The following is a 135,851-nucleotide window of genomic DNA, read 5'->3' on the forward strand; positions in this document are numbered from 1 at the left end:
AACTTATCCAGCGCGTTTTATGCAGCGGATGCCCTTCCAGCTGCAACCCATCGCCTGTAAACATCCATACACTCCCATTCACACACATACACAAAGGCCAAATTAGCTTACCTAATTCACCTATACCACATGTCTTTAGACTGTGGGGGAAACCCACGCAAACAAAGGGAGAACATGCAAACTCTGCACAGAAACACCAGCTGACCCAGCGACCGTCTTGCTCTGAGGCTATCGTGCTATTCAGTGCACCACCAATTCAAAACCATAAATTAACTATGAGAAAAAATAACATGAATCGCAAAATACAGAAAGCTGCTAATTTACGAACATCCTTTACATTGTATATCGGCCTGCATTTAGCCAGGTGATTTCATGAGTCAAAAAATAACACAACGTACTAAAAAGATGCCATGACTTAATCAATAATGTATCAGCTGGAGAGCATGACAATGTCACTTTTAAATTCTGAGGTATTTTTAATCTCTTTTTTTTTTCATGGTGTTGATTGTGCCTTTATTAAGATTTTGGCTAGTGGTCATAAGAAAATACATGCAGACGTAATGAATAATGTGTAAAGTTTCCTTAACCAAACAGAAGAGCGTTTCCCTAAACCATCGTTAGCCAACTAAGGTGACAAGTTCCGTCGTTACAAGCATAGGTAGTTGATTTGCCATTTCCCAAATCCGTCGCTCCAACGAACATTCGCAAACTGTGTTGCAAACTTGAGCACTCGCAACTACAGCTCTGGAGCTGTCGTTAGAAACATAGTTCCTGGCTGTGTTCTATTCCCAGTTATCCCCCCTATTCATTTAGAACATTCTAACATTCAAAGTTGGAATTATTATAAATAAAAAAGCATTAAGGTCATCTCTCTTAGGTGTAATTTGCTTTCAAACTGTTTTTACAGTTCAGTTTTAGCAATCTTCATGTTTACAATTGTGCTCCCTTCACAGTGCACTTTGAAAACATTGATGTCATTTTGAACAGAGTCTCAAGCGAAAGCTATAGTTGAGCTATTATTTAAAAGCAGAATTTATGTTATGTCTCCAAAGCTTGTGCAAACAAAAAGCATACGTTAATTCTTTAAATTTATAGTGGGTTATTTATTAAATATCTGTACTGTGTATGACATGGGCCTGCCGGTGGAACATTTCTGCTGTGGTATTACAAGTGTCAAATTGTAAAAGTAGACTTTTCTAAAAAATAAATAAACAATATCCTACTTAATAATAATAATAATCATCATCATTATTATTATTAAATTATGATTTTTTTATTTCTAATACATAATAATAAATATAGTAATAATTATCATCATCATCATTATTATCCTCATGATCAACATTAGTATTATTATTATTATTATTAAATTAGGATTTTTTTCATTTCCTAATATATAGTAAATATTAAATTTCCTTTTATAATAAATAGCCTCATTATTTATTTATTCATATGATTTATATATGAAATTACGTGTTAGCTTTTGTAAGTGATTTGTTTTAGAATAGGATATGTCATATTCTCAATAATATTTGTAAAGGAAACATAGGCTCTATATGTGGCATTTACATATAATTCGGTTAATATGGAAAGTGAGTGCATGTTTTTACCAAAACTAATATTGGATTTTATTTTAAATGCGCGTTTGTGTAAAACAATATAATTTGCACAAAGAAATAATGGAGTTCTTCTGTAAAGAAGTAGTTCCTCTGCCCCGTTTAGAGCGTCATTATGGGCGTTTTACGTTCTAACTAACATGGTTCAAGCAATGGATCTGCGACAGAGAAACTATGGGTTTTGGGAAACACTCGTCACTACATCGTTTTTTTTCCCAAACTATGCATCGTACTATGATAGTTCAGCCGTGAGTTACGTCGTTGTTTGGGAAACACACCCCAGTCTAGTTGTAAAAGGTGGTGTTTATGCATGTTGAGTGTGTGCGTGTCTGTTTGCTTTAAAGCTAACCTATTATGCACTTTTTTTTTACAAGATGTAAAATAAGTCTGATGTTCCTAGTGTGTACGTGAAGTTTCAGCTCAAAATACCCCACTAATAATGTTTTTTAACACTGAATCTGCTGCTTTTAGGCATTGATTTAGATTGTGTCCTTTTGGTGACTGTCGCTTTAAATTCAAATGAGCGTGTGATCTTTGGGCAAAGCTAAAAGGCCTGTGTCAGCATGGCAGCATATTCAAAACAGCTGCTTCTCACTCAGTATTTTTTATGCTAATGAGATGGAGATCGCCACTAATGGGCGGGGCTTCCCCTCTTTGATAACATGTACAAAGGGAGAATGTTAATCAAAGTGTTTCTGCAGACTGCTTTTTATCAAATGTGATTCTAAAAAATAGAATTAGTTAATTTTTACCATTAGAGGCTGGATATATTCACACACTGTTACCACACAACTGTGTTTAAACCTCTTACAAATTAGATTTTTGCATAATAGGTCCCCTTTAATTAGTGTGAAAGCATATGTTTGTGTCCTGAATGTACATTTTTCAGTTTAATTAAAGGAGGGATTGTGTTATACTCAGAGTGCCTTGATATACTGTGGATTTAAGAATGTTATTCTGTTTTTAAGACTTGATGCTGTCAATTTCTGTAAATGAAGCAAGATGACTGTACTTAAAATTACATAAGCTGCCAGTTTCTCTGGTGCAAATATATGTTCTGAACTCTTTCACTTGAAAATTTCCGCCCCTCTCTCTTATTCGTTCTCTACCTTCTAGATTCAAGATCTATATAAGACTTGTTATTAGAGTGTTGGGACTCGTATCTCATGTTTTGAGTAATCTGGCCTCAGCAATGATTCCTAGGCTAGTTTTTTGTTGGTATATAATTCGTATTTGTTTGTGGAATGCACTTACCTGTATTATATGTTAATAAACTAACCTCCCTGTTTGCCTGTGTAATGAAATTCACCTGCCTTGTGCCAAAGAAGAAACCTACATTACTTTCCTGTTTCTATGTTTACCTTCTCTAAGGCTTTTATTTAGTTTGAACACATTATATTTGCCATGTATGTGCTCTTAAAAATAAAGCGGTATCACTTTACTTGAAGGGATGTTCATAAGACTGTCATGAACCCTTTATAATCTAGATATGACACAAGAATGAGTGAGATTTTATGTATGCTTATGACAACTGTTAAGTGTCATTTGATCAGTTATGACGTTTTATATGCAAAAATGGCATTGTTTGTTATGACAAATTGAATTAAACTTATCATATATCTGTCATTAACATGATTGTCATGAGGCTTTATAATTAATTTTCTTTCGGCTTTATCCCTTATTTATTAGGGATCGCCACAGCAGAATGAACTGCCAGCATTGTAATTGTGTCGTGAATGTTTTTCTGATTAAGATTTCAGTGGAACAAACTGTATTTGACATTAAAATATGTCATTAAAAGTGTTATTACTCTGTCAAAATTCAAACATTCAATATTCAAATGATTCAAAATTCAAGACATATTAATAATGACTTCATGAAAATCATGTTTATGACAGATTTATTACAGGTTTTGTTGTCTTGGTAATGTCAAGTTGTCATGACAAAGACAAAAACAGGTTGTGATGTATTTGTTTATATCAGGTTGTAACAAACAGTGTCATCTTTGCATTTAAAATGACTGAGCGAATGACACTTAATAGCAGTTGTTATAAGCATGTCATGATTATAAAGGTTTAATGACAGTCTTATGAACACCTGTTCAAGTAAAGTGTTACCAATAAGTCTTCTTTATTGGCATTAATGATTACACGAAGAGCCTTTATCTATTAAAACTTTTTTCCTCACAAAAGGTTCCCAACAAGAGAAAAGGGGTCTTTTTAGATTTTGAAATTGTTCTTCACTCTATGAAAACAATTGTTTTTGAGAACAATAAGGCAAATATATCAGTTTTGTTTGAAAAGACTTTACACTTATCACCTGTTATTTGCAACACACAGCTTACAGCAGTGAAACAGGGTATAGATGATGAAACATTTCCCATCTGCACCAATTTAAAAATGGTTTCTGTATTCTGCTAGTTTTTACCACAATAAAGAACTGCCCTAAACTGCTAAAATAACAGACTGGAGATTAAAATATGGACCGTCTTTTACTGTTAAAAAGATTTACTTCAGTAATAAATTTACCTTTGCTATATGGTTAAATGTAAACTACTCATTCATTCATTCATTTTCTTTTCGGCTAAGTCCCTTTATTATTCAGGAGTCGCCACTCAGAATGAACCGCCAACTTATCCAGCATGTGATTTACGCAGTGGGTGCTCTTCCAGCCGCAATCCATCACTGGGAAACACCCATACCCTCTTATTCACACACACATACACTATGAACAATTTTGCTTATACCAAATTCACCTGTACTGCATGTCTTTGGACTTTGGGGTAACCGGAGCACCTGGATGAAACCCTCGCCAACACGGGGAGAACATGCAAACTCCACACAGAAGTGCCAACTGACCCAGCCGGGGCTCGAACCAGCAACCTTCTTGCTGTGAGGCAACAGTGATACCCACTTCGCCACTGTAAACTACTGTATATCTTAATTTTTTGAGAACAATTGTTTCTTTATAATGTGTTGATTTGCTAACTATTGAATTGCTTAAAGTCAAGGGATTGCATATCTAAAATTTGGTTTGTGGTCAGAGCCAATTTACACATATGGTAAATAATAAAATATAATTTTACACGTTAATATATACATTAATATATTTTATTCGATAAAACAAATGTACTGCAAACTCATGAAAATAGAATAATACTTAATTCTATATGAGATTTTGCTTTACACTATGTTCAGGAATTCACAGCTTTTTTTCTTCAGAAAACCAAACAAAATCAGAGTCTGTTTATGTTGTATGAACTCTTTTTGGTTCATTGTGAAAGGTTGAAGGGACAGATTAGCATTGCCTATTGATTATTTCAATAACTTAAGCACTTTTGAAACACTTCTTCATAAACATGGCTATTTCCAAGGGTTGTACAACTCAAATTTAAAGTCCAGTTCTTTCAAGCACCTTAAAGGTGAAACTCATTTACCTAATTCAACCAATGTGAATTTCTTTACCAAGAAACAAAAAAGTGCTGAATGATATAAAAAGTAGATACAACATCAATATATTCAATATTACGACAATACCAAATCTGAACACCCAAACACAGAAGCAGCTCATAAACGCACAAACAACTTATTCAGTTTTCACTTTCGAAAATTATCCATATTCTTTTTGTATAAAAAGCATGGTTATTGTTGTCATGCATGGTAACAATTAATTCACTATAGTTTTTCAATACTAACCAGTTTGTGTATTATTTTAGCAAAACTATGTTTATGTAAATCAATGCTTAACGAATACATAACTACTATATTTTACTATAATAACACTCTTTTTTATTAGTCTCTGCTTTTTTGTAGTATTTTCACCCACCATAAAAAGACGATAAAGGGACCTGGTGGTGGGGGAAAAAATGGTGGAAGTTTTTTTGCGTTCCCTCCATAGACTGTAAAATATATGGACGTAGCATCCGTGACGTCACCCATAGGTTTCTGAAGAGCGCAAAAGAAGCCACAAGTAGGCGCGGCCAACCGTCGCCATTTTGTTCGCGCGTCATCGCACCCACGGCGGGATACCAAACAAGGGCAAAGAGGCGGAGAGTGGGCGGAGCTACAGACACCTGCTAGCACTTTGCTTAGACCTGGCAGACAGACTTTACTTTGGGAGAAATGCTTGATACTTTATTACCTGCGACTCGTTTGTGTTCTGACCACATGTGCTTGGCTGTACACTATATCAATAAAGTGATTAGACTTTCAAAAACACTGTTGTAATACATTGAGCCACTAAACATTGGTCTTATGACGTTTTTCTACAGGAGGTAAACGCGAATTACTTCCAAACACTTCAGATGTGTGTGTGTGTTAGTAAATGCAAGACTATTGATAAAATCCAGCACAACACTGTATGATAACGCTTCAGGTGACTGTTCTAGAGCCTACAGCTAATCAATCTGTCACATTCTGGAGTGCTTTACGGGTCTAAAGAAAAATATTAATGATAAATGATCTTAAATAAAACAAATACATTTATAGAGATGGTATATAAGTATATAACTTTACTCACATGGGAAAAGGAGGCCACGTGAACGGTTTGTAAGCACAATTAAATGCACACAGCATCCCATCATCTGATAATTGTAAGAAATAAGTCCAAAAGGCAGCTGACTGTGTAAAGCCACGTAAAACAAAACAAAAATACGATGAATATGCCGAGATCAGTGGCTAATCTGCCGGATTCAGCTGAGGTGAAGTGACGGCGACCAGCGAGACCTAGCTGTCACTCAAGTGGCCACGCCCTTAATTATGCAAACTTAAAATAACCTAATATAAAGGAAATGGATGAGTTATAAAAAAATTCACCCCCCTCACAGTTGTCATGGAGGGTAATATCAGCTATATGAACCAAAATCGTTCTTTGTACCAGGCTGTAAACACCTTTTTTTCTGCTGTAAAGTTGGCCATTCTAACAGAGGGCTCAATTGCACTTTGCTCTATTATGAGGCCAGGACTAGCGGAATTTTGATGAATTGCAGTTTCAGTTACTTCCGTATTGGCTTCCCGAGGGAGAGCGGGACGTTGCCGCTTGGTTCCCTCGCAAAACTGCTTCTCCACAAACACTTCCTGTTCACTTAATTCATGTAAACCCTCCCGTTTTTGCCGAAATTCTCCCGTATTTTACCATATCCCACTTTCTTTACATTAAAGCTGTGCGTCGATCGTTGCCTTTCATATGCAACCTCTGAACCAGTGAATGCATGTATAAGCGCTGACGGACGCGCTCCGTACAATAAACTGATCCCAGATCAGCTTCAGTACACGCCTTCTAAAGTGACACCTCTGTTATCAAACAAGTGAGCACCAAATGAATCTCTGGTTTTGTTTAGTTTGATAACAGAGCCCAGCAAACATTGGTCGGGCGACGGACGACGACGTGCTTTCCCCGGCCAAAAGATGTCGCTCCGCGACGGCATCAATTGTGTACTGATGGTCTGAAAGCGACGTGCTTTCCACAGCCAAAATTCGTCGCGACCGCACGGCACCAATGCACAACATGTCCTAAAATGCATTAATATATGCTTGTATACATTTAAACATGTCTATTTATATTGGGGTTGCGTGTATTTACGATTTTATGTACATGTAGTTTAATATATACCATGTCCCGAATAAGTCCACAAATGACGTCCTTTACACGTGCATTAATAGTCCATCATATACCCTTGCTGAAATTATGAAATATTAAAAAGTATTGCACTTACATCTGGGTATACACTTAATATATGTGTGTCCCAAGTGGGTACGTGGACAGATTTCAGGCATCTAAACTCATTAAAAACAGATTTATCTTTATGAAATACAGAAATCACTTTTATTTACATCTTGTCAACTGACCAATTACATTCATAAAGTGTCCTGTGCTGTGAAAGGATAGTAAAGTAACTATTTTTACTATATAACTTTTTTTGCACCTAACGCTAACAAATCTCGCGATATAACTAACATAATCCCGCGGGATTCTAGGGCGCTGTTTTCAAATTTCATTTTCTTCCGGTTTTGTCCAGCACCACGAGAACATGAGGACGCGGCGAAAAGTTGGACAATGATCACAAGACTCCTACCGTGTAAGTACAGTTTGTATTCGTTTAATAACATTATTGAGTTTTACACGAAGGAACTGAAATAAATGATGCACATTGCCAGCAGCGATGTGGAGTTGCTTTGATTAGGCTAAAATTAGCCGTTATGCTAAAAGTAAGTCGCGTTTGAGCAATATGTCATGTTATTACAGGAATCTTTATCAGTTTATCAGTTTATCAGGGGTTCCCTACACTGGTCCTCGAAGACAGCTGGTCAACATGTTTTCCAGCATCTCTGCCCATCATCCACCTGCTGTGTGTTCAGTCAGAGCTAAAAATGACCATTTCAGGTGAGTTTGGAGTGGAATGGTGTATAAATAAAACAATTTAATAATGATAATAATGCACGAATTTGTTAGAAAAGCTAACAAAAAGCTATATAGTATTATTCTATTGTAGATATGTCTCCAGCATTTATTACCATACCAGTATTAATGATTTAGTTAGGCTACATTAATAGGCTGTCATTAACAATAAGAGCAAAACTTATGAGCATGTATATAAAAAGTTATTTACTTAATATTTTACACTAACATAAAATGGTAAATATATGCATGTAGGTGTTATTAGCTCATGTGGAGATTTAACAGGTAAAGTCTAACCACTTTTCTTTTAACTGCTCCTGTAAAACAGTTTTTGTACTGTAATTAATTAAACTGCATTAAGGTTCAAATTTGTCTTGCAGGGTCAATAACAGTCAGTCATCTGTCAGACAGAATTCAATACTCTTTCTCCAGGCCAACTGTAAGAATCATATAAGGCTTTGCATTTATTTATTTGCTCTTCATTAAGTAATTTCATTATTACCTTTCTCACTGTTGTTTTGTTTGTCTGTAGAATTGTCTCCAGTGCAAATGATCCTTTGTCATCCCACTCCCTGAGGACACTCCAGAGTAGGTGAGAAACTTGTTGAATGCTTAAAAGTGTATTTAGGTGTATAATGTGTATGAGTTCACATTTGCAAACCTAGAGCTAGTTTTTATACCTGTGGTGAGTATTGTGATCTTATTACTGCGTATCCTGATAAACGCTTTAGTAAATAATTGCAACTAGAAACGTTAACGTCATCATAAGCGTGATGTTAGCTATTGCTCTGTTACAGTAATTGTCATTGTGGACTCCAGCAGGTCTACATGTTCTGTTAAGAGACTGGATTCTGAGAGCGAGATCCTGTGAAGTGTTCATCAAAGCTGAAGAGAAGAACTGCATCTGTGTAAGTTTGAAATGTGAAAGAATGTGCGTCTCTGTCTGTCTGGATCGCTCTGACTGTGATTTTGGTGTCACATTTAGGTTCAGCAACTGTCCGGAGTTGGTGGATGTTCTGTCCGAGCCTGATTAAAAGATTGATAAACAGGTACATATTTATCTTGCATTGTTTGTGTTTATTTCTGCACAATATTTCAGGAAAATATGTTTTACTACCCCAACAATTAACCCCGTATGTTATATTATTTAAACTATAGATTTCATCTGTTATTCATCATTGTACGTCTCCTTATAGACATGCCTAATGTTCAGATGTTTTAAAATGTTTGTACAGACTCAGGCTGTCAAGCAGACTAAAAATATTAAATTATAATTTTAGTGTAAGCCATGAATGACAGTCTTTGCTTGTCACAAAACTGTGGATATGGGCAGTTGTAAAATGATGAGTAGTAGGGAATGTGTATGTATTGACATTAGATACTGCTCGGCGCATTGCTGTTCATTCACAAAACATGACAGTAATTCTTGATATATTGTACGTTTTTAGTTGTAGGATAATACAAAATCATATTCTCCTCCCTCAGATGCTGTGAAGTGAGTCCAGATGCTACAGACACAGAAAAAGATGCCGCAATGGAGGAACACAGCAAGCACCTTCCAGGAAGAGCTGAAGAATATTAGAAATAAAGACTCTAAAATAACATTTCACTTGTGTTGTCCATATTTCTGTGTTGTTGCTTTGTTTATTCTTATTAGATGTGTCTGTTTAACAGTGATGTACATCTGTTACTATGTTACTATATGCACAATAAATAATTTGCTTAATCGTAACACTATTGCATCCTTACATAATGTATTAATTATGATTTACACGTGATTACAATGCTATAAAGACGTTCAGGTATAACTGGTCTGAAATTGGACCTGATTGCATTTCACAGCTTTAAATAATAAGTTAGATTGTTTTATATGTATAATTAGGCTATTAAAACACTTATTATAAAGAAATAACACGTTTTAAAAACAACCAGAAAACGTCCAGAACATGACATATTTCGACGTGCAGGGACCGTGTAGAAAAGACGTGCGATTCACGGCCAGAAGACGTAAAAGACGTCGGTTGGATTTTCATTTTGGCACTACTTTTCAACCAGGACGCAACGTGGCGGAGCGACGTCTTTTCAACGGTAATCGGACGTCCAATTGTTTGCTGGGAGGTGTCACTGTAAGAATGCACAGATCTATAATGAAAGCATTCCATTACTTTAGAAACTGTTTGTGCTCATTTAAGAGAAAATTAGCTGTTTAAAATAAAACATGCAGGACGGACATGTTTACATATCATTTAGTGTATTTGTCTGTTTAAACATACACCCGAATCCAAAAGAGTCCTGCACTTTTGCTCCATTGTAAATGGCGTGTACTGAAGCTGATCTGGGATCAGTTTATTGTACGGAGCGCGTCCGTCAGCGCTTATACATGCATTCACTGGATCAGTCTTTAACGTAAAGAAAGTGGGATATGGTAAAATACGGGAGAATTTCGGCAAAAACGGTAAGGTTTACATGAATTAAGTGAACAGGAAGTGTTTGTGGAGAAACATATTTGCGAGATAACGCAAAATCTTTGCGAGGGAACGCAAAAACCTTAAAAATGGGACAATAACAGTCAATAAATGAAGCAAGTATCATAGATATAAATAAAACAGATAGAAAGTCAGATAGACCAGTCAGTGGTAAGGAGTGACAACAATGCTTGTAATGTATGATAGTAATAATGACAGTAAAAAGAAAGAAAGGACAACAGCTTGTTTTTGACACCCATGTAATACCATCGTGTACAAGACACCCTACACAAAACAATCTTCACTCAGCTGCTTACTTTGTGAGCTTAGACTGCTCTCTAGTGGAAAAACAAGTGTATATGTTTAGGGTTAATGGAACATGTTCTGAATTATATATATATATATATATATATATATATATATATATATATATATATATATATATATATATATATATATATGTGTGTGTGTGTGTGTGTGTGTGTGTGTGTGTGTGTGTGTGTATGTATGTATCCAATAATGGGCAATTCTATGAGTAAACATCTTTTGCTGATGTTCATACTTGTTCATACATGTTCATACATATGAATTATGTTCATACTTTTTACATTTTAAAGTAGGCTAATGGGCTGGTGTGGAAAATAAACTGTCTATATTAGACAACAAATAGGCCAATAAAATAAAGGCTACATATTACAATTTTTTGTAAATGTTTGCAAGCTAGCTTAAGAGGATGCGGAAAGTACTCCAAAATCTCAGTGTTCACAGCCCTTTACTTTTCCCACATTTTGTTATGTTACAGCTCTATTCCAAAATAAATAAAATGTATAAAAAATTTTCTTTAGAATTCTGCAAACAATACCTTATAATGACAGTGTGAAAAGTTGTTTGAAATCTTTGCATATTTATATTTAAAAAGAGAAGCTAAGAAGCCATTAGCACCAATTACAGCCTAAAGTCTGAGTATGATAATACAAACTTGACAAACCTTCAGTATTTCTGGTGAGTTTCTCTCATTCTTCTTTGTAGAACCAGTCAAGCTCCATCAGACTGGAAAAAAAAGTGTTGTTGCACGGCTATTTTCAAATCTCTCTAGAGATGCTCAATCGGGTTCGGCCACTCAGAGAAATTCACAGTCGACCCATTGCCGCATGTTTGTTATCGTGTTGCTGTCTTGTTTAAATGTGAACTGTCACCCCAGTCTGAGGTCCAGAGTGCAATGGAGCAGGTTTTCATTATTGATCATTCATTGTTACATTCATCTTTCCCTTGATCCTGATGTTCAAACAGGCACTTTTAACTGTTGGATCTTATATTATATACATATAACTGAATTTACATGCATTAAACATCTCAAGAATGATAAGTAGAAACAAATGACCCTTTTTTTCTTGTTTAACAATTATGCAAGCTTTTTTCACATTGTTTGTAATATATTGTGGGGAAAAATTTTTTTCAAAAGATGTTCTTCCAAAACTATTGATTTTGTTATAGAAATAAAAAAATGAATACTTTCTTTCAAAAATATTTATTTTTGCTACAGAAATTAAAAGACATAATATGTTCTTACAGAAAATATTGATTTTGACACAGAAAAAAATATATAAATATGTTCATCTTTTGTGAATATTTTCTTCCAGAAATATTAATTTTGTTACAGAAATAAAAAATACTTCTGTACAGAGAAGCACAGAAAAGTATTTTGCTAAATTGTATTTATTTTTAGCACAAAATCTAAAATGGGCGATGTTTCTCTAAGGCAGGGGTAGGGAACCTATAGCTCGGGAGCCACATGTGGCTCTTTGACCAAAAATATGTGGCTCTCCAGCTGTTTTTCTAATAATAATATTTCTGATTTTTTAAAATAGAACTGTTACTAGAAAGTTTCCTATTGAAAATATATTTACAATTCCCTTTATATTGTATTTTCCACAGCAAAATGAATAAGAACTCTGTTTACAATAAAAGGGCGTTTCAACCATGCACATATGTGGTGCTGTGGTTTAACTTGAATCGTGACAACAATAAAGGGCAAGTTATATTTCTATGGTAATTTACATTTTTATTGTAACCTCACACACGTAAATTCAAACATTTCAAGCAATGGCAAAAAAAATGTAAATCGTCCTTTCTTTATACATTTTGATGCGTCATATTTGTTTATTTTTGAGTTGTGCATGGACATAAATAATGGTTTATAAATAAATAATAATACATAAATAATAATTTTGTTTATAAATAAATAAAGGTATTGTTATATACACACACCCCGTATGGCTCTTTAAAAAACGCATTTGATAAAAAAAAATAGGAAATGGCTCTTTGCTGAAAAAAGGTTCCTGACCCCTGTTCTAAGGACTGAGAGTCACTATAGTCAGGTAAAGATCATAGAGATTCAGAACAATTAAAATGTATAAAGCTCAAAGCAAACTATCACTGTAAACAACTGAATTTTAGCACAATTCTTCTTAGTTTGGTTCTTTTCATGTAGCAAACAAATCTCAGACAGTTTTGTCCTAAAAGTAAACAGTGGCAGTAGGGGTGTAGTATTTTTTAAATAACATGACTGTATGTTTAAAGATTTTTATTTTCAAATTCTGTACATCCAGCATCAAAATATGTCCATTTAAAACACTTGCAAACATTCAAAAAAAGAAAAGATTTTTGCTGCTTGTTCAAACTACTTATTTAAAATGAGCTGAAACAACACAACTCTTTATCTTTAATTCACTTAAATGTGTTAATGAATGCAATATGAATGACTGTGGAACCCTGCATTTTTACAGTAAAGAGTAATCACTGTGTAAACACAGATACAGTCTAAAACTCTTAAAGTCAAGCTGAAAGAATTATTTACAAACATGTTTACTGCACATTATTTAGCTTCAGAAGAATGAGTAAAAACAGCTTCACAATGAGACGAGATGCAAAACCCCAGATCCAGGATTATTTCTCTTTCTAGAGATCAGACAGAAACACACACAACTATCAGACAGACAGTTATAACTAAAATATTTATCAATGAAACAGACGGTGAAAGTGCCTTTTAGAGCTTACGAGAATAAATACTCACCTTATCATTTAATTCAGAGTCATCGACGTCTACATGAAACAGAAATGTATTAATAACTGCATTCATATTGATGTGTTTGTATGTGTAATAAAGTCAATTTTCAATCACACACAGTGACTAGTGTAAGTTTACTGTCATGCTTCAAACTCACCAGAAGAGCTGAATGTCCAGGAGAAAAACTTGATCATGCCATAAAGAAGAAGAGCAACAGCGACCATCGCCATCGAGTCCTCAATAGAAGGAGCTCCCACACCTGAAACCAACAACAAAATCATAATAAATAAAATACATACATAAATATAGTAGAATATATAGAATAAAAGCAAGTCAAATAATGTAAAAAATAATCTAAAATAAGTCCCTACACAAGCACATGAACATACATTATTATTAGTGCTGGCCAAAAATTTATCACGATTTATCCCATTCCCAAAAATTTATTGACTTTAGTTAATTAAAGCGTGTGTACTGTGTATATTTATTATGAAAAAAAATATGACAAAGGTCAAGACAACAAATATTTTTATGTTGCTTTTTAACTTATTTGTATAAGTTAATCAGGTTTCAAGTAAATGTTTTAAGTTATACAAAGGTTACCTTAATATTTTTAGTCAGTTTGGTGTAATTTGAGATGACTAAAAATATTCATTTGATTCAACTAAAAACTTTAAGGAAGCAAGAGCTTTTTTTTAGATTGAAATGCATGCACATGTTTGAGAAAAATTTATATTTAAACTATTTATATTTAGATGTGAAATATATATGTATACATACAAATTATATATTAATTAAAATAACTGTAATATCTTATTGAAATTAGAACTGAAATTTCACATGAGGGCTGATAATTTCAACTATATCTCACCGATGACAGTGAGCACAGCAGAGGCTCGTCGTGTTCCTCCGTCATGTTTGGCTACACAGCTGATCTCTCCGCCCGGAGCGAGTCTCAGTTTAGTGAAGTCCAGCTCCAGGCGGCTGCTCTGACTGAAGGTGCCATCAGACGCCCGTCTGTGACCGGTTACACTGCCCTGACCCAGAGAGCGAGACATCCCATCAGCCCTGATGAACTCCCAGTCCAGATCTAGAGTGTGAGGAACAAAACCAGATGCCTCACACTGAACCGACAGCACCTGTCCCGGGATCAGCAGAGGAAGAGGAGACGGGAGGATGGAGAGAGATGGAGGCTCTGGCGAGAAGAAAAGAGACAGCGGTTATTACTGTAGATATGACTGTAGATTAATATAATGAATACAGAAGAGAAGAGTAAACAGGGAAAGATGGGGGCTCTGGAGAGAGAAGACAGAGGTTATTATTGTAGATATGACTGTAGATTCATATACATAAATAAAGGCAGATGAGGGAGATGGAGAGAGAGGAAAGACAGAGGTCACTATCATAGATATGACTATAGATTAAAATAATAAATACAGTTGAAGCAAGTAGATAGAGAGGAGAATTAACTAAACAATTTTGTCTTTAAAATACTGTAGTCAACATTTGAGGTGAATCAAAAAAGTTGTTCAAAATGGTCCCAAGACAAGAACGAGTGTTGTTCAGTAGTTTTAGGTCAACTTTGATGAAAGGTGATGATCCACTTCAAATGTTGACTACTGTACAGATGTTTAAACAGACATACTGGCTAAAACATTGCTAAATTTGACTGAAAATATAATAGATGTTTAACAATAGTTCAAAACTAGACATTAAATCATCAAGTAGACAGATTAGATTGCTGTCTATTTGGTGACTAGCCTCATTTTTCACTGACAGTCTAAGCTTAGTCTTGTTTTAGCCAAGACATCTACGTTTGGATGTCTATTAGACATCTTTTAACCTATAATTACTTAGGGAGGGGTGGATGAAGATCGAAAAAGACTGGATGAGGCTGAAGTTACTATTCTATTTATCAGAATTATTCAGACACCTGATATATTTTTAAAACATTTTTACTAGTTTATTTTACTAGTTGGTGCAGAACACCTTAGTAAAATCAAGTAAATCAAAGTAAACATTGACACAATACATCTTCATACAGTAGACCAGTGGTAGGGAACCAATGGCTTATGAGCCACATGTGGCTCTTTGACCAAAAACACGTGGCTCTCCAGCTGTCTCCCTTTGATAATACTTTCACTAGAAATTTGTTTTCTATTGAAAATACAATTGCGATTCACTTTTTATTGTAATAACAGCAAAATTAATAAGAACTCAGTTAGCAATAAAAGGACATTTCAACCAAAGCACGTGTGCGGCGCTGTGGAAAAACTTGAAAAAAACTCTGAACCTAAAGAAACTCTCGTTTTTTGCCAATTACTATTGCTGTAAATGATCAATACTTGTCATGTTTAGAGCTGAGCTAATTGTTTGGACTGGAAAAAAACATTTAGTGTACTAAACACTGCAAAAGAAGAGAGAGAAAAACTCTGATGAATAAAAGATGTTTGTGGTTTGCCAATGTAAAGCAAGATTTCCAGAGCAAGAATCTTGATAATATTCATTTTTCTTCTTATCATTTCTAGTCAAGTTTAACATTTGCCTAACATCTCATTCAATACTACTCATATGTATGTTTTACCACCTATTGAATTCAGTTTATCAAAAAATTGCACCCTTACCTGCTTACTAAGTCCTTCTCTATATAATTTAGCAGCTTCAACATATTTTTTCAGTGGTTTAGACAGCATCAATGGGCAGAAAAACATTTTCAGTAGTAGATTAGTTGTCAAATCCATGCTGTTGTTCTAATTCAAGTATTGCCAGTATGGCTACACATACAAGTATTTGAAAAAACCATGATTTATGCGTAAACCTTGTGACACAGTTTCTTGTGATATTTTATTATTATTTTCTAAACTATAGGCAATAAACTGTGTTAATAATATGTCTGAATATTATTTGGCTTGACTATGTTTAGTGTAACATCCCAAACGCATTATGATAGCTAAACTATGTGATTCCGCCACCAAATGTATAATAACTGAAGCACTCGCTCCTCTCACCAACGATCTCCAGGTCTACAGCCACCTGTGCCAGCAGATGAGGAAGGTAACTTGTGCAGATGTAAGTTCCCGAGTGTCTGACTTGAGATTCCTCCAGGATCAGAGAAGCGTTGCCTGTTTGATAGAGGCCTGTGATGTCCATTTCAGCTCCGCTCTCTGACGTCTCTGCAAAGCGATCGTTCTTGCCGTCGTAAGCGAGCACCAGCCGTCCTTCACCCCTGAACTGATAAAGCCACTCGATGGAGAATCCAGAGCCGTGAAGAGGAGAAGACGGATCAATCCAAAAGCCACAGTCCAGCAGAACTGGCTCTCCCAGTCTACAGCGAACCACTGGAGTTTTGCTGGACACACTGAGAATCACTTTGAGGAAGAGAGAGAAAAAACAGTGAGCATGGTGTTACTATGTACTGCATTAGTAATATAGTATATTACTGTATTACCACTCACAACGATGGCAAATTATTCATATTGTCAGGGTTCTGCCACTCTGGTCTTGTTAATTCTTGTTTTGTGGCAGAATCCGGACCCTAGCTCTGTCTTGTCCTGTCCTGTTAGTGCTCGGCTCAAGTTTTCTTGGGTCGAGCACTTGTTTTGTCATTGTCTGAGTGCGCGTTGGCAAAGGTGTTGTTGTCCTTGGGGCGCACGCTCTTGTACTCGTGTTTGTGGTGTTTCATCAGCATCACGCTGTTTCATTCTCAGCGTCTCTGTCTAGTTGGTTTCAGTTTTGGTTGGCGCTGAGATGAAACATGCGCGTTGCATTTATGTGAGCGCACGGTAAGGTGTTTTCACCTATCGTGTGCTCGTGTCTTGCTTCTGTTGTCAAAGCACGTGGCTCTGTGTTTACATTGATCGCGTGCTTTTGTTGTGTGCTTCAGTGTCTTGTCATACGAACACGCGGTTAATGAGTTCTCTCATTGGCTGCGTGTTCTAGTCTTGTTTTATGTGAGCACCTGGTTTGTGTTGTCTCTTTGTGTCAGGTGCTCTCCCGTCTATCGTCTAGTCCCACCCTCCTTGTTAACTCATTATTAGTTAATTATGTTCATCTATTTGTGTGTTTTACTCCTGCTTATATTCTCCTCATGTCTGCTGTCCTGTGCCAGTTTGTAGTCGATATTTCCCTGTCCTGTTGTGTCCAGCCCTACCTTGTCCAGCCAACCCAGTCAAGTTTGTTTTTGCCTTATTATTCATGTTTTCCCCCTCGGGGTAGTTTGTTTTGCTGTTTTTGCCTTTTTTTATTTATGTATTATTATTATAAATATTACTATAACCTGCACTTGGGTCCTCGCCCCTTTTTCCACTCATCGGACCGTGACACATATTATTAAAAATGACTTAAAATTTTCAATGTTGATAACATTATTTCCTGCTTCATACATTAAAGAGCTCATATTATTGGTTTTTGAAAATGCTCTTCCATATAGTGTGTAACACAGCTCTAAGTGAAGTGAAATATCCAGCTAAGGCTTAAATCTGTAAGTGTACAGTGTTTAAAACTGTTGATTCATCTATAAAAGAGTCGACTTATAGTGCTTCAAACGCGTCGTCTTGATAACGAGTCATTAGGTGTTTCGTGATGATGCGGCTACGAAACACAAGTAGTTGCACGCGCAAACCCGGGAGATTTGAAACCTGCGGCCCCGCCCACTAACAGAAAAAGAGCCACACACACACAAACACACACAGAGAGACACACAGACACCGGTCGAATGAAGTCATGCTGTGCAGATGGATATTATTGACAGTTCACCCAAAGATGAGACCTCAACATTATAGCCCAGCTTTGAGCAGTTCGAGCGGTTCTGGAAACTACATGCTTACAAAGAAGACTTCATCGGTTTGTTAAAGGAAGGATCAGTAAAGACTGTCAGAACATGGATCAGTGCATCATGAATCAGTTTTTTCCTCCATTTCACCAGAGTAAGTACGTGCGATTAAAACTGTTGCCTCGTTTACTCTAGCTTGCAAATTATGCATTTAGTTGTGTTTTGTTACTTGTAACCGCATGTACTGTATCAGGTTACCTCTTTATTCTCATATCGCGTGTAAAGCCACGTGAAATCGCGACGCGTGGCACTTTGTTTACGGATGGTCAGCTTTTCCTACACATATGCAATCGTCAAATTTCTAAATAGTTCAGCTCAGGTTCGAGGTGAGGTGTCTAAATTGCACCCAGCAAGCTGAACTGGCACTCTAGGCGTGTGTGTCGTGTCCTCTGGGGAGGAGGGTAATGTGTGTGTGTGTGTGTAGCACTGGAGCAAGCTGAACTGCCGCTCTAGGCAAAGGATGATCATATTCGCGGATATAACTGAGGACGCGGGTGGTGAGGGAGGTGTCGCAGACGCCTCTATGGACGTGCCGGCCCTGTGTGTGTGTGTGAAAAGAGCAGGTAGACTGTGATGGGCTAGAAGATCTCCTCGCCAGTTCTTGGACTTTTTGCTTAATAAAATAGTTAGTCGTCTGTATTTTCTAGTCCATCATCTGTATTTACATTTACCCACTGGCAGCCAAAATGCACTATGAAGCGTGTATGCACTGTGACTACTTTTATATTGTTGATTAGCAGCTGGGCATTTCCATGGCCATTTTACTCTGTCTCGCGCTGAAGCCTGTCAGTGTCGTCGACCAATCGCAGCAGGCTGTCATCGGTCCAATCAGCGCAAATTAGCTTCGCGCTGAGGAGGGGTTTGGGAACAAATGAATCGCTGAACGATTCATATGGGAGTCGCGGGAATAATTAGGTAAAAATAAATGCAGATTATAAGACCATGAAAGTGTTTTTTGACCTTGCATGCATATTAGACTGTTGTTGGAGACCCTTACAACCAAAATATGACCCTATTTCATGTATAATATGGGCTCTTTACATTTTTTTTAGAATTTGTAGATGAAAAGAAAATTTGAATGAAAAGAATTTATAATACATTGATATGTTTACATTATAAATGGCTTAAAATTCTCTTTTGAAAGATTTACTGGGGTATTTTAAATGGTGTTGTTTAACACTCTTCAAAAAATAATAATATATATGTCTTGATCATCAAAGCTTTGATCCCACTTTTTGATCCAAAACTTTGATCATTGGTGTTCGTAATTTGTTTTATTTTTCCACAATATAAGAAATTGAACTGTTTACCTTTTGGGTCTTTAGAAGCTGAAGAGGCTCTCATAATATTGGACAGTGTCAGCTGCTCATCAATGCCTTGAGCCGCCACTGAGAACCAATCAGCTTGCAGGTAGACTGGACTCTGGGCAGAGTCAGTGAGAGCAGAAGCCCATCTGACCATGGAGGCGTGAGGCATGAAGGGGTTTATTTCACATTTGGGTTTATTTACTGAGCGTTTAGGAGGATTCAGAGCAGCACTGCGGAACGTACCTGCTGGATCTGGAGGAGGACAGAGCAGTAAAGTTCAGTTATTATCTAATATAGTATTTGTTGGTTTACATTTTAGTACATTGTCATTACACTGTCATTTGAGACTGTAGTTTTGGATCTGGTTGTTGCAGAAAATACATTTAAATACATTTTTAAAACTGCGATAGCACAAACTATGTAACACTAGCATCACAATCATTAGAGTAAAAATAAAAGGATTTTTTTTATTTAACACATTGCCCAAATCTTCTTTTACTTAAGGATTTACTTAAGAAATTGTGAAATAGTATTATTAAACACTGAACAAGTCATGTAATTAAACTGGCATGATCACTGACCAGTCACATAGTAAACTCTGGACGAGCTGATGTCTGCAGGAGGATGGAGTTCAGTCTTTATTTCTTCACTGTAGGCTTCAGTACTGATGAACATGAGGGATTTCTCTTGACTCATCGGTGTTGATAAACCTCCTCCATGACCAGGCTTCTCCTGTACAAACCAGCACTCCAGAACCAGACATGCAGAACCATAAACTGCAAGAGAAACAAATACGGTCCGGGATCATACCATAGGATTATACAAATGACTGAAGTTATTAAACATTATAATGACAAAGTGCAGCAAAACTTAGCACCAAAACACAATGTAAATGCGAAGACGGATATTTTGTATATGGTCGAAATTTCAGACATCGTTGCTCTGTAGGTTAAAATGAGACCCCTGTTTGGCGTGTAAAAGAACCATTCGGGGGGTTTCCACAACAGTGGCTTTTCACGAAAGTTTCACTTTCACAACAGTTGCTGTGCGTCTTGCGCATGAGCGTGAACTGCAGACACTAGAAGGGTTTAGTGTTAATATAGACCATTTTGATTGAAAAAGCTCTCCTGTGACTTCTTTCATATGTAGCATCATTTAAGAATCTAGCAACAACTAGAATATACAGCGACTAAATGTAATATCTCCAACACATGTACATACATGGGACCTACTTCATTCTATCAAGTGGTTGTTTCCACTGGGTGGCGCTCTGTACCAACAGTAGTCCAAATGTGACCATGAATATCAAGCAGGATAATTGCCAAAATATCACGTGAATTCGCGGAATAGAGTGCAGTTCAGGACACAGGGAAATACCATCTCTCTTATTGTTTCTCCTGTGGGTAACAGTACCCAGGCCTGTATAGTCAGTTATATTTTATTTAATTATTTGCACATCGTTATTTTTTTTAGGTGGTGTAAAAATAAAGATAGACAGGTTTGCTAAAAATAAATTCGTCCATATTGAACTATTTTACCAGATTCAAAATCTGCATCATTTGCAGATAAAATGTTTGTTTATTTGTCAGTGTTTTACCAACTTCAAACAAAGTAAAATAAAAACATTTTGTTTTTAGTTAAAGGGGTTGATTAGCCGAAAATAAAATGTACTCTATTTACTCATCCTCAAGTGTTTCCAATCCTTTATGAGTTTGTTTTTCTTTTGTTGAACACAAAAGAGATATTTTGAAGAAAGCTGGAAACCTGTAACCACTGACTTATGGAAAAAAAAAAAAAAAACAGATACTATCTAAGTGAATAGGCAATTACAGATTAATAAACATCAACTTAAATGAAATATTTTATTTCCCAGCATTTTTATGAAATGCAGTAGTACTGAAGTGTCTTTTACTGACATATTTTCTGTTTACATACATTCATTCATTTTTTAATTAGTTCATTTATTATTCTGGGGTCATCACAGTGGAATGAACCACCAACTTATCCAGCATATGTTTTACCCAGCAGATGCCCTTCCAGCTGCAACCCATCACTGGAAAACATCCAAACATACACACATACATTACAGACAATTTAGCTTACCCAATTCACTTGTGGGGGAAACCAGAGCACCAGGAGGAAACGAACACGGTGAGAACATGCAAACTCCACACAGAAATGCCAACTGACCCAGCCGGGGGTCAAACTAGCAACCTTCTTGTTGTGAGGCGATTGTGCTACCCACTGCGCCACCGTGCTGCCCCCTGACATATTTTGCACACGGGTAATGTTTTTTCCTGAGACATGTTCATAAAAGTTATCTTCTAATTGAATTAATCATACTTTAATAATCAAGCTCTGGACACTGCATCTCAAAAATATAATTTTATAAGACACTAAGACCTATAAGACCTTTTTAATAAATTTTTCCGACTATCTACAGAACAAAACATCATTATACAATAACTTGCCTAATTACCCTAACCTGCCAAGTTAACTTAAATAACCTAGTTAACCCTTTAAATGTCACTTTAAGCTGTATAGAAGTGTCTTGAAAAATATCTAGACAAATATTATTTACTGTCATCATGGCAAAGATAAAATAAATCAGTTATTAGAAATGAGTTATTAAACTATTATGTTTACAAATATAAATCTTCTCTCCGTTAAACAGAAATTGAGGAAAACAATAAACTGGGGCTCTAATAATTCAGGGGGGCTCATAATTCTGACTTCAACTGATTATATATAAACAAAACTAAATGTAAGGAACAGGGTAGGTGACTGAAGGGAATAATAAAGTTTGTGTTTGGGTATTAACATTAAGCCAGTATTTCATGTTTTTATATTAATATTGTTTTATATTAATATTTTTCATATTTACTTTGTATTATTTGCTTATTGACTTTATTCTTTATGGATCAATCTTTGCATTGTATAATGTTAATGGTTTTGTTGTGTCTTGGAATTTTAATGAGTTCAGAATGTAAATTGTATTAATTTAATTTAATTTGTTTAGTAATGCATTTTTACTTTTTGGATAATTATTGTTCGGTGTTGTTTTAATTGCAGGGGTTTTTACTTTTGGAATGTATAAAAAAACTCAACCTAGAATTATTTATAAAATCTTTAATCTGTTTGTTAAATAAATAGAATATGTTTTAAACACTCCAGAAGGATGCAAAGTAGAAATGACCCTGTTTTAAAGATTGTTTAATACTTCATTTTTGAAGCAGCTTGTTTATAAAACAATTCAATTCAATTCAATTCACCTTTATTTGTATAGCGCTTATACAATGTAGATTGTGTCAAAGCAGCTTCACATAAAAGGTCACAGTAAATAGGAACAATGTAGTTCAGTTTGTAGTGTTTAAGTTCAGTTCAGTTTAGCTCAGTTCAGTGTGGTTTAATAATCACTACTGAGAGTCCAAATATTGAAGAGCAAATCCAACGATGCGCAGCTCTACAGATCCTGAACCATGCAAGCCAGTGGCGACAGCGGAGAGGGAAAAAAAACTTCACTAAAGGCGGAAGTGAAGAAAAAAAACCTTGAGAGAAACCAGGCTCAGTTGGGCACGACCATTTTAATTTCTCCGCTGGCCAAACGTCTTGTGCAGAGCAGCAGTCTCAGTGGCGGAGGCTGGAAGCTGGCCTCAGCGAAGACTCGTCTGTCTCTGGAGCGTCATAGGAAACAGTCTCATGTTCTCCACTCTTCCATGACCATCGCAGTAGTTGTTCAGGATTCGGCCAGGTCCAGGATATGGAAACCTTGGGATCATCTCGTCGCTGGTCTTGGATCGAATCAGTGACTCTGCATAGTCTGAGGGCCTCGGGAAGAGTATCCCCAGGTGGAAATGGAGAATAAAGAAAATAATTAGCGTAGCTGATGTTCACAGTGTATATCAGCAAGATGCATAACCTGTGTGGAAGCCCCCTAAGTGGTGCACTAAGTGTATGCTTTACTGAACAGATAGGTCTTTAATCTAGTTTTGAATTGGGAGAGTGTGTCTGAGCCTCGGACGTTATCAGGAAGGCTATTCCAGAGTTTAGGAGCTATAAATGAGAAGGCTCGACCTCCTTTACTCGACTTTGCTATTCTAGGTACTACCAGAAGTCCTGAGTTTTGAGATCTTAAAGAGCGAGTTGGATTGTAGCGAGACAGAAGATTGGTTAGATAAACAGGAGCTAGATTATTTAGAGCTTTATATGTAAGAAGCAATATTTTAAATTCAATACGAAACTTAACAGGCAGCCAGTGTAAGGAGGATAAAATTGGGGTGATGTGATCAAATTTTCTAGACCTGGTTAGAACTCTGGCAGCTGCATTTTGTACTAATTGAAGTTTGTTAATAGAGGATGCTGGGCAGCCAGCAAACAGAGCATTACAGTAGTCCAGCCTAGAAGTCATAAAAGCATGGACTAGCTTTTCTGCATCTGAGATGGATAGCATACTTCGTAACTTAGCGATATTTCTCAGATGAAAGAAAGCAGTTTTTGTGACATGGGAAATATGATTTTTAAAAGTTAAATTACTGTCTAATATGACACCCAGATCTTTTATAGTAGAACTAACGCTAACTTTGTATCCCTCTAATTGTAGATCGAGTTGTGAGATCTGCTGTGTACAGGATTTAGGCCCAATAAGTAATAATTCTGTTTTGTCTGAGTTTAAGAGAAGATAATTGTTGGTCATCCAGTCTTTAACATCTTTAATACACTCAGTTAGCTTGGACAGATTAGACGTCTCGTCAGGTTTAGTTGAAATATATAATTGAGTATCATCTGCATAGCAGTGAAAGCTGATCCCATGTCTTCTAATAATGTCTCCCAGGGGTAGCATGTATATTGTAAACAGTAAAGGGCCTAAAACTGATCCTTGAGGCACCCCGTATTTTACTGGGCTGATTTGTGAAGGCTGTCCATTTATATTTACAAACTGGTAACGGTCAGATAAGTATGACTTAAACCATTGTAGGGCCTGTCCCTGGACACCTGTAGACTTTAAGCGATTAATAAGGATACCATGGTCAATGGTGTCAAATGCCGCACTAAGATCGAGTAGAACTAATAGCGAGATGCACCCTTGGTCAGCAGCTAAGAGTAAATCGTTGGTTATTTTCACTAATGCAGTTTCTGTACTGTGATGAGCTCTGAAACCTGACTGAAACACTTCAAAAACATTGTTGGTCTGCAGAAAGGAGCATAATTGAGCAGAAACAACTTTTTCCAGTATTTTAGATATAAATGGAAGGTTTGAAATAGGCCTATAATTAGCTAAGTTGCTGGGTTCCAGTTGTGGTTTCTTAATAATAGGTTTAATAACAGCTAACTTGTAAGGATTTGGAACATGGCCTAAAGATAATGAAGAGTTGATAATGTTAAGAAGAGGTTCTCCTATAACAGGTAGCAATTCTTTCAGTAACTTTGTTGGAATTGGGTCCAATATACACGTAGCTGATTTAGAGCTATTTATAATTTTGTCTAGCTCTTCCTGTTCTATGATTTTAAAGCACTGTAGGTTATTTAGATTCAGAGGCGTGTTTACTGGATCTGAAGTATAAGGCGGTGTAGAAAGTTTAATATCTCCTATTTTCTGTCTAAAGCCATCTATTTTATCACTGAAAAAATTCATGAAGTCATCACTACTAATTTGCGGTGGAACGTTTTGTTCCAAAGATGACCGATTATTTGTTAATTTAGCGATGGTGTTAAATAAGAATCTAGGATTGTTTTGATTATTTTCTATCAGTTTGCGCAGGTGCTCCGCCCTGGCAGATTTTAAAGCCCTCCTATAGCTGGACATACTGTCTTTGTATGCAATTCTAAAGACTTCTAAATTAGTTTTTTTCCATTTACGTTCCAGGGCACGGGTTGCTGTTTTGAGAGCGCGGGTATGACTATTATACCACAGTGTAGTTTTATTCTCTCTAGCCTTTTTTAGTTTGATGGGTGCCACAGTATTTAAAGTGCTAGTAAAGATGGCATCCATACTGCTGGTTACTACATCAAGGTCATTTGCGTTTGCGGGTGCATTTCGCAGTAGAGAAAGATCAGGTAAGTTGTTTATAAATTCATCTTTAGTGGATGGAACAATAGTTCTACTAGGACGATATATCGGAGCGGATCTGCTAATTTGAGGTAAACACAGCTTATATAGTAAGAGGTAGTGGTCTGTAATATCATCACTTTGTGGTATAATGTCTACATCAATGACCTCAATTCCATAAGACAGAATTAGATCTAGTGTATGCTTTAGGCGATGAGTTGGACCAATAACATTTTGCTTTATTCCTAGTGAGACCAGCAAGTCCGTAAACGCGAGCCCTAATGTGTCGTTAGCGTCATCTATGTGGATGTTAAAGTCTCCTACAATTAGTATTTTATCAGTTGCTGATAAAATCAGTTTATCAGTGCTGTTTTAAAATTTCCAAATCATTCAGACAGTTATCAAGTAGAATAAAGCAGGCTTTACTTTTCTGCTTCATTCATTGTATTTAATAGGAAATAAAATAATTGTGGGCTGGTTTGCCATGACTATACACTACTATTTAGAGCAAGGTAGGGCCCCTGCATGTACAGGGCCTACTATAAATTATTAATAAAATATATGCCTTCTGCCATTTTACTGTTGCTCTTGATTTTACTTTTTAGAGACTTTCAAACTTAGTAGTCAGCAAGTCTTTTTTTAAATTAATAATTTGAATCATGACATTTATTGTTTGTGTATTACAGACAATGCAGACAAATTTACATCCACAGCGGAATGAACCAACTTATCCAGCACATGTTTTACGCAGCGGATGCCCTTCCAGCTGCAACACATCACTGGGAAACACCCATACACTCTCATTCACACACATACACTATGGACAATTTAGCTTACCCAATTCACCTGTACCGCATGTCTTTGGACTGTGGGAGAAACCGGAGAACCCTGAAGAAAACCCACACATACGCAGGGAGAACATACAAACTCCACACAGAAATGCCAACTGACCCAGCCGAGGCTCGAGCCAGCAACCTTCTTGCTGTGAGGCGACAGCACTACCTACTGCGCCACCGCGTCGCCTATAACAAATTTAATAGTTTTTATTAAATTTTACAGTTGTCCATGTAGTGGTGAAAACCAACAAGCAATTGATACAGCGTAAATAATAGGCATAATAACAATAAACAGCAATGGTGATAGGCAAACTAATAATATGCATTAGAGGCTGATGATATACAGCATAGACCATGAAATACTGCTTTTTTGTCATTATAGTTGTCTACGGTGAGGTTTGGTTATAGGTGTTACTGGGCTGGTGGTGTAAATAAAACATGTAAAGTTTAAATATGAAAAAGCTGAGATTAATTAAAATGCACAGTGGTTTTAGAGTAAAGTAATAGCTGATTTGATGGTGATGTGCGTTATTGAATATTTAATCAACACTGTTAACCAATTGAAATTCACTCACATCCAATGAAATATGTTAAAATAAGTGAGCTAATAAAAAGACAAAATAAACAACGAAATCAGTTCTAAAACATACCGCGTATTTTGATTGTATTCTTTCACTTTCGAAGTCATCCTGGGTTTAGAATTTTACCTTGGTTATTTCTGACGTAGCGTCAGCTCTGAATTTCTAATGGCCAGTATTTACTTGTGCGTTGTATTGAAGGCGGGGTTGGAGGTTCATATTTCTCAGTCTGACCCAGAAAGAGGACAATCGCAATTGGGGATTTAAGAAGGAAAGAAGTTGGTATTCTGAATCTCTTAAAAACAGAAAAATGCAGTCGCTAACAGGTCTGCTTCTGGTCGTTTGTCTACAATATGCCAGTAGTGGTGAGTGAGTGTTTCTTTTAAATGTGGATGTTTGAAATTGAGCATTTATAATGTATGTAAGAAAATCGCAAATTTCAATAAATATTGGGAAAAATTAATAGATGCTAAATAATTAGGCTCACCAATTAATGTGTGAACTTAATTAGTAGGCTAACGTAAGTCGTTCTTCTGGTTACCTAAAAGCATTGACGGCATTTATATTTAAAAACAATGATGAGTAATTAACAACAAAAAGGTTAACAATTTAAAGTAGTCATTTTTTTTGTTTTTAAAATTTTGTATAAAATTTTTTTTTTTTGAAGAAGAAATGGTAGTTACATGTTCTCTATTGTACGATTACAGTTAGGTGCGTTCGGTTGCGTGTTTATCAGACATGATGCTGTGCACTTTCTGTAAAACCCACTAGATGGCAGTAAAACAAAAGCCAACCTAAATTTTTATTATTCGTTGACATTTCCTTTTTTCTCACTTCAAATAACTTTAGATTCTGGTCAGGAAAAAAGCAGGTATTCAACCTTCATAAATTTGTTTATATGTTATTATCAGACTAATGATTGAATTTTTATCTATAATAATTTGTAGATCTGCAGTGTAGCCTATTTATTAAAGGCACCTTTTCTAACTGTAGGCCTACATTATTTCACTAACCAGTATATGGATAAATACTAACAACTGTAGGCTATATAATACTTAACATTTAAAATTGTAATTTATTATAATAGAGGATGTAATTATTTTATATTTATAATTAGAATATACTTGGTGCACTAAAGTACTTGACTTTCTTTTAAAACTATGACATTGACAAAGTCTGTGGACTGCTGTGATACAATGTACGATGTATTCTGTAATATATTTAAATAAATGAATATTTGCTAAAAAATGTATTCTACATTTCATGTTTTTGAAATGTATTTTTTCATGTATTTTTTTATTTGTATGTGGTTTACCATGATAAGCTCAAAATTGACATTATTGTTTCAGCAACCCACAGTTGGAAAGCCTATTACACTGGAACATCTGGTTTGACTGAGTTTCCAGAGTTTGTGGCACTGAATCTCATTGATGATCAGTTGATGGGGTACTTTGACAGCAAGACCAACCACTTTAAGAGCCAATTCCAGTGGATGGAAGATAATCTTGGGAAAGAATATGAAGAGCGTCAGACTAACATTCTACTGGGCCATACTGAAACATTCAAGAACAACGTTAACATTTTAAGGGAGCGCTTCAACCAAACACAGGGTATAATTGTTTCATTCATATTATTTTGTGTCTTTTGGATTTTGACTTATTTGTTTCTACAGTTAAAACAGTACCAAAAAATGTTGTGTGCTATATATTAGGAAAACAGGTCAGATCAAGTTACTTCATTTTAAAAATAAATAAATAAATATATCTGCATTATTTATCAATTAAAATCTAACATTTAAAAATAAGATATTTTAAACAAATAAGTTAAATGTCATGTATTAAAGCTAGACAAAAGACATAAATAACCAAATGTCTAGCCAAGGAATAAAGACGGCATCTGATGATAGTCTATAGAGATATAGAGTCAGAGACAGAAGATTAAAACAATTAAACACTGAATACAACTATTGTACAGCAGATTTCAGTTCTCCATGCTTTTATTTAACAGTTTATCTATGATAATAAAATATAGATTAAAGGGCACCTATGGTAAAAAATCTACTTTTCAAGCTGTTTGGACAGAAATGTGTGTAAGTATAGTGTATAAACTGTCATATTGGGGTGAAATAAACACACCCAGTCCTTTTTTTTCAATTTAACAACATAAAAACGGTGGACCAATTGGAGCGGTTTTCAGATCGACCGCAACTTTACGTAGGAGTGCGGTCCCTCCGCCCACCAATATTGATTGACAGCTGCGCTTATTAACATGTCCGGTGGTCACGTGTATAATCATATCAACAAGACAGGACGAGCGCAAAGCGATTATAAAAGAAGACGCTTCAATCGCGGTTTGTGGACGTTAAATCAGGTTTATTTTGTACATTAACATAACAGATATCCATACAGCAGTGAGGATTAACCTGTATCCTGCCACATATGCGAGCAAAACGAGTGCAAAGCTTAACGCGCTGTGTCTCTCTCTCTCTCTGTGTGTGTGTGTGTGTCTGCACTATGTGTGTGTGTGTATGTGTCTGCGCTATGTGTGTGTGTGTATGTGTCTGCGCTATGTGTTTGTGTCCTTGCTGTGTGTGTGCGTGAACTTTGTAATGACATTGTTTGTGACTCATTGTTGCAACTCCACAAAAAAATGCATCAAATAGTGATTGTTAAAGTTCTTACTGTAGTATTTCTCACACCTGTTACGTGAGATCTGCTTCCTGAGGCAGCCGAGGGCGGCGATTGCTGACAGGCACGTGGGAACGGTGGGCGGGAAGGACTAGCCTTAAAGGCCTAGTACAAAAATACAGCAACAACTTTTTTCCCAGCTATAATATAGACACTTCAAACAGCTATAATAAATAATCTGAAGGGTGTTTTGAGCTGAAACTTTACAGACACATTCTGGGGACACAAAAGACTTGTATTAATTATGAAAAAAGGGGTAAACTATGTGCCTTTTAATATTCATTTTCTTTTCGGCTTAGTCCCTTTATTAATCTGGGGTCGCCACAGCGGAATAAACTGCCAACTTATCCAGCATATGTTTTATGCAACGGATGCCAAATACACACTCATTCACACACATACAGTACGGACAATTTAGCTTGCCCAATTCACCTATACCACATAATATTTCTTTGAACTGTGGGGGAAACTGAAGCACCCAGAGGAAACCCACGAGAACACAGGGAGAACCACACACAAAAAACGCCAACAGACCCAGCTGAGGCTCAAATTAGTGACCTTCTTGCTGTGAGGCAATTGTGCTACCCACTGTGACACTGTGCTGCCTAGATTACATTTTTTCTCAGTGGCTTTGGTGCATTTCACACTATTTACATTTGCACAACAGTTAATGCATTTCTCAAAACAATTAGTACAAGCTGCAAAACCTAGTTGATAACCTGCAAAAGCATGTCACTTGCTCAAAATGGATAGCTCATTCCTCAAAAGCAAGTATTCATGTCAATGAAAGTGTCAGTGTCGTCAAGATAAAAAGTCCTGACACCATTGTTAATGAACAAGATAGTCAAATGGCTTAGTCATGTTTTCATTATGACAGTTTACTCTGTAATTTCTGTATTCCACTGCATAAAAGTCAGATTTTGGTGACACTTCCAGAAAATGCTCAAGACAGCACTATATACTATTTTTACAGCCATTTGAAAACTACAGTTAAGTTAGACATCACTGCATTTAGTGAGATATCTGAGTACAAAACACTGAATGTGTATGTTTCACCTTTTTACTGCATTTGCTCTTTACAATTCAAATTTATTCACAGCATTGTGCAAAAGAAGAAATACACCCTTATTTACAACAAACATAAACTTCCTTTGGGTAGAGCTGTGCACAACTGGAAACAATATTGCAGTACACATTAGAACTGAACCTACAACATGCATAGGTCTGTAAATCATTCATGAAATTGTTCAATTTAGAAGACATTTTCAGGAAAAAAAAAAAGATTCAATTTTTTTTATTCAATTAGCTTGACAGATTTTGACAGCTTGTTCAACGTTTTTTGTATGTAATGACTCAAGTAATGAAATGAGGACTATTAGTTTTATATGGAATGACTATTCAGGATTCACAAGATTAGTTAATTTTGACTGACATAAGTAATTGATAATGTTATAAAACAGCAGGAAGTTGCATGAAAGCAATTGATGCATGTCCAAAAGCATTTGCAATTTGTTGGAAGGAATGAGAAACTGCTACTATGATGTGCACAAATGACTAATTGTTTTGAGAAATGCATTAACTGTTGTGCAAATAGTGTTGTGAGTGCACCAAAGCCACCAAGAAAAACTGTAACATATTTAACTAGTATATTTTTATGCTAAAAATAAATGAATAAAACACTGAAAATGTTCATCATTAATATTGATATTAACATAAAAATAGTAAAAAACACTGACCATGGTCATAGAAATAATAAAACACTGGATATGATCTTCAGAAATATTAATTTTAACACAGAAATAATACAAACAAAAAATATTAATCCAATATGAACTTGTATGTCAATTTGATATGGGGAACGTTAAAAGCAGTGTTTAGCATGAGCAGTAAATCCACAGATCTGCTGTAAATCCATCAGAGCAGATGAAGAGAACGAGAGAGAAAAACTCTTCAGTGTTTCACACTGTCAAAAATGTCAAGAAAAACTTTGATTTCTGCAGTAAACAGAGATCAGTTGATGAGGATTAATTTTCCACAGGCCACCATCATCTCTAAGTTTCATTATGATCAAATATCAGAGATGAAAACACTGAACTGAGAAAAAACAGAACACTACGATCATCAAAATATTGAAGTGACTGTCTGTGTGTGTGTGTGTGTGTGTGTGTGTGTGTGTGTGTGTGTGTGTGTGTGTGTGTGTGTGTGTGTATACAATACAACTGACAAATTTAAATGAATAAAATGTGATAAAAAATAATAAATGTAATCAAATATTTATGATTAAATAATTGTTATTGTATCATTGTAATATATGTAAATAAACCTCAAATGAACACACAGATTACTTATCATTTTATTCAAATTTAAATGTAACGTAAAAATATATAATAAATAAATAAATGACAATACAAGAACAGTTCCAGTGCAAATATGTACACAATCACACACGGTTCATTTACTTTACTGGCTTAAATATATTTTAAATATACATTTTATGTAACAGTGATGCTCAATTTAGTCTATTTTTGAGATCAATATTATATTTAGTTTCAGCCTTCTAGTAACAAATGATATTTCAAAATTTATGAGGGTTAAGATGTATTTGAGGGTTAAGGATCTAAAATATTTATTACATAAAGATGATTCAGAAGAAGTGCGCTCTAGAAAATAAATCCTATTGCAGAAATATATCTTATGAATAAATGTACAAATTATATATGGATATAACAAGTTATAGCTGTGATTTATTTCTCTGTAACAGTTGCAGTAAAGAAGAATTTATTAATTATATTATTGTTGTTGTTATTATTATTATTAGTGCTGCACAATATTGGAAAGGTCTAACTTTTTTTTGTTTAATTTGCGAAATGAATACAATTTCACCAAATGAGTTGAATAACTATTTGAACAGAAATTATAATATTAGTTTGATTGGGATGATTCTGTAGGGGAGTGTGTAACATAATAAACAATCTACGAGCACAGATAAATTCAATAAAGAAAAAGATGCAAATTAAATAAACAGTGTTTTAATGTTTTCCAAGGAGTCAAACTGTATTTAGGTATACAGTAACTGAATAATCAAATGTGAAATAATACTGCATAGTCTTCATTTATAAACAGTTCAATAAAATCTATCATTGTTAATTTGTCACAAAATCACCAACAAGTTCCAAAACCAGTCAAAAGATAATCAAAATAAAGTGAATCTGCCTGAACATATTTTAAAAATACTATATAAACAACATAAAATATGATATGGGAATTAGAGTTTACAGAGTGAATTTATTATAAGAGAGAAAAACACCAGTTGTTGAGAAATAACGTCTTCACTGGCACAAAAAAGAGCACAAGCAACCCTAAATTAATCCAGTGTGGAAATCCAGTCCTACAAGCTTCATAAGAAGGTGAAGATATAAAGGCAGTCTGAAGATTACAGCGCAAGCTTGTTATTCAAGCGCAGGGCAGAAAAATATGATATATGGCCATATATGAACATATTTATAAAACTGTGGCTAATATATTTAAACATATATACAGCTGAAGTCAGAATTATTAGCCTTACTGAATTATTAGCCCCTCTGTATGTTCTTTTTCCAATTTCTGTTTAACGGAAAGAAGAATTTTTCAACACATTTATAATCATAATGGTTTTAATAACTAATTCCTAATAACTGATTTCTTTTATTTTTGCCATATAATATAGATATATAGTATTCAGATACTAGTATTTAGTTAAAATTGCAATTTAAAGGCTTAACTAAGTTGTTCTGTAGACAATTGAAAAAATATTGCTTAAGGGGGTAGTAATATTGACCTTAAAATTGTTTAAAAAATAAATTTTAAACAGTTTTTATTCTAGCCCAAATAAAACAAATAAGACTTTCTCCAGAAGAAAAAATATTATAGGAAATACTGTGAAAAATTCCTTGCTCTGTTAAACATCATTTGGGAAATATTTGAAAAAGAAATTCACAGGAGGGCAAATCATTTAGACTTCAACTGTATGTGTAGCCTATTTTTAATTCCAATAGTTGAAAAAAGTACGTAAGCGGCCATTTTTTCACTATTTTGAAATATACGCTGCATATATGACTTACATTTTAAATATGTGAAATCTAAACATGAACTTGTGTGTCATTTCTGTCATTTGCGTTTATTGCCATATCTCATATTTCTATATGAGCTGTGATTATAATGAAAGCTTCTGTGCTTTATTGTACACTCTATTACTCATTTAATTTATGAATTTATAAATGAAATAATACAAAAGGGCAGAAAACAAAGGAACAGAAAAGTAGAAATACACATCTAAGTTAAACGACTGAACAAAGAAATGAATCAAAAATAATTTAAATTAAATGAAATATGCTTGAAAGGCTAGAAAAAAATAGAGGAAAACTCTACAAATGTATAAATAAATAAAACAATCTGTTAAAGACTTACACAGACGTGCAGGAAAACCATCCGTGCATTCAGCTTTTCTTATTTATAACCTGTCCTTGAATCTTAAGGGTTTTCCAGCTGTTTTGTGCCTCAGTCTGCAGATTGAGCTGCTTATATAAACCTGTCTTATTTTAAAGATTATTTTGGGCTCTTTTCATCTTTATTGACAGGACAGTAGCTAGACAGGAGGTGATGTTAGAGAAAGAGAGAGAGAGAGTGATATACAGGATCAGGAAAGCTCATAGATATATAGACCTTTTTCATAGAACGCAAAATTACCCATTATGCTTTGCGTGCATGCGTAAGGAGGATGCTTCGACCTTCCCGTCGGCAGCTCTATGCGTATAAATAGTCACGTTTGGACAGCTTTGAAATGATAGTTTAATCTATTTCACAAGCTTTTAACGTTTTGAACTAACACTGCTGTTGATCAGCGCCACCTCCTGGACTGATCATTTAAAAAATGCCATCTAATAGAAATGAAAAACAAACACTGCCAGTCATTTAGTCTTCTCGTCAGACGCCATCTTGAGCCGTTCAACTGGAGCATCGTCATCGTTAAAGTGATCATTCTTTTTTATATATATATATATATACCCAACGCAAACAAACGTTATTCAGCAAAACGTTTGACACACACACGTACGGTTCCACTAACACATTGATTGAAAGAGTGGCACAAAGTGAAAATTCATTCATTCATTTTATTTTCGGCTTAGTCCCTTTATTAATCTGTGGTCGCCACAGCGGAATGAACCACCAACTTATCCAGCATATGTTTTACACTGCTCTTCCAGCTGCAACCTATCACTAGGAAACACCCATAAACTCTCATTCACACACGTACACTTTAGCATACCCAATTCACCTTTATCACATGTCTTTGGACTGTGGGGGAAACCGGAGCGCCCAGAGGAAACCCACATGAACACGGAGAGAACATGCAAACTCCACATAGAAATGCCAACTGACCCAGCGACAGCGCTACGATTTCGAAATGACAGAAGAACACATGGTTAACACTGAACAATACAAACTAACTTAATGAAACATAAACGGCTCCCGATTAGCATCGACATGCAAATCAGCCCGGTGTAGTATCAGTAAAGTACTTTTATTGTTTGGAAATTGCATGGCTTACATACCTGTTAAGTTTCATGCCAGTAATATGGTTTGCTCTTTATAACACAGTGATGTGATGCGTGTGTTGTGTGTGCGCTCTGAGCACAGTATAACAGCTGACAGTTCGGGAACACTGACGCTGTATTTCAACATCTTATCCGACGACAGACACTGAATTAGGAGAACGTTTTTCTCTCACGCTTGATCCGCATCTGACAGACGTATAACAGTTTTAACACACATCTTTCAAAATCAAACTTGTGCGTCACAAAAACTCTCCATAAGCCACTCAAAACGCTACTGACACCCATATTCGGATCGAGATTTACCAGTTGTAAACGCTGTAAACGGAAGTTCAAAGCATCCTACCGGAAGATGCTGTTTGCTATGGCGCCCTCCATGCAGCAGCGAAGAAAAAGGTCTATACACTAGACGTCGCCTGGCCTATTGTTGTCTATTGGAAGGAATGCGCCAATAGAGCTGCCATCTTGGTACAGGCTAGCGCTCCTTTGAAATGAATGTTGGAGCAAGGTGCAGTGGCGGACATCTCCATCGGGAGCCACAGATATATACACATATATACATATATCTATGATCGGGAGTAAGGCTGCACGACATTGGAAGAAATGCGATGTTTTGTATTTCTGCGTTATATATTGAGACGTGGAGACCGCTTTATTCGGAAAGGCTTCTTCATTTTACATCGACTGGGGTGATTTTGTAGGGGAGCGAGTCTTGAATAATATATAACAAATAACTTACAAGCGTAGATGAATAAAATATAGCAAAGATAAAAGTGAATGATAGTTTCCTGGAGAGTCTAACAGTGTTCAGGTGCAGATAGGCCTGTCACAATAATCAATACATCGAGTTATCGTGCAATACTTAGAGATGACCTCAATGACTTTTGCTGTTGCAGTATTTATTTACAAGTTCACAAGTAATGTTAAAGCCATTTTACAATGACGTTTGTCTGTGTCAAAGTTTATAATTGAGGAATTACCTAATAGGACATTTAATAGTATATATAATAGGACATTTATCTTTTTAACATCAAATTATATAACATAAATAACCTTAAGAATGATGTGTGTTTTAAAGTGTTTATGGCTATTAGCATCATTATTCTGGTATATAATCTTTATATAATCAGTGGCATCAAATCATCTCAGATTGACAATGACAACAAAATATCGCTGATCACATCAATATCTGTGACAATATATCGCACAACAAAATTCCTTATCATGACTAGGCATGGGCCGATATAAGAGTCTGACGGTATGATAACCTTGGATAAAAATATCACAGTTTCACGGTATCATGGTATTGTGATTATCAGAGGTGGGAGTAAGTCACACATGTCTTACTCCCAAGTCACAAGCAAGTCTCGAGTCATAACGTTCAAGTCTCAAGCAAGTCAATTCAATTTCTGTCAGACTCAAGTCAAGTCGAGTCACTGCTTATCTCAAGTCAAGTCATACAGTAGCTTGGTCTCAGTGTTGCCAACTATTTCCAATGAAAAGTAGCTAAAGCCTGCCCGAAAAGTAGCTAAAAGTTCTCAGATGACGTCATGCACTGATTTGTAAATTAATGACGTCATCACGTTGTGTCTGACAAGCGTAAGTCCGTCATGTCTCTACTCTCTGAGGCACCGTGTATTATATTATATTAAAACATTACATCCAGATGCACAATAAATAGGTTCTTATTAACATATTGTTTTGCGTGATGACGTCATTGTGTAATCGCAACTCAAAACTACATCTTTATGTAGTATACAAAATAATTAATGTTTTCTCAAATTGACTGGACATCTCAGCTAAAACATTATTTGAAATATGTCCATTTAGATTTGTATGAAGAGTATAGTTGACTATTTGTAAAAGTAATACAAACGCTTTTTGAACACATTTGTGAAAGTGACAACAATTATAGCACTATTGGAATGTATTGATACCTAAATTACCAACAATTATACATGTTAACAAATGTCAGTAAATTAACAGTTATGAAAAATAATCTGAGCTAGCACTGTACTGGGTGAAGCCTGCAGCCTCTGCTCTTTTGAGTCACTTTTTAAAAATAGCTAAAAGCTGCCAAACGAATGTTAGAAATGGCTAAATTTGTTGATTGGTGCTTTTTGAAAAAAAAAGTTGCTAGGTTAGTATGAAAAGTTGCTAAATCTAGCTATAAAATTGCTAAGTTGGCAACACTGCTTGGTCTAGCAAGTCACTTTCAAGTCAATCAAATTTTTGTCGATTTTTGAACGTTTGCAATTTATATTTACATAAATAACTTTCGGTTTTGCATAATATATAACAAACAGTTATTTATTTAACAAAAACAAGTTACTTTGAGTCATTTAAATCAAGTCCAAGTCAAGTCTCAAGTCATGACAGTCAAGTCCAAGTCAAGTCGAGTCTTTTTTGGATATTTGTCAAGCAAGTCTCAAGTCCTAAATTTTGCGACTTAAGTCTGACTTGAGTCAAGTCATGTGACTCGAGTCACCTATCTCTTGTGATTACTGCTCTAAAATATACTCTTTTTAAATGTCTGCGTAATAAACAATTTTTTTTTTCCACCTTTGAACGCAATATATTTTATTTTTTGAAAGATTTAAAATATGATGGAGCAGTAAACATGTCAGGTTAAATAATGAATATGAATCATTAACTTCTGCTCTGTTCATTAGTTTAAAAAACAGATTCCTTTACAATTTAAAACGGCATCTTTGGAGATTTTTTTCTGCTGGAGATACTGTTGTCCTAAAAAACAAACAAAAAAGTAAATAAAAAATCTTATATACAGTTGAAGTCAGAATTATTAGCCCCCTTTGATTTTTTTTTTCTTTTTTAAATATTTCCCAAATTATGTTTAACAGAGTAAGGCAATTTTCACAGTATGTCTGATAATATTTTTTCTTTTATTAAATTATTAGCCCCTTTAAGCTATTTTTTTCCCCGATAGTCTACAGAACAAACCATCATTATACAATAACTTGCCTAATTACCCTAACCTGCCTAGTTAACCTAATTAATCTAGTTAAGCCTTTAAATGTCACTTTAAGCTGTATAGAAGTGTCTTGAAAAATATCTAGTCAAATAATATTTACTGTCATCATGACAAAGATAAAATAAATCAGTTATTAGAGATGAGTTATTAAAACTATTATGTGTAGAAATGTGTTGAAAATTCTTCTCTCCGTTAATAATTCAGGGGGGCTAATAATTCTAATATATACTTCAACTGTATACCTGAGGAACGGTATTACAGAAAATTTTGGCGGTCTTAAAACCTTGACTTTTCCAAACTGCGATATACCTTGAAAACGGTTATCGTCCCATGCCTAATCCTGACAGGCCGAGGTACAGATATTGAATAATCAACCCTGCATAGTCTTCGTTGTATTTAACACGATCTTTATTGAAGTTACAAACATTATCATTTCTTGTGGCTGGATGTTTTAAATGTTCACACAGTCACAGGCCTTAAAGGGATAGTTCACTTAAAAATTTAACTTTACCCCTGATTTACTCGTCCTTCATATGTTTGAAATGTTTATGAGTTATTAAAATATCGTCTTTTTGTGTTCAGCATTAAACAGAAACTCATAAATATTTGAAACAAGCAAAGGGTGAAATGAAAACAGCAAGTAGATTTCTGGGTGAACAATCTATTTAAAAACGCATGCAGATGATCAACTTTTACTCCGTTATGATTAAACTCTGCATTGATTATAACCCAACAGACACATCTATGTTGTAGCGATGTCTGTACAACGTTGCATTTTTTCAATGGCAACGTCAACACTTACGTGCTCGCTACATTGTTACAACGTAGAAATGTAAGACGTGAGAGGGCTGTAGCAACGTTGTCGTGTAACATTCAGCAACTGTGAGACAACGTTCTTACTACATGTATTAATGTTTCTGTTTTTATCAAAACTGCCTAGAATACAGAATCAGCAGTAATTAAACTTTTTCATTTAATAACTGCATATGTAAACTTTTAAGTGTAAAAATGCCACACAAATGTACATAATCAAACTTTTTTATTAAATATTTCACATTTTTAATACATACAGTACACATGTAATTATTAGCAAACAGTATAAACTAATGTTTAGATTATATTAAATAATTAACTATATATAATTAAACTGAAAGGGCAGGCTGAATTAAAATGTCAATTGAGAAGTAAACTAACAAGAAAAGTAAGCAAGAAAACAAATTAAAATGCAGACACTGGGCAATGAAGCTCTGGATTGGAGAATACAGCAAACTGGGAAGCGCAGCCGAAGACCAGGCGTAGTTGTTGGTACGTAGAAAGCAGTCAGAGAATAAACAAATCCAACAGAGAATCTAGTTCAGAGATGGATCCACAGCAGCCACAAGTGAAAATAGGCAGTGACGAAGAGAGGACAGATCAGAGCTTGGTACAACAGGACTACACAAATGACCACTGATGTCTTATTTAGCAAGAAGAAATAAAGCAATGCTCACGTCTCCTCGGTCGTTGTTGAATGAGATGCCGAGCGGTCTGTTGAAATTTAAACTGGTTCATTGATGACGAGTAAATGTTGTACAGTGGTCGTCCATGCAGCCTAAGCACAACCTAAAGCAACAGCCATTTAGATGGCAACATTAAGACACTGTTGTGACAACCTTCAGCAACAACGCAGATCCTCAACCTTTTTACAAGGTTGGTACAACATTATAGGAAGGTCGCTACATTGAGGCAATGTTGTGTGTTTGTTGGGAATCAGCTATAATCCCGACTCAACATTGCAGATCGTGTGATGTGACTATTGCGGATGCACACACTGCGATATCGATGCTCAAACTATTGTGCAGCCCTAATCGGGAGCTTCAGGAGTTTCCCCGGTGGTGCAGATATTCGTTTCAATTACAAATAACATAATTTTACATCTGTTTTCTGCATCGATGGATAAGTGAGTCGATTGCACGGGAATTGCCGACAATGTGTATTTGTGTGCAGGCGAATATATTATCCTTGAATATATTAGTCCTGAAACACCCCAACTTTCACTTCTAATTGACAGAGGGAGCGATTCGTTTGTGAATGAATCTCTGTTATGAATGATTCGTGTGACCCATCGATATCCCTGCATCTCGATGTACATACTATTCACCTTTCTGTTCTCAATAGTATATACATTTTTTTAATATTCATTAATTTAGGGTGGTAAGTTGGCACATTGAGAAACAAGCACTGTTATGTCATTAGGCATGCTTATTAAGTTACTTCAAAAATGAACGTTCACTTAGTCGATAATATTAGGCGATATGATTCTGGAACCAGCGTCTTGATGTCATATTTCATTTATATTTTAGCTGGTTTTCTTTAACAAAACTAGCTTAAAGTGCACATGAAATCAAACCGTGTTGCTATAGTTAGCTCACATTGCTAGTTTTAGTGGTGAACAGTTCATCTGTGCATGTTATTAAGAAAAAAAGAAATAGTTCGCCCTTGCAACCTACAATTGAAATCTGAAAATGCAGTTCCTGTTTGTTTTCAGTTAAATTCCCAGATTAGGTCTGTCTGAGGTATTGGGTGTGGCTAACATACCTAACCACACCCCTCCAGCTATCAGCTTTGACAACAAACAAAAATGATGAGGAGGAGGCTTTTGTTAGGTTGTAATAATTATCCCCAAACTCTTTTCTCGATTTTTTTAATGGAATGCCTGCTTTACTACATCCAATCAGCTTGCAGTAGAAAAAACAAGCCACGCCCACTATTTCCTCATCTAATATTTAGTTTCTCTACGAATATGAATAAAGGAATCACAATACGAATAAATAAAAATCGCAGTTTCAGATTCATGCAGATTTAAGCTTATTATTTAGTGCAAGTTGGTGCTAATGTGTTATAACTGTGTTCAGGTATACAGTAATTGAATAATCAAATGTAAAATAATACCACATAGTCTTTGTTTTATAAACAGTTCAATAAAATCTATTGTTGTTCATTTGTCAAAGTTACAAAAGGTACAATTTCTTATGCCTGCATGCTTTTAAAACCCTCACACAGTCAAAGGCCTCAAAGGAACACTTGCGAAATGATCAATTAAAATCCACTCAACATTACAAATACTCGTGATGTGAATATTGCGAATGATCACATTACGGTATCAATGCTGAAATGATATATTGTGCAGCCCTAGTTATTATTATTAGTCAAACCCATGATTCAGAGTGACTCATGAGTCATTTGTTCAGTGAGTCAGATTACACCGATCGCTCAAGACTGCGTTTCCCAAAAGCATCACAAGAAAACGTCGATCATAAAAATAGTCGTGCGGCTGATCTTATTGTTACCGTCTGTCTCCCAAAAACATGTAATTGACACGTAAATGAAGTAGCACATAAAACCCATCAGATCTACAAGTGATCTGGTGGAATCATTCAAGTCAAGCATCATAAGAGAATGAAGATATGAAGACAAACTGCAGATTACAGCTGAAGCTTTATTCAAGTGCAGTCCCATACAGAAATATGATGTACGGCCATATATCAGCATATACAGTTGAAGTCAGAATTATTAGCCCCCTGAATTATCAGCGCTCCTGTAAATTTTTTACATTTTTTCCCCCAATTTGTGTTTAACGGAGAGAAGATTTTTTCAACACATTTCTAATCATAATAGTTTTAATAACTCATTTCTAATAACAGTGAATAATATTTGACTAGATATTGTTCAAGACACTTCTATACAGCTTAAAGTGACATTTAAAGGCTTAACTAGGTTAATTAGGTTAACTACGCAGGTTAGGGTAATTAGGCAAGTTATTGTATAACAATGATTTGTTTTGTAGACTATCGAAGAAAAAAAAATTTGTGAAATAGTATACACTTTTGCCATTTGTGTACACTATTTATTAACAATATATATAAATGTATTGATGACGAGGTCTGAGAAGACGTTAATAACATTAACATCCGTCGTAACCATATATGGTTCACCACTGCTTGGATCGTGTGTGCTGGATTGTGTGTGTGGGTCTATTATTGGGGTTTTGTGTCTCAGTCGGCAGATTCAGCTGCTTTATATAGACTCATATTTTTATTGCATAAGACTTATTTTTTGGGCTTTTTTAACCTTCATTGACAGGACAGTAGCTAGACAGGAAGTGATATTAGAGAGAGAGAGAGAGATACATGATCAGGAAAGCTCCACGAGCCAGGACTCAAACTCGGGATGCCTTAATCTCATTGGCTCAATATTATCTTACCAATCGACTTTCAGCACTGACTACACAGACTCTGACTCTCTTTATTATTCACAAATAATGTCAATCGGTCTTTATTCTCACCACAGAATTAATTAAACTCAACATCGACACATAAAAACACAACAAATAACACAAACACAGTCAACATCACACAAATCACATTAAAAACAACACAATTCACCCTTTACTCACACTCAAACCCCAGTGTATCATATTATAACAGCACAAGTCACATTTAACACACATTTATCCTGACTCCAGGTTTTTTAAAACATCTTTTAATGTCAGAAGCTAAAATGTTTTATTTAAGAGAACACTCTTCAATTATGATTTATTTCTGTTTAATTCTCATTTAATAAATCTCATTTAATTCTTTTGTGTTTTTTCTAAAATTACACTGATGATTTTTACTCCTCAACACACTTTTTTGCTTTAATAACTGGCAATTGTCAATAATAATAATATATTAATAATAATTCATGTTAAAACACAAAGCTCTCAACCAAACTCTTATAAAGCATCTCTAAAATACATCGACTCACAGAAAAAGTGTTGAAACGTCCTAATAATAAATAATCTCTTCTTTGCTTTTTATAAAATATATATATTCTACATTTACACCAACTTATATTTAATATTTAATTGATAATAAAGTTGAAACACTGAATATGTTAAATATAAATTTATTACAGAAATATTAAAAACACTAAAATTTATCTTTAAAAATATGAATTTATTACTGAAATAATAAAAACACTGAACATTTTGTCAGGAGTATTTTCAGGATCATCTGCTCTCTGTTGACTGAAAGTTGTGCATTTAATTGAAAATCTATTTGACTGGAACTTTAAAGCTCGTCAGTCCATAATAATAAGTTCTCCTCTCTATTACACTCACTGGATATAAATTAAGATTGTTTGTGCTCTTTTGTGCCACCAGTGAAGACATTTGTTTATTGACTGGTTTTAATACTCAACAACTGGTGTTTTTCTCTCATTATAATAAATTCAGTCTGTTAACTCTAATACCCATATAATATTTACATGTTCTATTTTCATAAAATTCCTAAAATATGTTCAGGCAGATTAACTTTATTTATCTTTTGACTGGTATTGGAACTTGTTGATGATTTTGTATGTTATTCAGATTGCTGTATGTTTAATCTGTGTCTTTTCTGTTTTCTCAGGTGTTCACACAGTTCAGCTAATGTATGGCTGTGAGTGGGATGATCAGACTGGAGCTAAAAGTGCGTTCCGAGAGTATGGTTATGATGGAGAGGACTTTCTATCTGTGGATTTTAAGGAGATGAGATACATCTCTCCAGTGCAGCAAGGAATCCCCACAGTACAGAAGTGGAACAATGACAGAGGCAAGATTGAGAATCACAGAAATTACTTCGGCACTGTGTGCATTGAGTGGCTGCAGAAATATCTCCAGTATGGAAAGAGCAGTCTGGAGAAAACAGGTACATATGATAATTTTTTTCTTAGCATCTCAAAATACCCAAATCTATCCATTTATTTATTTTATGTCAAATACATATGTTTTTCAAATTACCTCAATCAAATCTAATGCACAAAAATTGGTATATTGTTTTATTTGCATTTTATTTATAAGCCTTTCACGGTAATTGTGACAGCTTTAATAGCTTCAGTTTCATTGTGTCTCATTAATTGTTGAAGTTTGGCCATTTTTGCCTTTAGGCCTGAGTAATGTGTAACCCCTAGGTCTGATCTTCCTGAAATTAAACACACAATGCACAAATGCAGATGACTAGATAAAGTAATGCAATCTGTGAAGTTCACATCCACATTACTTTTGGTTTTCTGTTTCTTTTTTCAAGTCTGTTGAAATAAATTGTATTCTCTGAAAAATGTATTAATCTAATTATCTTAATTTCCAGGCTGAGGCGTGTTTTGTTAAACCATCATTAGCACAAGTTCCAAAATTGTACAAACATAGTTCAGTCATTCAGTGTTTCCTGAAGCTATCAGTTCAATTCATATTTATTTAATACAGTTTATTTTTAGTGATCTTCAGACTGACAGTTACTTTTCCTTCGTAGTGCACTCTGAAAACATTTATGCAATTCTGAACGCAGCTGTGGCTAAGATAGGAGACTTTTATGATTTACAAGCAAATATCTGTTACATTACCAAAGATTTGTAAAACAAACACATACATTTTAACTTCAATTTAATTTATATTTTAATTTATATTTAAAATGTAAACCTATGTGTAATGTATGTTAATGTAACAACCCCATGGTAACATCACTGCAGTTTTGAGGATGATATCCAAAATTGTAAAATAAATTATATTAAAAAAAAATTTACTTTATAGACAAAAAAATAAAATATCATGTCATTGTATGGCCATACACGCAGCAGGTGATTATAAGTCATTGTATTCTATGTTTACAATACTAGAAAAAATGTGTAATAGTCTCAATGAGTGTTTTTAAAAAGGAAAGGTCTTGTTTAAATTAAGTACGGATCGCAGGGAACTTGTTTATTACAACTATAACTCATATAACTTATGTTGGAGTAAAATAAATTAAAAGTTTAAAAACTCCTGTGTAAGGAATAAGAAAGTGTCACTCCACCCCCTCATTATAGCATTATTATGGAGGGTTTACATTTTAACTAACTTTGTGCAATTGATGGATATTTGACCGATTTCAGGCAACACTTGTCACTACTTCAGCCATGAAGTTACATCATTGCTTTTAGTGCACCCCTGGTTCGATAACAATTTGTTTCAAAATCCTGCAACCAATAACTGGGGCATCTTCTTGATCAAACAGTTACAACACATTAACCAGTGAAATGAATTTAGACCAACCTTCAGTGTGTTTGTGGTTTAGAAAAGTCTAGTTCGGGAAGAACTCATAAATGTGTGGTAATGATGACTCATCTTTCTCTCTCTCTCTCTCTCTCTCTCTCTCTCTCTCTCTCCCTCTCTCTCTCTCTCTCTCTCTCTCTCTCCCTCTCCCTCTCCCTCTCTCAGTCTCTCCTCAGGTGTTGCTGCTGCAGAAATCTTCTTCTTCTCCAGTTGTGTGTCATGCTACAGGCTTTAACCCCAGTGGAATAAAGATCTCCTGGCAGAAAAATGGACAAGATTATGATGAGGATGTGGAGCTCGGAGAACTTCTGCCTAATGCAGATGGAACCTTCCAGAAGACCAGCACCCTCAATGTTAAACCTGAAGAGTGGAAGAACAACAAGTTCAGATGTGTGGTGGAGCATCAGGGCAAAACCAAAGCAGCAGATGAGAAAATCTTAACTAATGAGGGTAAGAGAAAGATACACTATGAATGTAGTCCCTCCTGTCGTACCCAGTTTTGCGAAAGCATTGGGTTTTACCCTTCGTAATCCAATATATGTTTTTTTTTTTAAATGTCTTGTGAGTGTAATCATAAGTAGTCACATCACAGTTTACTCTTTAATAAACAACAGAGTGGAAACATTTACAAAAGTAAAATGAAGCACAGTATGATGTTACCTGTATTGTTTTATTGTAAATGTGCTGTTAATATTTACACATTCCTCTGATCCAAATCTCAGACAGCGTTTGAGATTTTTCATAAGTATTGACTTTAACATTATCAGGCTCTTTTATAAACTGGTGGTTTTATGTGATCATATTCATCAGAATCAGCTCCCATTGGCTTGATTGCTGGAGTTGTGGCTGCTCTGCTCCTGTTGGTTGTCATTGGTGTAGCTGGATATATGGTGTATCAGAAGAAAAAAGGTGACAATAAATTCACATGATAAGATATCCAAAGATCATTATACATTGAAATGTCTTGAATTCAGTTTTGAAGGTCATTCAAAGTCTTAAATATGTCAAAAGCAATTATAAAAAGTGGTAACACTTTACAATAAGTCTATATTAGTTAATGTTAGTTAATGCATTAGTTAACATAAATTAACAATGAACAACACGTCTGTCAAGCATCACTTAGACTTTGTTAATGTTGACTAAACATATATTAATGTGTTATTTATCACATTAGTTAGCATGAATTACTAATAGTGAACAACCACTATTACCCAGCATTACACGATCTTTGTAAATGTTAACTTACTCTATATTCTAATGCACCATTTTACTGTAAAAGCCTAATAATTTTATGTTTATTTACACATATTCTAATGCATTTATTTATAGATTACTTACCATGACCTAACAATGACCAACACATTTATTCAGCCATACTAAATCTGATGTAAACTAAACATATATTAATGTGTTAATGAATGCATTAGTTATATATTAGCTAATGCATGAACGAATAATGAACAATTATTAGTAACACATTAGATAATGTTGAATTAGTGCACTACAATAAGGTGTAGTTCCATAAACAAATGGTTTATTAATGATATATCATGTTAATGAATGGTTAACAAGCATGAATAAAAGTTAAATGTTGTTTGTTAGGGGCGTAAAATACATTGACTGAATTACGTTTGACTAGTTATATCAGTTTTGATAATATCTAGATTTGTAACTGAATAAAAACTAAACAAAATGCATATGGACTCTTTCTTCTCAGTGGATTTGGTGTTGACGTTTTTGCTAAATGAAATTGCTAAACTTTCACTTTTTGCTTGTTTTTCAGGCTTTAAACCAGTCAGCGGTGAGTTCCTCATTATCACAAATGCTGAAAATAAATCATGATGTGTCAATAGTGTTATCTTCATATATCTCAGTTTAAATGTAATGTTTTTATAACGTATCTAATGTTTTTCTCTGTTTCAGGCTCTGATGATGGATCAAACAGCTCCGATCATGCAGTTCCACAGGCCTAAAGATGTAAGTATTAAAGTTATGTATCAGCGTAACCATCTTAGTCATGTCGAATGAATGAAATGTAAAATGTTTCCTCTTGGATTTTAGGAGACCGGATGTGTGGGAGAAAACTAATGGATTGAAAAAATGATGCTTGTCACACTGTTGGTCAAGCTTGAACATACACACACACACTCTTACATTTGGGGTTCATAGTCCTCTGGGATAGATCTGTCTTATGGTTGTAAGTGAATTATGCCTACAAGGAAAATAATTAGTTTTTCAGTTTGTTCATTTTATTGTGTTTATTATCATGTACAAATACTTCACAATGATCACAAACCCTGAATACTAAAATGTATTTTTATTGATAGAAGAAAACATAACACAATTTTTTAACTGACAGGGATGGTGAATTTGTGAAAGGCTGATAGATTTGTGAATCACTGACCGTGACAAAAAAATAGCAGTAATTAAATCAATTTCTGTCTGTGTGTTGATTCTAGAAAAAAAAACATTTTGTTCTTTTAGAAAATTAAGCTTTTAAAAATGGTATAAATGAAGTAATTTGTTGAATTTGTCATGTCTATCGATGAAAATAATCAACGAATATTCTGGTATTGTGTCCATTCATTCAGTTTTTCGGGGGCGGGGGGGGGGGGGGGGGGGGGGGGGGGGGGGGGGGGTGGGGGGGGGGTCTTATTCTGCTTGTATATTTTCTTCTTCCATTTTATTTCTTTATTTTGTCATAATTGTAGTACAGTGTAATAGTTGATTTCTGTTCTAAATAATGATACATTCAGTAATGATACACTTTTACATCAACATCTGAACAGATGAGTTAAAGATATTTTCCTTTTATTGAGGTTAAACATTTAAATTAAATGCCTGAATGTGTTGTGTATAATCTGACTAAATTGTAATGTATTGCATTTTGAAATAAAAAACCTCATTCAAAGGAGCATGAAGTCAAGAATGTCTTTCATATTCAGACAGCAGAAACTGTTAAATAACTTGTACTTCATGTGCAGCTGAATATTAGAAAATTACAGACAATGGATGTTCAACTGAATTAACACAAGCTGATTTTGTTCAGATGGGAAGAGATTAAAAGTTCAGTCGTCATTTTTCTCATCTTCAATGAACAAATTAAAAATAAATTAAAATGAGATAAGTTTATTGAACATTTTCTAGCCTGCATAAGTTTAATCTCTCAAAAAATATATCATTAGTGGAAATTAATATTATTACGCATTTCTACACATTCGAATGATGCTCTTTCAACTAAATTTGGTTAAACAGAACTCAAGCAAAATTTATTTTTTACAAGTGAGACGAAATTACTTGTATTTTACACATTTTCTCAATTGCTTACATACTTTTGTCCAATCTGTAGTCCTATCTTTAAAACTCTATAATCAGGGTTAGTAATTTTAATCAAATGTATTTTTTCAAACATTCAAATAGATCACTTTTAATGTTTGAAACAGCTTCATGAAGTGTTAAACTTTGTTGGTGGAAAATGTGCAGGTAAATATTACAATTTACAATTTAACAGCAAGTGCATCAATTAAGTACCATAGTTATTTATCGTTTGCAAATATTTCCATATTGAAAATGAATGTATTTCTGATGTGTAGGAGGGAAAAAGAAGGATAAGTTTGGCAGAGGATAGATTCAAACTGGGTTGATGATCGATAGCATAACATGTTGGCTTGCAATTTACAACCAACGCCACTTGCCTGTAGTCAAAAGTTAACCTGTAGTAATGTTGTTCGTCAATCAGACAGTGAAAAGCAGAAATTAGGCAAATAGCTTCTGCAACAAGGTGAGCTATTTACACTTACCTAAATATACAGTGCAAAATTAGTGATTTTTGGGGGGCCTGTGCCCACAATGCTAGTCTGGCACTACCAACTTTTTGTACTCTCTTTTTGCGAAAAAGTAAGCAGGGGCACAATCAAGCTGAAAATGGTGCGCAACATTTTACAGTTTCCAGGTTGAATGACGTTTCTCACAAGATGCGCAACATTTTGGTACAGTTTCCCGGGCTGTCTGATCATGTTATGAAGGCTCTATGTCCTGTTCTTAAAGAACGATGCATAATTTCTATCCATACTCCAAGCATTGACCACCTAATATGAAAAAAAAAATCTGTCCTCATGTAGACGTCTTACAAAGTATTTTACAGTATTTTAAAACTACTACAAATACAAGTCACTAAAGTATTTTGATACAATATATTAAGCCATGGGGCTGCAGTGGGTAGCACGTTCGGCTCACAGCAAGATGGTCGCTGGTTCGAGCCTCGGCTGGCGTTTCTGTGTGGAATTTGCATGTTCTCCACGTGTTCACGTGGGTTTCCTCTGGGTGCTCCGGTTTCCCTCACAAGTCCAAAAACATGTGGTATAGGTGAATTGAATAAGCTAAATGTCCGTAGTGTATGTGTGTGAATGAGTATGTATGGATATAACCCAGTGATGGGTTGCAGCTGGAAGGCCATCCGCTGCGTAAAACATATGCTGGATAAGTTGGTGGTTCATTCCACTGTGGCGACCCCAGATTATAAATGGGACTAAGCCGAAAAGAAAATTAATAAATAAATGATATTAAAAGCCATTTTATTATACACAATAAAATACATATTACAAAATACTAGTTTGTATTTGAAGTACATGTATCATAAATACTGCCCACCCCCACTACTACTAATAATTGTATCATTAATATATATATATATATATATATATATATATATATATATATATATATATATATATATATATATATATATATATATATATATATACTAATTATAAGTTATTATAATTATAAAAATATATACAAATATTAATAAACAACAATTTATTGAGATGGGTGTATGATACAACTTTTCAAATTTAACAGTGGTAAAGAAAATATATATATTTAACTAAATACAATGATCATGAAATTCTGTTTTATTTATTACATTTTGTTTCAATTACATTTTATTTATTTTATTTGTGCATGCCTAACATCCGTTTTATAACGATGCATCATATATCTATGTATTAAAGTACCGTTATGTTACAACAAGAAATTGAATACATTGAAAAATTGCAACATAAAAAATCTAAACAAAAGATAAATTGATCAAAATAAGCACATTTTTTTAGTCTGCTAAAAGTAATAGTAAGGTAAAATACAATTTAAACCTATTTCAAAGAATGCACCAGAAATGAGAATTGATTTGAGAACAGTTTAATTTTGTACTGTGTCAGATACAATAATAAAACAGTGAATGTTGCATGAATGTGAGATCCAATATGTTCAGAACATCCCCTTCTTATAGCGGTGGATCAGCTCTGACACATCCTCCTTACACACCTTGATCCAGCCGTCTTCCTGCATGTGGTACACTAGAAGAAGACACTTCTGAGTCATTAACAGCTATTTAGACTGATAATAAATGAGAATTAAGACCTTGAATACAAAGTCAAATAATAAAACAATACTGAGGTTGAACAGTAAATATATAATAATTATCACATATCAACAAACACATATCACTAAACATCACTAACATTTATGCATTATTACAGAACATTTCTGTCTCGGATTTATTTGTATTAGACTTACAGTTGACGACACCACCAGAATAGGCATCTCTGTGTGTGGCATGAGCGATGCCACGACGGCCCAGTTCATACGCCTCCTCCACAGTCATATCCTCACGATAACCGCTGTCTACCACACCATACGCATAACTGTTCCCACAGCCGGTGGAAAACATCCGGCCAGAGAGACGAGTGCCATTGTCATCCACATAGTACAGGCCTGGACCCTGTGTGAGGAAAGAAATGTGAACATGCCAGAGACCATAATTATTGCTGGGTTGTGAGTTGGTCACAAAAAATTGCATTTCAAATGTAAAATCAATTAATCAATTTAATCAGTTATGTTGACATAACTTAATTGTTTAGGTGTAACAAGTTGAGGTAAATTGTGGATCCAACATCACTTCTTATAGTGCATAAACCATGGGCTGTTTAAATACTCATTACTGAAGAAAGTATGCATTTAATGTTGAATATTTTATTACTATTCTGAAATAATTGAACTTACAACTTGCAAATTAATCAACATAAATAACAGAATTGTGTGTCAGGTAGTTCTTTGTCTTTAAGTCATGTATAAGTCATGTCATGATCAAGCAAAAAACATAACACATATTACCTGTTTGTCCCATCCGCAGATCATGCTCCCCATAGACAGGCCCATGCCTCGGTATCCCAGCATCATGTTGGACAGCAGTTTGGAAGCAGCAGACACTGAGATCCTCTGCTTGTTACGCAGTTTGTAAAGTCTGTTTAAAAAACACAAATATTACTATATAATAAACATATAGGAATCAACATAATGTCCTTGTATGAATGCATAACTGCTGGGGCACTGTTGAACAGTAATTACTTTGTCCCAGAGTATCTACATTTGGAAGTGACAGAGATTCCCATCAAAGTTTCCATCATCTCATTCAAACTCAAACGAAATGACCTTTTATAATGAACAAAGTAAAATTGAAGTCTTTATTTAGTTAATAGTTCATATTCAAACACTGGTCAACACACTGACAGACTAGTACTATACAGATAGAATGACATGATGCCCAAACATTGTGTCTGGTCACATTATATGCAGAAACCAATGAATATTTGATGTCAGCTGACATTTGTGGTTTACATTGCCATATATGCTGTAGTCAGTGTACTCATGCGGATCACTGTATAGATTTATCCTTACATAAACAAGCATACACTTTAATTTGTTCATCATAAAAAGTGAATAACCAGTGCTTTCACCCCCCTCAAAGACTTTCAATAAAAAATTTTAATTCAAATTTATTCAAAATTTAGTGACCAGGAAAGCAAAGATGGATTTGCCACCTCTCCCAATGTCCTGATCAGGACTAAGTGAGAAAATAAAACAGCAAAAAGACAAGACCAATTAAAAATAAAGAGATCTGTATACTGTAAACACTGTAAATTTATCCCAAGATAGAGAAAATTGTAAGAATATATTTCAAAGAGTTGGAAAATACTTTGTATAAAAATCAAAAACAAAAAGTGCTCTGGGGTAGCTCAAATAACGTGTCTGTGCTCTTTGGGCAAGGGATTCATCAAAACAAACATTATTTTCCAAACAAGTATTTTTCAACCACAAAAATCAGTCCAAGGCACTTAAAAGATGTAGAATTTTTTTTTATTGCGTTTATTCACACTGCTAATCTTTAAAAAACATACGCGTTTCGGTAGGGAGTTGCCTTTATCAGGGTAACAGTGATCAGTGATCAGTATGTATGCATTTATATACATGTATAAGTATATTTGTATGTATATATGTATGTAGGAGTATATTTTTGTATGTACATGCATGTTTATTCACATTTTTTTGTATACTATATTTGTTCATTTGTCTATATATACATTTTTTGTTGTGGTTTCATCATCAATATATATATATATATATATATATATATATATAGTTTTATTTGCTAAATATTTTGTATAACATGTATCATCTTTCTTTATCTCTCTCTCTCTCTCTCTCTCTCTATATATATATATATATATATATATATATATATATATATATATATTATTATTATTATTATTATTTATTTTTTTTCCTCTCTCTATCAATGTTGAATTAATCATGATTGTTGAGCTGACCTTGTTTAATAAATGACTTTAGTATGGTTTCGATATTCTAATGAGACCATAGCATCTAAAAGAAACTCCAGACGCACCTGATCCCTGTTACCCTGATGAAGGCCATGTGCCAAGATTAGCCATGTTAATATGTTAGAATAAAGGCTGTTTAATGTTTTTTCCACATCTTTCGAGGGCCTTGGACTGATTTTTGTGGTTGGAAAATACTTGTTTGGAAAACAATTAATGGATAATAGTACACTATTAGATCCAGATACACTATTACCAATAATTTGAACAAATAACTGAAAAACCGACCGGGCAGCAGACACAGAATCATAGAATTATATATCAAGATTATACCTTAGACAACCCAGCTTTGGGAAACACCCATACAATGTCACATTCACACACTTACACTACGGACAATTTAGCTTAGTCAATTCACTGATAACGCAAGTGTTTGGACTGTGGGGGAAACCGGAGCACCTGGAGGAAACCCACGCTAACACAGGGAGAACATGCAAACTCCATACAGAGATGCCAACGGACCCAGCTGGGACTCGAACCAGCGACCTTTTTGCTGTGAGACAGCAATGCTAACAACTGAGCCATCATACCACTTACATAGTATTAGATATTATATAATTTAAAATGAGACAACGTGGTGGCGCAGTAGGTAGTGCTGTCGCCTCACAGCAAGAAGGTCGCTGGTTCGAGCCTCGGCTGGGTCAGTTGATGTTTCCGTGTGGAGTTTGCATGTTCTCCCCGCGTTTGTGAGAGTTTCCTCCGGGTGCTCCGGTTTCACCCACAGTCCAAAGACATGAGGTACAGGTGAATTGGGTAGGCTAAATTGTTCATAGTGTATGAGTGTGAATGAGTGTGTGTGGATGTTTCCCAGAGATGGGTTGCAGCTGGAAGGACATCTGCTGCGTGAAACATGTGCTGGATAAGTTGTCGGTTCATTTCGCTGTGGCGACCCCGGATTAATAAAGGGATGAATGAATAATTAAAGTAATTTACACCTGAAGATATTTGCATTACCAGAACTAAATCAAAGTGATCAGTAGAAATATATTTTAACTTTTAAACTTTTTTTTCTTTTGTAAATCTTCAGCCACATTAGACTGAATATATTTTCTGACACCACTGAACACAAACAGGTAATTTCATCCCGTGAGCAGATGCTCATCCCCTTCTGAAGCATGCTGAAACAGACCTGCACTCTTTAGCCAGCAGTCTCTCCCAGTACTGACAGTCTGCAGCGCTGCCCGACATGGTGCCCAGCAGGTAAGGGTTGATCTCAATCACTTTATTGGCCTCCTTTGATGCTGAAACACATCATGATAAAGCATAAAAACATGATTTGATGAAGTTTACCAATACTGCTTTATTATAAACAAAATGCCATGGTTGAGCTGTAAAACAATCTTGTTTGTATCATATGAATGTGTTTGTAGTTTTAATAAATGGATGCTTACCAATGTATTTTCCAGCTGAAGCTCTGGAGTCAACAGCCACAATGACTCCATGACGGAATTTGAATGCCAGTGTTGTGGTGCCATGATTCAGATCTATGCAAACGCCATCTTCACAACTACACGATTTCAGAAACTTGGAGGGCTAATGGGAACATAGAATATCAATGTTAAAAATTACAAATGTATTATTTTTGTCCTTAATCTTAAATTATGTTTAAAGGCTAATATTGAGACTCTGCCCCCTATATTTCAATAAGCAGAATTATAGGAGGTACACTTTTAGCAAACCATGACTTTTAAAAAGACGTTTTGTTTAACAAATACTTGTTCTACAGCTTTTAAACAATATTAAAATTGAGTTTGTGTATCAAATAATGTTTTTTATGAGTAATTGTTGTTCAATCTTCTGTTTCAAACACGACATATTTCGTCTTTATCACTTCGGTCGTGACATAATGTTCTTGCTAGGATTAAGTATCAGCTTTTGATTATAAAATACTTACGTCAACCCCAACAGGTACCGCGAATTCCTGACATTTGGTCCCAAAACTGTAGTGATTCGAGCGGTCGAGAAGCGTTTGCTTAAAGCCAAACTGTGAGGCGGAATTATATTTATATCCACTTACGTCCAAAAGAGCCATCCTGTATGTTACGCACAGCTAATGGCAGTAATTAAAACACTAAAAGCGAAGTAACCAAAGTGTAATAGGCTATTTTACATGAAGGAAATGCGATCCATGCACGGAAGACAACGATTTCGAAACCGAAAGATTCAGAGATGCCTTATTTGGTTTCGATAACGACCAAAAGGTATCTTTAAAAACAAACTAAAAGCATAATCTATATCTTTAATTAACAGATGTACATAAATGTTGTCATTTTGGATATTAAATGCTGTTTAAGAGTATCTAAAAAGCATGACAACTTAGTGATTGTCTGAGGAAAAACTCTGCACATGAGTTGACCAATGGGAGTGAGGGAGTCTCTCTCGTCGTCTTCAGTCTCTATGTAGATTTGACTGATGTAGGTTAAACCAGGTGAAAAAGATGCGGAAGCATAATATTTTACCAATACACAAGCTATGCGTGTAAACAAGCCTAAATTAATTTAAAATACTGGCTATTAGACTTTGTTTTTACTAGATGCATTAAAGGCACTGACAGGCCTTTTTTTGCTAGATAAAAGTACAGAAATGTACTTTTACATAGGCCTAGATTTAAGATATCACTAGCCTAATATGTAACATTTAGGAATTTATCTATTTAATAAGAAAGTCTGAACCTATGTAAGCAGTCATGTGAAAATTTAGGACAAATCATTGAATTTGGTTTTTCATATGAGGAAATAAATTAACGAGTTGGTCATCAGCTGGTCTTAAAATAAGTAAAAACATAAATAATATTATTTTATTATAATATAATCATATGTTTTCCCAGTGTTGGGTGTTGGAATGGCATCCGCTGTGTAAAACATGTGCTGGATAAGTTGCCGGTTCATTCCGCTGAGGAGACCCCAGATAGGGACTAATAAGCCGAATTAAAAAAATGAATGAGTAATCATATATTCATGTATTATTACTTGCGTTTTACAATATTTTTTCAAAGATTAAACACATTTACTTTTAACAGCAAATTTACCCCAAGATCAGATGGTGTAAAGCACACAGAACTGGCATTCTCTAAAGATCATGTTCAAGATCAGTACATTTAGAAATTATGGGACAACTATGGAATGTTTGAAACGGTTGTTAGAAGAAATTTCTTTCAATAAAAAATAAAAACATGGCAGCACATTTTCGGTTTGCAAAGTGTTATTTGAACAAGCCATAAGATTATAGAACAATATATTTGGCAATAATCTTATGCTGTTAAATTCATGAAAACTGCATTATAAAAATACCTACATGTATTTACACAACTCAGTTTTGCATAATACATTTTACAGATGTATTTTTACTTTTTCATTACAGTTCTGAAGTAATGTTAGGCTTTATTCAATTATTTATGAATGTCCAATAACCATTAGCATCAACAATGTAGACAATGTCCCTGGAGTGTATTTTATAAGCAATAAAAAAGGCTACACAGTGTATATACTGTAAAATGTAATAGTTTATTGATAATTATCTGCACAGGTCTACCAGTCATGGAATTAAGAACACAAACAACTAATATAATGGCATCATCTGTTTGTCAGCAGTTGAGTTGAAAGGATCCCTCTTCCAGGTCTCATTCCAGACATCATGGTGTATGACTCGGATCAACTTGATGCTGCTGTTTCCATCATCTGAACAGTCTCATGCACCAAGTCCAGCTCCAGCTGATTCACAGTTTTAGTTAAAATTGGTGTTGTGCCTGATTTATATTTATACTTCGCTTGTCTGTAACACAAGGATCGAAAGGAATCGGTATATTACCAATATTAAACATCAGACTAAATATCACTTACTTTTAAATATAAGCAGTTAATGCCTGTGAGTTGTATAGTACAATGTGTGATCTGAAAAGTAAATAAAAAGATAGCTGAGGTTTCCTACCTCTTGTAGTTATAAGGAGACTCTTTGTGAGGTCTGATATAGTCCACCCCCTCTTTTGTAATGACACACAGGTCGATGTTGTTTCCAGATCCCAGGTCACACATGATGCCAGCTTGGATGGCATCACTTACTAGTGCTTTTGCCTGCTCCAGCTAAAGACAAAAATGACATTTAGTACACATACATGAAATAAAAAGGGTAATATTTCAAGGTTCTTAAGTAAAAAAAAATATAAAATTAAAGTGGGACGACTTTTAAAGAGTAATGAAAGCATTATTTGATTGACAAAATTGAAACAGGCAGATGCCAATAACACCAGAAGTTTGACAAACGCAACCTCAGTCATTTGTCATGGCCCAGAGACTCATGGGATTACATTAGGAACCTTACAAGTAGATACAACATAAATCCAACTTACATCCATGTTTACTTTGAATCTGTCCTCCAGTATGCCCATAGCAGCCAGCTTACCAGATCCTAAAAACAACAGAAACACAGATGCACAGTTCCCTTGAGCAGCTGTTTGTAAAATCATTCTAAACAAGTTTTCATATTCAAGGTTTAGCTAGTGTTGAGTGATTAGCTAGGTTTATCAGACAACAGTTGCATCTCACGTACCCATGGCCAGATATGGCACCTTGTCCATGCTCCCATAAGGACCAACTGTGTACAGGTGACTGCCAGTGCAGTCAACGCCTCCTAAAATTAGATTAGCTCCAATCATACCTCGATATCTGAGAAAGGGAGTACAAAGAATTAAACAGTATTGTTTTTTAGTGATGTCACCAATCACAAACTTAGATGAATTTTATAGTACAGCAATAAAAAACACACAAAAGGGCTCTTTTCACTTGAACTACAATGTAAACCCTAATGTTGTCTTTGCTTAAACAATTAAGTAAAGTTGACTGAACATTACTTAAAAGTTTGCATTTTGGTCATGTCACCTAATAATATGAGTTAATTTAACTAATATACAATGAAAATGCATAAACTTTTTAATAAACATTAAATTCTTAAAGATTTTAAGTATAGAAAGCTCAAAATCACAATTAATCACAAAAAATAGGTTGTTTTAATGTAGTCTTGACTGTAAAATTCTAATATGTGCAACCTTTTTGTGCAAGGTCTTTTTTAAATCAGAAAACAAGGCTACATGTATAATTATTCACCATAATGGGATTGAATGGCTACTTATTTTTCTTTCAAACATTTTTTCCATAGTAAACAATTACACAAACACACTGAACTGAACAATTTAAGTATAATCTACCAAACCGGCAAGTTAAATAAACTTAAATAGGCAAGTTTTGGGAGACTCCGCTACTCAATTAAATTGAGGCAATGAGTTTACTCAATTAATTTCATTCAGCCAACTTATTAGGGTTTTCAGTGTAGTTAATTTTTCATTCTAAACTCATTCATAATAAATTAAACATTTGGTTCACTCCCTTAACATTTCACATTATACAAAATCTGCAGATGGATGTTGAGAGTAACTTAAATCTTATAAGCTAAAGTAAAAATATATAACTTTTATCATTTTTATTTAAGGCTTACAATGCAAATCTAATTAGAACCACTTGCTTGGTAAACAAAGTAAGTTTAATATAATATATCTGCTAAAATTCTACTTTACAAACTGTATTGCACATAAATCATATAAACATTTGCATATTATTCAATCTGGTTACCGAAATTAATATAAAAACTTAAAAATGTATTTATATATTTAAACACCTACATAAGTAAAAAAAAAAAAAAAAAAAAGATTGAACAATGGGCTCAAAACCTGTGAAAATCTGCAGATCTCTTTTTGCACAGGTTCTGTGTGGGCCTACTTATGACTTAACCGAGTACAGCTTATCCTGGATTTTACACCGGTTTTCATATTGTACATCCATTAACGCTAAATTAACAGCCTAATTGCATATTTAAAGCATTTTAGCACCTGCTAACATTTTACCTGTGTATTTTTCTTTAATAGAAAAAAATGCACATGTAAATCCAGTTGACACATTCTCCATCAAAATTTTATGTTTTATGCTCAATGGACATTTTCGATTATAAAGATAAGAACAGACATACTCATACTAATTAGAATAGTCTTTAAAATTGACATGAAATCTAAACTGACAGTGACAATATTTACTTTGTTAGTGCACATTGCTAGTTTCTAGTAAATCTAAAGGAAAAATTGTTTGTCTTTAATCAAACTCTGAAAGTGTGCTTCTGCTTTGAAACGGCATTTACTTCCCATTTACTTCCCTGATGTTGTCAGTTAGACAGGAAAAATAAATGATAAAATGATTTATTCAATATATAGTTTCAGTTGGATATATTGCAAAACTGAAGTCAAGTCACGTTGTGCACGTTTGCCACCGAAATGTGCAGTTAACAGAACTGTAAAAGCATCGATAGCCCTGCTCCAGAGCAGTGTCTCATAACCTTGGGTAGGAAAACAGTGCTAACCTTGTTTCAAAAAGTGGTGTTGAGAACAATTACTTTAAGTACAGTTCAAAAAGTCTATGAATGTGGTTACAAGTGAACACACACCTGAAGAGCATGTCTTGTATTATGTTTACTGCCATAACGACTCTTGGGTTCCTGCCGCTGTTCATTGAGAAAATGGTGAGGTTTGATGACAGCATGTCTGTAGTTTTCTCCGTGTCAGCAGCTGTTCCCGCTCCACAGCAACTAAGGACAGAATTTTTTTTATAATTTCATCAATAACTTATCTACAAACATTTAAAATTCAACGTATGTTATACTCTTTTTTAACTTCTGCAATTGATCTTTAATCCTTACTATATGTTAGGTGCAATGTAGTGAATCTTGGCACACATTTTATCAGCAACTACTTCATCAGAGGTGGCTCTTGTGTCTGCTCCCAGAACGACACCATCCTAAACACACACACACACACACGCACACACAGTTATTGCTTGTAATAATTGTTTTATAATACAACTTATTATGTGTTTTGGTTTTTAGTTACCTTAAAAACCACTCCAGCAATGGTGGTGCCTGTTTTCATGGCTTTTGGTGGCTTGACTTTCCCCTCTTCTGCACCATTTTCCAGTACAATATTTCTAAGAGGAGGAGGAGATGAGGTTGAATAAAGCAGAAGATCATGTAAAAACTTTTAAATAACATAACGTAGCTATAAAGACGAATACTGCATAAAAACACGTAGTACGTTTTCTTTGTGAGGAAAAAGATTTGAAAGTCAGAAAATGGTTTCGCTTTTGTTCCGGCTACCAACATGAAATCACCAACAATACTGGGAGCGTTTACTAGATTTCATACACAAAATTATCATGACATAACAACATCAAGCCTACTTATGTCTTACCTTGACGCGTTTTCGAAGTTAAAGCCACATAAAGAGGGCTCGAGGACGTGAGACGTAAGTGCCATGTCCAGAATCTGATCAGGAAATATTAATGTTGTGAAATGTAATGCGCCTCGCGACCACACGGTTTGCTGTTTCAGACTGAAGAGCGTGGCTTTCCACAGTACGACGCGTACGGGAAGCGTTTATCCACAATTTTGTATGTCGAATTAGCAATAGTAATGGACAGACATCATCCATACTCTCAAGTTAATGGGGTCAGCACTGGCGTAAGTATACTATTTATGACTAAAGCCTTTGCAGCGTGTTGTTTGGGAACCTGACGCAAAAAAAAAAAAATACGCGTCGTTGATCAGACAGGTTATGTTTGTCTTATCACACGAGACATTATGATTAAATACATGTTTAAAATATTTTACAGTGTGTTGTTGGGGATTGGTTTAGGTGTATAACATTGCTAAAGGTTACTTTCGCTTTCATATGTATAGGATAAATATGCCACCATTCATTAGGGTTTGAAATAACTTTATGGATGCATCAGAAGTTATGTACTCTTGTATAAATTCTGAGATTACTTCTAAACTATTATGCACAAATAAAATAATGGTAGAGCATGTAGGTAAAAAAGTTAGCTTCCCCACTTTAATTCATTTTCCTGTTGACAATAGATGTCACTAAATCTCATCTAAGCACATACACTGAGAGTTTTTTAATTCTGACTTTAAAAAAGCATTTATTAAACCTGGACATTTTTATTAGTGATTGTATACACTCACCGGCCACTTTATTAGATACACCTGTCCAACTGCTCATTTAACGCAAATTTCTAATCAGCCAATCAGATGGCAGCAACTCAATGCATTTAGGCATTTAGACTTGGTCAAGACGACCTGCCGCAGTTAAAACCAAGCATCAGAACGGGGAAGAAAGGTGATTTAAGTGACTTCGAACGTGGCATGGTTGTTAGTGCCAGAAAGGCTGGTCTGAGTATTTCAGAAACTGACGATCTACTGGGATTTTCACGCACTACCATCTCTAGTGTTTGCAATGAATGGACTGGAAAAGAGAAAATATTCAGTGAGTGACAGTTCTGTGGGCGCAAATGCCCTGTTGATGCCTGAGGTCAGAGGAGAATGGCCAGACTGGTTCAAGCTGATAGAAAGGCAACAGTAACTCAAATAACCACTCATTACAACCGAGGTATGCAGAAGAGCATCTCTGAATGCACAACACGTTGAACCTTGAGGCAGATGGGCTACAGCAGCAGAAGACCACACCGGGTGCCACTCCTGTCAGCTAAGAACAGGAAACTGAGGCTACAATTCACACAGGCTCACAAAATAGGACAACAGAAGATTGGAAAAACATTGCCTGGTCTGATGAGTCTCAACTTCTGCTGCGACATTCGGATGGTAGGGTCAGAATTTGGCATCAACAACATGAAAGCATGGATCCATGCTGCCTTGTATCAATGGTTCAGGCTGTAATGGTGTGGGGGATATTTTCTTGGCACACTTTGGGCCCATTAATTCCAATTGAGAATCGTGTCAAGAGCACAGCCTACCTGAGTATTGTTGCTGACCATGTCCATCCCTTTATGACCAAATTATACCCATCTACTTCCATCTAGATAACGCGTGAATAATCTCAGACTGGTTTCTTGAACAGGACAATGAGTTCACTGTACTAAAATGGCCTCCACAGTCACCACATCTCAATCCAATAGAGCACCTTTGGGATGTGGCGGAACGAGAGATTTGTATCATGGATGTGCAGCCGACAAATCTGCAGCAACTGCGTGATGCTATCATGTCAATACGGACCAAAATCTCAGAGCAATATTTCCAGTACCTTGCTGAACCTATTTCATGGAGGACTAAGGCAGTCCTGAAGGCAAAAGTGGGTCCAACCCGATACTAGTAAGGTGTACCTAATAAAGTGGCCAGTGAGTGTAATTGCAATGCTAAGTTTTTTATAGCATGAAGTACAGTAAGAGCTTGGGATTTGTGTGAACAATTATTAATTTAGATGTGTGCGGTTAATGTTGAATTATAAATGTGTTCATATTTATTATAATAACTATTTTATTAATTGTTGTATATAAACCACAGTATAATAAATATTCTGTATACAATTATAAAAGTACTGAGTGTGTTAATTAACTTTTTTTTTTAATTAACTATTTATTTGTTAGACCACTATTCTTGCAGTCAAGTTCAATGGAGGAGTCATCATTGGGTCTGACTCCAGAGCTTCTATGGGAGAGTGAGTATTATTCAAATGATAGTTCATCACCCTCATAACTCACACAATTAAAAAATAAAAATAAATCTAAATATAACCTTTACCTACAGGTCTTATGTGTCATCCAAAACCATCAACAAGCTCATTCAGGTGCACGATCGAATATTCTGCTGCATAGCTGGATCTCTGGCTGATGCACAAGCTGTAACCAAAATGGCCAAATTCCAGCTGTCTTTTCACAGGTCATTTTATTTATTTTTTTACCTTATATCCTGAAGTATTTTAATAATGAGCATAAATAGGAGCGGTCAGTAATTGTAAATTATCTCTGTCTTTAGTATTCAGATGGAATCTCCTCCTTTGGTTAAAGCTGCAGCATCCATTATGAGGGAACTTTGCTATAGCAATAAGGAAGAGCTGCAGGCAGGCTTCATCACAGCAGGCTGGGACAGGAAAAAAGGACCACAGGTGATTTACAATCATGATACACAAAAATACACAATCATGATATTGGTGTTGTTAGCAATTTTGGACCCTTTAAAGAAATATGAGGGTTGGCCCACCACCATTCTACATGCAACATCCAAGCCAACCTAGCCATTAAAAATCTTTCACTGCGGTTTATTAATACTGACCTGTTACTTTTACATTTGACCACTTTAGTATTTAGTCAGAGGCTGTAGTGAGCCTGAAAAATACATCACTGTGTCTATTTTGCAATCTAATATTGCATCGAATCCATTTAATCTGTGATAACACAAACACTTTAATACTTTGCTTTTAACTTTTCTCTGACTGTAAGCAGCAAATTTCACTGATTGGTCTGCACAATAGCACTTCCAGGTCCAACACACCTGATGACTCTACGCAGGACAGGACGCAACCATGAAGTGAATAGATGGGGATAATTTTGACAGAAATTAATTTTATTTATTTAGTTTTACTCTTTGTTATAACTCATTTATACTTTATTATGCATTACTACTAATAATGTTACTAACTAATGAAACCAATTTTGATGTAGGACTTTAGAATCATCTTGACTTCAAATTCATTTTCTTTTCGGCTTAGTCCTTTTATTAATCTGGGGTCGCCACAGCAGAATTAACCACCAATTTATCCAGCATTTGTTTTACGCAGCAGATGCCCTTCCTGCCGTAACCCATCACTGGGAAACCCATACACACTCATTCACACTCATACACTATGGACAATTTAGCCTACCCAATTCACCTGTACCGCATGTCTTTGGACTGTGGGGGAAACCGGAGCACCCGGAGGAAACCCACGCGAATGCAGGGAGAACATGCAAACTCCACACAGAAACACCAATTGACCCAGCCGAGGCTCGAACCAGCGACCTTCTTGCTGTGAGGCGACAGCACTACCTACTGCGCCACTGCGTCGCCCCTTGACTTCAAATAAAGAATATAATACAGACACTGCATTTTAGCTTTAAAATGTGTTGGCTGGTAAGGAAAAACAGTGGCATGTAATACAATGAGAGCGTAAACCAAAACAAAGCCTATTGTTGTTCTTCAGAATTAAATTGCACTGTTTTCTATGCAGATGAGTAACATTCTCCTGTGTTAATATTTTGCACAGATTTACGTAGTGTCTTTGGGAGGAATGCTTCTCAGTCAGCCTTTTACCATCGGTGGATCTGGCAGCACGTACATATATGGCTATGTGGATGCCAAATTCAAACCTGACATGACTTTAGAAGAGGCTACACAGTTTTCCACCAATGGTACATTAAATTTCTATATAAATGGTTGACATTTATATATTCTCTAAATATGTGTTCACTAAATATGCAACTGCTAATGGTTTTTGTTTGTATCTTCACAGCTTTGGCTCTGGCTATGGGTCGGGACAATGTCAGTGGTGGTGTTGTTCATTTGGTTGTGATCACTGAAGCTGGAGTCAAGCATATAATTGTTCCAGGAGACAAACTGCCAAAGTTCCATGATGAATAGAGCAGAACAAATTGGACACTTTAACAAATATCACTACTTTGTGATTAGCTGTGTGCAGATCTACGATTTTTGGCTTATTTTCCTCTCACACTTTGTCATTCATAATAAATACATTAAAGTTGTATGTTGTTCAGTGTGATTTCCCTTCTTACATTAAATGCATAGGATGTTCATCTTCATTCATTTTCTTTTCGGCTCTAGTCCCTTTATTAATTAGGGGTTGCCACAGCAGAATGAACTGCCAACTTATCCAGCATATGTTTTTCATGCAGCGGATGCCTTTCCAGCCACAACACAACAATGGAAAACACTCATACACTCTTGCATTCACACACATACACTACAGCCAATTTAGCTTATGCAATTCACCTAGCGTGAGGGAAACTGGAACACCAGGAGGAAACTCACGTGAACACGGAGAGAACATACAAACTCCACATAGAGATGCCAACTGACCCAGCCTGGGCTTGAACCAGCGACCTTGCTGTGAGGCAATTGTGCTACCCACTGCACCACCATGACATCTTAGAATATTTAATTACAGAAAGAATTGCATAAACTGAACTACATCATGTATTTTTGTCTTACATCAACTATAAATCTAAAAACTGATTTTGTATGCAGCTTAACAGATTTTTTTCCAATCGTACTGTGCATTGCATGTGGTCTTTCCTATATTCATATTCCTATATTTAATTTATGTAGTTATTAAACTCCTAAATTGGGATATTTACAGTGATTCCAGTTCTCAAAACAAAGTAAATAATATTTAAATAATTGCTAAAGGTGTAAAATAAGACAAAACTTTATATTTTATGACAAACCTCTTCCCAGCATGAATAATATTGTATACTTCAGTTAGCATCAGTGTTTTTTCCCCTAATTATTTTTTCAATTGTAAAAAAGTGTGCATTTGTATTGATTCATTTTCCATTAATGTACTTTTTTATATGTTTATTAAATTACTGTGCAGCCAATACACTGTATGATCAAAAATGTGGAAAAAAAGTACATAGGGTCGAAGGGGAATTATAAAAATTAATCATAGGCTAAATTATATTATATAGACTAACACTGACCGCATATAAAAAATACATAAATTAAACTGGCATTGAAGTTTTCCAAGTGTTTTGACGTTGGCTAGCCGCTAGGCTAATTTAACATAGGCAGAATTCAGTGTGTTAGCAGAGACTGATAGGAAGTAACTTCTTTCGCTTTCTGTTATTGACATAAAATGGAGGAATAATGTAGGCAAAAGCTTAAGGAGATCAAAACAAAGTCTCGTTTGGCAGTTTGATTCATTTTCATTCGCTGTTTAGGAGCTTCGTTTGAGGTGTGCAGAGCTATTGAGTTTCGCGTCTCTTCTGGTGTTAAGACTCAGAGCAGGCAGGTTTGCACAGACAGGTACTTGCTTTCCATCCGCTCAAAATGTCGGAAGAATTATTTCCAGAACCGGGATGGCTGTCTGAAGAAGTCAAAACCGGGGTGAGTTTCAGCCTCGTGCACTTAAAACAGTCGATCTAATCGTTTATTTCCAGCTATATGAACATAAACTATAATTTAAGCCCACTGAGTGCCAAAGTACGTTAATGTTGTTTGAGATATGACTGTAAGATGCACCCAAAAGCCATCCTAATATCATTGAGCGCCAGGTAAGGTTGTTTTGACGTGAATGTGATTCTGTATTTTTCATCTTAATTTTAGACGACCATCATCGCTGTAACCTTTGACGGTGGTGTTGTTATCGGCTCGGATTCACGTGTGTCCGCGGGGTAAGAGAGAAGCTTGTGCTATAGTTAATGTGAAGGTTTAGCACATTACATTTTATTTTTAAATAATCAGGCCATGCAAATCCTTCCAATGCAAGTTTAAAACACCAGAATAACAGACGCTTTACGACTTTTAATTTAAAATTGCTTTGATATTACATTACTTTGTTCACGTTATTTTCAGTCATATAGTCATTCATTGAATGAATGAAATAGGATTTACCAAGAATATTAAAATGCTGTTTCTCTGGATATTGTTCTTAGGGAGTCAGTAGTGAATCGAGTGATGAACAAGCTCTCCCCCCTCCATGACAAGATCTACTGTGCTCTCTCTGGATCAGCAGCGGACGCTCAAACTATTGCTGAGATAGTTAACTACCAACTGGATGTGCATAGGTATTTATCACCAAGTAATTTTCTGTCAATAAAATTAGGCCTTGTACTTAGTGATTGATGCAATGACAACTAACAGCAATATTGTCATATTTTTCTAAATCTTATACATGTGCTAAATAATGTCTCTTGACAGTATTGAGGTGGAAGATGACCCACTCGTATGCTCTGCTGCTACTCTGGTGAAGAATATTTCATACAAATATAAAGAGGAGCTATCAGCACATCTCATTGTTGCAGGGTGGGACAAGAAAGGAGGTGGACAGGTTAGATCATTTTTGGTTTTATTAGAAACGTATGTGGTAAATGTCTATCAGATCACATGTAGTGACTTATATTATAAATAATATATTTGAATGTGTGGTAATTGCTGCTTCGTTTCAAACAGGTCTATGCAACACTGAGTGGTTTGCTGACCAAGCAGCCTTTTGCTATTGGTGGCTCTGGGAGTTTTTACATTAATGGGTTTGTTGATGCAGAGTATAAAAAGAACATGACAAAGAGGGAATGCCAGGAGTTTGTAGTGAATGGTAAGTTTGTCTATCTAATACAAACCTATAAATTGCTAATTAGAAAATAGATTTATGTATTTAGAACAAGCCAAGGTGTCTAGTTGGAATATTGTGATGCTTTTTCATGTGAACTGTAACTTCCCTTCTTTCTCCAGCTCTCACTCTGGCAATGGGTCGGGATGGCTCCAGTGGAGGTGTTGCGTATGTTGTTACTATTGACAAAGATGGAACAGAAGAGAAGTGCGTTTTAGGAAATGAATTGCCCAAATTTTTCGATGAGTGAAAAAAGTTAATTTGATCTGAAATTAAGAACAATGTATGAATACTAACATTTCTATCAGGATATTGTATTGCATGACATTGCTGTCAAGTAGTTTTTCTGCTATGACAAATCCATTAACATAAAGACACACATTCTTATGTGTTCACTTCGTCTCAAAGTTTGATAATAAACCATTATAGAAAATTACATGGTTTAAGTTGTTTCATTGTGAAAAATATTCTTGACAAACATTATATGCAATAATGCATTATACTCAAGGACCTGTCAAAATATAGAAGACCTCTGTGTAGCTATTCATTGAATTTTATTAAATTTAAGTTTAATTGTATAGCGCATTTCCCAATAATTATTGTTCCAAAAGCAGCTTCATAAAATCTTATTATATTACAATCAAAATCAGGAAAAGTCAACATGTGAAAAGGGTGGACTGTAGCTGTAGCATATATGCAGTCAATCTACACACTTGTAAAATGTACTTTTTCAAAAGGTGATATCTATATACACTCACTGGTTGCTTTTCAGGTTCACTTGTCAAACTGCTTGTTAACGCAAATTTCTAATCAGCCAATCACATGGCAGCAACTCAATGCATTTAGGCATGTAGACATGGTCAAGACAATCTGCTGCAGCATCAGAATGGGGAAGACAGGTGATTTAAATGACTTTGAACGTAGCATGGTTGGCGCCAGACAGGCTGGTCTGACTATGTCAAAAACTGCTGATCTACTAGGATTTTCACACACAACCATCTCCAGGGATTACAGAGAATAGTCAGAAAAAGAGAAAATATCCAGTGAGTGGCAGTTCTGTGGGCGCAAATGCCTTGTTGATGCCTAAAGTCAGAGCAGAATGGCCAGACTGGTTCCAGCTGATAGAAAGGCAACAGTAGCTCAAATAACCACTCATTACAACCGAGGTCTGCAGAAGAGCATCTCCGAAAGCACAGCATGTCGAACTTTGATGCAGATGGGCTACAGCAGCAGAAGACCACACCGGGTGCCAGTCCTGTCAGCTAACAACAGAAAACTGAGGCTACAATTAGCACAGGCTTACCAAAATTGGACAATAGAAGATTGGAAAAACATTGCCTGGTCTGGTAAGTCTCAATTTCTGCTGCAACTCGCATCATGGATGTGCAGCCGACAAATTTGTAGCAAATGCGTGATGCTATCATATCAATATGGACCAAAATCTCTGAGGAATTTTCCAGTACTATGCTGAATCTATGCCATGAAGGATTAAGGCAGATGGGGTCCAACCCGGTACTAGTAGGGTGTACCTAACAAAGTGGCCAGTGAGTGTATATTACTCATCGGTTGCTAGGCAGAAATTCACAAAGCATGTTTCTTGTTATGGGTCCTCTAAAAAAGTGTGACATTCGATGCCTGTAAACTTACAATAACTTACAGCCACTTAAATAATCATGGTTTTCGACCAGTTTTCCAGTGCAGAAAGTCAAACGCTTGAATAAAAATGATAAATTATATTTCTGACAGAAGTCGATGTTCCTCTTTTTGTGTGTCAAAGTAATGATTAATCTACAGGTTTTTTGGTGTTATAACATGTCCTTAAGTTTGCATTGTTTGAGTTTTTACTCACTTTAAAAGTAAATCGCGTATAAATGGCAAGAGTTTACCCCTGCTGGGACAAAGTAACACTGTAGCCTACCATTTGTGTTTAAAGTGCAATTTGTAGGCTACAACACACCACCTTGATAAAGTCATGAGTAGGGCCAGACGGAATCTGCGGACATTTTTTAGCCAATTCTGCGCAGAATTATGGTAAAAATCTGCGGATTTATGCGGAATAATTTTGGGAGTATCATAACTGAAACCTAATATTTAAACTAAAAAGTTCATATATTAATTAAATATCTACTCAAGAGTTAGTAACGACAGCAACAACATTTCTGTCTAAAGCATTATCTTTTAAAACGAGTATTTTTATGAAAAACGGTACTTTCCCAGTCTCTTATTTATATCCATTTGCTTAGTTTGAACGTAATTTCACATGTATAAACTACTATGGCTTTAATATGATTTATAAAATTGATCAACAGAAAAAAGCTCTCAACCGAAATCCAAACGCAAAGCGCTGCTCTGTGTTGTAGCCTTCAGCAGGAAAATCCCTTACCCTGAGAAACTGAAAGTGAAAGTAAAGTAATTTCAGTGTCCTAAAATGCCCTGGCGTTGCGTAAAGAAAACACACACCAGCAATCTGTAGGACCGGGCAAAACGAAGAAAATAATAACCCAAGAAGGTCGTTTATTTGGAGATATATTTTTTCAATACCGTTTCGGTGTTACCACGGCAACCAGTTTTCGCACACACTATGCGGAAGGTTTTGGTGTTCGCGTGTATATTATGTGTTGACATTTTAATAGTTTATATGTTGAACCTCGGAGAAACTTTGCTCAAGTCTCCAACAAAAGGTTTGGACTATAATCTGTTACGCCAATGGGCTGAATCTGGATTGCGGTGCACGCTGCTGTACGCGGGGTCTACTTTATCTAAAGATGCGGCAGATCCGTTGATAAGAAGATGGATTGCAGTTCACTGTTTTATCGGTTCTGTGTACGAAACCGGACGCTTAGCGTTGTTTAACAACTACCGCCTTGATAAATTCACTGTGTGGCTTGTCGGTACAGTGGCTGCTGCTTTAGCATGTCTTTTTTGGGAGATAACATTGCCTGACAGGAATGAAGGGAGTAACGGTAAAGAGCGCAAACAGAGGGCTCGAGTCCTCTTCATCCGGGTCATCCGCTTATACAGGCCAGATTATATATTATTATTTGGAGCTTTTGTCTTTCTGGCCCTAGCTGTGCTATGTAAGTATTAGCTTTATTTACTACACTAAAACTACAATCTAAACCTGCTTTTGTAAAGCTCTTGTTATGTTTTCCAGGTGAAATGTTCATCCCACTTTACACAGGAGAGGTGATTGACATCTTGGGTTCCCATTACCAGTGGGATAACTTTAGATCAGCTATCATTTTCATGGGATTGTTTTCATTAGGAAGGTTGGTATTAAATAAAATTTGAATTACGAAAAAACTCTATATAATATCAGAATTAATGCTTTTTTTTGTTACTCTCAGCTCTTTCAGTGCAGGTTGTCGTGGAGGCCTATTCATGTGTGCAATCAATAGCTTCACTTGCAGAGTCAAGGTGCAACTGTTCGGATCTCTGGTCAGGCAGGACATTGGCTTCTTTGAGACCATCAAGACAGGTAAATATACACCAATTGCAAGTGCATATATACACTAATTCTCTTGTTGCAGACTTCAATAAGAAGCATTGTAATTTTCATTCTATTTCTACTTAATCTGTCTTTCAGGTGATGTCACCTCTAGACTGTCTACAGACACTACTCTGATGGGCCGGGCTGTAGCCCTGAATGTCAATGTTCTTCTGCGGACACTTGTAAAGACATTAGGAATGCTGTATCTGATGGTGAGCCTCTCCTGGAAGCTTACACTACTGATGCTGATGGAGACACCACTGACAGGCTTACTGCAGAACATATATGATACACACTATCAGGTAAGGTGCAGATAAAAACATGAAGAATGATGGATAATCATTTATGCACATGTGAGAATTATACCCTATATATATATATATATATTCATGCATTCTTTAGAAGCTCTCAAAAGAAGTTCAGGACTCCATGGCACAAGCTAATGACGCTGCTGGGGAGGCAGTTTCAGGGATCAGGACAGTAAAGAGTTTCAAGACAGAACTTGGTGAAGCCCGTCGCTATGATAGCCGTTTGATGGAAACTCACAATCTGAAGACCCGACGGGACACAGTCAGGGCAATTTACCTGCTAATTAGGAGGGTCAGTATTTGTTTATTTTCTCTGAAGGAAACTTTCAATACTATATTGCTTTTATATTGATAATTTCTTCTTGACATTTGTGGTGCTTGCAGATGACAGAATTGGGAATGAAGGTGGCCATGCTTTACTACGGGAGACTGTTCATACAGTATGGACAGATGAGCACTGGGAATCTGGTTTCTTTCATTCTGTATCAGCAAGACCTTGGAGATAATATTAGAGTAAGTCTGTTTACTTTAAAAGAGAGGTTGCTTAATAAAAGGGTCAAGTAAAGTTGAACGACCCTATCAACAGCAATAACAAAATAATTTTCAGCATGATAAATATGTGTCCATCTCTATTCCCAGACTTTGATCTACATCTTTGGAGACATGCTGAATTCAGTAGGGGCTGCTGGTAAGGTGTTTGAGTACCAGGACCGAAAGTCTGAAGTCAGTATTGATGGAAACCTGATGCCAAAAGATCTGAAAGGACACATCAAGTTTCAGAACCTCACCTTCTCGTATCCCAGAAGACCCGACCACAATGTGTTAAAGGTAGTGTTTACTGACGAATCACATTACCTGATGCATGTCAAATATTAAAATGCAATTCCCTAACCCTTCACCTGTTTCAAAGCTGTTTGAGTTTCTTTCTTCTGTTAAACACAAAGCAAAATGCTGAGATCCATTGACTTGAATAGTAACTTTTCCATTAGAATTCTTCAAAATATCTTCTTTTGTGTTTAATAGAAGAAAGAAACTCATAAATGTTTAAAACTGTATGAGAGTTAGTAAATGTAAGTAAGAGTAAATATGCACTGCAACTCTCTTGTTTCCACCAAAACTGTTCATCAGGGTGAATATACGTGGCCAAGCTGCTATAGTCAAACCTTTGGTCACTCATGCTAATGCCAAACATAGGTTTCAAAGGTGCCAGCAGAGAAAATATTGGGCTATAGACAATGTAAAACATGTATTGTTATTTGATGAGTCCACCTTCACTGTCTATCCCACATCTGGGAGAGTTACAGAACCTCACCTTCTCGTATCCCAGAAGACCAGACCACAATGTGTTAAAGGTAGTGTTTACTGACGAATCACATTACCTGATGCATGTCAAATATTAAAATGCAATTCCCTAACCCTTCACTTGTTTCAAAGCTGTTTGAGTTTCTTTCTTCAAAGGTGCCAGCAGAGAAAATATTGGGCTATAGACAATGTAAAACATGTATTGGTTTTTGATGAGTCCACCTTCACTATCTTTCCCACATCTGGAGAGTTACAGTGTGGAAAAGCCCCAAAAAAGCGCATGACCCAGTCTGTTACATGCCCAAAGTGAAGGAGGTGGATCAGTGATGGTTTAGGTAGCAATCATGACATTCCCTTGGCCCAATATTTGTGCTAGATGGGCACGTCACTGCCAAAAACTACCAAACCATTCTGGAGGACTATATGCACCCAGTGGTTCAAACATTGTATCCTAAATGCTGTGCTATGTATCAGGATAATAGTGCACCAATACACACAGAAGGACTGATGACAGAGCAGTTTAATGAACATAAAAGTGAATCTGAACATCTCCCATGGCCTGCACAGTCACCAGATCCAAATATTATTGAGCCACTATGAGGTGTTTTAAAGGAGCGAGTCAGAAAACGTTTTCCTCCACCAGCATCACATAGTGATCTATTCTGCAAGAAAAATGGCCCAAAATCCCTCTGCCCACAGTGCAGGACTTGGATCTGTCATTGCCAAGACAAATTGATGCGGTATTGGCCATAGGACACCCCACATCATACTGATGAATTATTGTGGTCTAAAACCAGGCATTTCAGTTTCATTGCCCAACCCCTGTATATATATTTTTTTTCTGAGAGGATAAGTTCGCAAATATATCATGTATGCCTATCATGTGAGATTAAACAAGAAGTTCAACTGTTCATCTGTATCATGAACTATACATAATCTATTCAATACATAACATTTTAAGATTTTGAATAACTTACCATAACTTTTCACATGTTTCCAGGACTTCTCTCTGGAGCTGAAGCCGGGTCAGATGACGGCTCTAGTGGGAATGTCCGGTGGAGGGAAGAGCACCTGTGTGAGTCTGCTGGAGAGATTTTATCAGCCACAGCAGGGACACATTCTGTTAGATGGACAACCACTGCAGGACTACCAACACAAATATCTGCACAGCAAGGTGACTAATTTGAAAGAACATACTACTACTCTACTAAAGATCATTCACTATCTAGAAGTCTACTTATGAATAGAAAAAATATATATAATACCAACTAATGGATCTGCAAATAAATCTCTCTCAGGTAGCGATGGTGGGTCAGGAGCCTGTCCTTTTCTCTGGTACTGTAAGAGACAACATTGCCTATGGTCTGCAAGGCTGCTCAATGAAAAGAGTGAAGGAGGCTGCAAGCAAAGCCAATGCCCATGCCTTCATCTCCAAACTGGAAAAGGGATATGACACAGGTAAATAAAATTAATGCATTATTCATTCAAAAATGTTGTCTTCACTCATCAAGATTCTTATGACATGACTTCTACATGCTTTTGAAACTCCAGAGTATAGTTTATTATAAGAGTGGCACGGTGGCTCAGTGGTTAGCGCTGTCACCACACAACAAGAAGGTCACTAGTTCGAGTCCCGGCTGAGTCAGTTGGCATTTCTGTGTGGAGTTTGCATGTTCTCCCGTATTTGGGTGGGTTTTCCTCAAGGTGCTCCGGTTTTTCCCCCACAGTCCAAAAACACGCAGTATAGGTGAATTGAGTAAAATAGAAATTGACCATAGTGCATGAGTGTGTGTGAATGAGAGAGTGTATGGGGGTTTCCCAGAACTGGGTGGTGGCTGGAAGGAATAGTTGGCGGTTGGTGGAATATATGGAATAGTTTGCGGTTCATTCCGCTGTGGCGACCACTGATAAATAAGGGACTAAAGAAATAGAAGAAAAATGAATGAATGAGTTATTAGGGGTGTCAATATTAATTGTTTCTTTGGTGCAGACTCAGACAATGCAGTATCAGTTTAGTAATAGATCATAACCGGTCATTACAAACGTAATTAAAACCCTCCAACTACTTAAAAACATAGAAACTGCACAATTTACTGCGTGTTTGCTGGACGGTCTTTCACATACACTGAAGTTACAGCAGAAGCCCCTATTTCATTGGGATTGAGAAAATAAAATTTTCATTTCCTCTCGGCTGTTACAGTGATAGTTGTGGTTCCAGACACAAGCACGTGTCTGCAAAGTGACTTTTCTCCACGATGTCTATCATGGAACAGCTGTGATGTGTTGGAGCCAATTGGAACCCTTTCTGTTGAGCGTGTGACTAATCATGGGTGTAAGAAATCGCTAGACAACACTCGAGCGGAATAATATTTACGTTTATTTACTATAAATGCTCATGTTGTTCTGTGCATGTACTTGAGTTTTTAAAAGTACAGGTTCATATATCTCACTGCTTGTTTTAAAAGAGAAAAATTGTATTATAAATAATATATAAATATATTTATACATATTAAGACAAGAATTTTTGTGCTATGAAGTTGAACCGAATCGATGGCATGATAATTGGAACCAAACCGTGAGACCAGTGTAGGTTCACACTGCTAGAGTTTATCATAATAAGTGCTTGGTGTAAATACAATGGTCTGTTTGCAATCTAACCATTAATAAACTTGCCTTCCCTTCCCTTCACAATTCAACTAATGTGGTTTTGACATTTGAATTATTTTTCCTTTGCTGTCTATTTATGTATACTTTATCCATAAGACATTTAGCCAGCAGAAAGAAAGTTTAAAATCATATTCACACCCCAATAGGATTTGTCCGACCCCCTCACTGGTGTATGATGAACTACGTTCACACCTGTGGTTCAGTTCATTTGTTTGAATCAAAGACAACAGATAATATTCTGTAGAACATTTCTGGGGTTTTGGTTTCTCTTGAGACCACTCGGGTCCAAACCAGTTGAAACAAACCAAATAAAAAAAAATAAAGAAAACAACATAACTGCGCTGGTTGACTTTATTCCTGGTCATCATATGTTATATAGCTGGTAAGCATCAAAAACTTTGAATTTTTAGAATGACTTGCGGATCCAACTTGAAAACTAGGTTTTAATGCACTGCAAATGACATCGCAAGTCACTCCAAAAGTTTGTCCATGAGTTACCATCTTACGCAATGCAGCTTATTACGGCAGCAGGTTTAGTCCTAAAATGCGCAGTTCCTTTTGCAGTTGGGTCTGTTTAGGTTCAGATCTTTTTTCACGACAAACTTTAAAATAAGTACAAAGACCACCTCTTCAAAAAGATGTGCTAGTTTGGTCCACTTTTAGTGCATACTGATGTTCAACTGCTGCATTCAAACCTGCTCAAACAAACCGCAAGAAAACATGAACATGAACTCCAGTGCGATTCCATGAAAGTCCTTCCTGTACTCAACATTTCACTTACACTTAATTTTTACATTAAAATGTCATAGTAAGGATGATGTTTTGAATGTGTCATTTTCAAAAATGTTGACTATTTTAAACAGTCATGTTCAAAGGACTTTAATACAATTGGTTGAATTCAACACTGTTAATAGTCAAATGTGGTTTCTGAAATATTTATAAAATGCATTATTTGTCATAGTTCTTGTAAAAGATTTAAATGTAAGATTTTCAAATGAAGAATTTTTTAGTTTTTTTGTTCAGTTTTAGAAAGCAGCACAGTACAATTTTTGAAATGTGAAGTTTATTTCTAAACTAATTTCGAGGATCACGTGATTATGATTGTTCTCAGCTGCTCCCGCATCAACTCATGATTGATTCTCCAACCAGATGATTCCTAACTCAATATAAATAACCAAAATTTTCTTATCTCAATATCTTCATCTTGAAGAATCCCCCTCCCCCACTCCCCCTCCATTCCAGATGGGCGACACGGCGGCCCAGTGATTAGCACTGTTTCCTAACAGCAAGAATGTCTCCCGGTTAAAGTCTCTTCTAAACCAGATAACATTTCTGAGCAGAGTTTGATTGTTTTCCCCATATTCACGTGGTTTTTCCCCAGGTTCTCCGGTTTCCTCCCACAGTCCAAAAAACATGCAGCCTAAGTAAATTGAACATACCAAATTGATACCATAGCCAAGCTCTTAGCTCCTCAGCAATCCTATATCTGTCATTAGCCACTGGCTTGCATGGTTCAGGATCTATAGAGCTGCGCATCGTTGGATTTGCTCTTTAATATTTAGACTCTCAGTAGTGATTATTAAACCACACTGAACTGAGCTAAACTGAACTGAACTTAAACACTAAAAACTGAACTACACTGTTCCTATTTACTATGACCTTTTATGTGAAGCTGCTTTGACACAATCTACATTGTATAAGCGCTATACAAATAAAAGTGAATTTAATTGAATTGAATTAGCCAGAAATAAGCTGGGGGGATTTTATCGAGATCTACCTGAGCTCAAACTCCCCTCTCGCCCTGCAAATGGGAGGCAGCCCAGTGCTCAAGGATCTCATAAGCTCAGGGCTCTCTCCCGGGACAGCATGCCAAACAAGCTTTATTATCAAGCATCAGCTAAGTGTGAACTCTTAAAAACACCATGAACATTCAATTCAAGAACTTTCAAGGACCTATGTTTGTTTTTAAGTACTTTCCAGGCCTTGAATTCATGTGTCTGAAATTCAAGTTCTTTCAAGAAGAGTGGGAACCCTTGATTTTAGAATTCCTATATGGTTTCTGCCTGGGTGGTTTTCAACTCTGCTTTTGTAGTCACTCTATTTTTTGTCAAGGAATTTTAGATTTTTCCTCTAGTCATAAAAATCTGGTCTTGCTTTGTCAGATGTGGGAGAGCGTGGTAATCTACTCTCAGGAGGTGAGAAGCAACGCATCGCTATCGCCAGAGCTCTGATCAGAGAACCTCAGGTGCTCATACTGGATGAAGTGACCAGCTCTTTGGACACTGAAAGTGAACAAATGGTAAACTACAGCTTTTCAGTGTAATCACATATACATATGCCTTTACACAGACCTTGAGCTGGCAATCAAACTCAGGTCGCCGTAAACACCTCAGTGTCATGTGACAACACACTAACCACTAGGCTATTGGCACCGACTGATATTTTTATTTATTTATTATTTCACAGGTTCAACAGGCTTTGTCCTGCTGCCCCACCCAGACACTGCTAGTGATTGCTCATAGGTTGAAAACCATTGAGAGGGCGGATCAGATTGTTGTGATTGACAGTGGGGAGCTGGTGGAGAAAGGCACGCATGAGGAACTGATGGAAAAGAAGGGAAGCTACTATAAGCTGAGGGAGAGGCTCTTTAGTGATGATCACACAACAAACCAAGACAAAGAGAAATCTGATACCGTAAAAACACAGTAGGCCATGCTGAAATGCTGTAAATAGGAACTTACAAGAGGGCAGTGGTGGTTGAAGTACATAACAAATTGCTACTCCAGTAGTGTGTGTGTGTGTATGTGTGTGTGTATGTATGTGTATATATATATATATATATATATATATATATATATATATATATATATATATATATATATATATATATGTATATGTATATGTATATGTTGTGTGCTTCAGGGATGAGGGAGGTTAAATGCAACTCAATTAGAAATAAATTATTTCATTATCCAGATTTCAACTATGTCCTATAACTAACTAGACTCCCTTTTGGCATAGGAAACACATACAGTAGTTGGAAAAAGTTTATGGATATTTAAAAAAGACATTTAAAAGTATGGGAAATGTATGCTTTCCCCAAGATAAAAGTACTCTGATAAAGTACGGACACTTGAAAAATGTACTAGTTACATTAGTGAAATGAAGGTACTTTATTACTGTCCACTACTGCAAATAGGGATTGTGATACTCCAAACATCTTCAATATTTATCACTTTTCAGTTCTCTGTATTGTTGTTTTAACAACAAAATGTCAAAAAAGTACCACTTTAAATCTGTTTGAGGTTATAATTTGTGAATATTGTGAAATGTTAATAAATATTGGATTACTACTAATCTGTTTGTGACTGATTTTAATAATTAACTGTTAACTTTCAGATTGCAGTGTCCTCATTACATTGTCATGAATGTCTGTTCTGTTTCACCCCCCCTCCCTCCTCCCCCCTCCCAATTTACATAGTCCAGAATTTGGCCAGAATTTGTTTTTAATACGTTTTAACAGATTCCTACTTGGTTTTCTTTAATGATGCATGATAATAAATTTGCATTTTAAAAATAAGTATTTTTTTCATATTTCTTTATTCAAAACCTTTGATCTCATAACATTATTTATAAAACTAATAACCTATAGTTTAAAGCCACATTTCTAAATAAACATGGTAAAACAGAATGATAACTTTGACAAAATTGTAGGAAATATTTATGTTGCATCAAAAAGTTCTGTTATGATCACCATCCGACAAGCTAGTGCAACAAAGATTAGTGCTTAAAATGTCACTGAAATGCAGTATTTGAAACTTATAATTTAATAGAAATTGAGGAGAATAACTGCAAAAAGCTCCACTTTGTGAGAAAAAAAACCCACCACGTTCAATAAGCTGGCTACTGCCTTGTATATAAACTTGAATTAGTTAAAAGGGAATACTATTCAGAGGCAGTAAAAATGAAATGGTTGCGGAATAAATGTGGTGGTGCACAGTTGGTTTATGAAATCACGTGATTTCTTTGAAACGCCAAAGCTGCCAGTCTGGTTTTCTGGGTCTCTGCCTGGCAGCAACTGCTTTCTTTTCTTTTTTTTACTAATCTGTTTTGAATACATTCTGTTGATGCAAATTAAACACCACAAATACACACAACAATATAGGTAAATGTTAGTTATTAATACATGTTTGTCAAAAAACATCTTTATAATGTTTTAAGAATTTTAAATAACATGATTTATAAATGTTTTGTACATCATTTTAACTAAAAGTAACTAAAGTTTCTTCACTTTAAAAAAAATAATATATATATATATATTTCATGCCATCACTAAACCTAACTATGCCCATAAAACTATCATGACCTTCTCTTAAAATCCCAAATACATGGACATTGGTATAAATCTAAATGCAGATGCGAACTAATTTTTTGATTCTGACGAGGACAAAATTTTTTTTACACAAGCTGCTTTTTAGTTTTGACACATTTTATTTTGGTCTGTGTAGCCACCAAACAAGTTAACCCAGTTTCACCGGAAAAGTTCCTGTTGTGGTTTTACTTATGCATCATTACATTTGGCTTGGTGTATGGCTGTTCCTCTATCATGCTGTTTGCCCAACCCAAAAATACAAGCGAGTTCTGGCGTCCATGTAATAACACTACTAGCGGTTTACTCCTTCTGATTATTCATACCTTCACAGTCTCTTATGTATCGGTTTTTATACTCTTACGAAAGCATGCTCCTTGCTGTAATTAAAATGGATTTACTTTAAATATGCTTTGAGTTAGCATGTCCAGTTTTCCCCAGCTTTATTGTAAAAGGTCATTGGAAAGAGATTGGCTATGAATGAGTTAAATGTTTGCAGAATTATAGATACCAGCGAAGGTGCACAATTGGATACCATGTGACTTTCAGGAAATGCCCAGGTTGTCAGCAGGGTTTATCTAGCCGAGCGCTTATTGGCAGCACCATTTTGTGATTGACGGCCATTTTGTGATCTGGAATGATGAATTAAGGTGATTATGAAAGGATCTCAGTGAAAAACGATAGTGAAAAGAGATCAGTTCAGAGAGTGATAGTGTGGATAATATGCACTTATTCGTTCCTTTCTTGGGCTGAGATTTGACGGTTTTTTAATGTTTGCTGCTAGTGATTCTAAACCCAAATTATAAATCTAAATCTATAATACTTTTAAGAAATTATTTACAATTAAAATATAGGAGGATTTTTTCCTTTAGCTCCTCGTTTGGTGTCTTGATCTTATTTTGCCCTAAATATTCAGAGTGCTGCGATATTTATAGATCATCTTTGGGTTGAGACATTGTCTTGCTGGAAAGTCCCTATTGTTCTTGTTTTGCTAGTGATCAGTTTATCTTGATGTCAGGTTATGCCATGATTGCAATGTTTTATCACCCCCTATCGGAAAATATACAGCCGAAAAGAGATGGTACGGTGACATTATAGCCACCATTACATGATAATGCCTCAATGTCACTGCCATTGGATTACACAGTGAATAACTTTTTCAGATATACAGCTGAAGTCAGAATTATTAGCAGAATTATAATTTTTTTTTTTTTCACCAAATGATGTTTAACAGAGTAAGGAATTTTTCACAGTATGTCTGATAATATTTATTCTTCTGGAGAAAGTCTTATTTGTTTTATTTCGGCTAGAATAAAAGCAGTTTTCAATTTTTAAAAGCCATTTTAAGGCCAAAATTATTAGTCCCCTTTAAGCTATATTTTTTATAGTCTACAGAACAAACCATCGTTATACAATAACTGCTTAATTACCCTAACTTGCCTAGTTAACCTAATAACCTAGTTAAGCCTTTAAATGTCACTTTAAGCTGTATAGAAGTGTCTTGAAAAATATCTAGTCAAATATTATTTACTGTCATCATGGCAAAGATAAAATAAATCAGTTATTAGAAATGAGTTATTAAAACTATTATGTTTAGAAATGTGCTGAAAAAATCTTCTCTCCGTTAAACAGAAACTGGGGAAAAAAATAAACAAGGGGGCTAATAATTCGGGGGGGTGGGGGCTAATAATTCTGACTTCAACTGTACATGCATATTACATATCTCTCTAATGCAGCAGCTATTCATCTTTATTTTCTCTCCCTCAGAAATAATATGTTTTTACTTTGAACACTTTTGAAATTGTTGGAAAGTAACCTAACATGTGGATTTACTTCATAAATGAAAGCTGACTAAAGTAAGTGAACTGTAACCGAAATTTTAGAACACAAAATGGACGATAGGAGAGTTATAAAATGTAATAAAATGCCTGGCAGGTTTTAGGTACTTTCTTAGTTTGACCTCAAACATCCTACATAAAAAACATTATACTTTTAGATCAAGCCATGTAAAGAAATTAATTATTTAGTTTCTCTTTTACAAGGGAGTTGTTCAAAGAGTTTTGTTCCTTATTGATAAAGTGTAAGCCTTTGACTTACAGGAAATGCCTTTCTTTGGCGAAGATTTTAATAATGTATGCCCGAAACAGGAAATAAACATTGCTACTCTCATAAAAAATAATACGATCCATTTAGAAGCATATGGAAATGCTTTCAAATAAATAATATGATGTAAAGGTTCATATTTGAATGGCATATATGCAACACATATAACTAAATATTACAAACATGGATGTTTACATATTTTCTATAAATACATTAGATAAAATTATGTTAACATATGTTCATATATATATATATATATATATATATATATATATATATATATCATATATATATATATGAACATATGTTAACATAATTTTATCTAACGTATTTATAGAAAATATGTAAACATATATATATATGTTATTTGAGTTACTGTTGCCTTTCTATCAGCTGGAACCAGTTTGGCCATTCTCCTCGGACCTCTGGCTTCAACAAGACATTTGTGCCCACAGAACTGCCGCTCACTGGATATTTTATTTTTTTCTGAATATTCTCTGTAAACCCTAGAGATGGTTGTGCGTGAAAATCCCAGTAGATCAGCAGCTTCTGAACTACTCAGACCAGTCCGTCTGGCACAAACAACCATGCCACGTTCAAAGTCACTTAAATCATCTTTCTTCCCCATTCTGATGCTCGGTTTGAACTGCAGCAGAGGAACCCTGTGTAAAAAGTTGAAACATCTTTGTGTCCTATGATGTGTACCAAAATATCCTAAGGGAGAATGCCTGGCCATCAGTTAATGACCTCAAGTTGAAGCAAACTGGGGTTTTGCAGCAGAACAAACCCAGCGCAGCTGCAAGTCCACCTCTGAATGGCTGAAGAAAAACAAAATGAAGACTTTGGAGTGGCCTAGTCAAAGTCCAGATCTGAATCCTATTGAGATGTTGTGGGATGACCTCAAAATGCGGCTCATGCTCAAAAACCCTCTAATGTGGCTGAATTACAACAATTCTGCAAAGATGAGTCTTCAAAACTCCTCCACAGGGCTGTAACAGACTCATTGCAAGTTATCGAAAATGCTAGATTGCAGTTGTTGCTACTAAGGGTGGCCCAATCAGTTTTTAGATTTAGGGGGTAAACACTTTTTCACACAGAGCTATGTAGTTTTGTGTTTTATTTTCTCTTAATAATAAAAAATGTGATTGCATAACGTTGCATATATGACACATATGTTTTACGCAGCAGATGTCCTTCCAGCCGCAATCCAACACTGGGAAACACCCACACACACACATATATTACGGCCAACTTAGCTTATACAATTCCCCTATACATGGCGACGCAGTGGCGCAGTAGGTAGTGCTGTCACCTCACAGCAAAAAGGTCGCTGGTTCGAGCCTCAGCTGAGTCAGTTGGAGTTTCTGTGTGGAGTTTGCATGTTCTCTCTGCGTTCACGTGGGTTTCCTCCGGGTGCTCCGGTTTGCCCCACAGTCCAAAGACATGCGGTACAGGTGAATTGAGTAGGCTAAATTGTCCGTAGTGAATGTGTGTGAATGTGTGGGTATGGATGTTTCCCAGAGATGGGTTGCAGTTGGAAGGGCATCCGCTGCGTAAAACACATGCTGGCCAAGTTGGCGGTTCATTCCGCTGTGGTGACCCCAGATTAATAAAGGGACTAAGCCGAAAAGAAAATGTATGAATGAATGAATGTCTTTGGACAGTGGGGAAACTTTTGCACCTAGAAAAAACCGACGTGAACACGAAGAGAACATGCAATCTCTACACAGAAATGCCAACTGACCCAGCCGGGGCTCAAACCAGCGACCTTTTTTGTGTGACCTTCTTGCTGTGATTGTGCTACCCACTGCGCCTCCATGACGCCCTTGATATATATGATGTCCCTAAAAATGTTTTAAGAATTGGTTTCAGCTAACTTTGTTTTATCTGAAAAATAAACAGATTTCTCTGACCACTTTTAAACTGACCTTGTTTCATATCACATAATCAAAGCCAACACTCCCTAATAAAACGAAAGTTTCATTGTTTTATGACTCTTGTATAGAGATTCAAAACAGAAACAGATTGTAAATAGATTCAAATTGCTATCAGTCAGTATGTATATGAAAACATTTAATAAATTAATTATTTTTATCCATCAATTTTCCTTCGGCTTAGTTCCTTATTTGTCAGGGGGTCACCACAGTGGAATGAACCGCCAACTATTCCAGCATATGTTTTACACAGGGGATGCCCTTCCAGCCGCAACTCAGTACTTGGACAAAAATAATTATTTTTGCACAGGCAACTTTACTCTCAAAAAGTTTCAAAAGGTACAGTTTCAAAACATCAAAAAAGTTCTAATAAGCATATTAAAAATATTATTACGCATACTTCATGGAAAAAATAAGGTAAAAGATTTTCCTTTTCTTACTGGCATACATTTGAATTTTATTTTGGGCAGTTTGGCAATAAGCTAAGCTATCAAGTAATATAAAACAACATAAAATTTAATTGAGTTAGCATGTATAATTTGCTATTTAAGTAGATTTTAGATTTGTGAATTATGTACAATTATAAGATTTATTGTTAATAGTTACACTTGAAATGAAACCTGTACTATATTTTTGCAAGCAAATGTGAAGATGTTAACACTTCACAATTTACTATAACTAAAGACCGAAAGACTGTCTTTTTTTCACCTAGCAAAGGAATACTGTAAAATAAATAAAGGGCGCAGTATACAAAAACCCACAGTATGAAAAAAGAAAGAGACTGGCTATGAAGGAGTTAAAAGTTAAGGAATTTTGCATGCCAGAGAAGGTGTATAATTGTTTTTTTTTAAACCATGTGACTTTCATGAAATACCCAGGTTACCAGTCCCGAATATCTGAGCTCTTATTGGCAGCACCATTTTGTGACTGCCAGCCATTTTGTGATGTTATATAATAGTGTGCCAGTTCAGGTGACAGTGAGAAGATCACAGTGAAAATAAATCCTTTGCAAGAAGAAAGTGGACATACACATCCTGATGTTTAGCAATTTTTTCAATGCTTGCCGTTTTAAAACCATACCATTATTTAAAAGCTGCCTATAATACAATCTAGTATTCATTTTTACTTTTAGGGGGGATTTTTGTTTTGCAACTCAAATTAATTTCCCCTAGATGTTAAGAGTGCTGCAGTATTTTATAGATGATCTTTGGGTTGAGACATTGTCTTCCTGGAAAGTCCCTATTGTTCTTCTTTTGGTAGTGCAGGTCTGTTTAGTTTATACTGCCTGGTTAAGCCATGACTGTGATGTTATGTTTTATCACCCCCTATTGGAAAATATACAGCTGGCAAGCAATGGTACAATGATACCATGGCCACCATTACACGGTACTGCCATAAATAACTTATTAAATATCACAGTGAGTAAATGTTTCGAACATACATGCATATCACATATTTCTCGAGTGTATTAACGGTGGCCCTCATTATTTAACTTTTTTTTATTCTCTCATTTAAATAAAAATGCATTATGTTGAACATGTCTGAGTGTAGTAAACCATAAATTCATAAATCAAAGGGAAATTTGATTTCTTAATAATATATTTTTGCTTTCAATTAAATATTTTAAATTGTAACTGAATTTCAGGACTCAAACTGCAAGGTGGAAGAGTGATGAGATATTGTAAAATACCTGCAGGTTTTTAGGTGCTTTTTTAGTTTTGCCACAAGCATGCTACAGAAAAAAAGAAAATACGACAACCGAAACAAATGATACAACAGCTCACACCAAGTGTGTCTATAACATCCTTTTTTTTGCCTCCACGAGTCCTGACAAAGCAGTTGAGAGTTTCTCGTGTATTCTGTTGGTTTGATTGTATAACCACGCCACCACTGGTTGAATATCACATGCCAAGCCTGATGACAACATTCTGGAAAGTACCGAGCCAAAACCCTTTCGCTTTCTTTTCTGGCGATGCCACGCCAGAGCCAAGCTTACAGTCCAGAGACTGTGGGGGAGGGAAAACTGACTGACCAAAAAATTTTTTAACTGCTTCAGTGCAAAACCTATGAACTTTAACCACTGAAGTTATTTTGAATCCAATTAATGATTATTAACTTTTACTGCCACTGAAACAGTCCATATCATGAAATTATAACATGATATTATTATAGAAGACCAGGAAACTTGGGGAAATTCTCATCATTTTTAGCATGCCTGTTTAAAAGAGGTGTGTTCACCTTAAAAAACCTGCTCCAATGAGTCATTATAAATAACAACATGATTCATTTCCAAAAATTATATGTGATAATGAAACCAAGTAAAACAGTGGGCTGGGCTTTTAACAGTACAGGCTTGTAGCACTACAGAGAATTTACATAATCTAACCTACATTACAAGCAAAACAAAATCAAGCTATCATGCTAACAAAACTCTCTCAAAAATAAACATACAAAATCTGTCACTGAGGTGGTACCCTTTCCAAATGGTACATTTTTGTTCCTAACAATTCTTTAAAAGGTACATATTAATACATAAAAATTAAAAATGTGTATCTTACAGTAACTCAAAGGTACAAAAGTCAACCTTAAATATACAAAAGTGAACCTTAAAGGTACAAAAATGTACCCTAAAAGTAATAATGTCCACCAGTATGGTACAAAAGTGTACCTTTTGAAAAGGTACCACTCCAGTGACAGATTTTGTAACTTTATTCCTGAGAGCGTCAAGTAAACAATTATAATAATTATATATTAACACATGAAAATGACTAGTTATTTATGGCAAGTAAACCTATATTGTTTACTGTTTTTGAATCATACCATAGTAAAATACTTGAATTAATCTGTTGTGGTAATATTATAGTTGCTGTGATAATCCAACAACTAATATATGTAGTTTTTTTATTATAAATAATAGGTTTTTGACAGCTACATATAATATACTACAATACACCACAGTTTACTGTAGTGAAATATATATAAAACAGTATTTACTATGGTTTATCATTTCTTGATAATAGATGTATAGGCTACAGTGTGCTACAACATTATTTAACAAAGATAAATTAATACAATAATATATACAGTATAATGGGCTGCACGGTGGTGCAGTGGGTATCGCTCTCGCCTCACAGCAAGAAGGTCGCTGGTTCGAGCCTCGGCTGGGTCAGTTGGCATTTCTGTGTGGAGTTTGCATGTTCTCCCCGTGTTCGTGTGGGTTTCCTCCGGGTGCTCCGGTTTCCCCCACAAGTCCTAAGACAATGCGGTACAGGTGAATTGGGTAAGCTAAATTGTCTGTAGTGTATGCGTGTGAATGAGTGTGTATGGATGTTTCCCAGTCATGGGTTGCAGCAGAAAGGGCATTTGGTGCTAAAAACATATGCTGGATAAGTTGCCGGTTTATTCCGCTGTGGCGACCCCAGGTTAATAAAGGGAAGAAATCGAATTAATGCATGAATACAGTATAATACAGTTTACTATAGTAGTTCAAAACTACAACTAAATATTGTAGTATTTAGAACAAATGACTGGTGTTTATTTTCTTGTGGGTTCCTACACTACCCTCAGTGTGATTCACCTCGACATACAGTTAAAGTCAGAAATATTAGTCCCCCTAAATTATTAGCCCCCCTGTTTATTTTTTTCCCCAATTTCTGTTTAACGGAGAGAAGATTTTTTCCAACACATTTCTAAACATAATAGTTTTAATAACTCATTTCTGATAACTGATTTATTTTCTCTTTGCCATGATGACAGTAAATAATATTTGACTAGATATTTTTCAAGACATCTCTTTACAGCCTAAAGTGACATTTAAAGGCTAAACTAGGTTAATTAGGTTAACTAGGCAGGTTAAGGTAATTAGGCAAGTTATTGTATAATGATGGTTTGTTCTGTAGACTATCGAAAAAAATATAGCTTTAAGGGGCTAATAATTTTGACCTTAAAATGATTCTTAAAAAATTAAAAACTGCTTTTTTTTCTAGCAGAAATAAAACAAATAAGACTTTCTCCAGAAGAAAAAATATATTATCAGACATACTGTGAAAATTTCCTTACTCTGTTAAACATCATTTAGGAAATATTTAAAAAAGAAAATAAAATTATTCATGCTCAATAAACAAAACAATTATATACAATAGCAAATTATTTACCGAAAGTGTAAAAAAGTTTTAATCCTCATAATAAATAGTACTAAATGCAAACAAATGTTAAGCAGTGACTAGCCTATGCTTTTTTTGAGCAGGTCACATAAGGTCTTGTGCCAAATTGGTTGGGTTAATAGACTGATAATCCCCCAAAGTTTCCAATGGGGAAATTAAGGGGTGTGTAGCTCCATGGTTACATTAACATAAATATGGTAAACATCGGTATTTGCTATGGGAAGTCCCTTCTTCAGTAACAGTTCTTCAGTCTTTGGCTGATAAAGAGCTCCCCCAAGAGACCTTTTTACTCCTGACCTACTAACTGGAGTTTACTCCTGACAACACGACAGCTTTTATATAATAACATACATGGTTTAGATTCACTTTTTTATATATATAATTTTTATATAACTATACACAGTGTTTATACTGTGCTGGAAGACAGTCATTCAAAAATGTCCTTTATACAGTTGCCTACCTGTACTGTTTTTGTGTTGTCGTTATACATTAAGGCTTTTCCAAACATGATCCTTCCTCATTCTCATGGCAACTTCTTACGAATGACGCGCCCAATCAAAAATCAATGAACAAATTTAAGGCGCCAAATGTGCCATGTCACCTGATTGCTAATACTGCACAGACAGTAGCGCCATCTTGTGAACATATATGAACAATGTCTCTACAAAAGGCACGAGATATCAAAACCCAATTTTAGGTCAATTATGTAAATTCTATTAACAGTTAATCTTGTAGATAAACAGAATTATTATTATAGTTAATATTTTATTGTACTTTGTCTTTCTTAAATTGTTTGCCTGTGAATATAGCTGCAAATGGTTTGAGTTGTATTTTGTGGGTTGCGTGAAAGAGAGGAACAAATACCTCAGTTGTAGTTTTGTTGAACTTACCTCGTGTAACCCTTGGTTGGTGGTCACAACATGCGTGGTTTATGTTTAATGTTCAAGAATGTAATTTGGGGTGATACTTTATCTAACATACACTCCTAACATATACTATATTCATTACAAGTGTAAAAATACGGAGGCATATACTACAGGGAGAGGGTTCCATAAAATTACAATAAATTATAATATTCTTATTTGAATTTTTAAAGACTCTAATTTTTTTTTAACTCTTATTTATTTCACTCTAATAATTTTGGGGCCACACTGGCTCATTCATAGTCAAAAGCGATCAAAATATAAGGCTAATTCTGTTTTTCTGAAGTAAAAAATAATCACCATACTGATAATATATTTAATAATATATTATCAGTAATATATTTTTGTTCAATAATATTTTATAATAATACGCTACGTGCTTGAACCCTTAACTGTGCAACATTCATGACTCATATCAGTAACTTTCTTAAAGAATGTCATAGTGCCATCTGCAGGCATTAAAAATGTGTGCAACGTCATGTGACCACTATTGTTTGACAACTGTTAGCAGGTTTGGCATGCTGTCCCAGGAGAGAACCCTGAGCTCGCAGATAGTTGAGCCCAGGGCTCCCACCTAGTCCGTGGAGCATGTGAGGGGAGTACGAGATCAGGTGGTCCTCGAGAGCTCCCCGTGGTAAAAGAGGAAAGGAGGAGAAGAGGTGGATGGGGGGTTTCTTCGGAGAACGAAGATAAGAGAGTAGTTCTAGCTAGGCTACTTATAGTGAGTTGGGATTAATCTGATTGGCTAACTAATGAATGTAGATAGGGTGCCAGCTGCAGTCAATCATATCACATGCTCCTCTCGAAATTAGTTTGTGAAACTTCACTTAAAATGAGCTGAAACAACACATTTCTTGTAATTTATTTGGCTAATTTATTTGTTTTATGTTTAGTCAACTTAAATTTGTAAACCATTAAGTTAACTTAAGCATGTTGTGTTGGGACAACATGAAGGAATTGTGTTGGTCTAGATGATTAGGGGATTTGTAGTTCCCAGTATGCTTTGCGTGGGATTGAATTGAGAGAGGGAAATGTTGATAATAAAGGTAATCTCAGGTGTTTAAAGTTCATAGAATGACTTGTTAGAGTTTAATCTTCTCTTTAGTCTAAAGATTTAGAAGAGTTTCAAGTAATGCTTTGAGTTTTGAGACCTTGCAGAAGCACCCATGCTTTGGGTGTTGGCAGCTTAATGAGCAATAACTGTCCTAAGATTAATTTTGAGATCAGTCTCAATCAACTGTATGTATAACTCATGAAATATGCTTACATGGCTCTTTTAGTTCATTTAGGATAACTTCAAATAAAACTAAGAGACTTCAAAATGTATGACACATAGGCATACATGATATTATCAGACCTTTGAGTTTAGGTTAAATAAAAATACAGATGTATTTAAACTTTTATTTGATAAAATCCTGTTGGACCAACTCAATTGCATTTAATTGTGTAATTTATTTAGTTTTTTGTTAGTGCTACACAGATTGATTGGATAGAAATTCTGTCCTCAATTAAATTGAGTTTATCCAATTATGATTTTTTGAGTGTATGTGTACAGCTCATTTGTACAGATTTTGTATTTACCTAAACATTTTAAAAAATCTTTATTCAATCAAGATCAGGTTTTGTATTTTCATTACAACCATACAATACAATTCTGTTAAACAATGAACACATGAGAAGCATTTTACTCAGTATTTTGTCATTTAAAAAAAATCAAACAAACGAATGAATATCCATTATTCATTCATTCATTTTCTTTTCGGCTTAGTCCCTTTATTAATCCGGGGTCGCCACAGCGGAATGAACCGCCAACTTATCCAGCACATGTTTTATGCAGCGGATGCCCTTCCAGCTGAAACCCATCTCTGGGAAACATCCATACACACTCATACACTATGGACAGTTTAGCCAACCCAATTCACCTGTACCGCATGTCTTTGGACTGTGGGGGAAACCGGAGCATCCGGAGGAAACCCATGCGAAAGCAGGGAGAACATGCAAACTCCACACAGAAAAACCAACTGACCCACCCAAGGCTCGAACCAACGACCTTCTTGCTGTGAGACGACAGCACTACCTACTGCACCACTGCGTCGCCAATATCCATTATCAATAATACAAAACACTGTAAACAAATATCACCAAGATACATGTCAATGAATTTACATATCCAGATCTGATCCAGATCAGCTGCTTTTCTGGAGTTGAAGAGCTCTATAGTGGATGAGTAGTGAGGCTGCATAATACAGTGTATAATTTCAGCATCGCAGTATGCGCATCTGAAATAGTCACATTGCAGGATCTGCAGTGTCGAACCGGTTTGGTAAATGACCAGAAATCACATTTGAAAACACTCATGATTTGTGGAGTCATTGTGTGTTTGGGGCCTGTGACCCTGTGAGCATTTCAAGTCAAATTAAAGTATTCAGACATAAGAATATTTCAGCATCGACATCTCTAACTTTAAGAAAGATAATTGTATGTGTGTAAATATGATGAAAATATACAGTGTTATTTTACATTTGATTATTAAATTTGTGTATCTGAATATTGCTAGACTTCCAGAAAATCACAAATCACGTTGCATTTTATTTGAACAGTGTCGCTGCTTTCCTTTATTTATGTATGTTTGTGATTGGTTTATTATATTTTATGTAGATGTACACCCTCATGAATTATGAATCATTTTTAAATAGAGCTATTCATTTCATCTGGTGAAATTATACTAAAAATGGCAATATATATGGTAGAAAATGTAAATATTGCAATGTCAGCTTTTTCCAATATCGTGTAGCCCATAATGAGCGCTCTCCATCTGCAAACTGGAAATGTGCCATAGACCTGCTGTCTGGTGCCAACTTGCCTAAAAGAAAGATCTACCCCTTGTCCACCCTGAAAAAAGGCCGTGGATATGTATATGCCTGACACTCTCCATCAAGGTTTCCTCCAGCCGCCAACATCACCTGCCGCTTGAAGCTTTCTCTTTGTGGGGAAAAGGATTGTGGTCTGAAACCTTGTATTGATTACTGCATGGGTTCTAAATTTCCAAACCCTCAAGTTCCTTTACTCTCTTCCAATGATCCCTGAGACACTCAAGGAAGTTTATGTAGCTCACTTCTTCGTCATGTTGGATCTGTGAAATGTGTGCAGCCTCTTTCATATACGTGGAATTGGTTAATGGAGGATGGCATTTATCAGCCCAGCCATTACAAATCCTAGGTGATACCATACGGGCTGGCCAACTCACCCTCCATCTTCCGTAACTTCACGAACAAGTTGTTCTGGGGTTTACATAGACAACATCTTTAGACCATGTTAAGCATGTCCCAGCTAGCAAAATTCCTGTGGCTCAAATCCGGGCCACACCAGACACTAACATCCGGCCCACATACCGCATGGAATGATGGCACTTGGGAGATCCACTCCTGTTTGCCAGATCTGGACCACAATTAAACCATAGCAATATCACATATCAGCCAGAATTCAACCAATGAATCAGAACTGACCCTACTCTGGGCTACAGTTTGCTTTTATTCCGGCCCAGATCCGGCCCACACCAGACACTTACATCTAGACCACATACTAAATGGAATGATGGCTCTAGGGCGGTCTGCTCCTGTTTGTCAGATCTGGGCCCCAAATAAGCCAAAGCAATACCACATATTAGCCAGAATTCAATTAAATGAACCAGAACTGACCCTATTCTGAGCCACAATTTGCTTTTATTCTGGCCCAGATCTGGCCTACACCTTACACTTGCTTCGTGTGGCAAGGTACAAAATTCACAGCATGCATTGCAGTATGAATACATTCTATAGCTTACTGATGCTCCAGTTTTCATTATTTGCTGTTGATTCTGCTGTTTATTTGTGTTGACGTTTTTGATTTTGTCACTTTTAGTATCCTGTTTGTGAGTTTTGTTCATTTTGTTAATAGTCACCATTGTTGAGGTTCATACGCTGATTATTGATGTCTCTGTGAGCAGAAGTTGAACCATAGAATTTTTTTAGCTTATAAACCTTAATAATTCTGTGGCATGTGCAAGCATGTTATTACGGTTCTCCTAATAATGGATTAAACATTGGTTAACATCAGTGAATTTTATTATTTCATCACAGGTTGTGTCTCACTTAATTTTATTGTTTTGTTTTTTGTTTTTACTTGTCTTGTTTGCTGTAATGAATAAACTTGTCAAGCAAAGTTCTTAAAAGTTACAGCAGCCCAAAAGAAAATTTATATTAAGAGGTTCAGGGCTATGAGCTCAACTCAAGCAAACACTTTTCTCCATGATGGTGACTTTAGTCTATGTGGTTCACATATGTTTTAATATAACTGGGCCACATTTGCCATATTTTCTATGGGGCACTTTAGGCTCACAGCCACAATAGCCAGAGCTAACTGTACCAAATATTCGCCAAAAGTGGCGCACATATGTTTTAAGATAAGTGGGTCACATTTTCCATATCTTCTCTGTCCAGCCCCGCTCCTGTTCCCACTCTTCCACATCCTGATAAACCTTTTTTGCTGAGGAGGAACGGTAGCAGTGGCATCTTAGTACACTGGTGTGCCTCCCGCAATAAATCTATGTGCCTTTCTCTCTAAGGAAGCTTTCGCAGTGTAGCAAAATTATGACATCTGGGACCAAGAACAGCTTAATAATTGGCCTTGGAGGAGACATTAGCTGGAGGGAGCATATCATCTATTTCAAATTATTACTGACCATCTGAAATACATTCATGAAGCCAAATGACTGAACCCATCTCAAACCTGCCGGGCTTTATTCTTCTTTCAATTCAATTTCATCATCACCTGTGGAGCTGCTCTAGGATCAGACTTCAACACTTACACTTGTGTTACACTGAACTGAATTAAACTGAACTTCGACAGTGACATTAATATAACTATATTGAACTGAATCAGTTTTAAATTTAACAAGAACTACACCAGCATTCTGCACTACTCTCCTGCCTGCCTGGCTTTCTGAAATGTTCCACAATCTGGTTCTGAAATATCATTTTGACTTTTTATTCTCTTTTCTTCATCTATGTTCAGCTACTTTGGCCCAATCTATATTGTAAAAGGTGTTATAGAAATAAAGATTAATTAAATCGCCTACATACATGGTCATGAAAACATAAAAGCTGATGCCCTTTCTCTGACTCATCAACAAGAACCTCCATCTTCATCTCAAACCATACTGTAATATTGAAGAGTTCAAGAGCAAACTTATAGCTTATTGCAATACAAACCAACACGGCTGAAAACTGTTAATTCCCCTGGCCTGAATCAAGTCTGCATCCAGATACTATTGAAGAATTTATCACCCTTCCAATATTATATATAAGGGCCATTCTTCAACTACGGGCACTTTTAGCCTTGTGAATTTAAGTAAAAACTTGTTCAAAATTAACGTAGCATAGCCTCATAAGTTTAAACAATTTGTATAGTTTTAAGATCTGTAAGAGGGCAAACTTAGATAAGAAAAGAAACATTTTTTCCATCGTGAACTAAACAAATGTCATTCCCACCACATTTCAATATACAGCTTATTTCAAAATGAAATAAATTATGGCAGTCAAACATTGTCTAAGATTGTTTTTGTATCTAGTTTAACCAATCTTTTCACTATATATATAATAATTATACATTTGTCAATGAAATAAATTAGTTGTATGCTGAATTGTACACCTGTCACACTCTAAAACTTAATATTAATTTGTTTAAGAGCTTATTAGAAAATAAATAAACTGAATTTGTATTTTAAATAGAGCATGAACTTATACATTGTGAATACACTATTAATGTGTGATGAGAACTTTTATAAAATATTACTAAATATTTTTTAAATGTGTGTGGTGATGGAAATGACAGTGGTGGAAATGACATTTCAACAGTTTATTGTGAAAAGATAAAAAATAGCTTCACTAATTAGCTTTCAATTGACACTAGCCTTTCATGTATACAAAACACTCTTATTTACCTTCATTTTGTTTGGTTTTTAAAAACATATTTGAAGGTACAGCATGTTTGGAAATGACATAGAATAAACGTATTTCCTTATCAAGCAATATTTACCTTGATTTTTCTTCAAGTGTTGTTGATTAAAATTTTAATTCCCTCCATCTTGATCATGTTCTCAGATGGCACTATTCATTTTCATAGATAACCACCTAAATAATCTTTCACACAAACTTTTTAAAGCGACATTACAGTGTTGTGGTGGAAATGACACTGATCCTGTGCAACAGCTATATATTGTGTAAAAAATAATATTGATAATAGTCTCACATTAATAACTATAAAATAGTGAAATTATTTCACTAGTGCTTAATTAAGATACATTAATAGATACCAGATAAATAATATTTAAAAATGTTATTTTCATTGTTGAAGTTTAAAACTCTGGGTGTGCGACAAGGTGAAAATAGTGATTTTGACACCTAAAAGGAGGTTGAATAATATAAAAATATATATATAATAGAAAGGTGGTTAATTTTTAAAGTAGGTTTTATTGTTAGTTTGAAAAAGAAAGGGGAATTTGAACTTAATTATGTATGTTTTTGGATATATAATCAAAGGACATAAAAGTGCCCGTAGTTTAATAAATCCTATATAATCAGCCACCTCTGTTTCCCAAGTCAGATCAATCATTGGACATTCCAGCCATGGATCATTGCTTCCACTAGAGCAGTGTCCTTCAACTCCCAATAAAAGTATATTATTGTTCACATTACACATCCAAGACATTAAAAAAAAATATTGGCTTTCAGAGGTTTTAGAGGGGTTTTGGCCATTTCCAGTCTGGTTTCCAGCCATTTCCAGCCTGGTCTTAGCTGGTCAGGCTGGAAAATGAGCAGCTAAATCCAGCTAAAACCAGCTTGACCAGCCTGGTTTAAGCTGGACATAGCTGGTTTTGGCTGGGCTCCCAGCCTAGCTAGGCTGGTCAAGCTGGTTTTAGTTGGTCATTTTCCAGCCTGACCAGGAAATGGCTGGAAACCCCTCTAAAACCAGGCCGGTCAACCAGCTAAAACCAGCCAACCAGTTTTTTTTCAATAGGGCAACGTAATTACAACAAGGCCATTTTATAATGTACCTCAGCTTGCCCTAATTCTCCAGATCTCTCTTGCAGATAGAAATTTATTCATTCAATCATTTTTTTTTTTGCTTAGTCCCTTTATTAATCTGGGGTCACCACAGCGGAATGAACTGCCAACTAATCCAGCATATATTTTATGCAGCTGATGCCCTTCCAGCTGCAACCCATCACTGGGAATATCTACACACACTCATTCAGACTCATACACTACAGACAGTTTTAGCTTACCCAATTCACCTGTACCCACATCTCTTTGGACTTGAGGGGGAAACCAGAACATCCGGAGGAAACCCACGGGAACACAGGGAGAACATGTAAACTCCTCACAGACATGCCAACTGACCCAGCCCAGGCTCGAACCAGCGACCTTCTTGCTGTGAGGCGACAACACTACCTACTGCGCCACCACGTTGCCTAAATTAATTTAATATAAGTCATATAAAGTGCACTTCGTTAAATCTTAAATTACGCTAATATTATACTGTTATAGTTTAAAAAATAGTCTGTGCTAACAATAGGGTGCCAAATGCAATGTTATACTCCACTGTGAACATTTTGAAGTCTTGAAAGAGGGAGAAAAGGAAACTACTTCTTTACCTTTTCTCCATAATGTACACTAGATGTCGCTGTTGTACAAATAGAAAGTCATCAGAGTTTGTTTTCTAGCTCAGTTGGATTTTATTTCTTTATTGGTTCATAATCCTGATAAAAGACAAGTACAATTAAGAACCATTCATAGCAACAAGAATACCCTAGTAATAATAATAACTTGCTAAAACAGGGCTGGATTACCTCTGCTTTTCATTCCTCCAGTTTTATGCAAGATTTTATAACAAAAGAAGCATTTTATAATGCCTGATTGATTGTTTAGATGAAAGATGATTCCTTTTCTGATGTTGTCTGATGGTTTATCAAATTATGTATGTAAATTAACAGTATTTCAGTTAAATAATCTGTAATAAAAGCAAAAATGAAAAAGAGGCTTTTATGTTCCAATCAGAAAGTGATTTGAATCACAGATGCCAATTTTATTTGTATCTTGGTTTTTATTTATTTTTTCAGACATAATTTAAAATGGGTAGCTGGATTTTTTTTATTGTACAAGTGAAATACTGTGATAATGCAACAATGGCTCTGCAATCTGCATACCAACACTTCACACCTGTGCTGAGTGAAGTCGCAGGGTTCATTGTGTCTGAGTTCAGAATAGAAGTGCAAATAGCTGTGAGAATCACTGTTAATAGCGCTACAATTATAGCATGATCTTCACAGATAAGCCCATAGAGGAGCTCAAAAGATTGCAGCAGTTGCAGCAGAATGGCGTTAAGACACACCTTCTTTAAAAGACTGAAACTGATTCTGCAGAAAAGATTATTTATCGAATTAACAATTTATTGAATATGATGCTTTAATTCAGGGATCGGGAACCTTTTTTCAGCAAAGAGCCATTTCTGATATTTTTGGCGAATGCATTTTTGTAAAGAGCCATTGGGGTATATATACTCATTTATGCACTCCAATATATACTACTACTATAAATAACACAGATTTAAACAAAACATTTATATATGCTCATGGACAACTAAAAATAAACAAATATGAACACATGTTGAGCAAGTCCATGAATGAAGAAAGGACAATTAAATTAAATTTCTGGTAAATAACTCTTTTTTTCTGAAAAGCAAAATAATTTAAAATAAACAAACATTTTACTACTATAAAAAATTAGACTTCAAATAATTCATAATAAAGTATGCCACAATCATTTTGGCTAGTTTTAAATAACATATATTATTGTTATATTAATTTTCGCTAGTTTTGAAGAACAAAAAATAATATTTTACTGTTATTATTGAGTAAATAAAGGGCAAAACAACTTTTTTTATGTTAACCATGCACACGCATGCATTTGCCCTTCATTGGTGTCGCAATTGAATTTTATTCACAGCACTGCACACGTACATTGGTCGAAATGTAAAAATTGTAACTGTATTTTCAATAGGAAACTGATTTCTAGTGATGGTTATAATTTTTTTAACTGTAAAATATTATTGATGGGAGACAGCTGGAGCTGGAGAGCCACGTATTTTTGGTCGAAGAGCCACAGGTTCCCTACCTCTGTCCTAAAACAATAATTATAAAAAAAAACTTTTTAAAAAAGGGTGACCATTGACTTATATTATAACCAACTACCAGTATCAACTAAAACATGTTTTACTGATTAAATGAACTGTAAATTTTAATTTTTGGGGAAAATATCCCTTTAAATGACCCAATAATATAATATAATATAATATAATATAATATAATATAATATAATATAATATAATATAATATAATATAATATAATATAATATAATATAATATAATATAATATAATATAGGCTCAGTGGTTAGCACTGTCGTCTCACAGTAAGAAGATAGCTGGCTCGAGTCCAGGTTGAGTCAGTTGGCATTTCTGTGTGGAGTTTGCATGGTCTCCCTGTGTTGGCGTGGGTTTCCTCTGGGTGCTGCGGTTTCCCCCACAGTCCAAAGACATGCGCTAAAGATGAATTGAATAAACTAAATTGTCCGCAATATATGAGTGTGTGTGTGTGAATGTGAGAGTGTATGGGATTTTCCCAGTACTGGGTTGTGACTGGAAGGGCATCCACTGCTTAAAACATATGTTGGAATAGTTGGCGGTTCATTCCACTGTGGCGACCCCTGATAAATAAGGGACTAAGCTTAAAGAAAATATTTAATATATATAATACACGGGTTGTGAACTTTTTTTCAGCAAAGAGCCATTTCTGATTTTTTTGGAAAATGAATTTTTTAGCATTTTTTTATTATGTCTTTTCTTCATTTATGTCCCTGCACAACTAAAAAATAAACAAATATGAAGAATTTCATGTTGAGCAAGTCCATAAAGGAGGAAATGACAATTTATATATATTTTTCTTTTCTTTGTTTGAATTTAAGTCCATAAAAATAAAAGTGTAAGTTTCTCTTTATTGGTGTCATGATTCAAGTTTATCCATAGCGCCACACACGCACGTTCGTACTTTGATTAAAAACTGAGTTCTTACTAATTTTGCTGTAAAAATACATTACAAGAAATTATAATTGTATTTTCAACAGGTAACTGATTTCTAATGACAGTTATAGTTATTTAAACTTTAAAATATTATTGAAGAGAGACAGCTGGAGAGCCACGTATTTTTGGTCAAAGAGCCACATGTGGCTACCCCTGCTTTAATTGATCAACAGGAAAACCTGTGTTTAATTACAGGCATTTTCAAAGATATAGTAAAAGCCAAAAACAAACACTACTACACATTTTAAAGGGGTATTTTAATTAAAAGGATAGTTCACATTAGAAAATATCATTCTATCCTTCATTTATTTCAAACCTGTTTGAGTTTCTATCTTATGTTGAAAGATATACAGAAGAATGTGGGAAATCAATTGACTGCCATAGTATTTATTACCCTATAGATGTCAATGGCTATCAGTTTCCATCATTCTTTAATATATTTAGATTTGTGATCAACTGAAAAAATAAACTCATAAAGCTTTGGAGGCACAAGAGGGTGAATAAATGAGTAAAACACATGTGAGCAAAACACGTGTGCAAAGTTTTTAACAAATTATTTTATATTTTATGTTACAATAATGTGTTTATGAGTATTATTTTAAATGGTAAAGCCTTCAAATTACACACAAACATGTTCAAGCATTCCAATCTAAAGTATAGAAGATAAAACACCAAAAATAAAACGATCAAAATAGCAACAAAAAAGTAGATCAACCATCATGCAGCTTTGTAAAAAAAGCATTCCCCTTCAGCACAGCGTCTATTGCCAAGAAAAGCTAGCTTTTAGGAAAAAGAAAGAGAGTGTGAGCAAAGCCTCCATAGCAACGGTTTCCCCTGCTGGCCAAGTTGCCTTGTGACGCTGAGTCAGACTGGGTTAATGTTGCCTGTTTAGTTGTGTGGGTCATGAATGACAGCACAGGCTTGTGTTTTGCTTTCTGTTGTGCTGCTGATGTTGTTTTAGTATACCATAGTCAAATTACTACCTGACCACTACCTGATTGTTTTAGGGATACTTTTAATTTGCATTTTAAACTATAAATTACCCTCTTAAGGCCCAAGCTGTTATTTATTTCTCTTTACTATTTGGGCTTATTGGAACCTAATTAGAATAAAACCTAAGTATCAGTTTTTGATATGATGTACTTTTAGAGAAGAATTATGTCCATATATGTGGACTTGTGGTCTGAATTTCCACAAATTCACCTTTGTGTAATAGTATGAAAAACTCTTTATTTCTGCCTTGAACACAGCAGTTTTTTCCAGACTGTTTTTAATGCATTAATAACACATACACACATTTTTTGAACATGTTTGACTATCAGTAAAAACAAACATTTTTTGCCCATTTTGGACAGTTAAAAGTGTTTGGGACATTTCATATGCTGCAAAACAGTTGCAGGATGACACTGTATGTCTGTAACAAAATATAAGACATAAGAGCTAAAATGTGCTGTCCACATATGTGGCCACGTAATATGAAGATTTCTTTGGACAAAATAATGTTTACATGAGTAGATATTCCCTTTATCTACACATGTAAACATTATTTTGTCCAAAAAATCTTCATATTATGGATCTCAACCTTAATTTATCTCCCTTGAACCCTAAAAATACTAATGAAAATGTAAAAGTGTGATGTAACTGTTTGAATCGAATAATGTAAAAATTATTCTTTGTTTTTACTGCAAAACAATGGCAGCAATAATAAATAATAGGTAACATAGATTACCAATTAGCTATTTCAAGAAGACCTAATAATATTTGACTATCGAACAACATCACAGTTGGGTTACACTTCTTTTAAAAGTAATTTATTACCATCTTAAATCGTTTTTAAGTAAGTAAATGTGTTTGTTACATTTTAAGTTTTTTTTTAAAGACTGAGATATTCTTACCATCATTATATATTACTTTTTTTACCCAACACTGAACATTATAATGATGTATTAAATATGTTCCCAGACTTATACTATTAGTGCAGCTATATTTTGCAATAAGTAAAAATAATTATTCACAAGAACAAGTTTCTTCTTTTAGCTCACATTTGTCAATTGTGTGAAGTTTCGAGGGGGAAGGGAGCTAAGGAAACTGCACATGCGCAAAGGATTACATTCAGGGGAGATGAAAGCTATTGATTACATGGATTTCTCGTGCTCCTAATAAACTTTCTGTCGCGCCTTTTGCTGAATTGAATTTTAATATTCAGAGCATTTGGAATGGAGTCATATGGAATCGGATTACACTATCCAAGAAGATAATCTAGGCGAAGAAATAATCAGGTTTATTTTTTGCGATGGCGCGATGGTTTGCGAGACACGTGATCGGCACTGTCCAATCATGGCGCGGCAGCGATAGCCATGTCTTCTTTGTTCTGGATTTATCAACATTGCTGACTAATTATGCGTTTACATGTTGTGGATTTTACTTAATCGAGTCTTTAATCGCTAGTGGATGCTCTTGCTGTGTAATGTATTTGAAAAAGAAGACACGTTTACTGGAATTCCCGCTTAAAACCGGTTTTAAGCCACGCGAGTAGTTGTGTGGGTTAATCACATGACTCTCCCTCCCCCCACTTCGATCCAATGACTGGGGAAGAAGAAGTCGGACATGTTTGAGGGAAATGTGTTGAATAAAGAAACGTGGCTGAAGACAAGAAGAAATTCAGGATTTTTTTTCCAACAATGAGGAGTTCGACATGTTTTGTTTTTCTTTTTTCTTTTTAATTCACTTAAGCTGGATAGAGGTATATGTTAAGAGATAGAGATTTATTTTATTAAGGAAAAATCGTTCTTTGTAAAATTGTAATATTTAAGGGTAATCGTTTAAATCTGATTAATTTATTAATAGCAGACGATTTGGTAATGTATTTTTTTCTCCTACATTGTATGACATTGTTTCAAATCTGTAACCTTGGAAGTGGGGGATGGGCGGCTGTATATTCTTCTAAAAATGTGCTAATTTACACCGTTTAAATTTGAAACTCGTTTAATTTATACGTTGTTTTACGTCATCAAACACGTTTAAGCGTCTAACATTGTTAATATCTCAAAAGAAATTAATTTGATATGCGCAGCACATGGCTCTCTAAAACACGTTTTTTAAAGAAACTCGATAAGTTTAAGTTGTTTTCGTTTAGCTTGTAAATATGGCAAAATCAAGCATATTTTAGTTTTTGTTCGTTCATTTTGGCAGTGGTTTAGAGTTCCACGTTGGCCTTAATACACTCTTCCTTATTTCGTGTATTAGTGTGTATATTCTCATCCTAATTCGATCATTTAAATGATTTCTGGTCACATTTGGTGTCTTTTGTACACATTTAGCTCTTTAATCGTGTTTTTACAACTGCAAGTCGTCGTTCGATGAACCAAAGTTGCTGCGTCATTTCATGGCGGACACTCCTTGTAGGCCATGTTAAATCGACACAGAGGATATCGCATGTTCACTTTGTCCTTTTGACTTCGTGCTGTTTGACCATTCAGTATGTAGTCAGTTTATGTGTGATTTAAAAAAAATAGCTTTTTTTTGGCTTCGGGGTGGTTTTTTTGTTCGGGAGAAATGTTGGATGTACCAATATCACTACTTTGCCTTTAGTCGTTAAGAGTTTTGGTCTGTTTTTAAAGTGATTTTTTTTCAGACAGTCGATGAGGAACATGCTGTAGAGCGAGCTGATCTGTACGTGTGTGTGCCGCATTTGTCTGTTGCGCGTGACTAATCGAGTGAGCCAATGGCGTGTTTCCAACCTGCTCTGGATGATCGCGCCTTAGTTTTGGAGAACCAATCAGCGAAGCCTTCTGACGTAACACAGATCGCTTGAGAAACGCTGAATTTCTGGGAATGTTATCGCATCCTTAGGCGTTTAAAACTTTTCACGAAATAGTTTTCTTAAATATTGGGTTCATAACTGTAGCAATATTGTTGCATAGACAAGCGCTTTTTGCGAAATAATCTGGTTTAAATCCTCAAATCATGCTCAGGGAAGTGTGTGGGCGTGGCCTGTTTGACTGACAGCGAGATTAGCCTGTAGAATACGCGTAGGCGTGTACGTATGGAGTTACAGCAGCCAATGGAGCCGTCGATGGGTTTATAAAAAGTCGGGCGGAGCCTCAGCGTCGCCATTTCATTGTAGCTCTGAGCTGGAGGATAGAGGAAGTCAGAAAAACAAGGCCGTGAAACTCGGATATTCGAGCGAAACCGGTTTATAAACAGAATCCGGATCCATCCCGATGGAAACGGCTCTTAGCCCGCCCTTTGACAGGTACCGGTTGGACTAAATGACATTACACTTGTTCTGTGAAGGAAAAATGTTGTTGGAGCATTGTCCTAATTCGGCATCTTTCGGAATTATTTTAAATTAATCACTTGTGACCTGTCGCAATAGCATCAGATGAGATACCGGAATATTAAGACTTTACTTTTGCTTTCAGGTGTCTGAGCTTGAGGGGACTAAATGTAAACGGCGTCAGTTTGGGATAGTCTTGAAGTTTTAAAGTGTGATTTTTAACGAGCAGCTGCCGCCTGCCGGTGTTTAGTGCGCAGGCGCGCTTTCGCTTACTGACACGGGTAGTGGATACAATGACGGCTGTTATGTTATGATGTTCAAACTGACAAATTAGAAAAATACAAACCCAGTCATTTCTCAGATGGTTAAACTGTAGTAATGTGTTGTCTGTCGTAAAACACACCAGGATAGTGTGCGAAAGAGAAATTAGCATGCTTTGCTAAAGCTAACGTTATCAGCGACCAGGCTCTTATTCAGTCTTAGAAGTTGCGGTGTCTTTATTAAATGCGAGTTGGTTTAATATTTGCAATGTTTTCGTTATCTGAGTGCAGATTTTGATACGATGCCTCAACGTTTCTTCCTCGACTGTTTCAGTGACCATATTGTGAAATTAATTGGGAACGTTTCGTTAACGTTACTACCTCGAGAAATTGAAAGATGTTGTTATCGATGTCTTAACCGCACGTGTTTATATGTCTGTCATATGTTTATATTTAACGTTAGGCCATATGGTCGAGTATTGGCTACAAAAATTAACACACACGTTACAGTATTTTAATACTGCAATTAATTTTTGGCATTGTTAATGCGAATGCGAAGAGATTACTTTGTCTAACTTGGCATGAAAATAGTTTAACGTTACCTAATGCTTTAGCCATTCTGAAACCCATGTTCGAGTTGAGCTTCCGCCTCATACCACGTGGACTTTTGTCAACATTTAACGCGCGGAAGGCCGCAGCTTCGTGCTCGAGCCTCTAGATCGCATCACGGTTGCTTTTGTTGTCGACTCAATGATTTGTGAAATGTAATGGCACAACGCTGAATAATAATTCGTGTAATTGTTTCGCTTTTGGTTGCTTAGCAACGCGAGTAGTTAAACGAGCCGCATGAAGCCTGCCATCTGCCCCCTCCCAACCATCATAAACTAGAGACAATAATTAGACGTGTTCAATGTTTTATTTATTCAAATATTGTTTGTAAACCAACATTTTTCTTGACTGAAAATAAAACGTTTTCTATGTAAACTGATTGTGATTTTTGTATCATTTAGTACATTTTTTAATCTGAGGGAAGTGGTATGTTTTAACTTTATTAAAAATGTGGCAGCCTGTCTGCATTCAGCATTCTTCAGTTTGTTCAGTGTTCATCATCAGTCCTTACTGGGGCAGGTATGCACCCCTTCAACTGTCTGGAAGGCGTATGAGCAGCATTATATGTAGAAAGAGTGAACACCTACCTCAAGTGTTGTTTATTTTTACTTTACTAAACGTTATGTTTGCAATACATTTGCAATTATTGCATCATTATTGCCATCAGAGCAGTCCCAGTGTACACAATCCCAAAAAGGGATGCGCATGAAGAAAACAGTTAAACAGTTAGGCTTCAGAAGGTAAGTTTACAGAGGAAAGTAGATTCTTAACACGGATGTTGAATGCACTATGCTTTTGTTACTAAAGTATTGTCATTTTTTACATTTACAGTATAATGTAGAAAGGGCATTTAAAATTTCCTCTTGAGGCATTACTAAATACGTGAAGTAACATTGTAGTAGCTAATTTCCTCTGGTTTTAAGACTAGTTAAATAATGTAATGTTAAATATGTTCATGCCGATAAATAAAAAGTTTGTGGGTAGATGTTGTAAGGCGAGGACATTTACTTTCTATCATATGCATGTATGCGCATATATATATATATATATATATATATATATATATATATATATATATATATATATATATGAAGCTTTAATAAAAATAAAACTTGTTTTGGGGGAATCGTTAGTGAAACTAAGGCTTAAGGGAATAATTGATTTGTCATTCATACTGTTTGTTTTAAAGGCCCGCAGCCATTGGCTAATGCCTCAGATAAACATACAAACACAACCCGATCTGGGTAATTAGGTCTATTGAAGGTCACGCCCCCGGTTTCCAGCTGAACTGTGGCGTATCGATCTGGAATGTGTCTCAGCAGAACTCACCCATGCCTGGACAGATAACCCGCTGAAGGGCCAGCTCCGTCTTTATGGTTGTTGCTTATAAGGCAAACATGATTAGTCATAACCTTTGAGATCTATAAAGAGCTGCCGATCACGGATGACTCACCAAGTTTCACATCATTAAATCACTCCGCTGTTCTATTATTTATTGTTAATAAATTCTATATTTATGGCCATACTTGGTATCGGTATGAAACAATATTCCAATATGAATTATATACTCTTGGGGTTTCTCCGCATGCCTCATCTCCATGTACCCGTTCTCCGCAGCTCTCTGGGCGGGTTCGACGGCATGCAGGGGCTCACCATGATGGAGCAGACCATCTCTGGACCCGGCAAACGCATCCGCAAGCCGTCGCTGCTGTACGAAGGGTTTGAGGGACCCGCTCTGCCACACGCAGCTCAATCTGGACCCCCTCAGCCTTCTGTGCGGGACCCCTCTCGACAAGGCCGAATGACCAATCAGCTGCAGTTCCTCCAGAAGGCTTTAGTGAAGACGCTGTGGAGGCATCACTTCGCCTGGCCTTTCCATGAGCCTGTAGATGCTGCCAAACTCAACCTCCCCGTAAGTTTGTTGTTGTTTCAGAAAAATGGAGTGTTCGGGGGACATTTCTCTGAATAGTTTCAAATATTTAACAAGATGATGCGAGTAATCCCATTCCCAAGTAATAGGTTTAAACTCAAGGATCTGTGTGTGGTAGAGCTCATTACAGAGTTATAACCATAATAAAGTGAAAGTTTATCATTTGCAAGTGTTTTAAAGGGACAGTTCACTTAAAAACGAAAATTGTCATTTACTAAATTTCCACATATTCCAAACAGTTGTTTTGTTGAAAGCAAAAGAAGATATTGTGAAGAATGTTGGAAGCCTGAGACTATTGACATCCATAGAAGAAAAACAAATATGGAAGTGAATGGTTACATGTTTCCAACATTCTTCAAATATCTTTTTTGTGTGTGTGTGTTAAACAGAACAAAACTAATCCTCAAACTGGTTTGTAGTAAGTGAACCAAGAAGAAATTATAATTTTTTTAACTTGAAAGCCTTTAGACACAAGATATTAAAATGATTTTGACTATAACGATGCTGTTTTTTATTAATTTCTATGATGAATACTGTCTTTACATTTTGTTTATGCAACTCAACTCTCCAGAAAACCATAAAGCACTGTTTAATTCCTTAAAACACTCTTTAATTTTAGTTTTTAATTTATGAATATGCGCTCCTCTACAGAATCATACCAGGCATTATAAAACCATTAACTAAATAGAGCTGTTCAAGAATCTGGTCAAATTGTGTTCCTGCATTCCAGAAAAACAACATATCTTAATGTCAGTTTCCCCCATACTCTGCAGCTCCAGTGTGTGGTTTTGCTGTCATATTAAAGCCTCTCTTGTGTCACGCAGGATTATTATAACATCATTAAGCAGCCTATGGACATGGGGACCATCAAGAGGCGACTGGAGAACAATTATTACCGCAGTGCCAGCGAGTGCATGCAGGATTTCAACACCATGTTTACCAACTGCTACATCTACAACAAGGTCAGTCGGTTCATTTCTGTTTGATTAAAAAGTTCTCAGACTTGTTTTTCTGCAGCGCTTGGATTTGTTCCATTTAAGTCGCTCAGGTCTTCTACTCGGCCTGCTGTGGTGCGAGTTGCATGCATCAGTGTCTAGAGAGACTGTCATGTGATCTTAAAGTCGTCTGTTTATTAAAGCCTACAGATGATATCGTCCTGATGGCTCAGTCTCTAGAGAAGGCTTTCCTGCAGAAGGTTGCACAGATGCCTGAATTGGAGGAAGAGATTCCTGCACCTATCCCCAGGGGAAAACAAAGCAAACCTAAAAAAGGGCAAAAATTATGTAAGGATGTGGTGAAGTTAACATTATATTCTTTCTGTACATTCAGTTATATACCATATTAATTTATTTAAGGTTCCTATTAATTTGTAAATTACAGACCTTTAAAGTCACCAGAATTAGTCCTAAATAAATTAATAGAACGCTATAAAGATATCTATCTATATCTTGCCTAATTCTATCTATGTCTTGCCTAAATCTATCTATCTTGCCTAATTCTATGTTGTTCTATCTATATCGCCTAATTCTATCTATGTTCTATCTATCAGTCTTGCCTAATTCTTTCTATCTATCTATCTATCTATCTATCTATCTATCTATCTATCTATCTATCTATCTATCTATCTATCTATCTATCTATCTATCTATCTATCTATCTATCTATCTATCTATCTATCTATCTATCTATCTAATCTATTTATCTATCTATCTTACGTAATTCTGTCTATCTATCTATCTATCTATCTATCTGTCTGTCTGTCTGTCTGTCTGTCTGTCTGTCTATCTGTCGTTCTATCTATTTATTTATCTATCTTGCCTAATTCTATCTATCTATCTATCTATCTATCTATCTATCTATCTATCTATCTATCTATCTATCTATCTATCTATCTATCTATCTATCTAATCTATTTATCTATCTATCTTGCGTAATTCTGTCTATCTGTCTATCTATCTGTCTATCTGTCGTTCTATCTATTTATTTATCTATCTTGCCTAATTCTGTCTGTCTGTCTATCTATCTATATCTATCTATCTATCTATCTATCTATCTATCTATCTATCTATCTATCTATCTATCTATCTATCTATCTATCTATCTATCTATCTATCTATCTATCTATCTATCTATCTATCTATCTTGCGTAATTCTGTCTATCTGTCTATCTATCTGTCTGTTTATCTGTCTATCTATCTATCTATCTATCTATCTATCTATCTATCTATCTATCTATCTATCTATCTATCTATCTATCTATCTATCTATCTATCTATCTATCTATCTATCTAATAGTGTTAAAATCCTTGAGTATTTTTAAAAAGATTCGTATCAAATTGGGTCAAATGGTGCTGTTTGTTTATTGATGTTTGCCTTCATTCTTATTTTCATGTTTTGTCTCTGTTTCAGTCTCGGGTGGGATCACAACAGCTCATCAGGTTCCTGCTATATCTTCTCTCTCTCAGCTGGCCTACTCTCCTCCAACTCCAGACACCCCAGACTCAGTGCTTTCTACACCACCGCAGACGCTTATAACCAAGACCTTTCCTCCTCCTTCTTTACACAGCACGCCTGCGCTTTTGGGCCTCCCGCCTACACAACCCACTGCTAAGGTGAGGTTAACACAGTTTCCTTTTAAATGCAATATAACGCCAACATACTACAGGGTTTCCGCTGAGTCTCAACATCTACAATTTCAAAATCAAACATTTTAGGCCTTAAATTCCCTTACATTAGGTGAATGATTGAGTTCTTGGTCATTTTAAGGATAGTTCAGCCAAAAATGATTTACTCCCCCTTATGTGTTTTTAAACCTCTATGAGTAGAACAGAAAAGATTGAATGTTGAACATAAAAGCAGATATTTTGAAGAATACTGGTTGCTGACACCCACCATCTTCCATATTGGAAAATAAATTACTATGGAAGTCATTTTTGGGTGAAATTTCCCTTTAATTTCTGTATATTTCTATTTCTATTGATATTATTGCTGGACAAAAGTTAATCATGTCCAGAATAAAAGTTTTGACAATTTAAATGTGCATATTCTGTGTATTTAATATTGAATATATTTGATAAAATGTTTATTTAGATTTAGATATTCTATATATATGCATATGTGATACAAATTATATATACACATTTAAATATCTAACAAAATTGTTTTGTATATATAGTTTTTTATCACATTAGAGTGTTCGCTGGGACAAAAAGTATTAAAAGTTGAAAAATCAACGTAGAGAAATTTAAGGCCCTTTAAGTCTTCAATGCTATTTTGCAAGGTATTAAATGTTATATCATTTTTGATTATGCAGGGTATGGTTGTATGCTAAAGTTTGCCTGAATTAAATCTGTGAATATTAGGATGCCGTGTAGTTTATGAAATCAATAAAATCCTACTAGATTTGACATCACACTGCTTTGTTTACTGCAGAAACCAAGCCAACACCATTATTTCCGCAGTTCTATAGGTGCCAACCTGCTGAATTAGCTAGATTTAATAGATTTGTATTCAGTATATGAATAATCTTTTAGTTTTGGATTAGTATTAAATTAGTATTCAGTAAAAATACTGTAAGTTAAACATTTCCAGTGTTTGTGGTTGAAAAGTGGTTTTAAGGTTTCGATGTATGGAAAGGTGTTGAAAGGTATTGAATTTCACTCTCTGATTCCTGTATATACTCTGCACATGTAAATAATAAATATAATACACATATATTATGTAAACTTTTATTTTGGATGTAATTAATCGTGACTTTTGCCTAGCATAAACTTGAGCCCAGCACTACTATATTCCAATTTATCTAGTAGTCAATGAAATTCTCCAACAGCACTTTTAAATGATTTATAAGAGCAATAAAGCACAAGAAGCCATATTATGACAAAATTAAACAAAGCACCTAAAATTATATAATGGCATTAAAACATTATTCTTCCACTAAACAAAGTAGTTCCTCTGAAACCGTGGTTGTGGTTGCAACAAAGTGGTTGAAAAGCAATGCAGATACTGCAGCAAGCACTGGTGCAGCAATACTGGTGTAGTGAGGTCACAGGTGTGTGTTTGTAGAATATTTTGCAACTGCTCAGTCTGCGACTCAGCCAATCACCATCTAGCACTGGAGCTGTTATCGATTTAAATGTTTTGATTCTGTGGGGTTTAAGTTGCTCCTTTCACTATTTCAAGTACAATTTGCTGTATTACCACTACAAATAAGAACAATAATGTGATGCATGTCTGAAACTTCATTCATGATGATCCTAAAGTTTTGAATTTGACTTCAGTGTAATAATTAGAAATCATGTATTAGATGAGTTGAGCTAATCTTTCTCCATCTTTTCAATAGAAAAAGGGCGTTAAACGCAAGGCAGACACGACCACCCCCACCACCACAGTCATGCCCCTCACTTTGGGTGTAGGAGGCATGGGAATGGGTATGGGCATGGGAATGAGTATGGGAATGGGCATGGGGATTGGTATGGGTCTGGGTGGAGACTCCCCGCTCACCCTCTCCGCTATGGACATGGACTCCAAACAGAGCCTGTCTCTCAGCCTGGGCATGGCTCTGGAGGACAAAGTTCCAGCCAGACGAGGTGGCAGTGGCCGGCCCATCAAACCACCCCGGAAAGACTTGCCTGACTCTCAGAACCAACACCAGCCAGTGCGGCGAGGAAAGCTGAGCCAGCAGCTCCGATACTGCAGCACCATCCTCAAAGAGCTGCTGTCCAAGAAGCATACAGCCTACGCCTGGCCCTTCTACAAGCCAGTGGACGTGTCTTCACTGGGAATACACGATTATTACGATATCATCATGTATCCCATGGATCTGAGCACAATAAAGGTGCGTGTGAACAGGTCTGAGTGTGTTGTGAGGATGTAAAATGGATCAGATGTTCATGTTTGTTTGTCAATCTTGCAGAGGAAGATGGATCATCGAGAGTACAGGGATGCATTGCAGTTTGCTGCCGACGTCAGGCTCATGTTCTCCAACTGTTACAAGTACAATCCTCCGGATCACGATGTGGTGGCCATGGCCCGGAGACTACAGGTAGGGAGATTTGCATTTACAGCTGCATGATTGAGTTTTAAGTCTGTTATACTCAAGATAGTTTATCATAGTTAGTCATTTGAGAAATGCATTTCAATTTTGTAATGTTAGCATAAATTAAAAAGGCTGGAATTAGTCATATAATACATTCTCTTAAGGTTCAATAATAACTATATATATATATATATATATATATATATATATATATATATATATATATATATATATATATATATATATATATATATATATATATATATATATATATATATATATATATATATATATATACACAAAAAAGAGATCTAAAAATAATTCTGTAAAAAATATCTGAACAGATATAAACATATACAGATATAAAATATCCATATCTAGATAATAATAGACTCTGGACATTTTTATTCAATATGGATTATTTTAGCAACAAATAACCATGACAACAGCCAGTTAATTCATGTTGCTAATAAACTCTCGGTACAACCCTTCTAAATAAAAACAAATGATTTAACTTAAAGTTCTGCAGCAAATATTTATTATGGTGTACCTGTTTAAATTAGAAAAATTTGAAACAAAAAATCCATAATAGCATTTTTATTTGATTACAATTTAAAAGATTGGTTAAATTGTTTTAAAGTTTTATTCATCGTTTCATTTGATACAGTTCTGCTGATAAAGTTTTAATAAATCGTGAAAACACAGAAACCAGAAAAACGGAAAAGGGAAACGCATATAAATGGATTTGATGGGACCCTAAATTGAAAGGTATGCATGTAAAAACCATTTCCTTACGCATGAATTCTTAAATTATTATTGGAATAAATATAAATACTGGATCACATGGGGAAAATGTCTGATAATATTTTAACTAACTTTGGCCAGCTCAACAATCATTCTAAAAAGATACCTGTAAACATTTAGGAACTTCTCTTAAAATAATAAAAAAAAATTTAAATGTTAAAACACTAATATTAATTCCACATTTTGTTAACACTTTTTATTATAATAAAAAGGCAGATTTAGTAGCACACAGCTTCATTAAAACAGAATATCAAATGCAGATCACTATGGAAAACTCCAATATAGTTTTGCTGTTATGTTTAGATGATGTGCATCGTAAAAGAGTGCTCATTTGCTTTGTTGCCAGATTGGAAAGATTAATAAAACAGTGTAAAATATACACTTTAAATAGACGAACAGCTTTTACTGTGGGATTTAAACGGCAACCCCAATCAGAACTTGTAAGTGCTTCATAATATTTTAGAATAAATTCAGTAAACTAGCATTTGGGACCACCATACTTAATTGACAAGGAAAGTTTATTTCTGTAGACATTTCATACATCATGGTAATTCAAAGTGTTTACATAAACAGGAAAAAATGAAACATAAAATACAAGTATAAGAACATTAAAACGAACAATAAAAACGATTTAAAACAGATTAAAATGTGTAAAAACTGGTTTTAAAGGCATGAAAAAGTCATAATAGTGCGATCTGTGGGACATAGAACAGTGCTCCTTCAGTAAAGGCACAGCTAAACAGATGTGTTTTCAGTCTTGACAAAGAAAAGCATGAAAAGTTGCAACTAAAATATGATTATTCAGGCAGCCATAACTACACGTCCATTAACACACATTTTAATTAGCTTGCACTAAAAGTCCATGCTTAAATATTAAAAATGTCTTCTCTCTGTCTTTCAGGACGTGTTTGAGTTCCGCTTCGCCAAGATGCCGGACGAGCCCCTGGAGTCTCTCCCACCTGCATCCCTGGGCGGAGGTCTAGGCGGTGACTCCTCCTCTTCCTCCTCCTCTTCCTCCTCGTCCTCAGAGAGTGACGTGAGCAGCGAGAGTGAGAGTGAGAGCAGCCCGAGCTCTGATAGTGAGGAAGAGAGAGCGCATCGCCTGGCCCAGCTTCAGGAACAGGTGTGTACACAGGTAGCGGCTGAGCTTTTTCCCCAGCATACATGGCTTAAACTGAGTATCTGAGCCCTGCGGTGGCCGCAAGTTTTACACGCTCACTGACTCGCATGTGTGTGTGCAGTTGAGGGCGGTTCATGAGCAGCTGGCGGCGCTGTCTTCCACGCCCATCATCAAACCCAAGAAGAAGAAGGAGAAGAAAGACAAAAAGAAGAAGAAGAAACCGGAGAAGCATAAGCGGAGCAGGAGCGTGATTGAGGATGAGGTGGTCATGCGGCCGGCCAAGATCCCCAAACTGCCCAAGACACCAAAGAGCAGGAGCAACAGCAAAGCTGCGACGTCAACACAGAGCAAGAAGAGCTCCAACAAGAAGAGTAACAAGAGCAAGTACGTCTCCGTTCACCTTATCTACCAAGTCTGATTCAAGAGTAAAAATTTAGGCCTTCATTTTTATAATATCCTATATTCACTGAAGTATTGTGGATAGCAGTGGTGGAAAGGGTACTGAAAAGTCATACTCAAATAGAAGTAGCCCTCAAGAGTAGTGAGTATTAGGCTGTAAAAAGCTGATGCATTTATATGTAATTTGTGGATGTTTGTAAACGTAACATTCTGTAGTGCATTTAGTCATTGCCCAGCAGGCACACAACGTCATAAGATGTTAAAATTAGGTTAGATTTAGGTCATGACGTCAGATGACCAAAATTCATCATCTATCCAGCATCTAAGGACAACGTTATTTTGATCTCCAATAATGACGTCAAATGATGTTGATTTTAGGTTGTGTTGGAAAGTGACCAAAATCCAACATCTTAAACCAACGTCATATTGATGTCAAATACTGACATTTATTCGTCAGGTATGGCAACCAAAATCCAACACCTAATAGACATCATAGTGGTAACGTCCACACAACATCAAGCTGTAACATTAGCCGTTGGATGTTGGACAATGACGTTGGTCTGACATTGGGTTCTGATGTCACAATTTTCGATTACAAACAAAATGAAACATCCCCACTACGTTGGCGTTATGTTTTGGCTGCTGGGTGTTTAAGGCCATTTCAGTCATCATACGGTAAACATCCGTCATCTTCTCATCAGTGACATGCATCTAAACAGCCTCTGGGTCAATGCGTGTAAAGATTTTGGACATCTTCTTGGACTTTTTTTTTAATGCTTCCAGACAGTTTGCTGCAATTATAAATCGCCCATGTCTTGAGGTAGTTTATTAAGATGCAATTTACCTTCTATACCTTCTGTGCGATTTGATTGGACAGAAATCACAGGACTGATTTTTCTAATCCCCATAGAAAGAAAAAAATAAAAAAGTGACTGCAGGTTATAGGAAAGTAGTGGAGTAAAAGTACCGATACTGCACTAAAAATGTGCGTAAGGGAAAGTTAAAGTACACATTTTTAAAACTACTTAGTAAATTACAATTCCAGAGAAAAACGACTCAAATACAGTATTTTGAGCATTTGTAATTTGTTACTTTACACGTCTGTGTAGGTGTATAGTATGGGTTTTAAAAGATTTTAAAGAAGTGTTCATATTTGCTATGTCCATGTAATGCTACCCCAAAGTTTAGTTTGTACGCTAAAGGTCTGTTCACATGGAATGATTTTCACTCATGCTTATCAGCCATGTTGTTTTTTTGGTTTGACGTGTGTTAAACGGGCCAACCAATGAGATTGGGGATTTTGTTTGTGTGCCTTGAGTTGCTTAATTACAGTAAAACACAATGGTCTAGCTGAGCACAGAGGAATTGTAAATTAAATGGGATTTAATGTAACAAAAATAATGTTTTTATTTAATTCAGGCATACATCTTGCATTGTTTACTGATATTCTGACCAATTAAATTTAACAAAAGGCCTTTCAGGCTCATTTTACAGCAATAAAGAATAAGGTCACTGACCAGTGGTTCTGCAAACCCACCAAGAACCATTTGTTGCTGGGACATACAAAAATGTAACTTAAGAGACCTTCTTTTGTAAATGTAAGTGAATAATTTAGGCCACATTTTTATGCAACCAAGCAAACCATGAGCTTAATATACTAATCAAGGCCATAATGTTTGCAAATCAGTGCAAAGATAATCCAGATGCTCTGAATATGAATCCGGCTTAATACTCATAATACTTCTCCTACAGCACTTAAAATATTCAATGTTTTCATTTTAGTTTTTATATTGATTCATATTTTATATTGATTGATTTCAATGTTTTTATATTGATGTTGTAGTTTGTTTACTTCTCCAAGTGTACTTATTACAACTACAAAAAAGACCAAAATCATGATGTAGGTCTCAAATATTTGTTAATCTTAAGTAAAAAATTTGACTTTGAAATCTGCAGAAAGCCAGACTTGCTGAAATTTGGGTTTAGAAGAGTCTTAAAGAGTAACCTTAATCTTTGCAGAAGAGTCAAGCTTTAAATAGGAAAATTATTGAAACTCATTAGTCATTTTTGAGTGAGATGCTAACGGTCTAATCTGATTTAATGATCTATGATAAGCTAAGCTAAAAGTTCTCCGACAAGACCCTGGGATCAGCTAAATGGGGAAAAAAATGGTAAAACTCAATTGTTTAACTCTAGGGAGCTGTAAAATGAGGCTATTTTTCAGAAAATCAGGTTTAGGACTCCTTGAAATGCTCCAACAGCTTTAAAATATTCATTTGTTTTAATATTTTTTGTATATTGTACGAGATGTACTTTGTTTATTAATCCAAATATATTTATTACAACTACAAATGAGACCAAAATGTAATTTTCAATCTCATATACTATTCATTAATAAGTGAAGTTTTAAAATGGACTTGGTCAAGCCTGCGGAAACCCAGAGTAGCTGAAATAAATCAGAGTTTACAAATCTTAATCATAAAAACGTATTTCTTTTCCTCAGGTCGTCTAAGAAAGCTCAGCCCACGTTTTTTCCGCCGCCGCTGAGCCACAGTGGCCTCACGCCTCACTACGACTCTGAGGAAGAAGAGGAAACCAGTCCCATGAGCTACGACGAGAAGCGGCAGCTCAGTCTGGACATCAACCGCCTGCCGGGGGAGAAACTGGGCCGCGTGGTTCACATCATTCAATCCAGAGAGCCCTCGCTGAGAGACACCAACCCTGAGGAGATCGAGATCGACTTCGAGACGCTCAAACCATCCACACTGAGAGAGCTGGAGCGATACGTCATGATGTGTTTACGCAAGAAACCACGAAAACCTTTCGGTAAGAGTCAAATCCTTCTTTTAAGAGGAAATGCAGCAGACAGGAACACACTTTGAGATTTTGGGCTTTTTGGCTTTTCATAACAAAAGAATGACATCCATTAGAGGCAAAAATCTCAAAGCTATTTTTACCAAAGTAAAACATCCATTTTTTCCTGCCGCTTGATCAATTTGTGCATGTAGATTTATTTTAATATATGTATATGTGTATGTATATGTATATATATATATATATATATATATATATATATATATATATATATATATATATATATATATATATATATATATATATATATATATATATATATATATATATATATATATTTTAGAGATTGTTTATTTTCCTCGTGCATTAAACCATAAACCTCCACTTCAGCTGCTCCAACATAAACCAAACTTATTGACGTCTATATTCTGAAGGATTTGATCATACAGAATTCTCCAGATTATAGGAAGCTTGTTTGCTGTCTGTTTTGCAGTATTTTCTTTGTTTTACATTTATTTCTTTGTGATAAGTAGATAAAAAAAAAATGATGTAAAAAAATTTAACTCCATCCAAAGTTTAGATTTTTTAGTGCTTAATCTATGCACAAGACATTTTAATTGAATCTTTCATCTGCATATTTAAACACAAAGCTATTTTAGAAAACGAATGTAATCCATCGGCTGGGAAAATATGCTGTTAAATATTATTTAATGTTTTCACCTTCCTGCCATGTCTTGCCTTAACTGTACGGTTGATTTGCTTAAAAGGCTTGTTTGAGAGTTGAGACGCTAATGGTAATCTAAAACGAGAGTTTAACCCATAATGCACTGTGCTGCCGCGCCTTATGCTATTCAGCACACTTCACAGTTAGATCATCTGCTCTTTACTCTTCCTGTGAACAAACACAATACTGTTCTTTCATTCCTTCACTGTGTGACTCGCACATCAACGTTGACTAGAGGTTAATTATATGACAACAGGAAACATTATGACGGCTTTCATAAGCCTGCACTTACTAATCAGAAATGCAATAAAACTGTAAGATCTAAAAATGTTGATAAGAATAATATTTTAGTGATTAAGTGTCACATGATCCTTTTTGCTTGAATTTATTATGATTATTTTGAGGAAATTAGTACTTTTTCGTAATGGAACTTTTAAAGAGCAACGTTTATTTAAAGTAATCTCCTTATACGAGTATAAAAATGTATTTACTATCAGTTTTGCTCATATCTGCTGAATTTAAGCATTAACAATTTGCAGGTTTACTGTTTTAATTTCCATTTTTTGCAACTGGGACATTTTAAATTAGATTTATTATTTTGGTAAATGCTATGCTATTGAAATAATTTAGATTTATGACCTATTTGTTGATAGCATTACTCTTTAATGTCCAGGTGAAAACTAAATTTACAATGTTTATTTTGCTGGCGTACTTCATTTGTCTTAAGTTGTCAGTTTGACAGTTTGGGTGAAATGCTTAGCCACACCCCTCATTAGTTTAGGCAAGCGAAAGCTGAGAGGAGGAGCACAAAAATAAAACTCCGCCCACTCTATTCTGATGCAGTTGGAAATACATCAGCAAACTGAAATAAGACTCAGGTTCATGTGTAGTTAAATGTTTGAGATAACAGACTATATTTTTACAAAAAAATGCCACCTAAGTGGATATGTTATAAAATCACTTTACATTTTTATAAATAAAAAATATATATAATAGTACTAATAATAATAATGATAACATTTTTTAAACGTTTTGGGACTCACTGTAAACAAAAATAGACACATGAATATTTACCTGGGTGGCAATTATTTTTGGTGACATAACATTCAGTAAATGGGTGTGTCTATTTAGGTTTGCGTTGTAAACATTAAACTAAATTAATTTCATATATTAAGTTTTTAGTTACAATACTCCTAAAGTCATTCCACATAAATCTGCAGATTTCTTTCATTTAAATTTTTTTTTTTTTTTTTACAAAATTCTGCGCAGAAATAGCAAGAAATGTCTGGAGATTCGATCTGGCTCTACTTTTGGGTGTCTGTATTTTAAAGATTGACTAATGGTGACAACATACAGCATTTCCAGTGTTGGGCAAGCTACTTGAAAAATGTAGTAATGAAGCTGAGCTACTCTACTTGAAATGTAGCTTAACTAAACTTAAAGCTACCCTCTGGGAAATGTAGCAGGCTAAGCTAAAAGCTACTTGGCAAAAGTCAATCATATGTTAGTTATCAATAAGAATTGTTCAGTTATTTACTGTAAATAATACTGTACTAAACAGAAACAAACTAGTATATAACAGCAAAAACAAAACATCCAATAAAACCAGCTGTTACACATTTAAAATACTATAGTCATTTAGAGTAAAGGGAAATATTTTTTGGAATGAAGGTTATATTGTGTGTGTGTGTGTGTGTGTGTGTGTGTGTGTGTGTGTGTGTGTGTGTGTGTGTGTGTATGTGTGTGTGTGTATATATATATATATATATATATATATATATATATATATATATATTTTTTTTTTTTACAACTCTTCATTAATGAATTGCACTACATAATGTAGTATCATTAGTAACTATCATGAACTAATAGTAATTACCATAGTATACTTTAGCTTTTACTACAGTATATAACTCCTCTCCCTCAGTCATCTTTCAATCAAGCAAGTTTCTCGTGTCAGCCCAATGATTGGCAGTAATGCACCAAAAAGTTTGCTGTTGACCACCAAAAAACAGGAAGAAGATGAAATCATGATCGTTTACCTTCATCGGCTAGACACTCGCCTCACAGCTCTGTGAATTTCGGTGCCGGCGCTTATTGATCCGCGATCGGTAAATGTAGCTTGTGTGGATGCTACTGCGCTACTTGACTAAAAAAAATAGCTTCGCTACAGAAAAGCTATTTGATTTCTAGAGCAGCGACGCTACTGACACGCTACTGAGAAATATAGTTAAGCTAGTAGCATCACTACTTGTAGCGATACTCCTGCCCAACACTGAACATTTCCCCAAAAAACAAACGTATAAAAGGTATAAAGACACTGTAAACACTAGACCCAGCATGGTAGATTTGACCAAATGTGTCTGTTGTGCTTCCTCCAGTGGCAGTAAAAGGCTCTGCAGGTAAATCTCGTGAGGAGCTGGCTCTGGAGAAGAAGAGAGAGCTGGAGCGGAGACTGCAGGACGTCAGCGGACAACTCAACTCCGTCAAGAAACCGCAGAAAACCAAAGGTAGAGACTCTGAGGATGAACACCCACTCATGATCATGTTTAAAGCAGAATGGTGAATGACCTCTTCTTTCTGTATTTCAGCGGAGAAGCCGTCAGCGGTGGAGCCTCACGCAGTAGCGTCTCGTCTCAGCGCCAGCAGCTCCAGCTCAGACTCTTCATCGTCATCCTCCTCTTCCTCATCCTCTGACACCAGTGAATCAGACTCAGATTGAGCAGATGATGATGATGATGATGGGAAAAAAACATGCACTCCATCCCAGATCACGACGCAGAGAGAGATGAATAAAGAGCAGGCTTTCTCTTTACACAGAGAATTCTGGGAAAAATAAAGGGTGGAGGAGGAGCTGATGGGGAAAATCAGAGCAGGGCAGTTGTTGTCTGATTGGAGACTGGTTTCCGTTAGTTCATCCTCCTTCACTCTGTGTATATACCTGTATAAAGATATATAAATATCTATTTTTCTTTTATAAAGAAGAATTTTAAGCAATTCCCTGGTAGGGAAGACAATGATTTTCTTTTTGTGAATCTTTTATGTTGCTTTCCTTCTCTCTCTCCCTCTTTTTCCGTGTAAAATATGAATCGTTTGTCCTAAAGAAAACAAAAGGCTTGGAGTGGAAACTGCTGTCACTTTTGTTTGCATGAGCGAGTGTGTGTGTGTGTGAGCATGTGCCATTGACACCAGTGATTTTGCTGGTGGATTTACACACTTTGCACATACATGGATGTGTTGTGCATTTGAATAAATAAATAAGAGAAGCTCCACCTATTCACATGAAATCCCCCGTAATAATGGAGAACAGGACAGTATGTGCCCTGTCTCTGTTTTACCGCGTGATCTGTCGGCTTTAGTGGCGTTTTAAAACTTGAATCTGATCTCCATCCATCCTGCCTGCTTTATTTTGGGTTTCAAAATCTTCATTGTTTCGTACGCAAACTTGCCGAGTCTGGCTCTGTGAACTCAGCCGGGCCACATGAGCGTCTGTTTTTCTGAATACATAAATTATTGGAACGATCGTGTGGTTTGAGTGCTGGTTTGCGGAGCAGATGCGAGTATTAGATGCACTATCAGACACACAGCTGAGTCATGAGCTGTGGAGATCAATACTGTTCTGTACATCTTGCTTTTTGACTTTCGATCTGCTTTTTGTTTTAGTGTTTATAATTATTTGCTCGGAGAATTCATGCGCAGATTGAGTTTTTTAGCCTCATGAGTCAGAATTTCAATACTTGGAAATGTAGGTTCAGTGTCATAAGACATGCTGTTACAACAACAGATTTTTCGGTCTCTTTTCTCTCTGGAGATGTTGTACATATGCACCAGTTTGATGAGCATCTGTCAGTATGAGCTGATCTGTGTTTCCTGCATTAGTTTGTCTTGTTTACATCGGTCTTCAGCTCTTCTCTTTAGTCTTGTGGCTGGTTTTTCCACAGCTCATTATGGTTTAAGACGATGACAAAAAAAAAAAAAAAAAACAGAACAAAGTGAAACCTCATGCTTGTTAGCATCGTCTCAACAGATGCTTCATGCAACCATAATTCTCATCTGAAATATGTCACGTTAATAAAGAGGGTGAGATGTCCTTAAAACTAAACTTTCTGTCTCTGTGTTTTCTCTACAGGATGCTTCATTAGCATATTTCATCAGCACTTTATTTTACAGCACAGTTCCACATTCATACTATGAGTAATAAATGTAGTAACTGGATAATATGCCTTGTCCTACCCACAGCCCAAACCTTAACCCATGTAGTTAGCTTACATTACAAGTACTCAGTTGAAGTTGAACTACAGTTGAAGTCAGAATTATTAAACCCCCTGAATTATTAGCCCATTTCCCCCCCCAATATCTGTTTAACAGAGAGCAGATTTTTTTCAACATATTTCTAAACATAATAGTTTTAATAACTCATGTCTAATAACTGATTTATTTTATCTTTGTCATGATGACAGTAAATAATATTTGACTTGATATTTTTCAAGACACTTCTATACAGCTTAAAGTGACATTTAAAGGCTTAACTAGGTTAGTTAGGGTAATTAGGCAAGTTATTGTGTAATGATGGTTTGTTCTGTAGACCAGTGTTTCCCAACCCTGTTCCTGGAGGCACACCAACAGTACATATTCTGGATGTCTCCATTTTCTGACCCATTAACTTCAAGTTTTGGAGACTCTTTTGATGTTATGATAAGATGATTCAGGTGTGTTTGATTAGGGAGAGGTTGAAAATGTGGACTGTTGGTGTGCCTTCAGGAACAGGATTCGGAAACACTGCTGTAGACTATAGGGAAAAATATAGCTTAACAAGGATAATAATTTTGACCCTAATATGGTTTTTAAAAAACTAGTTTTATGTATTATAGAAACAATTTAGCAACAATTCAATGTAGTTTAAATTACTGTCCTAAAGTATTTAAAATGAAAAAAAAAAAGTATTATTAATAAAACTGAATAGAAGTATTGGAATAATTAGAATTACTGAATTGAATATAACTGAAAATAAATGTTTTTCGAAATATTAAAACATTTCTATTTATGTGAATCTAAAATTATTCACAATATACAAGTGAAATAAAAGGTTTGTATATGGCAAAATATATGTGGCAAAATAAAAATGGTATTAATTATAAAGTATATAAGCAATAAATCTCAGCACAGCACCCTGGAGAAACCCCCAATCCAGTGCTGTGAAACCAGTTCACTATTTACTGAGCTGTTCTGACTATTCATGATACCTGCTGGAGTTTAACATTGGTTATCAATCAGCTGATGAGAAATCAAACTTCTTATGTCATGCAGAAGATGCCATTGGCCATGGTTATTTTTGTTAGCTCAAACTAGAAAATATACATTGTAAATGAAAACAAATAAGGGTGGAAAAACTAAAACCAGAAAAACTAAAAACATTTATCTGAATAACATGCCTGGACATTAATAAAACTTCAATTAAGATAAAAATGTATTTAAAAAAAAATCTATATTATTAAAAAACACACAAAATAATTACAAAATTACTAAAAAAGAAGATACAGAAACTAATAAAGATATTAAATAGTATAATTAAAATAAGAATGAAAAACAAAATAGTAAAAATATATATATATATATATATAGAACAAGGCATTGTTCAAAACCAGCTGGTGCATAACAAAATATTTCACTAAAATAAAACACAAACCTCAAGACTAATTAAATTATAAAGACTATATTAATACATAATAAATAATAAAATAACAGTAGAACTTACAGCATGATCCAAAACTTTTCTACATCAATGCTAATCAAAATCTTAATCAAAACTAAGATTGAGAATAAATATTAAAATATCGGTGACTGGCATGCCATTTAAACAATGACCCAACAAGTGGGATCTGGCACATAAAAACATTATTTAAAAAAAAAATCAAATTAAAATAATAAAAAACGATTAAAAAGCTAATTAAAATTTAAATATATAACTTCAACTTTTTCTTTATCAGAGTCATAATGGCTCTTTCTGCAGAAAACAATAAAAACAGAAAGAAACATCTACCACTACTCATCTTAAAATTAAAAAATAATAAATCGTCCAAGATAAATCTACAGCACTTTTCTTCTCTTACCCCATCATTTACTTTATGAAAACCTTTTCATCAGAAGGACTTTATGAAGTGACATGTGTTGAACTATTAACGCAGTAGGAAAATCACCTCTGCTTTTGCATGTGTGAATATTTATTTCCCCCTGATGTTGTACATCACTAGCTACTGATTTAAATAAAGACTTAAAGACACAATTTACCTATGATGATAGCCTCCGACTCATTTACACATCAAAGACCAGACGCTAAACAAAGACAAAGATAATCAAAATGCAAACTTACTAGACAATATCAAAGAGAAATGTATAAAACTACACGTGTATAAATATGCTAATCTATTGGGATTCACTGACAAATACATTTTAATGAAACCGTGTTGAATGATGTTGGTGCTGTAGAAAAGCTGCAGAATAAAAGCATTGAGGCTGTATTTCCTGAAAGAGCCACCAGAGACGGTGATGAACCGTTCTCTTCATCCCCCAGACGCAGCAGCAGCGCTGGGTTTAATTTCACAGCACAGGTGGGCTGCGGAGATCATCTCAGACTCTGATAGACTCACTCTATTATCATTCCTCTCTTACAATCCCCTTTTGAGCGAAAGCTCTTTGCATTTCTATTAAGAGTTTCATTAGAGCTCAGTTGATTTGATCTGAACTCTCAGAAATGAAGATACGCAAGCGGTCACTGGGGTGGTCCCACATTTATACCTAAAGGGCTTCTAATGATTCCTTAAAGACATAGTTCACCCAAAAATTAACATATACTCACTAGTTACTATTTACAAGTGGTTCCAAACCTTTATCAGTTACTTTACTGTGTTGGACACTGAAGAAGATATTTTGAAGAAAGCTGAAAACCTGCAACCACTGACTTCCATAGTTGGATACTATGGAAATCAAAGATTACAGGTTTCCAGCATTCTCCAAAATATCTTCTGTTGTGTTCAACAGAGAAAACAAAATCAAACAGGTTTAGAACAAGCAGATGTTGAGTAAATAATGTCAGAATTTTCATTTTGGGTGAACTCTCCCTTTAAAAGGTACATTTTAGTATATTATTAGGCACGGGATGATAACCGGTTTCAAGGTTTAGCGCGGTTTGGAAAGTCAAGGTTTTAAAACCGCTAAAATTCTCTGTTATACCGTTCCTAAGGTGTATATGAGGGTTTTTTTAATGTATTTTTACTTGTTGTAAAGAAATTTTTGTTTTGAAACTAATGAAGAAAGCAGAAGTCAATGATTTATTTTAACTACATAGCCTGACATCTTTACTTTTCCAAAATATTATAAATGTTTCCTAAAATAAAATATACTTTGTTCAATGGGGGGGGGGGGCTTTTTGTTTTACCCAGACATTTAAAAATGACTTATTTTAGAGCAGTCATCACAATACCGTAATACCGTAAATGTGGTACTTTTGTGCAAGGTTATCATACCATCAGAAACATATACCGGCCCCCGCAACAGTACAGCTTTTGAAGTTTAAGGGTCCTAATATGTAACTTTAACATTTCAATATAAAAATTCTTCCAAATATTGCACTAGTTACTTATCCAACTTAATATTTTAAGTTAACTTCTCTGGATGGAATTTGTTGAGTGACTAAATATCAAGATTTTCATTATTCTGTATTTTATGCAATGTTATTTTTATGCAGTACGTCACTGCATGCAAAACAATAGTTAATATTAAATAAACAATTACATATAGTAAAGAAGATAATAGGGCAGCACGGTGGAGCAGTGGGTAGCACAATCGCCTCACATCAAGAAGTTCGCTGGTTTCAGCTCCGGCTGGGCCAGTTGGCATTTCTGCGTGGAGTTTGCATGTTCTCCTCCTGTTGGTGTGGGTCTCTCCGGGTGCTCCGGTTTCCCCCACAAGTCCAAAAACAAGTGGTATAGGTGAATTGGGTAAGCTAAATCATCCATAATGTATGTGTGTGAACGAGAATGTATGGGTGTTTCCCAGTGATGGGTTGGGACTGGAGGGGTAAAACATGGGCTGGATAAGTTGGCGGTTCATTTCGCTGTAGCGACCCCTGATTAATAAAGGGACTAAGCTGAAAAGAAAATGAATGAATAATTTTGTCAATACATTCGATTTATCCTCAGATAAGAAAACTAATTTTAAATTGAAATAAATAAACAGATTTTTCATTGTACTTGAGTGTTTCCAACATTATTCTTAGTTAAGACAACTTTACAATTTGAGTTTAAGTTGAGCTAAACCTATTTACATTGGACACGATTAAAGTCTTGTAGACTTAATCTTCAGTTAAGACTTCACAATTTATGTAACTGAACATTTTAAGGAAGCACACTGGTGGAACAACACTTTTTACAGTGTACAAACGTGTACTTCTTGATACCACTGCTGTAATAGCTTGTTGAATACAGTACTTGAGAGTGTTTTCACCTTTATTGACAGGACAGTGGAGATTTACAGACAGGAAAGTATAGGGATCAGAGAGAGGGGAAGGATCGACAAAGGACCTCGAGCTGGGAATCGAAATCAGGTCGCCATGAGCACCTGGGTGCTATATATCGATGCACTAACCACTAGGCTATTGACGAATTTCTGGTTTGTAAACATTCAGGATGCGCGCGCATCGAGGTTGCAAAAAAAAAAACGGGAGCATTAGCATTTACAGCAAGGGAATGACATCCAATGCGGTACAGAGTTTGTTATTGTATTAGAGATAAGTCATATTGATTACATATTTTATATATATTATTTACATAATGCTTTCAGCGTATTATAACAGCTCATCACCCAGTGATAATGACAGTTATTCGACAAAATTACCGATAAAGTATGCGGCATTCGTCTGACAGGTCCATTTGCGATAGCACCCTCTCAAGCGTGTCCAGCCCGAAATATACAATCTCATTGAAACTCCAAGTGATTTTACAAGAGAGAAGTTAAAGGCCTACAAGTCTTTGTATACCTACAATTTTGTTCTGTGTGGTCATGTGCAAGAAATAATGCTCAATGATTACCAGATTCAAAACTAAGTAGTGCTAAAAAAGGAAAGAAGACGAAGCTGTACAAGGCCTGGGTATTCATCAACAAGCAAAACAACTGCATTCTGACAGCGAACTGCACCTGTACGGCAGGGTATGTGAACTTACATTGTTACATTTCATTCTACGCATTCAGTGTCCGCAGTTTAATTAATCATATTAAACTGTTTTTACTGAAATCATTGCTGCAATCAAAAATGAATGTGAAAGTAACATGTTTGATTCAGCATAGTGTGAACTTACCTGATATGAAATGAGAACTGCAGAGTCCAGCATTTTTAATTAGGTCCTCACTCCATTCAGCTCTTATGATGACTGTTAGCCCAAGACGTCTGCGGTTGGCATTAAAAGCAATGTGGTGTACGGTAAAATTTAAGTTTTATATTATATAGTTTTTTTTAAAGAAAATAAACTGTAGAAAAACAAGTGCACATAAAACTCTCAACAACTTATTTTAGGTGCTCCATTACAACCAAAAGGAGAAATGAGAATGACCAGCCTGATAGAGCTGATAGAAAGAAGTAACTTTCAACTGAGGTCTGCAGAAGAGCATCAGCGTGACAAAAGATGAGCAGGTGAGCTACATCAGAAGAGCCCATCGGACAGCAAATGAACCAAAATGTGGACAACACAAGAATGTCCAAAAATATTTTGCTGGGCTGATGATTTCTACTGATACATTTGGACCTTAAAGACAAAATTTAGAGTAAAAAACAAGAGAGCGTTAATCCATCTTGCCTTTTTCAGCAGTTTAGGCAATGATGTGGGGGAGATTTTTCTTATTTACTTATTTTTTTGCCACACTTCACTTCAGATTTAAATGCCACAGGGTAGGTTTTGGAGAATTGTTTCAGAGGACCAAATCTTAAGATGCCGCATCCAGCAGAATAATATTCAAATCTCACAAAACTGGTTTCATGAACATGACAGTGAGTTCACTAAACTCAACTAGTATGACCCAAAAGGCCTACAATTCTGCCCTCTTGTGGTCATTTACAATATTGACATTAACTCGTGACTAGACTGTCTGATAATAATGCTTCGTCAAAGTTGTTTAATGAAATAATTTGCTACCTACCTACCTAGATACATAATTATCAACATTTCCCTTTTAACTTCCACTCTAAAAAATAAGAAATAAAAAGCTATTTTGGTTAAAAAAAGATATTTTTAATAATACATGGAACATGTGGCTATTTAATAATAAAGTGAACCATGTTGCTGAAAGAGCAGAGCTTCAATGTTGTTCGAATGACTTAAAACTAAAGAATGTAATGCAGTTCTCAATAATTTAAAACAATTTACTTACGTTCAACTCAAAAAACTTAAAATTTGTTTTAAAAATGACGTTTTTGCTCAAATTGGCAACATAAATGTCACGTGTCATATACACACCAATATTTCGTCTGTACGAAATACTGTCAAGTAAGGTTACAGCTGTGTGTATTGAATCTTTTGAGAAAAATACTAACTTTAGACTATAATAGCTAGCTATGGGTGAGTATTGTGTATTTTGAGGCAATTAATAACTTTAGTTTACGTTAATTTATAACAGGCCTACTCTACCAGCGTGACCAGACCTCCGTTTGTCAACAGAGGCTGGATCCATTTATAATCTTAGAAAGCAACAGCAACGGACTCTCTGATCGACAAATACGCAAGTAAAAACAGTCTGAGGTTACATTTCTCACCAACTCTTTAGGAAAACGCCAAACGTGCAAAATACTTTGTCCCACTCATAACTTTCAATGTCAGAAGGTCGCGATCATCCAGTGAAGTAATGAATAAAGTATCAGCGGTCTTTTATTGACCTCTAGCGGACACATTGGGTACTACACTACACTACAGTCCATCATGGCGGCGTCCACTCGACTCATATCCAGGTTGACGTTAGTCACGGGTGAGATTTATAACATTTCATTCATCTTAACGTCTTTGTACATGTCTATTAAGTTTGAAAGCATTTTATAGTTTGGCTTTTTTTGTCATACAAGCCATACTGCTGGTGTCCATTTCAAGTGCTCGTATATTTGTTTATATAACGCAACACTAAAGGTTACAGATATGCAATATTATTTTATATTATTTATACATCAAATAAATACATCAGTTAGCTTCAGCTTTCTTTTAACCATTAAAGTACACGGCTGGATGTAATGTATACATGCAATTAAAAAGCATATAACGTTTATTTGAAGTTAAATGCAGTAGAAAGTGCTGGGAGTTTTGTGCACATCAGACATTTGTTGTTCAGATGGGTAAGTCATGAATCTGTGTGTGTGTGTGTGTATTCAGGAGGTGGCAGTGGCATCGGCAGGGCAGTCTGTCAGAGATTCGCTACTGAAGGTGCTTCTGTAGTAGTTGCTGACCGCAATGAGGAATCAGCCAATCAGACGCTGGAACTGCTGCCACGTGAGCACAGAGGTCAAGAGCATATGGCACTTGGGGTGGACGTGTCTTCAAAGGACAGTGTGGAGAAGCTGGTGACCAGCATACAGGTGTGAAGGACATGTTCACTGGCTACTCTAGAGATTTAATGTTGAATAATAAAATAAAAAGCTCATGTTTGTCTTGTTTTCTCGCAGTGTCACTACTTCCAGCCTCCATCAGTGTGTGTGAATGCAGCCGGCATCACTCAGGATGAATTTATCCTCAAGATGGAGGAAGACGACTTTGACAAAGTCATTAAAGTCAATCTCAAGGTACTACAGTCCAAAGGTTAACCTAAAGGGATAGTTCTTAAACCTAAAGGGATTAGTCTCCCTTAAGTGGTTATGAAACCTGTAACTATTGACTTCCAAAGTAGGAATAAATAATATCGAAGTCAATGGTTACAGGTTGATATATTTCTCTCTTAGGGCTTTTTACACTTAAAGGGATAGTTTAAGTGTAAAAAGAGCTTAAAATTGCGATTGCTCTTGTTACAAACCTGTTTGATGTTTTTTCTTCTGTTCTACACAAAAGAAGATATTTTGAAGAATGTTGAAAACCTGCAACCATTGACTTCCATTGTTTGAAAAACAAATACTATGGGAGTGAGTCACAGGTTTTCAACATTCTTCAAAATATCCTCTTGTGTTCAACAGAAACTTATAAAGGTTTGAAAACACTTGTGGGAGTAAATTTCTATAACTATTGACTTCCAAAGTAGGAATAAATAATATGGAAGTCAATGGTTACAGGTTTACAGCATTCTTCAAAATTTCTTCTTTTGAGTTCAACAGAATAAAGTAAAACAGGTTTGACTCAAGTGAAGGGCGGGTAATGATGACAGAATTTTCAGTTTTAGGTGAACTATCCCTTTAAATTATTACCATGTTATTAAATTATAATTGAGATACATAGAGAGGATCAGAAGAATCATCTAAAAGACTGTAACAGATCATTTGTTTGTTTCGGTTTTGAAAGAAATCTCTTTTGCTGCATTGGCTAATGTGTAATATTTCGAAATAATATCACAGTTTAAATTAATTATCTTAGATTTTATTATATTTTACACCCTGTAAATCAGGGGTGTCCAAACTCGGTCCTGGAGGGCCGGTGTCCTGCAGATTTTAGCTCCAACTTGCCTCAACACACCTGCACAGATGTTTCTAGAAAGCCTAGTAAGTGCTTGATTAGCTAGCCCAGGTGTGTCTGATTGGGGTTGGAACTAAACTTTGCAGGACACCGGCCCTCCAGGACCGAGCTTGGACATGCCTGCTGTAAATTGATCAGCATCATTACTCCAGTCTGCAGCAGAGATGCCCAAACTAGAGCCCGCGGGTCAACGTTGGCCCATGGTAACCTTTGATTTGTCCCACCAGCCCATCTAAGAAGAGAGGGAGAATAATGGGAATCCTTTTGAGATTGTCAATTCAAATTTAATGTAACCTTTCGTTTGTTTTATTGTTTAAAGCTAACTCTAATTAAATGTTCCAAGTAAATGGTGTAGATCAATCAGATTTTGTTTAAATGTGCATCCTGTCACCTGACGATGCTGAGACTTTGGTGAGCAAATCGAGTCGAAGGCAGATTCTGCTTGACTAGTGTATTCAGCATTGAACTTCACTGTGATATAAATGTGATTGTTTATGCTTTAATTACAATAAGTTATCATTTTAAAAGTGATTCTGCATTAGTTCATACAATCTAAAGTATTTTTTCTATTTATTTTGAAATATTATTAAAAAAATTATGAAATTACCCATGGCAACTTTAATCAAATATAGTTTGGTATATTTACCTTAAGCCCACAGCTCTCAATGATATTATAGCTGCGTCCCAAATCACATACTTATGCACTATTCTACGCCATTTTGTAGTATAAATAGTGTAAGAAGTGCGTTCACTCTGAAAAATCTAAAAATAATAAGTGCACTTTAATTACCCGGATGATGGACTCATTCAGCCGGTAAAATGAGTGTGTTATGATGGACACTTTACACACTCAATGACCACAGCTTTGCTCACGTAGCGGAAGAGGCAAAGCTATCGGGTGGACATGTTGGATAACTTTATTTATTGTGGATGGTGAAAGCAAAATTCTCCTACGAGAGTGATTATAGCGCCTCCCGATGGTGAATGCAGTTATAATCATGGGTGGTGTTATTTGGTACTTTGGTCATTTATTTCACTGATTTGGCAACCGTCAAACGTCATCAGGGAACGGTTTGAATTTCAGCTGAGTAAAAAACCCTTAGTATCCCATTTGGGACAACACTACATACACATACTGCTGTTGAGTGTGTAAGTGCGTAAGTACATAGTGTATAGTGTGCCATTTGAGACGCAGCTTTTGTTTTAGGCCCTTCATACTAAAAAAGTTTGGGCACCGTTGGTCATCAGCAGGGGTGACCGACCCTGTTCCTAGAGATTTACCTTCCTACAGATTTCAGCTCCAACCCAGATCAAACACACCTGCCTGTAATTATCAAGTGCTGTTCAGGTCCTAATTAATTAGTGCAGGTCTGTTTGATCAGGGTAGGAGCTGAAATTTGTAGGAAGGTAGATCTCCAGGAACAGGGTTCACAAGGTCACACGACCCTTCAGAAATCATTCTAATAGGCTGATCTGGTGCTCAAGAAACTTTTATCGACATTATAATTGTTTAAAAAGTGAATATGAAGAGTTCAGATGCGAAAACCTCTAAGTGCTGTCTGAAATTTCCATCGAAAATGGAATCCTTTGTTTATGTTGAGATATTTCACTTTAAATACCAGGAAAAGGACTTATTCTTTGCCTTAAAAGTGATATTACTGAACATACACACAGGAACCTGATAAAATGACTCATTTTAGAGGACAATTTCAGATGGCATTTGGAGGTTTTTGCATCTAAACTCTTCATATATTTAAGCGATACATTGTGTTTCATTCTTCTTTGAGAGATTGAAACACTTGTGACAATATAAAGGTCTTTACTGTCACTTAGTATCAGTCTAATGTTGGCTAGTTAGATCAGTCTAACCCAGGCATGGGCCAACTCGATCCTCGAGGGCCGGTGTCCCTGCAGAGTTTTACTCCAACACTAATCAAACACACCTGAACACCCTAATTGGTGTCTTCAAGATCAATAGAAAGCTACAAGCAGGTGTGTTTGATTAGGGTTGGTGCAAAACTGTGCAGGGACACCGGCCCTCCAGGATCGAGTTTGCCCATGCCTGGTCTAACCCAGTGTTTCCCAACCCTGTTCCTGGAGGCACACCAACAGTTCATGTTTTGGATGTCTTCCTCATCTGACCCATTAACTTCAGGTTTTGGAGTCTCTTCTAATGTTCTGATGAGTTGTTTCAGGTGTGTTTGATTAGGGAGAGAATGAAAATGTGTACTGTTAGTGTGCCTTCAGGAACAGGGTTGGGAAATTCTGGTCTAACCAGTTGATTCCCCCTGACATCTGTAAAGTGCTTTGAGGACCCAGAAAAAGGCCTAAATAAATGGGAGGAATTATTATTAACGTGTTCTTGCTGGATAACAGCTTTATTTGATCTTTCTTTAATGATCTCAGACTTTTAATGTGTGTATCTGATTTCTTTCAGGGCACATTTCTGGTGACTCAGGCAGTCTCGAAGGCTTTAGTCTCCGCAGGGTCCGCCAAGGGCTCCATCATCACTGTGGGCAGTATCGTGGGCAAGGTCAAGCATTTATAACATCATCATCAAAGCAGAAATCATTACAATGAGCATTTCACACTTTTACAACACAGATTATTAAGAAAGCATCAGTGCATACACACATTTGCACAGGGTTTCATCAGAATCTCTTTCTCTGGCTGCAGGTTGGCAATATTGGCCAGGTGAATTACGCCTCTTCTAAAGCAGGAGTACAAGGACTCACTCGCACTGCAGCCAAAGAGCTGAGCAAGTAAGAGCATTTAACATCACGAAAATATTTAACGATGGGTGGCTCAGTGGTTAGCACTGTCACCTCACAGCAAGAAGGTCTCTGGTTCGAGTCCCGGCTGGGCCAGTTGCCATTTCTGTGTAGAGTTTGTATGTTCTCCCCGTGTTCGTGTGGGTTTCCTTCGCAGTCCAAATACATGTGTTATAGGTGAACTGGATGAACTAAAATTGGCCGTAGTGTTTGAGTGTGTGTGAATGTGAGAGTGTATGAGTGTTTCCCAGTAATGGGTTGCGGGTGGAACGACATCAGCTGCGGAACATATCCTGAAATAGTTGGCGGTTCATTCCACTGTGGTGACCCCTGATAAATCTAAGGAAACACAAAGAAAAGTTGTGTATCTGTATGTTTTTTTATTGTAATATATTAATATAAATTGTTGTGCCCGTCAGGTTTGGTATTCGCTGTAACTGTGTGCTGCCGGGGTTCATCACTACACCCATGACTGATAAAGTCCCAGAGAAAGTCATCGATAAAGTAAGGAAGAGTGTATCTTGTTGTTTTTTTTACAGATTTAATTTTATTATGTATTATATTTTTATATTACTTATTATTGAATTAATAATTTCTATTAGATGATTTGAATTAAAATTGCATTGTCTGACTTTAACGCATTGTCAGATGACTTGCTAAAATAAAGGGGTAGTTCACCCAAAAGTGACAATTCAGTCATTATTTACTCATCCTTCACTTGTTGTTCCAAACCTATTTGAGTTTCTTTTTCCTGTTGAACACAAAAGAAGATGTTTTGAAGAATGCTGAAACTCTTAACCTTTGATTTCCATAGTTTTTTTTCATTGTATTCTTCAAAATATCTTCTTTTGTGTTCAACAGAATAAACAGGTTTGTAACTATGAGTAAATGAAGACAGAATTTTCTTTTTGAATGAACTGTCTCTTTAAAGACAGACCTATAATAACTGAGCACTAATATCGTTTATTGTGTTTAGATCACATCCATCATTCCACTGGGAAGAATGGGAGAGCCTGCTGGTAAGTACATTTTCACTATACAAAAATATCTTCATAAAATGTTCGAATAATTATCGTCACCTTGGAATTATAATGTTCTATCTGCGTCCTGAATGATTTTGAGATAATGGGGTTTAAAGATTTTGCGTTCCATTGCAAACAGTATGTGTGTAACATTTGTTTTTGAAATAAAAAGTCTTAAAATGTAAACAACTTATAAAAAAAACATCCCATAATGTAAATAAGTAGTTATTTAATAAGAATATGTCAATAACTCAATTTTCACAAAAATGTCAGATAGAACCTTATAATTCTAAGGTGACGTTATATTGATGATCACTACATACAGGTCTGTGTGTTGATATATTTCTCTCTTAGGGCTTTTACACTTAAAGGGATAGTTTAAATGTAAAAAGAGCTTAAAATTGCGATCTTTTATTCACTCTTGTTACAAACCTGTTTTTTCTTCTGTTCTACACAAAAGAAGATATTTTAAAGAATGTTGAAAACCTGCAACCATTGACTTCCATTGTATGAAAAACAAATACTATGGGAGTGAGTCACAGGTTTTCAACATTCTTCAAAATATCCTCTTTTGTGTTCAACGGAAACTTATAAAGGTTTGAAAACACTTGTGGGAGTAAATTGTTTTTTGGGGGTGAACTGTCCCTTTAAAAAGTCTAGTTAATAAACTCAGTGTCATTCTGAAGCGGGATGAAGGGAGTCCTGTGTAATCTGTCATCACATTTATTGTGGTTAATAATTAACTCTGGGTTACTCTGTACGTTCCTCTACCTCAGGTTATAAATCTGCTGTGTCTCTCCATGATTGGACAAATGCAGCATGTGACCCGAGTGTCCGGCCACATTTACAGCAGCAGGATTTATTTAATCATAGCCATTTTATATATAATAAAAGTCTTTCAAAGCGATTTGATTAAAGAATCAATCCGAAATATATGGACAAAAACACAAAGATAAAAGACTGTATATCTAACATCTTTAATGAAGGAAAGAACTACAATCCCATGATTCCCAAATGACACAATTAGAATAAAAATGACAATATACTACACAATACAGTATATTTAATAGCTTTCTCAAAATATCCACATAGATTTATACACTTTTAGAGTGTAGTGAGATGTGCTTTGTTTGCTCCTGCTCTCTAATTGGTGAATATTTCTAACCAGCATTATGGGTAATGTAGTTTTGTAGCACAACATTTGATTTTAACCCAATTGTTTTATATATTTAATAAAGTAGGTTAAACAAAGCATTTACAATTGATAGACAGTCTCGGAGCCCATAACAGCTTTGTCTGTAAAGGTAAATCATTTCTTTTTTTAAAGTCTTTTATTGTTTTACCACGGTGCTAATCTCAGTGTGAGACCTTTCTCTGTTCGCAATTAAAATCAGGGTTAAAACGATAATAAAACTGGTGTTAAGCCCATTTTTAAAGCCTTTTCTCTCCCTTTTTTTATTTGTCTGTGCAGAAGTAGCTGACGCCTGTGCGTTTCTGGCGTCTGATGACAGCCGATATATCACCGGAGTCAGCATTGAAGTTGCTGGTAAGAAGCTTGATCTCTTTATAAAGCACTATTTCAGCAGAAACACATGTGTTGTTTTATTTAGAAACGTGCTGTTGTCAGTTTGTTTTGTACTGATCTACAGTTTCCTCTTTAATCCATGCAGGCGGACTCTTCATTGGCTGAAACAGACTGTTGAATGTGACTCAATCGTGCCTTTACCTCAGTCAGAGTGTGTAAATTGTATTTTAATTGCTGTAAAAACTGCCTACACAATATAACAAATGAAAATTAATAAAACTCTATATTTATACAAGTCAAGAGAGTGAATATTTAACACAGCAGTGTTTCCCTACCCTGTTCCTGAAGGCACACCAACAGTCCACATTTTCAATCTCTCCCTAATCAAACACACCTGAATCAACTTATCATAACATCAGAAGAGACTCCAAAACCTGAAGTTAATGGGTCAGATAACGGAGACATCCAAACTATGTGCTGTTGGTGTGCCTCCAGGAACAGGGTTGGGAAACACTGTAATACAGAATTAACCGCACACAGGAAGGAAGTGTGTTGATGTGTGGTTTAATGGGAACTTTAGACCAAAACAACAAGTCAAAGAATTGAAACAGTTAACAGTTGAAGACCCACACTTATAAAACTGGAGGACAAATAAAAGATTGATATTTTAAGAGGTGATTTGATGGACATACGCATGATGGCTGTTTAGATGATGATCTCAGTTTAGCAGATCAAATATTAGCACGTGACAACAGTAAACAAACAGGCAAAAGAACAACAAAGGAGTCCAACAGCTCTTTAAATAGATTATATATTACACAAACAGACTTTGAAGTACTTACATTGAAAACGTTTTAGCACCATAAAGACAGATGTTCGTCTTTCGCCGACAAAAACAACCCTTGCAGTATTGTCCTTGTGAGAAAACCACACAAACAACTTTTCGTTCACGAATCATTTTTATAGCTTTTCCTTCTCCTCAATCCTTG

At 35.6% G+C, this 135,851-nt stretch overlaps 10 protein-coding genes and 1 long non-coding RNA gene across 23 annotated transcripts in view; 7 read left to right on the forward strand and 4 right to left on the reverse strand.

Moving 5' to 3' along the window:
• Positions 1-7,883: 7,883 nt before the first annotated feature.
• Positions 7,884-9,616, forward strand: LOC130246898 (uncharacterized). Of its 4 annotated transcripts, none has more exons than XR_008839467.1 (6): positions 7,884-7,997; positions 8,393-8,451; positions 8,545-8,604; positions 8,810-8,920; positions 8,998-9,061; positions 9,498-9,616. It is a non-coding gene; the product is annotated as an uncharacterized LOC130246898 (long non-coding RNA). The 4 variants fall into 4 exon arrangements; XR_008839466.1 differs by having other exon boundaries at positions 8,832-8,920; XR_008839469.1 differs by lacking the exon at positions 8,393-8,451.
• A 3,731-nt stretch (positions 9,617-13,347) lies between these two features.
• Positions 13,348-20,632, reverse strand: LOC130246897 (tapasin-like). The gene is made up of 8 exons (XM_056480063.1): positions 20,560-20,632; positions 20,264-20,458; positions 19,686-19,934; positions 16,553-16,912; positions 14,416-14,739; positions 13,702-13,803; positions 13,551-13,579; positions 13,348-13,435 (listed from the first exon to the last, which is right to left on the reverse strand). Exons 1-8 carry the CDS (start codon positions 20,615-20,617, stop codon positions 13,424-13,426), a joined length of 1,329 nt encoding a protein of 442 aa, XP_056336038.1. The 5' UTR covers positions 20,618-20,632; the 3' UTR covers positions 13,348-13,423.
• A 6,820-nt stretch (positions 20,633-27,452) lies between these two features.
• LOC130246727 (BOLA class I histocompatibility antigen, alpha chain BL3-7-like) lies at positions 27,453-47,472 on the forward strand. The gene is made up of 7 exons (XM_056479851.1): positions 27,453-27,507; positions 28,492-28,752; positions 43,842-44,120; positions 45,665-45,949; positions 46,310-46,408; positions 47,283-47,300; positions 47,423-47,472. The coding sequence occupies exons 1-7, from the start codon at positions 27,453-27,455 to the stop codon at positions 47,470-47,472; spliced, it is 1,047 nt and encodes a 348-aa protein (XP_056335826.1).
• A 3,249-nt stretch (positions 47,473-50,721) lies between these two features.
• psmb8a (proteasome 20S subunit beta 8A) lies at positions 50,722-55,529 on the reverse strand. The gene is made up of 6 exons (XM_056480002.1): positions 55,127-55,529; positions 54,624-54,765; positions 54,362-54,473; positions 51,671-51,800; positions 51,074-51,278; positions 50,722-50,853 (listed from the first exon to the last, which is right to left on the reverse strand). The coding sequence occupies exons 1-6, from the start codon at positions 55,262-55,264 to the stop codon at positions 50,765-50,767; spliced, it is 816 nt and encodes a 271-aa protein (XP_056335977.1). The 5' UTR covers positions 55,265-55,529; the 3' UTR covers positions 50,722-50,764.
• Positions 55,530-56,726: 1,197 nt separating this feature from the next.
• On the reverse strand, positions 56,727-60,595 carry psmb13a (proteasome 20S subunit beta 13a). Its single transcript, XM_056479767.1, has 8 exons — positions 60,515-60,595; positions 60,158-60,251; positions 59,968-60,065; positions 59,716-59,856; positions 57,778-57,893; positions 57,578-57,636; positions 57,160-57,311; positions 56,727-57,003 (listed from the first exon to the last, which is right to left on the reverse strand). Exons 1-8 carry the CDS (start codon positions 60,577-60,579, stop codon positions 56,883-56,885), a joined length of 846 nt encoding a protein of 281 aa, XP_056335742.1. The 5' UTR covers positions 60,580-60,595; the 3' UTR covers positions 56,727-56,882.
• A 49-nt stretch (positions 60,596-60,644) lies between these two features.
• psmb12 (proteasome 20S subunit beta 12) lies at positions 60,645-64,859 on the forward strand. The gene is made up of 6 exons (XM_056479768.1): positions 60,645-60,783; positions 62,709-62,779; positions 62,869-63,000; positions 63,097-63,226; positions 64,364-64,508; positions 64,610-64,859. Exons 1-6 carry the CDS (start codon positions 60,736-60,738, stop codon positions 64,735-64,737), a joined length of 654 nt encoding a protein of 217 aa, XP_056335743.1. The 5' UTR covers positions 60,645-60,735; the 3' UTR covers positions 64,738-64,859.
• A 1,075-nt stretch (positions 64,860-65,934) lies between these two features.
• psmb9a (proteasome 20S subunit beta 9a) lies at positions 65,935-67,769 on the forward strand. The gene is made up of 6 exons (XM_056480047.1): positions 65,935-66,222; positions 66,442-66,509; positions 66,771-66,902; positions 67,036-67,165; positions 67,288-67,429; positions 67,567-67,769. The coding sequence occupies exons 1-6, from the start codon at positions 66,166-66,168 to the stop codon at positions 67,692-67,694; spliced, it is 657 nt and encodes a 218-aa protein (XP_056336022.1). The 5' UTR covers positions 65,935-66,165; the 3' UTR covers positions 67,695-67,769.
• A 2,227-nt stretch (positions 67,770-69,996) lies between these two features.
• On the forward strand, positions 69,997-77,940 carry tap2a (transporter associated with antigen processing, subunit type a). The gene is given in 10 exon segments (XM_056479970.1): positions 69,997-70,521; positions 70,599-70,922; positions 71,031-71,236; positions 71,337-71,534; positions 71,627-71,755; positions 71,882-72,070; positions 73,545-73,718; positions 73,843-74,002; positions 77,374-77,510; positions 77,678-77,940. Coding segments are annotated over 10 exon segments (2,256 nt in total). The 5' UTR covers positions 69,997-70,025; the 3' UTR covers positions 77,921-77,940.
• A 23,043-nt stretch (positions 77,941-100,983) lies between these two features.
• brd2a (bromodomain containing 2a) lies at positions 100,984-119,597 on the forward strand. Of its 3 annotated transcripts, none has more exons than XM_056479597.1 (12): positions 100,984-103,133; positions 105,644-105,938; positions 106,781-106,918; positions 107,095-107,239; positions 108,366-108,568; positions 110,299-110,793; positions 110,872-111,000; positions 112,700-112,933; positions 113,040-113,302; positions 115,821-116,143; positions 119,237-119,365; positions 119,447-119,597. In XM_056479597.1, exons 1-12 carry the CDS (start codon positions 103,102-103,104, stop codon positions 119,575-119,577), a joined length of 2,517 nt encoding a protein of 838 aa, XP_056335572.1. In that variant the 5' UTR covers positions 100,984-103,101; the 3' UTR covers positions 119,578-119,597. The 3 variants fall into 3 exon arrangements, with proteins under 3 accessions (XP_056335572.1, XP_056335573.1, XP_056335574.1); XM_056479598.1 differs by having other exon boundaries at positions 112,700-112,921; XM_056479599.1 differs by having other exon boundaries at positions 100,984-101,621.
• An 8,168-nt stretch (positions 119,598-127,765) lies between these two features.
• On the forward strand, positions 127,766-135,157 carry hsd17b8 (hydroxysteroid (17-beta) dehydrogenase 8). The gene is made up of 9 exons (XM_056479610.1): positions 127,766-127,865; positions 128,261-128,463; positions 128,551-128,667; positions 131,982-132,077; positions 132,221-132,306; positions 132,735-132,819; positions 133,292-133,334; positions 134,809-134,883; positions 135,008-135,157. Exons 1-9 carry the CDS (start codon positions 127,820-127,822, stop codon positions 135,025-135,027), a joined length of 771 nt encoding a protein of 256 aa, XP_056335585.1. The 5' UTR covers positions 127,766-127,819; the 3' UTR covers positions 135,028-135,157.
• Positions 135,158-135,410: 253 nt separating this feature from the next.
• Positions 135,411-135,851, reverse strand: part of col11a2 (collagen, type XI, alpha 2) — a 47,043-nt gene continuing 46,602 nt past the window's right edge. For all 8 annotated transcript variants that reach the window (XM_056479589.1, XM_056479592.1, XM_056479590.1 and 5 more), the window contains one exon: positions 135,411-135,851. This exon is cut by the window's right edge and continues 1,301 nt beyond it. The gene's annotated coding sequence lies outside the window, so the exon portion shown is untranslated.

The sequence above is a fragment of the Danio aesculapii genome, chromosome 19 (assembly GCF_903798145.1).
Source record: "Danio aesculapii chromosome 19, fDanAes4.1, whole genome shotgun sequence".
Lineage (NCBI taxonomy): Eukaryota > Metazoa > Chordata > Actinopteri > Cypriniformes > Danionidae > Danio > Danio aesculapii.

Coding starts and splice junctions, on each gene's coding strand:
- brd2a (XM_056479597.1), top strand. CDS start 103,102: ATGGAAACGGCTCTTAGCCCGCCCTTTGACAG. Junction 103,134..105,643: donor CTTAGCCCGCCCTTTGACAG/GTACCGGTTGGA, acceptor CGTTCTCCGCAG/CTCTCTGGGCGGGTTCGACG. Junction 119,366..119,446: donor GAAACCGCAGAAAACCAAAG/GTAGAGACTCTG, acceptor TCTGTATTTCAG/CGGAGAAGCCGTCAGCGGTG.
- psmb8a (XM_056480002.1), bottom strand. CDS start 55,264: ATGGCTCTTTTGGACGTAAGTGGATATAAATATAATTCCGCCTCACAG. Junction 54,766..55,126: donor CGGTACCTGTTGGGGTTGAC/GTAAGTATTTTA, acceptor TGTTCCCATTAG/CCCTCCAAGTTTCTGAAATC. Junction 54,474..54,623: donor TTCAGCTGGAAAATACATTG/GTAAGCATCCAT, acceptor GATGTGTTTCAG/CATCAAAGGAGGCCAATAAA.
- psmb9a (XM_056480047.1), top strand. CDS start 66,166: ATGTCGGAAGAATTATTTCCAGAACCGGGATGGCTGTCTGAAGAAGTC. Junction 66,510..66,770: donor GATTCACGTGTGTCCGCGGG/GTAAGAGAGAAG, acceptor TATTGTTCTTAG/GGAGTCAGTAGTGAATCGAG. Junction 67,166..67,287: donor ACAAGAAAGGAGGTGGACAG/GTTAGATCATTT, acceptor CGTTTCAAACAG/GTCTATGCAACACTGAGTGG.
- psmb12 (XM_056479768.1), top strand. CDS start 60,736: ATGGACAGACATCATCCATACTCTCAAGTTAATGGGGTCAGCACTGGC. Junction 60,784..62,708: donor TTAATGGGGTCAGCACTGGC/GTAAGTATACTA, acceptor TTTATTTGTTAG/ACCACTATTCTTGCAGTCAA. Junction 64,509..64,609: donor TACACAGTTTTCCACCAATG/GTACATTAAATT, acceptor GTATCTTCACAG/CTTTGGCTCTGGCTATGGGT.
- hsd17b8 (XM_056479610.1), top strand. CDS start 127,820: ATGGCGGCGTCCACTCGACTCATATCCAGGTTGACGTTAGTCACGG. Junction 127,866..128,260: donor CAGGTTGACGTTAGTCACGG/GTGAGATTTATA, acceptor GTGTGTATTCAG/GAGGTGGCAGTGGCATCGGC. Junction 128,668..131,981: donor TCATTAAAGTCAATCTCAAG/GTACTACAGTCC, acceptor GATTTCTTTCAG/GGCACATTTCTGGTGACTCA.
- psmb13a (XM_056479767.1), bottom strand. CDS start 60,579: ATGGCACTTACGTCTCACGTCCTCGAGCCCTCTTTATGTGGCTTTAAC. Junction 57,637..57,777: donor GGTGCCATATCTGGCCATGG/GTACGTGAGATG, acceptor TGTTGTTTTTAG/GATCTGGTAAGCTGGCTGCT. Junction 57,312..57,577: donor GATTCAAAGTAAACATGGAT/GTAAGTTGGATT, acceptor TTTTGTCTTTAG/CTGGAGCAGGCAAAAGCACT.
- LOC130246727 (XM_056479851.1), top strand. CDS start 27,453: ATGCAGTCGCTAACAGGTCTGCTTCTGGTCGTTTGTCTACAATATGCC. Junction 44,121..45,664: donor GAGCAGTCTGGAGAAAACAG/GTACATATGATA, acceptor TCCCTCTCTCAG/TCTCTCCTCAGGTGTTGCTG. Junction 45,950..46,309: donor GAAAATCTTAACTAATGAGG/GTAAGAGAAAGA, acceptor CATATTCATCAG/AATCAGCTCCCATTGGCTTG.
- LOC130246897 (XM_056480063.1), bottom strand. CDS start 20,617: ATGTCTGAAATTTCGACCATATACAAAATATCCGTCTTCGCATTTACA. Junction 20,459..20,559: donor CGCATTTACATTGTGTTTTG/GTGCTAAGTTTT, acceptor TTTCTCTTGCAG/TTTATGGTTCTGCATGTCTG. Junction 13,804..14,415: donor TGCTGTGCTCACTGTCATCG/GTGAGATATAGT, acceptor TGTTGGTTTCAG/GTGTGGGAGCTCCTTCTATT.